Source organism: Sinohyriopsis cumingii, chromosome 15 (assembly GCF_028554795.1).
Source record: "Sinohyriopsis cumingii isolate HCF-2022 chromosome 15, ASM2855479v2, whole genome shotgun sequence".
Classification (NCBI taxonomy): Eukaryota; Metazoa; Mollusca; class Bivalvia; order Unionida; family Unionidae; genus Sinohyriopsis; species Sinohyriopsis cumingii.
The window spans coordinates 82063769-82188982 of NC_142975.1; the positions used below are offsets into that span (position 1 = coordinate 82063769).

General features: G+C 34.8%; 2 protein-coding genes across 2 annotated transcripts; one reads left to right on the forward strand and one right to left on the reverse strand.

The window, feature by feature from the left end:
• The first annotated feature begins 29038 nt into the window (after positions 1-29038).
• Positions 29039-30766, forward strand: LOC149782187 (uncharacterized). The gene is made up of 2 exons (XM_089935077.1): positions 29039-29516; positions 29985-30766. The coding sequence occupies exons 1-2, from the start codon at positions 29039-29041 to the stop codon at positions 29996-29998; spliced, it is 492 nt and encodes a 163-aa protein (XP_089791203.1). The 3' UTR covers positions 29999-30766.
• A 2729-nt stretch (positions 30767-33495) lies between these two features.
• On the reverse strand, positions 33496-98091 carry LOC149782188 (uncharacterized). Its single transcript, XM_089933600.1, has 15 exons — positions 97957-98091; positions 93056-93168; positions 87021-87181; positions 85200-86018; positions 83456-83722; positions 79498-80004; positions 76482-76588; positions 72979-73227; positions 68814-68935; positions 64066-64226; positions 60980-61107; positions 57718-58275; positions 55935-55965; positions 52947-53237; positions 33496-44105 (listed from the first exon to the last, which is right to left on the reverse strand). The coding sequence occupies exons 3-15, from the start codon at positions 87088-87090 to the stop codon at positions 43804-43806; spliced, it is 3612 nt and encodes a 1203-aa protein (XP_089789726.1). The 5' UTR covers positions 87091-87181; positions 93056-93168; positions 97957-98091; the 3' UTR covers positions 33496-43803.
• Positions 98092-125214: the final 27123 nt, after the last annotated feature.

Genomic DNA, 125214 nt, shown 5'->3' on the forward strand with positions numbered 1-125214 from the left:
CTTTTTTACAATTGCCTAAGTTAATTAATTTATTTTGATTTTTTTGAACAAGTTAGAATCAGATACACTACTTCCTGATATTTTTTTAGTATTACATCTTCAGTAGAATTTAATATTGTCTTTAGTAGAATTTAAGATTATCAGTAGTATAACTCGTGATCATTTGTAGTAAAAATATACGATTATCTAGAGTATAAATTAAGATAATCTGTAGTACAATTTAAGATGAACTGGAGTATAAATTAAGATTATCTGCTGTAGAATTTAAGATTATCTGGAGTATGAATTAAGATTATCTGTACTAGAATTAAATATGATCAGAAGCTGAAATTAAGATCATCTCGAGTAGAAATTAAGATCATCTGGAGTAGAATTAAAGAGCTATATAGGCAAAAAGTATTTATGATTTGCAATAAAGATAATCATGTTAGTTCCACTGTAAAAACACTGAGGTTCTATATCACTACATCATACATAAAATTGTATGTCTCTAACATGCAGTGTTTCTTCTCAGTTTTGTTTTGCTTCCCTTTCTTCAACCTACTGAATTTTCCCTAATGTTCATTTAATTAAATATCAGCTCTCAGTGGCTGAAACACTGATTTGAAAAAATCTATTTGAAAATGATATTTTCAATTTGCTGTCAAAGTACCACAAAATGGTTGCTGGCTTTTCAGTGCACAGACATTATGAATATAATGAGTATTCTGTTTACAAGTAACCAACAGTTGCATTTAGAAACAGCACAAACATTTCCAGTAATTTATACCAATAATGATGTTTGACTCAGACATATGGAATATACAATTTCTGTTACTTTTCATTGATATTGAGATTTGACTATATAAAGTGTAAATTTTCCAGTAATTAACATCATAGTGTCATTTGATTCATATCGTGTGTACTGATTAAGAAAATAAAATGATATATGAAGTATCTAATAACGTTTATTTGAAACATGTGCAAGTTCAGCATTAGAAAGATACGTATAAAATTAACATGATTAACACATGCGTTAGTACCCATGTTGACCCACTACTGCCATGAGTTAAACCAACCAAATCCACTGCAGATCTGCATAGACTGGCATGGACCATTGCAACCTCTAAATTGTATTAGTTGCTGTTGTTGTTGTGGTTGTTGTTGTTGTTGTTGGGTTTAAAGCCATATCTCAACACAAGATAGGGTATACATGGCTGCCAGTAAAATTGGTAGAGGAAAAACCCTGGAAATACCCGGGAAGAACCACTGACCTAAGAGAAGCTACTGGCAGGCTTTCTCACTTACCAACGTTAGCTGAGCCTGAGACTCGAACTCACGCAGACAGAGGTGCGATGGCAGTGATCGATAACGGTGAGTGCTTAAGACGACTCGGCCACTCGGAGGCCCCTAAATTGTACTGGCTCTCGACACTAATTACTGTGTCTGAGCTTACATGTATCTCAGTGGATTTACTATATTGCATGGATATCAATATTTGCTCTAATCATTTCAACACATGGTTCACACCCACAATGCACAGGTGAAAAACAATGAACACACAATGACTGCATTGTAATACTCTTTTGATTTGTTTCTAAAATACAGATAAGGCCAAGAGTTACTGTACTTGCTGCCCTATTAAGCCTGTGTGGAGTTTAAAATGAATTTGCAAATTTTGTAAATTTCCCATTCTTCATCCATGTGCAAATTGATGCTGAGTATAAGATAGGCTTGATCAATGCCATAATATCGTCTTTTTATTCCTTCCTTAATCAGACCATGACTAATTGTATTCGTCCTTTAATTCAGTACATTTTCAGGACAGCATTATTAAATGTAACTAAAAGTACCTAATCCATTTTACATGAAGTATGTTAAATGAATTAGGCACTTCAGCTATTTTTAATGTAGCTGACATACAAAGTTACTGTGTTAGAGATATGATAATATTTAGGATGCTGTGTGGAATGAAACGATGGTAACTTCCAGTTTCATGAATATTAATTATACCACTGTATACTAAAATGTTTTTTCCACATTTATAATTTTGTTGAGAGAGAGAGAGAGGGGGGAGATATAAGTATTAAATTGCATTTCCCTTCTTAAACCCTGTGATCAAACTAGAATATACCCTAATAAGAGTGAAGGAGAGAGAGAAATTATTAAAATGGCCTCTCCTTTCGAAGCAAATAAGATTATCCTTCATCAGTAATTGAACATATACTTCCTGTAGTTAGGAAGCATTTGGTCTTGATCTTTGTTCATGATATATGTTGCTTCAAATTGCAGACAGTTCAGTAGGCTAGAACGAAAGGCATTACTTGTTGAGAAAATTACATGAATAAGCACGTGGCAGTTCCTTTCATTACATGGTACCATATTCACAATACCCTAAGGACAGCCTCATTTCTCTCTTCGTAACCTAATTTGATCCAGTCTACCAAATCTTGCTCTAAAATATGTGCCAGCGTGACCACGGCTTTGATGACTTGATCACAGCTTTAGCATGATTATTAGCATGCAAATAAGACTGCCAAGTCATGTTGTTCTCGGAACAATGGATATTGTAACTTAAGCTAGAATTCTGTGTGGTATTAACTGATAATTGATACCAGGTATTCCTTGTACATGACTAAGATCACAATTGTCAGGAAACTAAAATTACAAATTACAATCGCCCTGAAAAACCTTTATCTGTCTCTGTCCGTCTGTCGACCTGTCTGTCTGTCTCTCTCTCTTTCTCTCTCTTTCTCTCTATCTGTCTCACATCAGGGTATACTTATTTCGATCAAAAGATGCAAGGAAAAAATGATGGAATATCTGTTTTGTCATCGTTATGCATATTCTAATTTGTCTATTATAATGCGCCTAATAGTAATCAAATTTAAACAATGTATAGCATTAGTGATTTACTGCAATTACATCTGACATACATGAATTTAATACTGGAGATGATGTAAATGTTTAAAAAGCTTCTCAATGTTAGCTCTTAAATTTTTTTGGTACATGATCTCTTGAAAAAAATTATTACATTTTGCAAATTACTTTTCACACTTTTGGACATTTTTTTTTACATACTTAAAATTACATGACATATGATACAGTCATTTGAATGACATAATCCATATATAACGCAACTCAGCATATAAGACAAAGCCCAGATATTTTGGTGAAAAAGTATCAAGATATCGGAAAGCATAAATAGTATGTACTAGTCCATGTGCTTTGGCTTTGGGATGGTGGTGGGACTATATCTCTGGTCAGGTTTTCTAATTTGAATAACTACCAATTTTCAAGGAATATGAACAATATTTGAAAGAGCAGAATAGATATGTACATATGTCCACACACTTTCTGCTAATTATTGCCATCAGGAAGTCCCAGCGAATATTGGTAATGCCATTATCTCAACTATGAGAACAATAAACAAAATTTAGGCTAAATTAGACTGAGAAAAACAATCTATATTTCAAAAATTGGCACCTCAGGGAAATATCATATATCATACAGGTGAACATGGTTCTACTGAAGTTAAAGGCCATATCTTATGTTTAAAATTGCTCTACATAATATAGGTTAATAATTCTTGTACCCTTCAGTCAACAGTTGGTGGATAAATGGATAATATACATCCCCACCCAATGGGGAAATAAACATGTGGCCCTCAACTTACCTGAAGCATAGGACAGTGCAGATCTCATGCTGGAATTTTAGGAATAGATTCATTTCATCACTGTTCTCATTTCTAACAGATCAAAATGTATTTATCTCTTCTATAAGACTGAGTGGTGCTACCTGGTGGAAACAAACATAAATCTTACATGCAAAATGTAACAGACATCGCAGAAATTGACTTAACATATAGTTTATATCAGCCAGTACACATGAAAATCAAATGGCCCTGCAGAAAATCAAATAGCAATCCCAATCAGATTTAATAATGACTTAATTTGGAAAATTAACTGGCCCCACTTACCTGTGGGTCAGTATCTACTCGCTCTGCTTGATGAACGTCTATATAGTAAAATTAGCGACAAACACGATTTTCAGTATGTTTACTGTGGCAGCCATATCGGAAGTCCACAGTGTAGTGTTTTAATTTAGGACCAGCTAGATATTATAAGAAGTTTGTAAATGAAAACCTATTCAGTCTGCCCATCAGTTCTGGAAGATTAGCTATAACAAGATTTTCATGATGGGCACCAAGATAATAATATCGGATGTCATATCTGAACCTTTTTCATTCCGCACCAACTAGACACCATAGGTGTCTTCTGGTGAAAACTCCATGCCAAAATGAATTTCCATTTCGGAGGAGCAGTGACAACAGTATTGTCAAGATAACTACACTGTTTGTCATAATTGAGTACTATTGGGGGGGGGGACAAATCGGGTCTCATAATTAGTCTTCCTGAGAAAACACAAAGTCAATAGCGCATTATGTTTAGGAGTAGCAATAACAAGATTTTCAAGATGAAAGCCATATTGGATGTCAGATCAGTATCATTTTGTTTGGGACCAATTAGAAATCCTTTAGATCTTCTGGTGAAAACTCAATATTGATATGAATTTCGATATTGTTGGAGGAGTGGTAGTAACAAGATTATCAAGACAGTCACTCTATTGACCATTTTTAATGTTACATCACCAAAATTTACATTTAAGTCCAACATAATGCCATATAAAGAAGTGGACATTCCATGCTGATATGACTTTCTTTTCAGGCGAAGCAACAATAGCAAGGTTTTACAAATTTATGTACAATGTTTTGGAGCATTCTTCCATATAGTTCAAAAGAGGCATACATATGCTAATAGAAGATGATGTTTGTAATACTACAGACCATCCCGTAAGATCTGGTATATGACCAATATAGCTTATACATAAATTATTTAATGCGCTGTGAATGACATATGATGAGAGAATTCAACCGTACACCGTGTCTTTGCTTTATCTGTTGACTGTACAATGCGATCCGTTGTATTAATTTGCAATAAATGACAAATTTATATTCTTACAATAAATTTCATATTCTTTTGAGTTAGTATCTCGATAAATAAAGTGCGAAGTCTAATAAAAACCCATCTTAGAAATGTTGACTCTAATAAAAATGTGTACATCCCAACCATTGTTACAAATGGCAACAAAATGTGTACATCTCAACCATTATTACAAACGGCGACAAAAATTATTTACATCCCAACCAGTAATACAAATGGCTACAAAAACATCTGTACATCCCAACCATTATTACAAACGGCAAAAAATATCAATATGGACGCTGCTTTTCTGAAGAAACTGATACTGGGTTTTGCATATTGTTTCTATGGATATCACACCGATGTTACAAGAGCCACCATGAACTCAATTCAGGTAGAGAGGTCTTATAAAGCAATCTTGATAAGTGATCTAAAAAAAACCAATAGTTTCTAGAAAGAAGCCCAAAAGAGAAAATATGGACTTATAAATTAAAACAGATGAATGATATATGCAAAACAATGCACGAGAAGTGAGCTTTTAAAGTAATGAATGAATCTGATTAATCTACACAAAACATTTCCTCCTATCCATACCGTAACACAAGAAATGTTTAGTTCCATGATCGCTTGTTCTAATGGGAGTCATCGAGCTGGTTTTTCTTCCCCTCTGGGGCTGCTGTGATTCCAATTGGAAAATATTTATTTTCAACTCCTCCAGCTTGGAATCCAACTTAGTGTTGTCAATGTCAATATAACCCATCATGTGGATCTTCGAACGCTTGTCTTTCAATCTTTGGCAAATTTTATTGTAGTACTATTCAATGATTTTCTGTCGAGATTTCGGAAAGAATGATAAAATAACCCCCGTCAGGACGTTGCGACAGTGATAATAAATCTGACAATACTGTGTTCTAAACACAGTGCAACCCAATATAAATAATACTTTTTTATTTGAAATCTATATTGTCTTTTAGATGCATGGTAGAAGAATCAGTTTGGAAATGAAGATAGTCTTAGATCCTAAAATTAATGCATTCCCACAACATTCCAAATAGTTTTAGAGCCTGAAGTTGATGCATTCCCACTGAATTTCAGATATTCAGGACCAGAAATTAATGCATTCAAACTGTATTCCAAAATCAGCACCTGAATGAAATGCATGGTGACATACAGACCAAAATTACTACCTGCCATCAGTTTATTATTATATGTGTTATCATAACTTCTAACAGATATGAGTACATAAAATGGCTATTTCGAATAAAATATCAGCTCTTGCACTGTATTTGCTTCATGCACTAAAAGCTATGAGCAATGCAATATTTTTTATTCCTTTCTTTAGCTTCCTTTCTAAACGAATAAAGGTGGAAACAATATTTCAGCACACGATATGCTATTAATGGCGGCCAGTATTAATAGTGGAGGAAGAAAACCTCCGGAAAGAACCACCGACCCACGAGAAGCTACTGGCAGACTTTCCCACATACCCACATTGGCCGAATCTGAGACTCTAACCCACGCAGACAGAGGTGAGATGGCAGTGATCCATAACGGAGAGCGCTTTAAACCATTCGGCCACTCGAGGCCCCGCAAAAAATATCGAACAACTGCATATTGTAAATAAGTAACAGTGAATGGGACTACTACGGTGTCTAAAAAGTACAGTCTCTAATACTGTAAATCTGTAGCAGTAAATGGGACTACCACAGTGTCTAAAAGTAGTCTCTTATACTGTAAATATGTATCAGTGAATGAGACTGTACTACAGTGTATGCAAATTACAATCTCTAGTGTTGCTAATAAGTAGCAGTGAATGAGGCTGGTTGAACTGGCTGCTTTGTAACCGTAACGGCGGTGGGTGGAGACGACGGCTGATAAATTATGTTCATGAAGTCATTATTGTATCCGAGGACCCCTGCTTAACAGGCACTAAGGTAAAGCTCTGGAAACGGGGTGGGTTGGGGATACCAGACCCATGCCCATTTGGCTGACAAAACTATCAGACCAATGCCATGCATGTATTGTAAAGATGTGACAAACGGTGGGATTCTTACCTCCCTGTGGCTAAGAATGGTTTCCTGAACAAGTCTCTTTATCTTAAACAAAATTTGGAACTAGTGTAGTATGGCAGTTTCCGACGCCACCCGATTCTTCATCTATTTTCATATGCATTTTGAGTCCCATTGTGGGATATTTTTGTACTAATGATGAATATCTCTTTTCTTAATCGTTCTTTTTTGACACAAAATGGATTTTGACTCAAACTAACACGTGATAACTGAAAATCTTATAGTGATATGATGATCCCGTCATAGCAAGTAGTAATAACACATTTTAAGGTGGATGGCAAAGCGACCATAGTGATATAAGATAAACACCATATTTTGTTAGAATCAAGCAAGATATCATAAATAGTATTACATTTAAAATCCTGTATCAGGAAGAGTAGCATAAAGATTGTGGTTGCCATAATGGATATCAGATAAGTACAATTTTCATTTGAACTGACTTAACATTACATGAAGTCTTTTAACGGAAACCCAATGACTATCCTCACAAGATAAGTAGTAATAAGATTATAAAAAAGTGCTTCCATTTTGGCTATATAGAATGTCGAATTAGGACCAACTAGACCTTGGGATGAATGTGTTTGGAACATGTTATATCAATCCTCAAAATAATTCTAGGAGTGAAGTCATAAAAAAACTTTTGCTAATGGACGACCTACACCGGTCTAAACCCAGATGAGCTAAAGGGGTCAACAGCACTAATATCACAGGAGTGAAGTTATACAAATTGTTGCTAATGGACGACCTACACCGGTCTAAACCCAGATGAGGTAAAGGGGGCAGCATCACTAATATCACAGGAGTGAAGTCATAAAAAAAACTTGTGCTAATGGGCGACGGTCTAAACCCAGATGAGGTTAAGGGGGCAACAACACAAAGATCACAGGAGTGATGTGTTAGCATGATCATGTTCCGTAGATTACCAAAACATTTTCCAAACAACATTGCAATGCATTGAAATCTGAGACTAGTTGCATTTTGAAGATTCTGCCAATCAGTGCATTCATCTGCAGATCCCAAAAATGCAATAAGTTCATAACAAATCGCAGCAACATATCCATTTTGCACATTTTCAGATGTGACTATAATATTCACCAAGGTTCATTATGATCCAAGGAAAACGGTGAAAGTAGTGGCATTCTCAAGATTGTGTTACACAATACATCCCGTTGCAAATAAAGAAGGACAATAGCTCTTAAAGCATATCAGTATCTTTTTTATTTAGAATTAAATTGAGATCTTACGAACTCGTTTATTGAAAACCGCAAAACTAAACACTCAATACGAGCATCTTAAGATGGTGACTATAGCAGTCACCAAGTGTCATGATGATACATGGAAATCTGAGATTTTTGCATTCTCAAACTTGTGTTCACATTGCAGGAAAATTCGGTGGTAAGTAACAAAGAGAAATAATTCTTATAGCAAAATTTTTTTCTGGAATGATATATTTCGACTGTTCTGCTATGGTATACTTTTTAAGGTATTCCGTAGTTACTAGAGCAAAAAATATGGTTCACTCTGGCCTGTATTTGAGATTATTAATATTTCTACCATAAATACAAATGATGGATTTCATGCGTTCAAGAAAATGAAGTAAGTTCAAAAACGTAATGTAATCGTTGAAGCATGTGTACAACTTGGAAAAAAGAGCAAGATTTGTAAATATCTGTTCTTTTTTTATTCTGTAAGTTATATAGTCTTTTTATAACATATCTGGCAGCTTGTTTTCTGAAATTAAGCAAAATGCAAACGACTTAATGTAATCGGTGGAAGTTGTTAAAATATGAACTTCTTTCCACAAAGGACTTAATAATAAATCTGCGTGATTATGCCTTTGACTAAAAGAAGAATCGTTTAATAATTGTGAAATAGCTAAAAACAATTTTCACTCTACTCAATCAAAAATGATATTAAGGTATGACCAAACTACAAAGGGAAGAAATTTTCCGCCAGGTGATAAAGTTCTGGCTCTCTTGTCCATACCACAATGTTATCTTCAGACTTGGTATTTTGGTCCCTGTGCAGTTAAAAAGAAAGTAAGTAACTTAACCTATAACGTCAACACTCCCGTGATACGGAAAAAGAAACAGCTCTGCCAAATAAATATGTTCAAGGGGTATGTTTATAAAGATAGCCCTGTTAATCATTCAGTTTAGTTGTAACTGTCCAACACAGTGATGATTCACCATTAGGAAGCATTAAAGAATCTGGAAACAAATGGAAAAATTCGTTGTTCGACTGAGTGAGGCAAATTTGACAAATAATTTAAGTCAAAGTGAGTTTCGCCGAGTTTGTATTACATTGATAAGATATATTGCTGGATATGTTCAAGTAAGGTCTGTGGAAGATAAGGTTAACGTCATGTCTTAATTCCTATTATGCATCAGGAAACGCACCTGTTGCGATTTCTGGGTATGGCTGGATATAATCGGAATGCTGGTCAAATATTTCCATAATTCAGAGCCCCATACCAATTTTGTGGAATACGAAGGCCAATTTGTATTGGTCAGACAAGTGTCGATTACTCCCAGGCTCAAAGTTGTAAATGCAGTTTGAAAGACGGGACGGCAACAGTCGAGTCATCCTTAACATATACTTCCAAACATAATTGCTTTTCTTTCAAACAGACCTCCAAAATGAATTTGATTTCTCAATTCTCTCCTTATATACAACTTTAACAGATTATTGCAAGTATACGTCGAAATATATCCCAAGTGACACATTGTTCTACTCAGGCTATTATTTAATAATACCTGTTTAAGTGACCATTCAAGGAGACATAAAATGCTTCTTCTCAGAACCAACCTGAGTTAACCCACTAAATGGGAACAACTCAATTCCTTTAAGATCCCACCTAACTACACTAGCAAAGAACAATTACAACCAGTTTTGTCATCGGGTTCAATATATATATATATATATATATATATATATATATATATATATATATATATATATATATATATATATATATATATATATATATATATATAAGTTGAATTTAACTTGTCAACACATATTTATTCCTTAATATCTAGGAAAATAGAATTTCTTCCTATGGATAAAAAAATAACTAGATAATATTTTCTTTATAGAAGACCACAACAATTGACAGCCATCTTGACACTTGCATTAGCACGATTACTCTTCAATGATTGACTGTAATTACATTGGTTAATAACTAAAAAGAACTTATGACGACTACTTTGTACTTCAAAACAATGGTGCCGATCATACTCCCAACATTGGCTACCAAATTATTGTATCACTATCTTCCTTCTAGTGCTATGTCCGTTGCTACAAAGGTTTACACGAGCAAACCTTTTATCATGTCTGCTTGGTCCTAAACAACATACGTGATAACCAAAAGTCAAATTGGGTCCGATAGTGGTCATATTTTCATTCTTGTAAGGGCTTCTTCTAAACCACGGGTTTCAAACTCAAACAACCCTGAGGTCCGCATGAGGGCATTTTTGATGGACCAAGGGCGCACCACCTTTGCTATGTCTCGTGACACCTTGTGAAGCCAATCATTTTGTGGGGCCACACGATACAGTTTGTCAGGACTTGTATTCGAGACCCCTATTCTAAACGATGGTAATTCCAACATCGGATCTTGACTAATACACTTCTTGTTACATCGTGTTGGTCTTAATGTAAAGGGACTAATTCTGATATACAGAATGACCGCCACAGTAGTCATCTTAACAAACTTGTTGTAATCTCTAAGTATCAATGGTAGGTCATAAGGACGTTGGTTTTCATGCAAGAGTTCATTAATAAATACTTGCTTCACAATGAAAATGGAGCCAATCAATCCACTGGAATCTAGTCCTCCTGTAACTACCCAACGACTACGTGTTCACCCTCTTTATAAAAGATAAAGGCATAAGGATTCGAATGACCGAGTTTTATAACGTTATCGCCTTTACCAATCACTGCCATCTCACCTGTATCCGCGTGGGTTCAAGTCTCGTCACGGCTAATGTGGATGTCTGAAAGCTTGACAGTATCTTCTCATAGTCAATGGCCCTTACCAGGGTTCATCCTCCACTTTTTATAATGGCCGCCATATATAGCATATCGTGTGCTGAAATATTTGTGTCAAACCCGCAACAATAACAAAATAAAGACAAAGGGAAGAAGCAATTTCAAATTACTGCCACTCTCCATAACAAGGTTGCTACCAGCATACCGGATGTGTACAAATTTAGCATTTCGATGTGATGCAGAACACATCGCATCGCATTGTCTTCTCGATATCAATCAAATGTATTTCTAATTCTACTCAACGGTCAAACATAATTGTTGATTAAGGCTTCCGTAAGGTTATGGCAATCTTTGTGGATGATGTTGTCGATATTTATTCGTAATTTTTGCATTTTTAGGACTTAGTTTTCCTACCTGGTACGTAGTTGAAGATTATACAATTTTTAGAACTTATGTTTAAGTAGAGCCATATATCCATTTTGTGCTGACTTGCAAGTAAACGGTAATATATGCATACATATGCGCCTGGTTTGACGTTTCTAATTGCAATCAATGATTGAATATCTCATTAAACGTTGATATAAAACATTTTGTGTATACTTCTAGACTATTATTTCCAATTTTTTTAATAATTTTATTTTCTCATTTGAGGCATATATTGGCAACTTAAAGTAACAAGTGAAAGAAACGTAAAGTCAATGAGTACAATCATGACATATGTCTCGATTGCACGAAATACGCGTTAGCAATCAACTTTCAGCCTTGGTATTTCACGGACAGAAGCTACATGGTCTGTGGTACTGAGGGACGTTTTGAAAGTAAAGCATAGACGGACGAAGTAAAATTCGACTGCATCACGAAATAAAATCATCGCTTGTGATTGGTGAGAAAACATCAATGGCATCTCCACCTCCTAAGATTCTTCGAGCCATGCTGTCAGCTACAAGAATGTCCCGACAGTGAGATATAGAAAAAAGGGTGGCATTGGAAACGTCCAATCTACACCTCTTTCAAGAGTTGTTCATTTCATTCAGGAAGTTATACTTTCTAACCAGATCGTCACCAGTGGATACCTAACCCTTCAATGTCCTGCGTGTTTTAAATTACCTTGGAATTTCTTTACTAAAACATGTTACCGTTTTGTGTTGGGTATGGTCAGTATTTATTTTTTTTCTTAAACAACATTTGTGATTGAGTTCGCTTTCTTAGATATGCCCTGCATAATTTCTTAAATTATCATTACTTTGGGATCCCTTCGAACACTTTATGTAATATTTCCACTTTTTTTATAATTTTTTTTTTTTTAAATTATCGAACAGTATATTACTCAAATTAGATGCCGATGACAGTTTTTCCTCAAAATGGACTGTTGTAAAAACGGGAGAAAACCTGAAACAGGGCATTAAGCAGCGACAGCGGCGGTTTGGTTGTAAACACAAATATGCTGACAATGTGAGGTGTTACCAACCTACAATCAGGTTAGAGATTATAAAATGATGAATGAAATGACCACGTGTTGTTACTACTTTGTAATAGCGAACCATATATTACAAAAATTAGATGCAATTGGCAGTTTTTCTTCAAAAGGAACTGTTGTAAAAACGGAAGAAAATCTGAAAAGGGGCATTAAGCATTCTTTGTTGTTTACAGCGCCGTCATCGGTTTGGTTTTAAACACGAATATGATGTAAATGCTAGGTATTGCCAAGCTACAATCAGGTTAGAAATTATAAAATGATGAATGAAATGACCAAGTATTGTTACTACTATATCCTTGTTGCTTTTCGTTTCTAAAATTGGTGGTGTTGGTGATAGTGGTGAGAGGGTACAGTCAGAATGCAGGGTAATTAATTAATATAGTGATATAAATCATGTACCCTACAAAACCCAACCTGTTCAAACAACCGTGTTCGAGTGTATTTCACCCCTGCACAGTCATGTTTCTTCTTTTTAATTGTGTTGCTGGAAACGTACCATTCAGTTCCGTCTCTATATTGTGTGCCACAGCAGCAGTACAACTGATTTTATCACGTAATTATATGTTATTAGGACGGAAAAGGTATTTTTTGCGCCATATGTGTGCTTGTGCAATGGTAAAAAAGAATTTCTTCAGATGAAGATATGTTCTACAATGGTAAAGAAATTTTGTTTCTCTAAATCTGCTGCAACGGTAAAAACTGCATTTCTTTGCTAAATTGTTTGCTACTGCAATGGTACAAATTAGTTTCTTCACTAAACTGTACTCTACTGCTACCGTAAATGTATTTCACGTCCTCGAGATATGTTTCACTGCAAGGGGAAACGTCGGTTTCGTCGTCGAAATATGTTCCACTGCAAGGATAAAAGTCGGTTTCGTTGTCGAAATATGTTCCACTGCAAGGGTAAAAGTTGGTTTCTTCACTAAAATGTTTGTTACTGTTATGGTAACAAATTAGTTTCTTGACCAAAGTGCATGCTTCTTCTAGGGTAAAAGTCAGCTTCGATGCTAAATATTTACTACTGCAATGGCAGAAATTAGTTTCGTCACTAAAGTGTGTGCTTTCGCATTAAAATGTGTGTAGTGTAACGGTAAAAGTCATTATCTTCGTTAAATTGTTTACTCCTGTAAAGAGAAATGTCAGATATTTCATTAAAGTTTGTTCTACTGCATATCAGTGTTGTTTTATTCCTACTAAATTACGTGCTACTGAACATGAACATTTAATATTACTTATTGACTAATATGGCCAAGACTTGCAACTTTGAACTGAATTTAGTCCTGATTACATCATTACCACTATACAACCGTATTGTCTCTTTGTATATAGAAGTAATTGTATGTTTTTGGAATCACAGCAAGTTTCCTTAAACAAATTAAAAGCGACATATTAGCCAATAGATTTCATGCAGATTTTCATGTCTTTCCAAGTAAATTAGCTGACTGAACTTGATCCAACAATAAAAAATAAACCATCTGATTTGTCTTTAGATAGAGATAGGTCATTTACAAGGTGGAAAACATTTTAAATCTTTCAAAAAGATAGAAGTCTTCTTCTTTGTTGAAGATGGAAACGTAGTTGAAGCATTTAGACATGTTCCACTTAGAAAGTGTGCAGTCGAAAATGTATCTGAACCGCCAAAACTGAATTAAAAGCAAACTCTCTTTAGCATATCTGTCTTTAAAATCCCAAATATGTTTGTAAAATTTATCATGTTGCAATTTATCACGTTGTTCAAATCCATTGTGAAAATCTACCGGAAAGGTCTAATGGCAAATTAAAAAGTTAAAAAGACTCAAGTTAATGCTTGCTATTTTATCACATCTGTATTGATTTTTATCCCAGCACTTTAACACGTTGCAACGTCAACTGTCAAGTCTGATGCATGATGCACAAATGCAGATAAATAAAAATTGGTTGTAATCAGTTTATTTTGTAGATTGTAGATAACATTGAGTGATTATGTAATCTAAATCGTACGAGCTTAAACATTTTAATTAGAATGGTGTCATTATGTGCAATATTTGAAAGTGATAACCTACGTGTATGTTGACCTGTTGTAACCATCCATATAATTAATACAGCGTAATTATTTAAGTTGTTTCCTAAACCGGGAGCTATTACCTTCAGACAAGATTTGCAACTTTTACCCACATGGCCTTTCTTCACTTGCACTGTATTATAACATTTGTTTTTCATGACAGCCTGATAATTTCATAGTACATGTATTCGATTTATATGTAGCTGGATATAGACTTTCGAATTATTTTGCTTGAAAAATGAATGCCATCATAAAATAATATTGCATAAAGTTGTGATATAAAAGGAAAAATAATTAGAAAGAAGTACGTTCTTCCGCATAATAAAAGTATGTATCAGACATCGAGGAAAAAACAAAATTAACCTATTTATAATAGGGGTAGGAGGTGGTCAGATTTAAAGGAGAAAAACAACTATGATTAAATGTTTGAAGAGTTTTAGAGATAAATTGGCAAAATCGTTATTTTTGTTACCAAACATTACATTTCCTTTTGTATATAAATACTTTGGTCGTGATATTTTTTGTCCCTTTTAATATTTCCCGAATAAGTCTTCACGTCAATATTTAAATCATGGAGTGAAAAACTTCGAATATTGATCTGTCAGGTTATTATATGACCCGATCTCACAAAGGAACGGACCATTTTCTCAATAGAAAATATGTCAGCTCAAGAAGGCATCAGTACGATTGAGAATGCTATGTTTATGGCTCGACTCAGCTAATCAATTGTACAGGTCCATCAATCACATAGAGTAATATAAAAATGCCTGTTTTGCCTTTCTTGTTGCCCTTTGTTCACTGACACACTTCATCGCCTCTTCCCCCATGGTACAGTTAGCCCCCAACCGAATGATAAATGTTTAGCAATAATATTTTGTCCGCGGGGGTGCAAACATAAACGCCACGTGAGTGGGCCAGTCATCGGTGTAGAGTCTCGTACGAATGTTAGTGACCCCAAAGGTATCCAAAAATGATCAAATCGCCATATTTGTATACTACTTGATTAATAAAATATATCTACTCTGCTTTAATCGTATAAACGAAATCAGAACACACTTATTCAGGCAAGTATTTGTTAGCGATAGTATACACACACTGCGGGCAAGTTTGTTTTCGATCGATAAGCAGTTTACTGCATGATTATTGTTTGGATTACTCTGTCTGTAAACCCGCGTTGTTTCGAATTTGTCCTTGTAACTCTCTCTGACTTTCCATTTCTACCAGCATAGTCTCAAACTCAGTCGCACTGATTATTTCATTTTCAATTTTGACTATACTGTTTTAATTGGCCGCAAGCAATTTTTTTAAGGGAATAGGTGCGTATTCGTCAATGCAATCGCTTGAAAAATGTTACTGTCGATATAGCTTCGATAATAATACCGATTGGTGCATCTACAATAGTTGATGTTATCGTGATTCCAATCACACCAAGAACAACAGGTGTTGATGCAGGAATACAAAATATAACATTTACGACCGAAGACGAACGTTTGTATTTCAATATCGTAGTACTTTCATTTCACAGATTTTTCTGTGCATCAGTTATATTTTCAAATCGATATGGCTGGGGTCCGTCTCAGTTCTTCTGTTAATAATACAACTGCGTATTTTAACTACACAGCAGGCGGACTTTGTCCGCTTTGATCATCTCGCGCAAGCGCATTACGCTCACTCACGTCTACCCAATTACGTTTTTATTTCACTGGTACAATTGTCATACAGTTATAAATATCCTCTGCATCTTGCATACTTAGATCTCCAGCAATTGTGCGTTCTAGTTGTCTTGCACCCTCTCATTGTAAAACACACGCAATACGTTAGAACTTTTCACATCTATCGATCGTCGTGGCCCAATGACGGTTACCCGAACGACTGTTTCTTTGTTAAATAATAGTCGAGACCTTTCTTCTCGTAGTTAAGTCGATGAAGGTTTAAAATGTTCGATTGTGAACAAGACTGGGGTGGAATGGTCTGTCAATGCTAATTTACCAATTAACATCGCAATCTATAAGTGATTTCGGTGTTGTTGTATGCTCGACTGCAAGCAAGGCTTTGATGACAAGACGGCCGCATAAGTGAACATCCAACCCTGTTTGTACTGGCATAGTCGAAGGAAACATCGGTTGTTTACTATATTTGGGTAAATAGTTTACATCAACTGGCGGTGCAAGTCCATAGGGGTCTTAATGTAAACTATGTTCACGTGTTACCATGTATGCGACCCAGTGAGTGTCAGGGTCAGTTTATGATTCCAGACTGACGATGCAATTTGCACGTGTACCATGCAAGTTCATCTCATACATAACATAATGAAAATGTTTGATTGATTTTGTCATCGCGAGTAAATCAAGATTGGTCAATGGACAGATCAACGGCGTGATCATCTGCAACATTGTAATCAATGACCTGTGCCCGAGGTTATTCGACGGATCTACCTATAATCATTTCATTTGTTTTACGGCCACAGACAGCTATTGTTTAAATGCCAATCTTGGTGCAGTTCTGACAACCCCTAACAATACAGCCATTGGAAAGCCTGAACCGTTGCTGCCAAAAAGCTGGAAATAGTCCACCAGTCTTTTGGATTTGTGGTACTTCTTACTTTGAGTATTTAAATGTTACTGAGGTGTTATTGTGTTTGGACGCATTAAGCTGAGTGACCTGTATTTGGATCTAGCGCACGAGGAGATCTCCAGTTAATTTCGCCACCACCGGCGTTACCTACATGTGCATGAAAATAAATGATCAACAACTCCAAGTAAACCTGTAACAAGTACTAAATTGGGTACAGTTTCATGAATCCATTTTAGGAAATCTACAAAAGCAGTGTCAATGTTTTGATACCAGTCCATACACGACCACAGACTGTGATATGGTCGTGCAGTATAATTGGTTATAAAGTTAAGCCGATTTTCTTCTGTGAGGGTCTTGTTGACCACAACGAAACCTCTGTCATCAAATATCAGTGTGCTGAGAGTTTGGAGAGTGTCTCGTTTTGTAAATTGAATCACATATTTTGATGCAGTAATGTCATACTGACTATTTATTTGATAAGTAAACGGGCCCAAAATAGCCATTGCTGGATGTCCGTCTGTGGTATGTGCAAGGAACAACAATGTGTAATTAGTTCCCGACTGCATAATTGAAAACGAACGTAATTCTGAATGAAATGAAAAGAATAACATAGGCATTCACAGTGTTAATACTTCGAATACAACTCTATCATCAGCTGAAGATGCACCACGCAAAAAAACACTGCATCGTTAGGGTTAATTCAGCAAGTTAATGCAGTTGTGTGTTAAGCTGAAAACTAACTTTGCGAGCATCTGTGCTAAATCCGAATATGTGACTGAGAAGAATTGCACACAAAAATCGGAAACAGGCTCCACGAAGTCATTCCTGACGCTCGGCAAATCCACTATTAAAAGCGCCATTAAGGATCACAGCTTCAGCTTGTAAATCTGCATCACCAGTGTTGGTGGGTGTTTCAGGCCGCCTAAATGGGTATTGTTGAGAATCCACATTATCGGATGGATAACTGATAACCATCATTGTTGGACCAGCTGTTCTCGTGTAAAAGCTGCTATATCCGGTAATTCCAATAATTTTTTATGACCAAGTCAACACTGTCCAAAACTGATTCGATTTTCTTTCCATCAATAAAGTAATGTGCACTTTTAAACAACACCATAATACACTGTTAACAAATCCCCCAATGGTATTCGGGGGATAATCTGTACCGTCATGCTGTAGCAGTTTCCCGTTAACTTCCAAAAATGCTTCACATAGAAAGAAAACTTAGATGTATATTGCACTTGCAATGCTTATAATTGATTGGGGTCTCTGGCAGATATGAGTAATATTGAAAACCTATTTTGCTTTGGTCCACTAACACAAACGCTCTCATACAAAATGTTGGAACAAATACCTCCTTGAATTGTGCCATTGCAAACACTTAAAGTTTCCACTTCTGCATTATTAGGTTTCTTTAAGAACTACTGCAATTCAGTTTTACCATTCACGTCTAAATCTACTGCCCATTGCTTTTTTTTGCAATTGCTGAATCTGACAGTCGATGTTGAGCGGCATAGTTAATGCTTGTACTAACTGCAGTCGGCATTGATTCTGTCGATAGTAATTGAACTGAAACTGTTTTAGTGTGCTCATCCTGTTGATCGTCGTGTTCGATCTCGAAGCAACTGAGCTAACTGAAAGCCCAGTTTTGTTTAAATTGATCTACGGCACACTTAATACTATCCAAAACTGGCATTATAACATGTTTATCAATAGGTGCAGCACCAATGCTAGAGCTCAGAGCGCGTTTAGTGCAATCGTAAATAATCCACTAACATAATCATTAAGGCCAGTTCCACAATATGCCATGTACACTGATTTTCTCGCAATATCTACGCAAACGGGTTTAGAACGTTCATGCATGACTGTCATTGTCATTATTACTATTACATGTCAGGTCGATCTCTAACTTTTCACCGCGCAAATCAATCCTGTCCCCGTCTTCATCTACAAGGAAAGACTAATATATGTCAGCCAATTATTACGGCTTGGCAATGTTACATGATAATATTTTAAACAGCAGTAAAACAGATGTAATATTTATAAATAATCTTTCACTAAACAGAGACTTTTAGTACTGATACCCTGAAATTCTATTCTGTTCTCCTGGAATCGCTAAATGTTCAGCGTCTGCCACGGATGCGGAAGGTCGCGGGTTTGTTACCCCGGATGAGTCATATCAAAGAATTTTTAAATGGTACTATAAGCTATCTCGCCTGGCGCTCAGCAATAAGAGGTAAGTGTTAGAACCGGTCGGTTTGGTGGTGTCAAGATAATTTGACTATGTGGGACATGATGCCACATGTCATGATGCCCCAGTGCTAGACATCACAAAACAACTGTCTCACTACAGATATCGCAAAGATGGTACTCAAATTGTTGAACCTACGTTAAAAATCCAAAGCACACGCAGACTATTCTGTGTCCGACAAGTTTTGTCCTTAAAAAATTTACTTATATTTACTCAGTCAAGAAATTTTGCTCTCTGTATTTTTTTTAATATAATTATTTATTCATTTGACGCTGTCCCCTCAGCCCTACCTTCAGGCCATTTTTCACCAGTGCACCTGATGCGGTCATAAGCTCAAAATATTTTGGTACAATGCACACGTTGTACTAGAGGGCATCATTCATCAAAGAGTCAGACGTCTTGCATAATAATAAACCTTACGTGTCTTAGATAAGTATCTCATAATGTTTAAAGTAATATTGAACAACGAAAAACGCTAATCTTCAATTAAATTTGCGTCATGATATCCATCATGTGCACAATTCATGACTGATCATTTTGTCAGTTTTTCAAATTCTTGATTGCTATACCAGTAATTTCAATATTTAGCATGAATTCTGGTGGAAATGACATCAACCTTTTACCTCTGGGGATGGTATGGGATGGTCGAGGTATTTTAAAAACGATAGTGCAGTGATATATATATATATATATATATATATATATATATATATATATATATATATATATGGGGAGGGTGGAACCATATTAAAGCAGTTTGTTACTTAAATACGGTGCCACTTGTTACTTTAAGGCTGTTTGTTACTTAAATACGGTGCCACTTAAGGCAGTTTACTACTTAAATACGGTGCCCTTTAAGGCTGTATTCTACTTAAATACGGTGCCATTTAAGGCAGTTTGCTACTTAAATACGGTGCCCTGTCAGGCAGAATTGACTGAACAAGAAGAGGAGTGCTGAATGGAATCAAAAGGTAATAAGAAAGTGTGAAAGTACCAAGAAGATGGAATTTTTACATTAAAGAAAAATGATTATTTGTTGAACTAAAATAGTGTATTAAGACTAATCACTCAAACAACTAGATGAATCTAAAAGTGTCATAAAGGGGTATTTTAATAAATGAATATCAAACTTTAATATGGAAGTATTATGTTTCTTTGTTGCGTTATGAAACTAGCGAACCGTTTGTGGGATTGCCAGATGGGGAATTTCATACTGTAGAATCGTCTGTGACACTTAGTGCACAGAGTACTTCTCTAATGTAAGAAATAAAAATGGACAAAGGTCTGTCTGAAAAAGTAAGATTGTCTCGTGTTTTGTTTTTATATTTTCATTGAGAAGCCAACAACTCATTAGTTCCCAAACAGAACCAAAAAAGGTAAAAGAAAAATATGGTCAGTTAGAAGTCAGAACTGACTAAAGTACTCCTGAGATGCACGTTTTGCCAACACAATATGTATACTTTATTGTGTCACGCAATACCTATCTTGTAGTTATTTCATCTTCGCACATTTCTAGGATCAAGTTTGATAAACGTAATTTATATTCTTTCAAACTTTAATCAAACAACACACTAAACTACCAACATCACTGTCAACATAATGGTGGTAATAATGACGATGATAATAATGATGATGATGATGATGATGATGATGATGATGATGATAATGATGAAAGAAAAACAGAAGAAGTGTTTTATTTGCATTTAATTTGAATTGTTTATTTTACATTTTTTTTCATGATAATATGTTAGGCAAATTTGTAATTGTGTAATTGAACTTAGTCAAGATCAATTTCAATGTGTACCTGACTAGGAACACAAATTTTGCAAACACCAGATATAGCTAATATTTCTCTGTGAATATGTATGCAATATAAGGATCATTATCAATGGATGTAAACATGTTTATATTATTCTGAGTCTAGGACATTGGTATTCGGAAATCTGGTGTACCTGATTTTTGTCATTTTTTTTAATAATTGTATTAATAGACCTTATTTTCTCGACAACTAATGATGTTCTAGAATTGACCCTCATCCTGAAGCTACCTTTTGTTCTAACTTTCCGATTCTCTTTAACTTGATAAATTACTCTTTCTTGTCGTAATATCTTAAAGCACATGGTTGTGTTCCTTTTAATATTGGGGTGGAATTATTTATTCAAATTAGCATTCACTGGCAACGCAAGGTACTCATCAATAATATCCTTTCATTGGAACATGAATTCGGAGTTATTGTGAATTTAGACAAGTACATTTTAGAAACAGTGTGATGAATCAAAAGACTGTTAGTATATCATCACGCTCAAGGCGATTACCACATTACTAAGATCGACGACAGAGGCACATCAACACATTCAACATTGGAAATTAATTGGAATTCAATTAGGACTTATATATTTGGACTTGTCATAAAACATTTAAGACTATGTGGATTTTAATTTACGTTACTGTAAGTTCTCTTTAAACTTTTACATTTTGTTCTATGGAAATAAATCATTTGTTGAATATTTACAAAACTTGTTGCGTTTTGCTCGATTATGCTACTTACTTTACAGTTATGGAGTCGTAACAGAAAATTGCGGGTTCGTCCAATCAATATGAATTACTTTAGAATATTTAAAATACTTTGTTGTTGTGTTTTTGTTTAAATATAAATACACTTTGTTTTGGAATTTTCTAAGACTCAGCTATTATTCCACATACCGAAAAAAATCAATGGTGAAAATAACAAGCGTTTTTGTATAATATCATCTAAATCGGAGTACTTTATTTAAAATTCAACATCGCAAACTTTAGAGTTCTTGCAAAAGGATGAATCATTCCAGTTTGAAAAACAAAATATGATCATTCTCGAGCGGAGGCTTTAATTTTTCTTTGTGGATTTATCCTTCGGAAGTAGGTTTTGGGACATATTGAACCTTGAACCTTAATATGGAATCGAGACAGCTTCTGCTTGAGGCAAACAAAGAGCTGACGTAAGTACGTAGTGTAATTGAAAAGTTAAACAAATCTTTTTATACAGACGTTTCATCCGACCTTTATGAGCAAATGGTTAAAACTTTACAAATTACTGCTTTTACAGCTGTCAATTATTCCTTGATTTAAAAAGTCTCTATTTTCAGTAAGTCTTGGACTCAACAGCTTTTGTTATAAAACTCCATTTCAGTCACAAACAAGAATCTATAAATTGTAAGTCTGGCACAAAGTTTAGAAATAAATATTCTGATAAGACTGATCAAAAATCCTTATCTCTTTCTGCTTGCACCTATTGCAAGAAGTAGAACTTTATTTTCTGATTGCTACAGATTGAAAAACCAAAAGAAATAAGAGTTTTCCAAGCTTTGATTTCTAAGATCTCGAGGTCACGGCAATGAATTGAAATCAAAATATTTTTGGGGTAACAGCATCATATTTTATTATGGAGAATTATGAACTATTCATGTCGAAAGGTTCTATATTACTTATTAGGGATGAAGCTAATCCTCTCCTTATTAATAATTTATTGGAAACATGAGCTTTTCAGTCTTTTATTATCAGGTAATTTGCCTTTTTTCATGAGAAGCCTTCTTCTAATGAAAGCGTTATTATACAGGAGTAGGGTGTGGCTTTGTTAATGTTCGTCTACATTGTGATAATTTGTCCTCAGACTTCGTCTCAGGACCTTGTATCATTGTAACTGTGACATCTTTACCAATTCGGGGCATTTTTTTTCAATAGGCAATTACCTAGCTGTGCATAAGATTAATCAACCTGTAACTCACAAGCCATGATTGGATTAAAAACATTCCAGACCATTAAAAAAAAACTGATTGATACACTTTTTGTGCTGTTACTAGAACTATGCAAAACAAAGCTCAAAAGAATGATGTTGATCAGAAAATTACTACTTTGGCCGACATACGTATTGGTCATGCTTTTGATGAGGTTATTTTTTCTACAAGTATGGGTCAATCAAGAAGTTTTTATCACAGCTATCCTCTTTAACCTATTAATTTTCTTTATTCTTACCAGGTTGACAAATGATAATTACTCATTGTCGAACAGAACAAAAGATACTGAAAGCTCCTGTTTGTTTCCGAGTGCTACTTGAGAAATTGAAACCTCACAAGTGTCTGGTTTTTGTTGTTGTTGTTGTTGTTTGTGTTAAAAATAGGATCCTTATGAAGAACGGGAAACAACCTGAGGATGGTTCGTGAGCTTTCAAAGTGTTGTTTCTAAGTTGTATATAAAGGACATTATTAGTGTAGCCCATCAAAAGCACTTGGCTAGTCATTTAGCTGTTAGCTTGACTTGTTACAAAATCTTTAATCGCTTTTAGTGAGTAAAAATTACAAGTGATATTTGGAATATTGTAGATCTTATCAGAGTTGTCAAATGGAAGGAAAAACCAATCAAAAAGACAAATAAAGCTCATCTGTAACCTATTATTGCATTTTAGGAACCACTTAGCAGACTAATGGTAGACTGTGTCGGTCTCTTATCTCAGACTAAGTTAAAAATGAAATTAAAGTATGACAATAATACAAAGGAAATTAGTTTTCACCATGTATTATAATTCTGGTTGTCTTGTCCACACCTCAAAATCCTTTTCAGGCTGAGTATTATAGTTCTTATAAAGTTAGTAGGAAAGTAAGTGACTCAAGTTACATTATAACTAATCTTGGGATGTCCATATTTTAAAAGAGCATATTGATATAATATCCGTGTTAACTATTCAGTCTACTGTATTGCACCTGTCCTACTCTGTGATGATTTAAGCGATGGAATGCATTTGGACTGTGTTGAATTCTCTCAAACAGGAATGTTTGAAAAACAACAAATTCAGTATCAGCTGAAGAATGATTTTATGGAACCAAGTAAAAGAGATATAATACTCTCCACATATGCACCGATGATAACAAAACGAACGACGTGACCAAAACAGATTCATGCATTGACAAAATTGGAAATATAGAATATGTCACCAACTTTGAACTTTTCAAAGAATTTTGACACATTTTACGGACGGAAAGGACAAATGAAATTCGGCATTCCTAACTCCAGATGTACTTTATCAATATAACTTGGTGCGTTTCTAGCGCTTATTGAACTTTAATACCTCCGGTCAAAATAAATTTGATGCTTACGTCCATGATTTCTTCATCTATAACTACACCTCCAAAGATCACCTGGAGACCTTCCGGTATTTCTTTGATCATTTGATCCAAAGCTGAGTCTTTGCCGTGCTTATGTGGCATGTCTAGGACACATGGTTGAACACGATCAAGAAAAACTAGCATAAGTTATGTGTTTGGGTATCTCTGAATTGCCTCTGCCTGACAGTAAATAGTAACTAGTTCGATATTGGGATATGCCTGGATATTACCATAAAAAGTTTGTTCCGATTATTTGGTAATTGCTTAACCTCTGACCAACTGGTCAAGCAATAAAACCCAAGTTTCAATGGTCTGAAAAACGTCAAGCGGCATTTGATAAGTTACAAAACCATACTTAAGAGCACAGCTGTTCTTTTCAGCTCCATATTTCAGTCAGTCATTTAAAATGTCTAACAAAGTGGTGTTGGTGTTGGTGGACGACAAAGGTTTAGATTATCCGGTGATCTATTTGTCTAAAAAGAGAATAAATAAGCTCCATGGAAATTATTCCAGAATCGAGAAGAACTCTTTGGCCTGGTATTGTCTTTGCTACACATTGAAGTGTATACATAGTTTAGCTCCTTCTCTGAGCATTGTATTCAGTTATCGCAATACCCTTACTTTTTCTCGTTAGATGAAAAACAAAAATCAGAGATTTTTAAGGTTTAGTTTATTTTGAAGGAATTCAATATTTACGTTAGACATGTCAAAGGAAAATATAATTTCATTCCTGATGAACTTTCAAGTGTTTAGAAGTATTATATTGATTCATGCATATTTTGAGTCATTCGTAAGAATCCATCTTATGTCATGATTAAGCAAGTTATATTTGACTCATATTTAAATGAAAGCTTGATCGTATTAATCTTTCTCTTCTTTATCAGAGTAGGTGTTATGTATATTTAGTTATTCGTTTGATGCCTTTTTGTGGATGATTATATGTTGCATAAAATTGTATTTCGTAATTGACCTTATTCAAAATCAAGTTAAATGTGTTCCTGATTAGGGACAATGATTTTGTAAACAACATAATACGTATAGTATTTCTCTGTGAGTATGAAATATACGGATCACGATCAATAGAGGTAAATATGCTTATCTTAATCTGAGTCTATAATATTGGTATTTCCCAGTGGAGTTTACCTGATGCTTGTCATGTTCGTTATTATAATTTTTGTAATAGATCCTATCTTGTTGACGACTTAGAATGTTATAAAAATGAACTTTTTACCCTCATCCTGGTTCTATTTACGAGCCTTAGCTTTTTTATATAAGGTTGTTAACTTGGTAAATAATTTAATCTTGCCGTAATATCTTGAATAAAATCGCTCTAATTGCTGTATTCAGATTTTCATTTGGGAGGAATTATTTCTTTAAATTAGTACCAGGTGCTCATCAATACTATTCTTGGACTGGAACATTAATATGAGAATCATATTGAATTCAGACAAGAACATTTTTGACATTAATATTGTGATACATCAAAAGACTGTTAGTATTTCATCACATTCCAGACCCTTGGCACATTACCCCGTTTTATACTTCAGGCACAACAATACATTAAGTATTGTAATTTAATTGGTATACCACCGGAATTAACTTAGAACTTCATAGATTTGGACTTGTGAAAAAACTGTTTGGATGTATTTCATAATACTGTGAGTTCTTTTTAAATTTTCAGTTTGCATTCTAGGAAATTAAATCATTTTCTGAATTTTACAAAACTTGTTGGTTTTTTCCTCTTTTATGTCGCTTAATTTAAGAGCATCGGTTCGTCATAGAAGAAAAAGAAAATAAAATGGAAGATGGCTATGTATGTATGTATGTGTATATATATATATATATATATATATATATATATATATATATATATATATATATATATGAATGCACGCATGTATGTATGTAAGGATACATGCATGAATGTGTTTATGTATGCTTTTATGTTTTTTGCGGATGTGGTAAAGTGTGTGTGTGTGCATGTGTGTGACGTGGGGTCTAAATGAAAAATGTATGATTAATTCGAAGAAGTAGCCAGAATTTGCAAAAACTAAAATATGAGCAATTATTATATTATTGAATAAACTCTTGCTATGTCAAGAATAACGTGTTGAAAGCGAAACGAGCTTAAATAGTTTTCAAATATGGATAAGTAAAATTAGCCTTATACCAGCATTTGAAGTAGCTATTGAATATATTTTACAAATTAGGCTAAATTGGATGTTCATCTATTTTAATTCTCAGTAATGTTAACTTCAACCATATATGTACTTCTTGAACGAAGTCAAATCTTAGAATCAATCACTTATAGACGGCAATTCATGTTGGAATTTATTGTGGTTACAAAGATTTTGCTTGTGTGTCTGATTTTTTTCGGGGGATGTGTTTTTGCGCATGTGGTTTAACTTAACATTTGGTGTATGGTCGTCAGATATGATTAATCGATTTATGAATAAATGAATATTTATAATGTAATTTATATGTAAGTTAATTCGTAAGTCTTAGTATATAATGGCGTAGATAACGAAGTCCAGTGGTACATTCATTCATACCACTCCAACGTACGAACAAGAAAGTAAATTGCAGTTTTCCAGCAGAGTTTACAAAAAATTGGCTTCAATTTGTTATATTGTCTAAGATAATGTTAATCACAAGTCCATCTATACCAAAGTTGATGTAAGTCTCATCCACGAAGAATCGAGTTGTACCTTGTTTAGTTTTCACTCTTTGTCTTTTAATCTTTATACAAGGTTTTTGACATTCTACAGAATGGAAATTTCAAATTTCCGATATTTTCTATAGTATATATTCTGCATGTATTTCTTTATGACTTTCATTTATTTATGAATAGCATCTAACAAGTGTTCACTCCAAATAGTTCCCACTAAAGCCTTAATGATCGATTTGTTTCAGTTTTCTGATGCAAGTATTGTTTTTCCTATCACCACATCTCTAGTTTATTGATTGCTGTTGGAGATCATAAGGGGCTATCATTTAGATAGTTTCCAGAAAATCTCATATTTGTACATTGTCTTATCAAAATATTTAATTTTACACTTTATCTATTTTTTTGTTTAGTTATCTCGAATATTTTTATGTTTCTTGAATTTTAGAAAATTATCCAATTTTTTTAAATTTCTTGAATATCTTAAAGGTTTCATATACATTTAGTTTGAAATGTTCATTATTCTTATATTGAAGGAACGATCAAACGAACAAATACCTATAAAATAAAGAAAAGAAAAGAAAACTTTAAACTAAATTGAAAGTTTCACATTTCGTATAATATTGATTCATTTAAAAAAAAATTTATTTTCTGATCTTTTCTCTGATGAAGGGTAGTTCTTTGCCTCTGGCATGGACTTTAAGAGGCCAGAGCATTCATAGACGATCTCCAAAAAGCAAATTTACATGTACCAATCGGCGAGTGAAATCCTGTTCATATATATATAGATGGCTACCAATCATCAACCTAAATTTGGCAACACAGTGATTAATATATTGCCAGTCATCTCAAATAAACTGTGGCATACAGTATCATTCGCGTCACGTGCTGCATTTGCTGAGCATATATAATTGTGAAGAAAAGTATACCTTGCAAATATATTGATTTACCAACACTTAATTGCGTTTTCATGACCTCCCAATTAATGGTCTTATTGTAAGTTTCACCCTTCATGGCCAAAGTGAGAATACCTCAAACTTCAAATGCCTGACAATGTCATAATACGGAACCTCAGGCGGGCTTGAAACAATCTGTAGCATTGCGTTCATTACATAAAACCAGTTTCAAAATGCGAAAGAAGCAATGCCCATTTAGTGGAAATACAGAGCATCACTTATTTTTAGTTCTACTTTGATTAGATTGAAAAAATGGGATTTATTTATATCTGCTATTTACACATTATCAAAAACATGCACGAATACAATGCTCTTTGAATACAGAGAGTCGCTTATGGGCACCCTAAAAACAGATTATAACGTTTACAAGCGGAACACCTGTCGATTGTGAGGCATAGTTTATTTCAACAGACTCGGTCTCTGTAGAGACTGTGTGGATCATCTTCTCGATGTTTGACTCTTTTTTGAGGTTAAAAGATATATTTAATGCATAACAATCACTTTATTATAAGATTTAGTGACGATTTTCATAACACAAAAAATAAACCAAATAGATCGGTCTTATTTCCTATAATTTTGTAATTGCTAACCTAATGTATCTAGATTCCTTTGTCTAATTCCTTAATACTGTAGATGCATTTATCACGGACATTTGTTATTCGGATGAGATGAACAAGCTTATATTATTATCTAGTTCTTTGACATAGACACATACTTGACAGTAATACGGTACAAGACCTTATTAAACAATTCCGGTCCTTGCAAAGTATGGGTTAAAAGTGCCACTTATTTAAGAGCCTACAGATCATCTTTATAGTGTACGAATTTTTCTGAAGAAACAAATGTTAGTTTTTGTTAGATTTTACTGTTTTCAGGCTGCTCACTGAGGTTCTATTTGATCTTTTCAGATCCCAAGATGAAGGCAATCATCTTCTTATGCTGCATCGCTTTGGCAAAGGCATTTGGTGGTCTTTATGGTCTTTCTGGAGGATATAGTTTGGGAGGATATGGACCATGGGGTGGAGATGGCTTTGGTTTTGGAGGACATGGCCCTTGGGGTGGGCATGGAATTAGAGCTAGTCCAGATGTAGTAGGCTCAGGGACATCTGCAGCTATCATCGAAAGAGGAAATGTAGAAGCAAATGCCGTCGGTTCTCGTGTCAGCGGACAGCACATTTGGGTCAGCAGTTCTGGAACAGGTAGACCGATCTGGACACCACATGGTCGAATTGGAGTAGCTGACTCTGGCTCCAGCTCTGTCACAACCGGATTTGGCCATTTTCCATATGGCGGATATAGCGGTGGCTTTGGCGCAGGATTTGGTTTTGGCGGTGGACTCGGTTTAGGTGGAGATGACTTCATTGGGGGTGGTATTGGAGGTTATTATCCTTCTAGTAAGTATAATCGGAAGCCTATACAAATATGCTGCTAAACATTTAATTATTCTAAACATTTATTTACTATAAAAATTTATTTATTCTAAACATTTATTTATTATAAACATTTAATTTTTCTAAACATTTATTTACTCTACACATTAATTTATTCTAAACATTTATTTCCGTAACTGATAAGTTGTGCATTCCATTTCATTCATAAAAATGACAGGCCCAGATATTGATATTAACTAAAATATTGTGCAAGTGTTGTTTGTTTTTCAGTCGTGCTGTTAGTCTTAGAATATGCGAAGAAATGCCTTCTAGTGATTGGCAGTAGGAAACACACAAACACGAAACACACACTCAAACACACACGTACTCAAGCACACACACACACACATATCAGTGCTTAGTGATTTATAACACAGTTCATATTTACACCACGGAAATCACGTTTCTGCATATATTTGCTTTTATTTTCAGTCAAGAAATACTAAATAACTTCCTACAATCTTCCTACAATCTCTGATGATACATCACAAAGCCAAACCCGTTGATTTCGTACCTGAACAATGACTTTCATCTATAACCTAAAGGTGTTCAACCCTGAATGAAGTCTAGCATGCAGACATGTTAAACCTCTTGAACATTGTTCTTGTTTGCTTTAACATTCCGTTTGGATATTGTGCATAATGGGATATGAAAAGGGTTAATAAAAATATATCCTGCAATGAAACCATTCCCGATGTGGTCATTGTAAATTATATTCTGTTATTTTCTTTCCTTATTCAGAGACAATTATTTCCCTCCCCCCGACCAAAAAAAAAAAAGAAAAAAAAAAAGAAAATGGAATCATTTTTGATCAATCACGGAACATGAATTCAAAAATTGTCTTTACCTTTCTTGATTCGCCATACCTATAGTACAATTCACATGGGTCATTTATGCTCATTTACTCATTTTAAATTAAATATAAATTTTTATTTTAAAATTTAACACTAATTTTCTTTAAACAAAGTCCATTCAGTCCTAATTATTGAATGCTCTGCACCTTAACTGTCACCAAGAAACTTCAAGACGAAAATTATATATCGCTATATGGACTTTTACAATGGTGGCCATGTACTAAACTTGGGTCAAAATAAGAGCGCGTGGAGTGGAATCGTCGCAATCAAGGTCAGAATGAATTTGTTTATCTCTATGCGTAGCTTTCATTGTGACATCACAGCGCGCGACATTCAATCCGGATTGTACTGGATCTCACATTTAGGTTCACTTGGTCCAAAATTGTATACGTACTTTAACATTGATTTTGCTGTCTGCACCTATCCGGGCATCTAAACAATAACTTTCCAGAGGAATATGGATGTTATACAAAGTGAACACTTGCCACTTAAAGGTATGTAGAATCAAATTCTAAAAATGACACCCATTACTGAAATAGTCGGTGTTCAATGCCTACATGACCCATGTGACTTGCACTATAGACAGGGTATACAAATATCGGAGTTGCCAATCACGCTCTCTTGATTAGTATGCGCCTATGTTGTTAACCCTTTTGATTGTGTCACACTGAATACGATAAGGCTATAGTGTCAGGGCTCAATGCATCAACCGAGCATTACCAACCTTAGTTTTGTTCAAATACAAAAGTGGCCGGTGATCCGTCTCGAGAATAAATCTCTCCCAAAACATATACATTGAGTTTCCCAATCCGCAACACTACAGCAATATACTCGTTCTCTGTTACGAGTATTGTTGCTTCCAGAGCAGCAATATCCTGCTCACATAAGCAACAGGCATCTTTAACATATCTTGCTTCTCCAGCAAAACCACTCCTAGCCCAATATCGGAAACACCAGTTCTTAGAATAAACATTTGGCTAACATCAGGTAGCTTTAATATCGGTGCACTGGTCGGCTTTTCCTTTAGTTCTTTCTAGTGATGATCCTCACAACACTTTATACAGTTGCTCCTTCTTTGTCAGATCAGACAATGGACTGCAATGGCAGCAAAATTTCCCATAAACCTACCAAGCCAAGAAACAAATGATCCTGAGTCTTGTTGATTGGTGTAAAGAGTTTCTAATTGCTTCTGCTTGCTTGGAGTGAGGTTTTTACTGCCATGATCCAATGATGATATAACCCACACACTCTACATCAGTACAGCCAATTCTGCTTTTTGCAAGTCACATTGTGAGAATCTCCTTGCGGATTCTAACGAAATGTTCCGTTTAAACGGACACCTGTTCGCTACTAGTATCCATGAAGGCAAAAATGAAGTCTACGTAGTTGTCAACGCTTACTGAATATTTTACTAACTTGCACATCAAGCGACAACATGAGGCAATGGCACGTACCAATCCGAGTGGCATTACCTTAAATTAGTATAGCCCCTTTCTGGGTTGCAAATGCCTTCAATGTAAGGGAATCCTCAACGATGGGACATGCCAATATCCCTTTGACAAATCAAACAGACCCTCACATCTGGCATTGGTTCGGCATTGAACACTGACTTTATTTCACTGACAGAAGTCAATACAAAAGTTGTTTGTACTGTCCTTTTCTCTGACTGGGAGACAAATATTGGGAGTTAGAGGGTTAGATCACCCCCATACCTAGTATGTTATTGAACTCTTCATCCACAGCCTCTGTTGCATTAAAGGGTTCTGGGTAACCTTTAATCCTAATTAGCTCTGACGTATTCAAGTTGTGGTATCTGGATATTTAGGGACTTCGTGTCTGTTTTTGGTTCTTTTCCCTAGATTTTTTCCTCTTTTTTCTTTTCTCTTGTATCTATCTCATAAATAAACCCCACGACCCGAGGGTGTTATGCCCATTTCTTCTGTACAACTGGCTCACAATGGTGCCCAGCGTGCAGTCACAACAGGATGGAAGATGGCGGATCAGCAATTAAACCACAATTTGGCAACAAGGATGTGAGTTTGTGTACTACTGTGGAAGTGAGTGGTGTGGGCGTAGCACTGAGAGCGGAACTGGAGCCCCTGGGTAGGCCAATGTTGTACAATCTGGCCTGCTGGTGAATACATCTGAGTATTTTTTCCAAGATCGAACTGATCTGCTGATGCTGATTTTTGGACAACTCCGCACTAACATTACTTGATCTACCCCTTGTCTCTCGACACTCAAGGGATTCTTTAGGAAAGTTTCTATTTCGGGATCGCCAACCTCGTCAACCTCAAAGACTACCCCATTTTTTATAGTATCCACATGTCTACATATTAGCATGCAATATGCTCAATATGCCATACATGTCATTCTTATAGTCCATGTCACCCTTAACCTACTTAACTTTGTGGGAACTTTCCATTGAACTAACATTTTGTCATCATTACATACATACATACATACATACATGCATGAATGCACGCATGCACACACGCAAGTACGTACATATATGTATGCACGCACGTGCACACACACACACACACACACACACATACAGTACAAGCATGTACGTGTATATACAAAACTGTTTGCTGAGCCAACTCAAGTTTCCCTGTTAGTTCAAATTACTTTGTTTTTGGCCCTTAATTAAATAAGTAACTTAATTATGACTTCTCCCAAAATATGCATCTAGTTGAGCAATGGAACTCCCATTGTAGAGCACTGTAATTACGATGTAGGACATGGTAGTTATTCTAGATATGAACTAGACAACACAAATTTCATCCTCCCATCTCAAACACTTTTGAATTAGACATTTCAAGCAAAAGGTGACTGACTGACAGATGTATGAATGAAGGAAGGAAGGAAGGAAGGAAGGAAGGAAGGGATTAATTCATTAATTAAATAACTTAATTAATTAACAGATATACCCACGATACTATGTTCTGGCTTTTTCTGGAAAGGGTGGGGGATATTAATTAAAATATGATGTATTCAAGGTGTTTTAGTGATCTAGAGAGAGATTTAAAAGGTGGACTCTAAACTCCAAAGTATTAGAGGAAATTTGACATAAAGGCAAACTCAAATTCAGCAACAAACCTTTACTTATAAGCTAAACGTACATAAACATTTACTGCCCCTGGCCACCAGGGACGTAATTTCTCAGAAAGGGGACTTCATGGGGAGACTTGATTCATGCAAATATCAATGCGCTGGCTCAGTATGACTAACAGATTAGAGAGATAGTATTAGATGAGACGTCAATTAAATTTTTTTCGGGGGGGGGGCAAAATTTGACAGACTTGTTAATTTTCATATATAGGATACAGCACATGCACATTCAGGCTGGCATTTGCCCCCTCACCCCCCCCCCACCCCCAAAAGACACCCCTGCTTGGTACCACTGACACACTACTTCCTTTCGCTAAGAGAACAAAGAACAGCATGATCTTTTTGTAATCCAACTTCTAGAACTTTCAATTATTGTGCTGAACTGATATAATAACAAAAAAACTATTTCTATACAAGTTTTTATGCTGTAACGGTTATTTTGGCAATCAAACTAATAATCATTGAATTAATTCGGCTCTTCACATGGCAAATCGAAAAACCATTTACATCTTTTAACCGCCTTCTAATAGAAGAAATGTTTTATAAAATTACATTCTACACAATCAAAATGAACATCTGACAAATTTATATAAAAACAAAAAATTGCTCAGCTAGCAAGTAAATCTAATGATATTATCTACATGCTCATATACACATACATTTCCATGTTTTGAAAATTACTTACATGTATATAAAACAGGCAACAAAAGTCTGTGCATTCATATTGCACCTATGTTTTAAAAATTAGGGTTGGCATATATATATATATATATATATATATATATATATATATATATATATATATATATATTAACATATTGACTGACAATTCAATTTCGGGATTTGTTTTATAAAAATAAAATAAAAATATTTTTCTAACATGGGGGAAAAAGTACTAGGGTCAGCAATACCAAACAGGGACTCTCAGTTGACCGGTAACAATGTTTGGTCTTGGATTCAGACTCAGGACTACTACATGGAGATGCAGTCATACAGCCCAAAATCAGGCAACTGCTTTGTACTACTTAAAATAAGCCCGTCAACAACGATGGTTAAATTCTGGGATCACAATTAGGAATATTGATTGCCAGTTATTCACCCGATCATGGATGTAAATAATTTTAAAAGCTGGAATTTGGCTATTCTGGCTGGAAAAAGTCCATGTCATTAACAGAAGAACATGTTAGCCTGAAACATTAAATTCATTTAACAATAGATGACATGGATGAATATCAACAGATTGATTTTGCAAGTGTGACCAGTGACTTGTATTTTTTTTTATCAAGGCATGGTAGGATGACAAGGTGTAGGTACTACATGGAAATGCAGTGTTAAAGCCACATCAACTAACATCAACACTAATAAATCCATGTCTCATTAATCATTTTAAATTACAGTGATGATATAAAAGTGCAGTACATGTATAACACAGCTATCGAGTGCCTTGTAAATTGCTTACTTGAAAACTTGACACACCACAAGCCCTACAGTGAAATGTATGCACTCCTTTCCCACCACTCTACTCCCACTTATTTCACATATAGACATCCTTAAAAATAAAATCCATCTTGTTTTGTTTTTGCTCATCTCTGTCGATCTCATCTTCGTCTCATTTTTTCATATTGGAAATTTTAACAAAGAAGCAAGTAATGAAATTAATATCCAATATTGCAGCCAAACTCGAGAACGACATCAGAATATCGAAACAGCACAACACAAGCACGTGTCATTTGGTAAAGACGAACTTGCCCTGACCAGAGCCATGGACATATTTGTCCCTAACGTGTATCGGGTACAATGTACATAGCACATGAAGAAAAACATTACATTCCAACTGCAAAAAAAGATGGTGTGCCAGTAAATCTGAATAGAACATAGATACATATTTTGGCAATGACAGGTTCGTTCATACGGACAGCTCTGTCGTCTTCGTGACCACCCTCTCTTTAATATTACGTTTGCCTTGTAAAAAAGAAATCGCGTTGCCATATAAATGAATCAAGAAGAAAAAATCTCAACGAGAACGTATGGAAAAACAATATTGCCGAATCACTGAACAACATACTAAAATCGACATTGAAATGACTGGAAACCATATGGCATACCCATGAGCTGGGTCTGCTATTATTTCAAGCAGCAGACATTTTGTTTGTTGATCACCTCAGATGTGCATTGCATGATGAAGCAACTGCTGTCTGCAACAAATTTATGCCACATACTAAGTCAACAGCTTAATATGGCAAAACTGAGGAGAAATGCAAAGAGATTTTCCATACATTTCTTAAGAATTTGCCAAAAAATCAATACATAACGGAAATAATTTCAGCCAATGGAAAATTATGTTTCAAATGGTACTAAGAGCATTGCTAGAAAGCCAAACATATGCAATCAGATTTTCAGGAATTATGCTTTTATTTGATAAATATTGGATTTGATTTGTCTTTTGGGCTGTTGTATTTCAAAAATACTAATAAAGCTTATGTTTATCCTTGTGCCAGGGTATACAGAAATTTAAAGTTATTGCTATTTATTATTGTCATTCTGCAGCTTCAACATTTTATTTTTCATGAAGAATACTATGCACACGGTAATCAATTCAGAATAAAAAAAGAAATTTAACAAAGAAAAAAGATAAGGCATGCACAAATAACACACAAATGTTTGTACGTCTGGTTGACTATTCCATGAACTTCTATAGAAATTTGCATTTATCCCCAATTACACATTTTGACCCTCACCCAACCCCACCCCCAACTAAATTCATCCTGGCCTATATTGTCCATGTCATTCCTTAACAAGTAGACTGTGTAGCTCATAACATGTTATTCACGTGTGCTATGTTTATTGCTCACAAAAAACTCATGTACATACTTTTCCCTCAATGCCAGTATTAAATTATTTACAACCAACATCATGATAATAATACTATAAAGAAATAATATTAAGATTGTATGGCAATTCATGTATGTAGCTGTCAAAATGTAATTACCTTTTAATGTACATTTCCAATGTTACATGTATGCATATCACCATGTAAACATCGGTGTCAACATAAATGTCAATTAAGTTCGGTTGATTTATTTAATTTACACTTGATTTTTAAATAGTTTGTCAAGAACAATAAATATTGATATAAGATCATGCACAATTAAATAATCCTCAACTTGAAGCATTTTATTACGTAAACTCAACCCCATCCACACCTTTTTCTTAACAACACCGCCAGCCCCCCCACCCCCAGTATATGGACATAATTTATTTCATACAAGTCTGATAAAGATCACTGAAATGCACCAAATCGTTGTCATTTTTATGTATGGATTGCGTATGTTGGCCGACTGACCACATTTTCTTTATTTGGAAATGGCACCTCCACATGGCATTATGTTGACATGTGCATGAATGCATCAACAGATATGATGAAATAATCAGCCAACAAAGAATTTCTGTACCACAATAGCAAAGTTACTTTCTGCAATTAAATATGCGAGTTATAAATTAATTAATGTACATACCTGGACGATTGAAATTAGTAGATATTTCATCATCTCATCCATAATTGTTATTCTGCCAGTACAATAAAAGCTACAAACTTATGTTCTTATATTCGTACAAAACTGAAGTCAGTGATCGCACATTATTTCTGTAATCATAAAAGCTAACTAGTAAAATATTTTCCCATAAAAGTTGTAACCTTCAGTCAGTTATTTATTTATTAAATTAAAAAAATATAATACGAAAAGGTGATTGTTCTTCCTGATAATGTAACGGTAAATACAGCACTGGCACAACGTTGTATGAATGTTACATGTTATTTTTGTAAAAGTGATACTATTTGTTGTACATGTTGTTATGATCAATGTGCATAGGCGCCATTTGTAATTTTTATATTTTTGAAACCAGTAGACTATTAAAATTAGGTTCATGCATAATGTTTTAGCAACATTACTAGAACTTTACATCACCATGTAACCAAATTACAACCTTGCAACAACGTTGTGAAAATGTTGTGTGTTAGCTGGGAGTAATTAACAGTTGGAGAAAGAACCCAGATAAACCCTAATAAAAACTACTGACCCATGGAAAGCTACATGAATGCTTTCTTACATACCCACATTGACCGAACCCAAGACGCGAACCCAAGAAGACAGATATGAGATGACAGTAATCAGTAAAGGCAAACACTTTGGACGATTCAGCAGCCAGGGGCTCCAACTATTTGTTTTAAGGACAGTAAAAATTACATTTTTTTTTTCTTTACAGGAGGTCTGGATTTGAGAGGCATGGTTGGCTTCCTTTTGATTTAGAAGCAAGTAGATGTTTATGAAAGCATGATTAAAAGACCCCACATCCCTACAAAATTCCAGTCAGGATAAGGTATATGATAAGGTTTTCAAGATGGCCACTTTAGAAGCCATTTTGTATGTAAGAGTTTTGCATTTTACATTTAGGAACAACTAGATAAAATAAAGAGTCTATTCATCGCAATCCATTGTCTACAAGAAGACAGCCATTACAAGATTTTCAAGATGGCCACAAATGGCAGCCAAATTGTGTATTCTTTTAGCATGATTTTCATTTAGGACCAACCAGATATGATAAAAATCACTTGGTGAAAACCTATGTAACAAAAGGCATACCCCAAGAGGAGAGATAGTATTACAAGACAAGGTATCATTGGTGGAGGTAGGATCAGCCCAATTTTCATTTAGTACTGTGCACCAAGTAGGCATAATAAATTCATTTTAGTTAAAAATCAATGCAGATACAGCCATCCATACAGAGGAATAGTGGTTTTACAATTGTAAGATACGTAACATTTTTATTTAAAACCACCTAGACATCATAAGAGTTATCTTACTGAAAACCCCTTGTCAATATTTCCTACTGTTCACAAGGCATAGCAATCAATTATCTCCTGGTGACCATATGAAATGTCAGATCAATATCACTTTCATTTAGAATGAACCATATATCATAAGAAATATGTCAATGAAAGCTCCATGTCAATGCAGTTGTTCATTCAGACCACGTAGTGACAATACTTTTAAGATGGCCATGGTGGTAGCCATTTTTAATGTACAATGGCATGTCTGACAGGAACCGTTTTCAGTTATACATAGTAAGAAGTCTCTTGTGAAGCCCCCATATGGTATGAAGGTATCAATTGTGCAATTCCAGGTGGGTGGAATTTAATGTGTAGGGAACATTGCATTCAGAAATAAAGAACAACACTAGCTGAGTTTGGTGCATTATGTAAGAGTTGTACTTTCTGTTAGGTTAAAAAAAATGTCGTGCCTCTTGGTAACATGTGAGATCATGTTAATTCATATCCAGTTCATATTTTTTTATTTTTATGACTTTTTAAAAATGTGGTACACATGGCTGAAACTGTGTCTGTTGTGACTAGATAACTCTTACCCATAGCTAGTTCCAGCACATTTATCTCTCTTAAATGCCGTGGAGTACCTGGTTTTGTCCTTGTCAAATTGACAATCTAGAATTGTTCTCTACGAGAGTGTGTAACATGCATGCTGAGGTAGGATAGAAAGTACATTTATTTCACAAAACATTACCACTGAGATATACATAGAAAAATAATGGTACCGTGATACCATATCAACACACCATTCATCAAGGACCAGTAGCGATATATGACCTAAACTTGTTGCCATGGCAGCCATAATGTGTCAGATAGGCAACATTTTCAGGACCAAGTGGGCATTATAATAGGTCTTTCAGTGAAAACCTTATGTTGATATGACCATCCATCAAGAAAAAACAGAAATAAAATATGAAAAAACATTTTCAAGATGGATGTCATGGCAGCCATACCAGAGATCAGATCAGGACCATATTTTTTATTGCTCAGAAAAGGTATCATAAGAAGTATTAAATCTAAAACCTCATATGGCAAACCATAACGGATGTCAGACCGGTACCGTTTGTATTTACAACTAACTTGATATCAAATGATGTCTCATACCCTATGTCAATATGACTACCTGATCAAGAGCAGTAGTGATAACAAAATTTTTAACATGGCTGCCATGATGGCTATGTTGGAAGTCTGAGGATGTCTGAGGGGCACCATGATCATTTAGAAATAACTAGACCTCGGGATGAATGTGTTCATAAAGTTTCGTATCAATCCACGAAATAACTAAGGAAGTGTTGTCGTGACAACCTTGTGCTATCAGACGATGAACACTGGTCTAAAACCAGAAGAGCTAAAAGGGGCAAAAGCACTAAAATCATAGGAGCTTAATAATATGTGTGTATGATCATCTTCAGACGATTGCTCTAACAATAGTTTGCAATTTGATATAGTGACTCAATGCAGTTCATGCAACTGTTTCATATAACTCATCAACTCGACAATATTAATTCCCTAAAAGCTTGGTACGTGTTCTGAAATTTCTTTCTAACATTTGGAATGTATAATACGTATATGAATTGTATTAAACTATGCTCCTATCTTATTTTTCATGACTAATCAAAATCCATGTACAAAATAAATCCATAGAAAAAATAAAACCTAAAAAATGTCAGTATGTAAATTCCATTTATATCCATGTACAAAACAAATCCATAGAAATAATAAAACCTAAAAAATGTCAACATATGAACTCAATTTATGTCCATGTACAAAACAAATCCATAGAAATAATAAAACCTAACAAATGACAATATATAACCTCCATGTAATACGCATTTAATACATACAAAAGCACTGCGATTGGTGACATCATTACAAAAGTAATCTGCCCCCTCCCAGTCTCTATTATTTGGCCCCCTCCCAACATAAAATGTTGCTTTAATGGGAATATTAAGCCCCCAGTGAGCCAGGATCACCCCATTCTATCCCATCCTACTACCACTGACAGTTATTAATTATATAAATAGTGAATATATATGAAAACTTAAGGAATTTAATAAAAAGTAACATAGATTTCAGCAAGTCGTAAACAGTAGCATCAAAGTTTCATCACTTGTGTGAGCTTATTTCAGGAATTAAAGTCTTCTACTCAGTACCTTAATAATACTTCCATGCAGATCTTTACAATTAAACCCACTTGTTATTTTTCAAGCAATCTGGGCCCTCAATAGACAGGCAACTTGGACCCCTAATGGACACAGATACTCTGGACACCCAATGGGCACAGACAGTCTGGACAACGCAGTGGACACAGGCAATCTCATCCAGTGGTCACATGCAATCTTAACACCTAATGGGCACAGGCAATCTAGATATCGCAATAGACTCAGGCAATCTCATCCAGTGGTCACATGCAATCTTAACACCCAATGGGCACAGGCAATCTTAACACCCAATGGGCACAGGCAATCTGGGCACCCAGTGGGCACAGGCCTTGTGTATTTCTAATTCCTTTATAAGAATTTCCTCGAAAACTTCATATGAAATATCAAAATGGTTGCTACCTCTCAGACAGCAACATGTGTGCCATCCTTAACATAGACATTTGCACAGAATCAACCATTTAAAAGAGATATGCTTGGATAACCTTTTCTTATATCACTAGTAGCAAATCCCATACTTAAGAAGTTTCTTAGTTCCACAAACAACACACAAGTCAGATTCTTTTCATCAAGGGTTTTTTAATTTCGCATAAAACATTATACTTCCTATCTGTTAGAAACCCTTACTCATCCACCAGTTCTGCTAGTACATCTACATATATCATACAGAAATGGATGACGTCACTAAGCATGTAATAACATCAACTTAAAAAAGATGTCACATCCAAAATATAGATGGGTGAATTTTTATGATGGGTTGTTCTGTCTAGGGTATATTCTGTTCAACTTTTTGATCAACCCTCTTGTATATGAATTTGCAGATGACCTGATTAGGCTGTTCAACCAAACCATTGGGCCCTGGATGGCTAAGTGGTAAAAGGTGCTCACCTTTACAGGCAGCATCTTGACTCTGTCTGTGTTGGTTGGAGTCTCATACTTGGGCAGCATTGGTATGTGTGAAAGCTTGCCAGTAGCATAATAGGTTTGTGGCAATTCCCAGGATTTTCCAAGGTTCTTCCTCCACCAAATATACTGGCCACCATGCACAACTTATCATGTGCTGAATAATGGCATTAACCCTTTTTATCCTGTTTACCAATTTCAACTGCAGTGCCCGATTCTTAAGAAGCACTTCAAAATATATTGTGGTAAAAAAAAAAACATCAACAGCAGCAGGGGGCATTTTTTATACACTCCTGTTCAGCATCATGGTTTGTTTCAACATTTTTGGGGCATTCTGTAATTCATAATTTTGTATGAAAATCTTGTTAGCACAACTGAAAAAAACTACTTGAGGCAATCACATGAAATGGTAGGCAACATATGTATTTAGATGGAGATGACTTGACGTTTAGGTCATTATGATAGTTACACCTTTGCATAGACATTTCGCAATGTGACTATTCTGACAAACCTATTAGCTGGATTAAACATGCACCAATTGAGATAAAGGAATAACATATTTGTCAGCTGTTTTTAACAGAAATCTTGTTAGAAGTATGAAGCGAAATCCAGTAAAAGACAAATGAAATTTAAGAGGTATAATTATATTTATGCATCTTATGTAGAATTTACAGATATTGCAATAATTTGTTAAGTTTTTCATAATTTATCAGGACTAGTCATGATTGGTTTTCAAAACAGTCTACTAACAATGCTACAGAACTGGTGATATGTCTTTTACATACACAAATTCTAGTCACTTAATAATGTTTACTTGGCACTTTCAAGACAAGATTGTGCTTAAGTACCCTTATACATACATACATACATACATACATACATACATACATACATACATAGAGATCACAGTTTGTTTTTCCATTTAATAACGACTGCATAAGAAATCCAGCCAAAATCCTGTATTATTTGCATGAATTTCAGAAAGATTTATGTGTAAGTGAAAATACTTAGTTTGCATTGGCATGCAGTGCTCAAAGAAAAATGTTTTTAGACACAGGCCCAGGGCTGGTAACTTAAAAAATTCACAAGCTTTGACTGAAATTCCACAAGCCTGGACTCCAATTTCCACAGGCCCAAAATTTCCCCTTTTTTGAATAATATTTGTCACACAATGTTCCAATTGCTACAATTCAAATATAAATTCAATAGGGTTCATAATTAGTGTTCATCACTACACTCGCTAGAGACTGGAGTCTCCTGGTGTTAAAACGTTTCGCTCACAACCTTCCCTTTTCTGAAGCATACAATTAACACATTCATAAAAAACACAATATGCTGTATACTTAAGACATTTGTTATTCTGCATTTTAATATTTAATGAAAAAGTCAGTGTTTAAGGCACTTGTATACTTTATAAAAGCTTAAACAGTGTTTATATACTAACATTTGGGTCAAATTTTAGTGACTAGAACAGATCTTGCAACATAGAAACCTGGTGTGTGTGTGTGTGTGTGTGTGTGTGTGTGTGTTTGGACTTTTAACATAGCTTTAACAATTTTCCAGTCATATGACTGTAATGGTGCTGCAGACATGTAACATGATGTCCCACCCAGTCACATCATCCTGACTCCAGGTCAATCAGTCTTAATACTAACCTCTTAATGCTTAGCGCCAAGTGAGGCAGCTGTTAGCAGCACTTTTTAAAAGTCTTTGGTATGACTTTGCTGGGGTTCGAACCTGTGACCGCCCGCATCAGAGGTGGATGCTCTAACAACTAAACCACCGGAGCGGTCAAGAAACCTGGTAATATGTAATATTTATAAAGGAAATGATCTGATCACAATTTATGTTGCAACATACCTACTTGTGAGACAGTGCATACTGATTTGCAATAACTGGCCATACTTTTACTAATTATTCTCTCCACCACATCACAGTGACATCACTACACAAGGATGCAAGGATAATAAGTAATCTCTTCAACACATCATAGTGACATGACTTAACAAGGACACATGGATAATAAGTAAGCTCTCCACCATATCAAAGTAGCATGACTAAACAAGGGTGCATGGATAATGAGTAATCTCTCCAACATATCAAAGTGACATGACTACACAAAGATGCATGGATAATAATGCGGCTTCTTAATGATAAAACACATCCATTCCACAATGTGGAGGGGCTTTTCGTCTTGAGGTTCTCTCCACCCCGCTAGAGATGAAGGAAAGATACATGCTTCTACTGTATATTATTTATACTGGACATGTTCCACTAATAATCTCAGAACTGTCTGCAATAAGTATAACATCCAATATGCTATTTATCACGAGAGAAGTTCACTTCACACACTTATCCAGAATACTGTGATCAATACCGATGCAATGGAATGCATCCTCCAGACATCTGAAAGTGGCTTGCCTAGCTTGATTTTGTCTCCACTCTTTCAGGATTTTAAAGCACTGTGTTTGCACATCATGTGGATGCTCCATCTGAATTTGCTCGATTCTGGACACAGGAACTCCCAGTTCAACACCCAGATGCACATATTCCTTCCCAATCTTGTGACAGATCTTCTGCAGATGTTGATCTTCTGGTTGCTTGTCTAGTTTTTCTTGTGGGGGCCAACATGGTCTGTTACCTGTAAGGAGGCCATCAAATTGAACAAATAACATATAGATAGACATGATCTAATTGCTTCCCCGCTCAAGTATATTCACATATTGTAAGAACAACAAAGTTCTCTCAATAATATTCATCATATATTGTATGGACTTCCAAGTCCCCAATTTGCGACAATATTGATACATTGCATATACTACAAAGTCCTCCTCCCAATAATATTCATATATTGCATGTGTTTCAAAGGCCCTTTCCTTGCAAAATTTATATATTTTATGTACTTAAAAGTCCCTGCCAACAATATTTATATAATGCATGTACTTCAAAGGCCCCTGCCAACACTAATTATATACTGCATGTATTTCAAAGTCCCTGTCCCTGTAACCATATTTATATACTGCATGTACTTCAAAGCTCCTCGCCAACAAAATTTATATAATGCATGTACTTCAAAGCCCCCTGCCAACAATATTTATATACTCCATGTATTTCAAAGCCCCTTGCCAACAAAATTTATATAATGCATGTACTTCAAAGTCCCCTGCCAACAACATTTATATAATGCATGTAATTCAAAGTCCCCTGCCAACAACATTTATATAATGCATGTAATTCAAAGTCCCCTGCCAACAATGTTCATATATTGGATGTACTTCAAAGTGCCCTGCCAACAAAATGTATACACTGCATGTGCTTCAAAGTCACCTGCCAACAAAAGGTATATCTTGTTTGTAATTCAAAGCCCCTGCCAACAAAATGCACATACTGCATGTACTTCAAAGTCCCCTGCCAACACAATTTATATAATGCATGTACTTCAAAGTTCCCTGCCAACACAATTTATATAATGCATGTACTTCAAAGCCCCCTGCCAACAATGTTCATATACTGTATGTACTTCAAAGTACCCTGCCAATAATATGTATATATTGTATGTACTTCAAAGTGCTCTGCCAACAAACTTTACATGTACTTCAAAAAAGCCTGCTAACACAATTTATATATTGTTTGTACTTCAAAGTCCCCTGCCAATACAATTTATATATTGTTTGTACTTCAAAGTCCCCTGCCAACAATATTTATATATTGGATGTACTTCAAAGTCTCCTTCTCAAGACTATTCATATATTGCTTGAGTTCTAAAACCTCCACCTGGCAATATCCATGTAATATATGTACTTCAAATTCCCCCTCCCAAAAATATTCATACATTGTATGTACTTCAAAGTTCCCCTCCCAACAATACATTGAATGTACTTCAAAGTCCCCGTCACAACAATATTCATGTGTTGTATTTCAAATTCATCCTCTCAGCAATATTATTGTATGTTAAAAATGTTTAATGGAAGTCTGTTTTGACATCGAAATTGGATGCCAGTAATTCATTTTATCAAAATGATATCTGGTAAGTGATGCGTGAGGAAATATATGCACTACATATGAGAAATAAAGGAAGGTTTATAATGCAGATAGAGTTAGAAGAGTAAAAACATGTTGATGTATGGCAAGATAAAACTATTTGTAGATAAGGGTTTTCAAAACAGCTGGATATTTGACAGACTGAGAGATACAAATGTTCCGGTAAAAGATCCTAAATGAAAAAATTAAACAAGAACATAACTAAGTTACCTTAATTTTTATGGATTTTTCTTATCTAATTTTCCACTTAAACTTTTCGTGCCAATTTTAAGTATCCATCCGGGAAGGAAACAATGTAAAATGGAGTCCGTCTTTAAAATATTATATTTTCAATGAATTCACTCTTTGCTTTATTCCTGTTAGTGTTGAGCCCACTAACATGTATGCTTTTGCTTCCATATGTCACCTTGAATTGTTGGTGGCACCAAAACATCTTTGACAAGCGGACTTTTGAGAATAATTTGAGACCATTTATGTAAATTATAAGAATTTACAGTTCAATTGTTTATTATCTAATTTCCAATTTTTTAAACCTGTCCAGTAATTTTCATGTAAAGAACTGATGATAAACACCAACTGTTGGTGCTAATGTTTATGTAGATTTACATGGACTATGCTTTTAAAGAAATTCAGGTGGCTAATAATTAGAGATGAATGCCACTTAACATCCACTCAGACGTGTAGAACAAATCTCATTAGTTACGTTATTAACAATTATCTCCTTGTCAACTTGAAATTTGGAGACATGCAGCAAAGCAACATTTGATATGTACATTGTTTGGAACAAGAATATTTCAGAGCTCACAAACCAGCTGTTAGTTTAGAACTTGAAATACGGCAAATTCAGTCTCTAACAAAATGTGATTATAACCTTGACAAGATAGAAATAACAACCTCTTGACAGTATATTGTGTGAAATAAAAGATCAACAGATGAAAGAAACTGTGAGCACTTAAGTAATAGAAGAATGTGATACATATAATTCCTAAATAAAGGTGTTGATCTATGCAAAACATATTACAGAACATAAAGCGTTATGAAATTACCAGGACCCCTTTTTTATGTAGATTTCTCTCAACATAATTTTTGGACTTGCCCTTGAGCAAGCATGATAGACTTACCAACAGAATTGCCTGAGCCAAATGGCAGCACTTGTTCTGGCACTAGGCAAGTTGATTTGTAAAGCACTGAATAACTGTTTGAATTTTGGGCCATATTTTACCGCTGATCCAAATTTAGCTTTATTGTAAATTATAAGAATTTACAGTTCAACTGTTTATTATCTAATTTCCAATTTTTTAAACCTGTCAAATGCAAGATTAATTAATAAATTAAAATAAAACAGATTTCTGATATTAACCTTTGATTGATTATTAGATTGATGGTTAGGGTAACTGTATGTACATTAAAGCTTCCCGTTTCAACTACTTCCTGACCATTACTATCATGAATAAAACCATCTAAAAATTACTGAGTGTAAGCAAGCAAATTCAGTTAATGATTGTCCCCCAATGATGGTGGTGAGGTCACCAAAAGGATTTGTGTTCCATCATGAATACAACCACCTAAAACTCTTCACTAAATATGGAAGTTAAGAATTAATTGATCACATTTTAACTGTTTTCAGTTAGGTTACAGCAACCATGTACTTTTTCGTACAAAGCTTCATAAAAAATGCAATTGGTTAAAAATTATTGAGTATAAGCAAGCCAATTCAGTTAATGATTGCCCCCCAATGATGGTGGTGAGGTCACCAAAAGGATTTGTGTAAAGCTAAAGCCTACTTCTGAAGTCAAACTCTTCTTCAGTAATACTTACCCAATCATAAAACACTGGAACATTCACTAACTTTCAAATATAGCCCTTCTAACCAAACAATATGTTAACCATGTCATCTGAATCTTCTTAACATCAAAAGTATTGACAAAGTCATTGCCTTCTGAGATGAAGTCATACAAGAGTGATCTCCATTTGGATAGAGGGGCTGGTACAAAATCGCTTGAACTGGCAGATACATCGAGAGTGGAATATTTGTGCACAAACACTTCCTGGGATGTAATTACATGAATGACTTTGGAAGTTCTTCCATTTTTATGACCAGGAAAGTATTATCAATGACAGGTAAATGTATTTTCCTCAAAACCTAATTCTTTTTCAAATACATTAGCATAATATATTGGGATACGTAAGGAACATTCAAAACCTATAAATTTCAAAAATGAACATAGATAGCACTTAAATAAAGCAAGGCCTGAGGAGACAACCAGTCAATCCATATATAAAGATAGGTGAAATGCCAAAACAACACCAAAAGACGAAAAGAAAGGCAAATTTTGATGTGTGATATAGAACACAGTTGCAATGTGTACATAGAAAAAAGATGCTATTGGCTATGAATAATTAATCAAACTGGAATAATGTTCTTTTCAATAATGGCTAAACAATACTGATTTGAAGAAGGAATAATCAACATGGACTGGGGCCAAGAGACTTGGAAAAGGAATTTAAGCAATTAGAAGCAGGTGATGTGTTTTTGCTGTTATATAGGCATGTGTAGACTAGAATGGAGTAAGTTGGGAATAATCATTCTGGAAAGGAAGACATCTCAAGTTCCCTTTCAACAACATTTGTTTGACATTTAGTAACTCAACTAGACCAGACTGTTTGAATATAAACGATCAATGCAGCTGTACATTCTGTCAACAGCCAATTACAAAGGAGGCAGAAATGGACAAAAAAAAAACGGCCTAGTCAAAAGACAATTTTTCTTAAAAGGGGCATGGTAGACAGCGTTTTTTGGGCACTGTCAGGTTGTGTAGAAAAGATGGGGCTTGTGAGAATACATCTTCAAAATCAGAGGTCTGTGGTAACAAAGAAGCTTCCCTTAATGCTTGCAATGCCTGAATTGATGAAGTTTGTAGTCGGGAAAGTTGGAAGTCCATCCAGCATGGAAGTCCATCCAGTATGGTAACCCATCCAGTACTTCACTTTATGTTTTATTAAAATTCCAAAGAATATTGTCCAGGAAAGGGAAATTCTGCATTGGTTTAGTTGGGCATGAGCAACAGATTTGGAAATGGAAGCAGCATGACTTGGTTCCAATGGCCATCTGAATGTTGAGTCCGGGAATGTATATACCAGTTAAAAAGATCATTCCCTGTCCCAGTGACAGAGAGTATAGGTGCTGGAGTTAAAGTAAATGAAATCTCAGGCCTGCTGACATCTGGTGCCATAATCAACTTATTGAAGGAACACCTCAACCTGTACTGGTCTATATGAGGTGACTGGCTGTTCAGGACTGGTCCCTGTAAGATGTCATCCCAAGTCTGCAGTACTAGGGTCTATATGTAGTGACAAGTTTTCTAGGGCTGGTCCCTGTGTCCTGCCATCCCAAGTCAGGAACAGGTTCTATATTTGGTGATGATTTATCCAAGACTTGTCTCCGTGATCTGTCATATGGTGCCATGATCCAGCTATTGATCCACCATGGTCAAAACTGGGATCTATATGTGGTGACGAATTATCTAGGTCTGGTTCCAGAGAGCTGTCATCCAATGCTAGTATTGCAGTTTATATGTGGTGATGAGTTGTCCAGGACTAGTTACTGTGAGCTGACATATGCTGCCATGGTCCAGCTATTGAGGGATAGATCACCACAGCCAATACTGGAGCTATATGTGGTGATGGGTTGTTCACAACTGGTCCCTGTGAGCTGACGTCCCATGCTACTGCTGCTCCAGTAGTTGGTTCAACATTGTTGGCATGATTAACTTGTGGAAATGTAAGTGACAGCAGAGCTTAATTTGTTAAGAGGGCATAATATAACAAAGACTGCCATATCCTCTCTGAAACGGGCCATCATATTGCCTTGAGTGACAGGAATATGAGAAACCTGGCAACTCAGGCAGCATTGACCGAAATAAAGATCATGTCTATGTCTGTATGGGAGCATTTTTGTGCCTTTTCACAAGTATGGGTTAATGTTGGATGTATCTGTCGCCCATTTCTTATCTGATGAACACCCTAAGGAGTTATGATGGTAGGGTGATTATCTTAAGCTAGTTTAAACTTTATACAGTCCTGACATCTAATCCTGTTCATTGTTACCTGTAAAGACAGAAAGCAAAACAATGTTATATGCAGACTGAATCAGTCAAGCACTGCACTAAACTAACTCTGAAGTGCACATTATAAATTAAGATAATGCAAAAGAAGTTTTTTAATAAAGGAGTTTATTTCTGGGCATATATTGTCATTTCTATGTGTGTGTGATTTGGATTTTTAATTTAGCTTTAACAATTTTCCAGTTATATTGCTATGATGTCTGCAGTGTGGCAGTTTATACATAGTGAGGTTAGCACTCGGCATCATGTCGCAGACATGTAGCAGGATGTCCCATCCGGTCATATTATCCTGACACCAGGTCAACCGGTCCTAACACTATCCTCTTAATGCTGAGTGCCAATATATGCAGCTGCTAGTACCAATTTATAAGTCTTTAGTATGACTTGGCTGGGGTTCAAACTTGCATCCTCCTATATCCGAGGTGAACACTCTAACCACTTAGGGCATTGGAGCAGTCACTCTTTGATATAACTTAGAAAAAAGTATATTACTGAGATAAATTTACCAGCATTATCCATCATTAAAACAGGCAATTAAGATAACACATAGCATATCAAACAATTAAATAAACAACTCAGTTGGAAAATATTTTGTCTCTAATCATCTTTGCTAGCCAAGGTTCCAATATGTTAACCTATCTAAACCTTGGCAGATTAACCTGATATTTCCTTGCTTCGGGTCTGTGGACTTCAACCGAAATCAACTTCTTAAAATTTCAACACTGTTCCTGCATGATTAAGGGGAACACACAGCTGGAATGGAGTCAAAAGTAAGCCTTTTCCACCTCCATGCTCTGTTGGCACAAATACCTCATTCCATGATCAAATACACCATTAATGGCTCTTCTCTGGTATGTAGTCAGACTTTGGATGCTAAACTTACAAAGTATCCTTTTCAAATTAACTACCTCCACCATTTTCAGCTGATGGACAATGCACCACTGTTACATGCAATTAGGAAACATTGCATACTATGGGACGCAACTCATGAGATCCAATATATGCTGCACTGAAATATCGGATCAATCTGCCAAGGTATAGATAGGTTAACATAATGGAACCTTCGCTAGCAAAGATGGTCTCCTGTAAGAACAGAGGAGAATTCAGTATGGAAAGAGACAAAGTATATTTCCATCAGGTATTTTCTCCTATGGATCAGTCCCAAACTGAAGAAAAGGCACAAAATCAAAGGTGCCTTGAGTGAGAACATACTTCAAGTACGAGCAATAAAAAAGCCCTCAAGTGAAAGCTGAACATACAAGAGACAACAATGCCTCTAGTGAGAACATACAAGAGAGAACAATGTCTCTAGTGAGAACATACAAGAGAGAACATTGCCTCTAGTGAGAACATGCAGATCATGCAAGAGTTTTAGTAGCAAGTGATGTTAATTAACACCATTTGGTACCAACCCTTCTAAGGGAGACCACTCTTTTCTGACTTCTGCCTCAACAGGTAGATAATCTATTGGCACTTTTATTATTAAAACAAGCCAAATAATGTGATTTGTTTGTAGTTTGGGATGGCTGGATCTGCAAGATAGTGGATGTCCTCTTATTATACTACCATATGCATCTTTGAAGGGATACTGGGGATGACGTGGAAAGTAACAATGTTTCAATGCTCTATCTCAAAGGGCATGACTAGAGTAAAAATGCATAAAAGACAAAATTGACTGGCCACCATGACCATGAAGATGCAGCCTTGAAATACCATTTAATTTTAGATATAAATGTACCATGGTTTGTCTCATTATATCAAACAGCTTTACTATAGAAAATGGAAACAGTAAGAACATGTGATCCTGACCTTTATGATGGAATCCTAATTGTGGAATGCAACACATCTTCAAGTGACAATACATCAGAAAATTATGTTTAATCACTTATTTTTAAGCAGCTCTTAAATTACAGCGCAGAAGAAACAATGTAGGTGGAACTTAAAAGATTGATACTGAATCTCAAAAGGTTCCAAAGTAATATATGTAAAGTTGAAAGGAAAATGTGAAAGAAAATTACAATACTGAATCCTAACTTTAACTTTAGACACTGGAACCCAAAGCTGTACCAGAACATATCTGTATAACTATTTTGACTGGCACATTAAATGCCACCCCATTTTTAAATATCTTCTATGTAGGCATCAATAGTGCATGTTGGACTGTAGATTATTGACCAATGGATTCCAACTTTAAATTTAATGTGCTGAAACCATTATTTTCTTATTTGACTTCCCATAACTATGACCTCTGACCTTCAAACCCCCTACCTTTTATTCCCCTAAGTCAATGGTTCCCAATCCCCAGGTCACAAACCAAATAAAGGTCATGAGGACATCTCTGAGGGTCACAGAGGGTCACTAAGATCTTTTTGAGGGTGGAAAAGCTTATCAACATGTGAAAATAGTGTCATGAGGCTCAGAAAAAATATTTTTTAGGGTTGCAGCCAAAAGCTCCATTGAAACACAACAATCAAGTCATCCACAAATCTTGGTGAAAGTACCTGATCAACAACTAATTCTCTTTCCAAAGAATATTTTTCTTTCTTCAGTCAAGTGGTATTTGCCTTATAACATTAAAATAAATAGGCATCTTATAACAAGAATAATCCACCTACAAATGTTATTCCTGGTATCCGATATAAACTAACTGTATTGCTCAGGAAACCATTTATATTCTTTCAGTTACATCAGTCCTGAACTTTGACCTTTTGACCATGAAAATGAAAGGCACCTCTGTTACTGAAAGTGCCAGCCATCCACAAAGTTTGGTAGATAATTATGGCAGTGAAGGCAACATCTTCTTTAGAAATTATTTTTCTTCTTCGGTCACTGTGACATTCACCTTTAAACTTTTGATCCCAGAAATCGATTATCAAATTTCTTCCTTACCTCAAGTGCAAGCCATCCATAAAGTTTGCTTTGCTGATGGTGGACAACTCAAGTTATTGTTGAAAATGATATTTGCAACAGATAGACTGGCAGATTACATCATAAGGCAGGTGAACAAAAAGATTGGTAAAAATCAGTCTCATAAAGGTCTAAAACTTGTCGTTAACCTTGATTTCACTCTTGGAATAATCTGTTTTTATCATTACTCTTGAAGCCTTGGAAATAACTTTTAAGGAATTATATAGTTTTTAAAAGATTTTACAGTAATTTTTTCTTTCAGATTTAAATTTCATCATAAATATATCATTTTACCTCCTTTTCGTGAAACATACTTGCTCTGCAAACTGAAATGAAAATATAATAAGCATTTTTTTTTAGATCGAAATTATGTCATAATTATATTGTTTCAATTTTTTTTTTACACACACCTGCTATGTTGATTGATTTTTGAATATCAACATAAATTTCAGCATTTCTGCATGCCTTTTCTAGGTTTCTAAATGTGGCCCTGTCCCTTCTTTGTAGTGTCCATCTATACAAGAACATGAGACACTGAGTCACTGTATAACGATAGTCCATCTGTATTTGCTGGATCTCCACCCAGGTGATTCCCAGCTCTAGACCAAGGAGAACACATTCCTTTCCAATTTTCATTGACAGTCGTCCTAACTCTCTTTCAGATGGTTTCTTGTCTTGCAGATTAGGTGGCAGAGAAGAAACTAAAGCATATCAAGATCAAGAATGAAGCAATATAATACAGTATATTCTACAACCTACCGATAAATTACAGAATGTCTTTTACTGTTAAATTCTTGCATTTAATCCATCTGAAAATAAAACTGCCAGTGGTATGTAGCCAAAATTGCAAAGCATGCATACTGTAAGTTCACTTTTATTCATGTGGTATCAATCATTGTTGCTTGTTTTTCTTTTGTTTAAACCATGGATGGATTCATCTCAATATCAACTTAAACAATTATATGACCAATAGTGTCTAAGAAAATGGCATAAATATAAACCCTCACCTAGACACACTCAGCTCAACATGAAAGTAAGCACAAATGACGGAATCTTAAAATATAAGATATAGTGATCCACTTTTCAATTAAGGTTGTCACACTTTTCATGATGCATTTGGATGTGAAGTTACAAGACTCCAATGACAATGGTGACTAAGAAAAAGTGCTGAAAGAAACGTTTACCAAAGTCACAAATATTGGTAACAGTAACCTAAATTTAACAGAAAGGTGCAGTACTCCAAACGGCATATTAAAAATGCCACCTCGTATCAAATCTATACACCAAGTACTGGTAATATTGATTGAGAAAGTGACCTAAACTCAAACATTCTTTAAAGAAAATAAGCTCAAGGCAAGGACAAAACACTGAACCATGAAATATAGGTCACAGTACCACTTTTCTCTGTATAATTCCTCATTCTGCAATTATATAGCAAGATATGTGACTCTACAAGTAATACTGACCTAAATGCAAAGACAAACCAAATTCAATAAATCATGAAATTCAGGTCACTATGACCCAATGTTCCTGAAAAAAATATTTATCACTCCATATGAAATCATCTATGTACAAAGTTGTGTGACTCTATATGCACTATTGTCTGAGATCATGAACAAAAAACAGCCCTTAAACCCACGGGTTGGCAACCTACAGCACGTATGCCACAAGGTGGCATGTCAAGAAGTTGTGTGTGGCACATGAAGGGCAGTCTTTATGTTAACAATGTTACTCTCTTACTGGTGGCATTCCCTCATTCATTTTGTAATTAATCCAGAAAAAATTTAAGTGACACGCTTTGTAAAGTAGGTTGTTAATGCCTGCCCTAACCCAAGTGTTGATTCCAGATAGCATCAGACTCAATTCATGCTTTGCAACTGAACCGAAAAATGTAACAACTGGTTTGAAGAAACACTTATTTGTAATCACCAATGTACTTTAATTTCAAAAGTGACTATTGGCATGCACATGTCTTGCAAGCAATGGTACATTATTACAGTATTACATTAATACATCATTACATTAATCTCTCTTAACTAATTATTTATTTCGATAGGATTGAAGACATTGGAATTCCTACCAAGAATATAAACAAGAAGAAAATAATATGATAATGGAATTTATTATTTGCTCCTAACCTGGGCACAGTCATTGATATATGCCTTGCAAATGTATTCTTTTCCTTTTATTCCCTGCTGATAATCCATCAAAAGGAGATTATCATTCTATTCCTTTTATTCCCTGCTGACAATCCATCAAAATGATATTATCATTATATTCCTTTTATTCCCTGATGATAATCCATCAAAAACAGATTATCATTCTATTCCTTTTATTCCCTGCTGATAATCCATCAAAAAGAGATTATCATTCTGTTCCTTTTATTCCCTGCTGATAATCCATCAAAAGGAGATTATCATTCTATTCCTTTTATTCCCTGTTGATAATCCATCAAAAAGAGATTATCATTTATTAATGGGACCCTATGGACATTGTGGCAATATCAATGCATGGTGACATGTGAGTTGTTTTCCATGGTGATCAATCCTAATAATAACCAAGTAAGACATGACCTTTGCCTTATCCAAAATGAAATGAGAATGCTTTTATGTAGTCCAAGCTTCTCTGACACAACCAATAATTGCTTTTGAAATAAAATCCATGATAAAAGTGATTGTAAGGAACATTGTTTCTAATTTTCACAATACGGCAATTAATTCAAAATGAAGTGATGATGATACCATGTGTATTGATGCTCCAGTGGCCTGGATGCAGGAGGTCGCAGGTTCAAATCCCGACCAAGTCATATCAAAGACTTAAAAAATGGTATAACAGCTGCCACATTAGGCGCTCTCATCATTAATAAGTTAGTGTTAGGACTGGTCGACCTGGTGCCAGAATAATGTGACTGAGTGGGACATGATGCCATATGTCTGTGACATGATGCCCCAGTGCTAGACATCACTATAAACTGTCACAAGGCAGACATTGTAGCGATATGACTGAAAAATAGTTAAAGCTACATTAAAAGTCCAAATCATATACACACACCATGTGTATTTTTAGAAGTAAGGACAATTTGATAAGAGTGATGGAACTTGAAATTAGCAGATTTAATCTAAGGGGTAAAGCAGAGGGTCTTACACCTAATTTTCACATCTGCACAGACCATCAATCTAAAACTTTAAAAAAAAATTGGCCAGACTGTAGCCCAGACTAATGTGATTGACTTTTATTTCCCTATTTTCAATTGCCACTAAAAGCTGTTTTGTCCACAGATATTTGCACCTTCATTATCTTTCTTGTCTGCCAGTTGACATTGTATCAAGACATGGATAATGCATGCTGATTAATGCTAAAGTCTCAGACTAAAATAACACATTTTTTCTGATGCTTACCACTATATTCTCTTTCATTTCCTTGGCTTTCCTAAAATAAAGCAAGAGAATAATTTAATAATACAAATGTTACAAATGTCAAATAAGCCAATCATAAATCTTACAATGTCAAATAAGCCAATCATAAATCTTACAGTGTTAAATAAGCCATGTTAAATAATTAGCCAATCATACATTGTTACAATCTCAAATTTTACAATGTTAAAGAATACAGTCATACAAATGTTACAATGTTAAATGAGAAAATCATACAAATGTTACAATGTTAAATAAGAAAATCATACAAATGTTACAATGTTATAATAAGAAAATCATAAAACATTTACAATGCCAAATGTCACAATGCCAAATGCTACAATGTTAATTGCTACAATGATACGATTCATTACTAAAATCTCATATATTTGTAAAATATAAACTTAATTAGAATGTCATTCTTATTTGTGCACATTAGCAATTTATCTTAGCTTCTTAATTTAGTACCCACTTAGTGAAACACTGCAACATAAAGATCTTTGTTCTTTTGAGTTTTATCTATTTCAAAGTAACCAAAGGAGGCATGTTGAAGATTTCATCTAAGTGACTATGTAGCTAGTTAATTTTGCAATAAACAGAAATTATAGGAAATCATTCACAAGCCAACAAGAGGAGAACAAAATATTTTTCTGTCTTTAATGACAGGCAATGTGTCACTGCCCCATTATTTTCAAATGAGGTATCATACTTGAATGTGCACATTTAGTTATAACATTGCTAACAGAAAGTAGCGTGAATTAATATACAAGAACGTTTCATTAACAGAGACCATCCTTGGCTCCAAAAAACTGAGACAAGTTACCCCTCCCTACATGCAGAAATGGGAGATGATAGAGACCATTAGAAAGACTTGATACACTTTTAATATCACAGCAATAAATTGTGTTTTTAATATTAATAATAAAAACAATAATAATAATAATAGCAGTAGTATTAGTACTAGTACTTTTGCCACATAAAATTATTCCTGTATGTTTGTTTCTGAGACAAATTGAGAAAAAAAATATTTGTTTTATTCATGTCACGTTTATTACAAAAGTATAAATTGTTACTCCAGGATTCAATCTTCTTCCACAAAATAACATTTTAATTCATCTTCAAAGTACCTGTATCAGAACGGTTCATAACATCAACTCGAATACCCGTCTACAAATTGTACTAAGCACACTGCTTCAGCCTGAGCAGCAGGCAAGCTTGTATAAGGTAATTTAGAAATCTACTGTATGTATTAAAGTTGTCATTTTTTTATACGTTTCTTATTTGAAGTGCCCACTGAATACTTAATGATGTTTAAAATGACGTTTTTTTCTTTCGGGAGGCATTTTGGAGATTAGTATTAAGTCAACACGTCATTGAAATTCACTAAAGCCTGAAGGCTAGGATTTACCAAGAACAAATCAGCAGTTACAACCCAAATTTCAATTTGATAATTACTGATGGTCAAGTGTGACAAGCCTTATCCATGTAGACCTTTGTTCCAATTACTGATATTAAAGATACAAAACCATCATTGGGGCATTATTGCTGTCATTTGAGTTCATTCTCAAATTACCTTACTCCTCAGTACTCCATTGACAGCAATATGGGGAGAAAGGAATATCAGCTTTATGCTAACACAATGCAAAGTTTTAGCCCTGTCACCCCTAAGGACAGAACCTGATTACAGTTTCTCACTTGTTGTACAGATTATTGGAGTTTTCATCTCCATATTTCTTTAAACCTTTTAGATATAGATAAAAAAGCTCACCTCAGCTTGGAACCAGAACTTTTTGAGTTCATGTGACAGAATCGGGTGATGACCATGAGATGGGCACTTTAATTCAGACACATTTAGCTTTGACACTGGAATCACACCTTCCAGGAAATCCTCTCTGGATTCAGGGCACTTTATACAGCACTCAAATGCTAGGTTATGGCAAAGGTAGCTGATGATCTTGGAAAGCATCTCTTCTATGAATTCACGTACACTGATGCACAGTTTTGAACTTGGCATCCTTTTATCCACTCTAGCAACACGTGCAAAAATGACATAATTTCTGGTGTACAAAGTGAGTTTGTGGCTCTGGTCAATTCTGAAGACACAACACCCACAGTAAATCAAGTGCTCAGATCCTTCCTTAGCAATGGGCCAGCAATCTAAGCAGGCTGCAAGAAGCCTATGAAAGATGGGAGGCGGTAGAAACTTTTCAATGAAGACATAGCACAGAACTGATGAGCTCTCCATCGGATGACATGGTTCAGGGGAGATAACTTCTTTAGGCATTTCCTGACGGAGCATACAGGGAGCAAGAAAGTAATCTTCCATCTGGAATAAAAATATGAAGTAAAATAAACCTTGAAAACAATCGTTTATACAAGAATAAGCAAAGACTATAAATTGTTTTTCTTTAAACAAAGACAGGATGATGTGTAAAAAAAAAGAAGTGACGCACACTCCGTACATTCACAGCCTTCACACTTTTATAAATGCAGTTGAAAACAAGAGTTTCTTAAAAGGGTGATGCTCTACTGAGTGAAAAGAACATCCAGACAAACAAGAAATCCAGACATGCAAGACATCGAGACATCCAAGACATCCAGACATCCAGACAACCAAGACATCCAGACATTCAGATATCCAAGACATTCTGACATTCAAGTCATCCAAGACATCCAAGACATCCAATACATCCAGACATCCAATACATCCAGACATCCAAACATCCAAGACATCCAGACATCCAGTACATCCAGACATCCAAGACATTCTGACATTCAAGTCATCCAAGACATCCAGACGTCCAAGATATCCAGACATCCAAGACATTCAGACATCCAAACATCCAAGACATCCAGACGTCCAAGACACTGAAGACATCCAAGAGAAGCCCATTTCTTCTGGGGTTTTTTTTCTCACTTTTTATGAATACTGAAACCATCTATGATATTTTGGAAAAACTCCAGCATACATGATAATAAATATTTTCCAACATGTCTAAGTTCACAGGTTCAAACTCTATCCTTAAGTACAGTACATATTTGTCCTTGAACCAGATATCATGGATAGAAATTCACCAAATCAGACTCAAACAATGTTAGAAAATACCCACATTATATATTTGGTCAAATATATAACCAATATTTAAGAAAAAAACAACAATCCAAAAATCCAAAATTATTTAAGTGATGCATTAAAGGTTTCAAAGGATTCTAATACATCTGCAAGCCATGTTTGACAAAAATCCATTTTCACTTGTCCATGTTACCAAGCTTGCTGGCCAATACAGTTAAAAACCCTCAAGTCAAAAACTATGACATTGAAATCAAGGTCAGAGTGTTTTTTATTATCAATCTGATATAGCCACTATAGCACTATGTTTGAGGTGAGGCAAACATTAATTTTAATCCAAGCCAGATGCATACTGTTCTACAATGCTTTAATCGAAACCCCAATAAGTAAAAGTCTTTTAATGAAAACTTTACCTGGATATAGTTGTTGATTCTGGAGAAGAAGCATTTACATAATTTTCAAGATGACCACAATGACCATAAAATTGGAGGTCTGATTAGCACCATTTTCATATAGAACCAACCAGGTGTATAAGAAGTCGGGGACCATTTTCATATAGCACCAACCAGACAGTATAAGAAGTTGGGCAGCATTTTCATATAGGACCAACCAGACAGTATAAGTGGGGCACCATTTTCATTTAGGACCAACCAAACAGTATAAGAAGTTGGGCACCATTTTCATATAGGACCAACTAGACATTATAAGAAGTCAGAGACCGTTTTCATTTAGGACAAACCAAACATTATAAGAAATTGTTTAGTAAAACTCCCATGCCACTTGTTAAGTAGCAATAACAAACGTGTTAAGAAAGATGGCTGTTTTTGGTGGCCATACTGCATGACAGATCAGCAACATTTTCAGTTAGAACAAAATATAAATAATATACAGTCTTTTAGTGAAAAGTCCATGTTGATATGATCATCTGTTCAGAAGGAGAAGCGATATCCTGATGTTCTTGATGGACACAGTGGTAGCCTTATTTGGAGTCAAGATAGGCACTATTTTTATTCAGGACCAACTAGAAATGAAAATGTATGACATACAAACAGATGGGAAATGTGTACTGGCAGGATGTAAAGATTAACCTAAGGAACAGTTATTGTTAACACCATATGAATGCTCACTATAGCATGGCACAATTATTCATTGTCAGCACTATATGAATATGCACCATAGTGTAGTATAAATAGTCATTGTTAAACACTACAGGAATACTCCCTATAGTGTGGCATAAATAGGTATTGTCAGCACTGTATGGATATGCACTATAGTGTGGCATAAATAGTCACTGTCAGTATTATATGAATACTCACTATAGTGTGGTATAAACAGCCCTGTTAACACTACATGAATAATCACAGTAGCATGGCATAAATAATCACTATAGTGTGGCATAAACAGCTTTGCTAATGTGTGAGTGTGTGTGTGTGTGTGTTTTGGAGTTCTAACGTAGCTTTAACAATTTGTTTCAGTCATATCGCTATGATGTCTGCAGTGTGACAGTTTACAGTGATGTCCAGCACTGGGGCATCATGCCTCAGGCACGTAGCATCATAAACCACCATGAATACTCACCACAGTGTGGGATAAACAGTCATTGTTAACACTGTATGAATACTCGCTATAGTGTGGGATAAACAGTAATTGTTAACACTGTATGAATACTCACTATAGTGTGGGATAAACAGTCATTGTTAACAATGTATGAATACTCACTAAAGTGTGGGATAAACAGTCATTGTTAGCACTGTATGAATACTCACTATAGTGTGGGATAAACAGTAATTGTTAACACTGTATGTATACTCACTATAGTGTGGATAAACAGTCAGTGTTAACACTATATGAATACTCACTATAGTGTGGCATAAATGGTCATTGTTAATACTATAGGAATACACATTATAGTGTAGAATAAACAACAAATACACAAGTAAAAGGCTTTCAATAAACAGACCTCAACCTCCTTTCCATCCTCAGTGAATGACCTTGTCCTGGTGATGATGTTCAATTTTTCCATCACCAGTATGATATGTTCCTTATTGTCATAGAATTCTGGATTTTTCTCCTTTGTCCAGACAGCATCTAGAAGTCAAGGTAATAAGATCATCAGAAAAACAGTAATATAAATTACAAGTAGGCATCAATACCATTCATCTAAGTTTCAAACGGTTCACAACCTGAACAAGAAAATAGCCTCAGCATTTGGTGTAAATTTTTACCAATTGTAAAGAGGATACAATCCAGACTGTATTATATAGTTACATATCTCACTTCTACAAAACAAGTGGCAGGATAAAGTAGCTATTGAAAACATTAATTATCATGAAAAAAGTAAACTGAAAGTAAATCAGCTAAACAAAATTTTTGTCACATTTCTATCAAACTTTCCTTTTGCAAAGTTGTATCTTTACATTTTAACTTGATCTTATTCAGCACAATATAATGATGACATACTGTTAAAACACATACATACTTACCTACCTACAAACAATGAAACCCAACTATAACACAATGGTCAGGGTCCTCAAAATGCCATAGTGATACGTACTGTAACATATGCAATATCAAACCAAATCATTTAAAGGAAGAAAATATTGCACTTTAGTCCCCACCTTAACAGCTATACGAGACTGGAGGAAACAGTGTATAGTTGACTGATAAATTCTAGACTTATTTCACAACTTGATGCATTATTAAACAAGAAATACTTAAAACAGTTACCATATATTCCCTAATTAATATCCCCCAAGGTGTTATATTTTCCTAATGAGGGGTGTTTATTAGTGCACAATAATGAAAGCTAAAGTTGTTCTTTTTTTTGATGTAATCTTACAATGACCACATGTACATCTGGGGGGTTTTCTGCCATCAAATTCAGTCACTGCTAATATCAGCACAGTTAAAATGATCAATACATTTTCCCCATTCAACAGCTTGTTGAAGTAGGACTCAGGTAAGTCTTTGAACTTGCAAACTTGCTGCCCAGCTATTGGTCTGGATGAACACATCAAATTAAGTCAAAGTAATTTGCTTAGTACAGTCTTCTTATCAACAGCAATGTGCTTAGTAATCTTATTATCAAAAGCATCTGCTTTGTACAGTCTTCTTATCAACAGTGTGTACTTAGTAGTATTATCAACAGCATGTGTTTAGTAGTCTGTTTATCAACATGTACTTAGTACAGTCTTCTTATCAACATGTACTTAGTACAGTCTTCATATCAACAGCATGTGTTTTGTAGTCTTCTTTTCAACATGTACTTAGTACAGTCTTCTTATCAACATGTACTTAGTACAGTCTTCTTATCAACAGCATGTGCTTAGTTGTCTTCTTATCAACATGTACTTAGTACAGTCTTCATATCAACAGCATGTGCTTAGTGGTCTTCTATCAACATGTACTTAGTACAGTCTTGTTATCAACATTATGTGTTAGCGGTCTTCTTATCAACATGTACTTAGTACAGTCTTCTTATCAACAGCATGTGCTTAGTGGTCTTCTTATCAAAATGGACTTAGTACAGTCTTCTTATCAACATCATGTGCTTAGTACAGACTTTTTATGAACAACAGGTTCATTTTAAGTCTAAATAAAAAATCTAGTACTCTTCTCAAGCTCATCAGTTCTTTGGAAAATTTCATATATATTTATTTTTCTCCCATACATATATATTTCTGACATATGTATATCTTTGCTATACATGAATATTTCACACATCCATGTATATTTCATTCATGCATGCATATTTCACACATGCATGTATATTTCATGCATTATACATGCGTAGTTCACACATACATTATTTCACACATACATGTGTATGTAATATGGAAGTACTATATAGAGTAGCGAACATTTATTGCATATACATGTATTTCATTGTACAGAAACATGTTAAGCTAAAGAACTTAAAGCAACTAGCAATATAAAAAGAGCATCACCATGTTTCTCATATCCTTTATTTTATTAACTGAATAGTCCAATGTAATCATGTTTGAAACTGTGACATCTTTCTTCTCATATCATGTATTTTAAAATGAAACAACCTCTTTCTCCGTTTCTCACTCCACCCCCTCTCTGTCTCCCACTCTTACTCTCTCTTTCTCCCCCGCCCATCTATCTATCTATCTCTCTCTCTCTCTGTCTCTGTGAGATTTCCACATTACAATGGTATTTACAATCATTACACACACTTTATAGATTTGAGAAACCACTTAAATATTATTTTAAGAATCCTGGCTACAATAATATTTAGTATAAAAAAGAGAAGTGTACAGCGTAACACAAACTGAAGTAGGCACTGTCTGATGCAGCTAACAGTTAAATTCCACGATACAATGGATGACTATTATAACATAACTATATTGCTGTGACTAAATGGAAGAGGGAAAAGAAATGTATATATCCAATGTGTGGACAGCCATGATGATGGATCTATCCAATGTGTGGACAGCCATGATGTATCTATCCAATGTGGACAGCCATGATGTACCTATCCAATGTGTGGACAGCCATGATGATGCATCTATCCAAAGTGTGGACAGCCATGATGTATCTATCCAAAGTGTGGACAGCCATGATGTACCTATCCAAAGTGTGGACAGCCATGACGTATCTATCCAATGTGTGGACAGCCATGACATATCTATCCAATGTGTATACAGCCATGACATATCTATACAATGTGTGGACAACCATGATGTATATTTCCAATGTGTGGAATCCATGATGGATCTATCCAATGTGTGGACAGCCATGATGTTGTATCTATCCAATGTGTGGACAGCCATGATGTATCTATCCAATGTGTGGACAGCCATGATGTATCTATCCAATGTGTGGACAGCCCTGATGACCAAACTGCTAAATCCATGATGGACATTACAGCATAGAAGGATTAAATATTCTTTGTGGCGTGTATATTTTCTTAAATATGCAATATGTGAACTGCACATGGGGAAAAACTAAATAAATACACAACCAAGAACCTTATAAAGGTATATATAAAATAAATAGAGGAAAAGATATTATAGTACAAACCTATCAGTTCCTTAGTAAGTTTTCCCTTTTTTTTGAATTCATCCCACTTGCTAGTGATTGCATGGTTACTTCCGATGAACATCTCAGCTGTGATGAGGGACTTCAGTGCATCAATCAGCCATTGTGGACTTAGCACAATCTTCTCCCTTAATCCTTCAACACTGAAAATTATGAGAATGAACACATTATTTCCATTACTGTAGTATTTTAAGTCAAATAGTACTGACAACTCTGTTTTTATCATCTAATTTTCAACTCTCTCAGGATTAAGTAAATCTAAAAGATTAGACTGAAACTGACTTTTTTGAAACTACAGTTAGGCAAAGGTTTGCATGCAGTTGTAACAGAAATGTACAATTTCTTTGATCAATCACAACAGCCCAACCCACCCAATTTCTGTGTGAAAACAAACATTTCCAAAGACTTGCACCCTTGCTGATTACAGTTCTTCAAAATTTTGATATGAAGTCACTAACCTGTTTGTACTTGGAATGCATTTGTGAGAGTGGTTCTCAAAATATCATTAATAATACATTTAAAACTATGCACAATCTTAATTGCCAATTAATAGAAAATTGTTACAAGTGGAGTGATGGTAACCTACATATTGTGAGTACCAATAGAGTCTGCCATAAGTGTTGTGAGGAGGCAGACTGTACCCATGAGATATTGTTCTGCTATCCAATTCCATTAATTGGGCAGTCACTATGTAGTGATCAGGTCATGTACTAATTGTATTAACCTTCATATTTTAATGTTATGCCCATTATAAGAGGTCTAGAAATGGCATAATGTTGGTGTTTGTTTTGCCATAAAATGAAATTTTTCTACTTGTAGTCCAGATAAATTTGAAAATATTTCCATATCTTGGAAATTCTTTCAAAGTCCTGGAAATTCTTTTCAAGTTGTTAATTTATTTTTTTTAAACATTTTCTATCTGGAAAATTATAAACAAATTTAGATCTGGAATTTATATTTATTCTGAAATTATATTTTGTGGTTAATGAGTGAAGTTTCTTATTTACAATTACCTAACTTAATTGATTTATTTGATTGTTTTGAACAAGTTAGAATCAAATAAACTACTAACTGACAACTTTTGAGTATTACATCTTGAGCAGAATTTAAAATTATCTGTTGTAGAATTTAAGATTATCTGGAGTATAAATTAAGATTATCTGTAGCAGAATTTAAGATTATCTGGAGTATAAATTAAGATTATCTGGAGTATAAATTAAGATTATCTGATTATCTGGAGTAGAAATTAAGATCATCTGGAGTAAAATTAAACAGATATCAAGACAGAATTATTTATGATTTGCAAAAAAGATAATCATGTTAGATCCACTGTAAAAACACTGAGGTTCCATATCACTATACATCATACATAAAAATGTTTCTAACATGCAGTGTTTCTTCTCAGTTTTGTTTTGCTTTCCTTTCTTCAAACTTCTGAGTTTTTCATAATTTTCTTTAACTAAATATCAGCCGTGGCTGAAACACTGATTTGATAAAATATATTTGAAAAAATATTTTCAATTTTGCTGTCAAAGTACCACAAAACAGTTGGTGGCTTTTCAGTGCACTCACATTAATGAATAACATTAGTATTCTGTTTACAAGTAACCAACAGTTGCATTTAGAAACAGCACAAACATTTCCAGTAATTTATACCAATAATGATGTTTGACTCAGATATATGGAATATAAAATTTCTGGTAATTTTCATTAACATTGATATCTGACTATATAAAGTGCACATTTTCCAGTAATTAATATCATTATGTCATTTGACTCATATCTTGTGTACTGAATAAGAAAATAAAATGATATGAGAAGTATACAATAGCATTTCTTTGAAACAATTTTAAGTTCAGCATTTGAAAGATACATGTAAAGTTAACACGATTAACACATGTGTTAGTACCCATGTTGATCCATTGTTGTCATGCGTTTAACCAACCAAATCCACTGCAGATATGCATGGACTGTCATGGACCATTGCAGTCTATAAATAGTATTGGTTGCTGTTGTTGTAGGGTTTAACGCCATTTGTCAACACAAGATAGGCTATATATGGTGGCCAGTATAATTGATGGAGGAAGAACCCTGGAAAACCCGGGAAGAACCACTGACCCATGAGAAGCTACTGGCAGGCTTTCTCATGTACCAAAATTAGCCAAGCCTGAGACTCGAACTCATGCAGACAGAGGTGAGATGGCAGTGATCTGTAACGGTAAGCGCTTTAGACAACTCGGCCACTCAGGGCCCCCTAAACTGTATTGGGTTTGGCTACTAAGTACTGTGTCTGAGCTTTAATGTATGTCAATGTATTTACTTTATTGCATGGATATCAATATTTGCCCTAATCATTTCAACATATGGGTCACACCCACAATACACAAGTGCAAAACAATGAACCCACAATGACTGCCCTGTAATACTCCCTTGATTTGTTTCAAATATACAGATAAGGCTAAGAGTTATCGTACTTGCTGCCGTATTAAGCCTGTGTGGAGTATAAGATGAATTTGCAAATTTTGTAAATTTTCCATCCTTCGTCCATATGCAAGTTGATGCTGCATAAAAGACAGGCTTGATCAGTGCCACCACTTAGTCTTTTTCACTTCCTTAATCACACCATGGCTAATTTTATCCTTCCTTTAATTCAGTACATTTTCAGCAAAACATTATTAAATGTAACTAAAAGTACCTAATTCATTTTACATGAAGTATGTTAAATGAATTAGGCACTTTAGCTAGTTTTAATGATGCTGACATAAAAATTGACTCTGTTAGAGATATGATAATATTTGTGATGCTGTGTGGAATGAAACTATAGTAACTTCCAGTTTCATGAATATTAATGGTACCACTGTATGCTAAAATGATTTTTCCACATTTTGATTTAGTAGACAGAGAGAGGGAGATATATGTATTAAATTGCATTTCTCTTCTTTAACCTTGTGATCAAACTAGAATATACCCTAATAAGAGAGAGAGAGAGAGAGAGAGAGAGGGACAAAAATGTCAGCCCTTCATGCTATTTTGTACTTTACAGCCCATACATACCATACTTTTTCAGTTTCAAAGTTTAAGATTCACAAGACATGAATTTATATCCATATAGACTCCACTGGGGCTAAATCCCTAGACTGAACATTTAACATGCTGTGTAATTTTCTTTCCAGGTAAAATGACCTCTCCATTCCCAACAAATAAGATTATCCTTCATCAGTAATTGAACATATACTTCCTGTAGTTTGGCAGCATTTGGTTTTGATCTTTGTTCATGCTAGGTGTTACTAAAATTGGAAACAGTTCTGTAGGCTAGTACAAAAGGCATCACTGGTTGAGAAACTTGCAAGAATAAGCACCTGGCAGTTCCTTTCATTACATGGTACCATATTCACAATACCCTAAGGACAGCCTCATTTCTCTCTTGATAACCTAATTTGATCCATTCTACCAAATCTTGCTCTCAAACAGGTGCCAGCTTGACCACAGCTTTGACGACCTGACCACAGCTATAGTATGATTATTAGCATGTAAATAAGACTGCCAAGTCATGTTGTTCTTGGAACAATGGATACTGTAACTTAAGCTAGAATGAACTGTTTGCTCATTGGTATTAATTGATAATGGCATATGGTATTCCTTGTACATGAATAAGATCACAATTGTCGGGAAACTAAAAATACAGATCACAATCGCCATGAAACCTCTCTCTCTCTCTCTCTCTCATCAGGGTATACTTATTTTGATCGCAAGATGCAAGAAAAAATTGATGGAATATGTTTTTGTCATGGTTATGCATACTCTAACTTGTCTATTATAATGCACCTAATAGTAATCGAATCTAAACAATGTATAGCATTAGTGATTTAGTGCAATTACATCTGACATACACGAATTTAATACTGGAGATCATGTAAATGTTTAAAAAGCTTCTCAATGTCAGGTCTTAAATTTTTTTGGCACATGATCTCTTGAAAAAAGTCATTATATTTTGCAAATTACTTTTCACACTTTTGGAGATTTTTTTACATACTTAAAATTACATGACATATGATAAAGCGATTTGAATGACATAATCCATATATAAGTCAACTCAGCATATAAGACAAGGCCCAGATTTTCCTGGTTAAAAGTATCAAGATATCGGAAAGCATTCATAGTAAATACTGGTCCACGTGCTTTGGCTTTGGGATCGTGGTGGGACTATGTCTCAGGTCATGTTTTCTTATTTGAATGCCTACCAATTTTCAAGGAATATGAATATTTGAAAGGGCAGAACAGATGTCTAAATACAATCCACACACTCCCTGCTAATTATTGCTATCAGGAGGTCCCAGAGAAGATTGGTAATGCCATTATCACAACTATGAGAACAATAAACAACGTTTAGGCTAAATTAGACTGGAAAAAAAATTGGATTTCAAAAATCGGCACCTCTGGGAACATAAATTGCTTCTGAACTATAACATATCAAGGGAGGGCCTCAAGAGAGAATAGTCATTGACTAATGAGTCACCCTCTATAAATAAAGCATTATTATCATTATTATTATTATTATTATCATACAGATGAACATGGTTCTACTGAAGTTAAAGGCCATATCTTATGTTTAAAATTGCTCTACATAATATAGGGTAATAATTCATGTACCCTTCACAAACCAGTGGGTGGATAAATGGATAAATATATATCCCCCCCATGGGGAAATAAACTTGTAGCCCTCAACTTACCTGAAGTAGAGGATTGTGCCCATCTCATGCTGGAATTTTAGGAATAGATTCAGTTCATCACTGCTCTCAATTCTAACAGATCCCAGGCTATTTATCTCTTCTATAAGACTGAGTGATGCTACCTGTTGGAAACAAATATAAATGTTACATTCAAAAGGTAACAGACATCGCAGAGATTGACTTAACATAGATTTTTCCACCAGCCAGTACAAATGAAAATCAAATGGCCCTGCAGAAAATCAACTGGCAATCCCAATCAGATTTAATAATGACTTAATTTGGAAAATTAACTGGCCCCACATGCCTATAGTGACCTACTTGCCTTTCTTGATGACTATCTATTCAGCAAAATTAGCGACAAACACGATTTTCAGTATGTTTCCTGTGGCAGCCATATCGGAAGTCCACAGTGTAGAGTTTTCATTTAGGACCAGCTAGATATTATAAGAAGCCTGTGTGTGAAAACCTATTCAGTCTGCCCATCAGTTCGGGAGGATCAGCTATAACAAGATTTTAATGATGGGCACCAAGGTGGAAATATCGGATGTCATATCTGCATCTTTTCATTCAGCATCAACTAGACACCATAGATGTCTTCTGATGAAAACCCCATGCAAATAGGAATTAAAATTTTGGAGGTGCAGTGACAAGAATATTGTCAAGATGGCTGCCCTGTTTGCCATATTTGAGGTCTTATCAGTACCATTTTTTGGAACCAACTAGATCTCATAATTAGTCTTCCTAAGAAAACCCAAAGTCAATTTGGTTTTTTGTTTAGGAGTAGCAATACCAAGATTTTCAAGATGACTGCCATGAAAGCCATATTGGATGTCTGATCAGCACCATTTTTTGGGACCAATTAGAAATCATGGAGATCTTCTGATGAAAACTCATTATTGATATGACTTTCAATATAATTGGAGGAGTTGTGGTAACAGGATTATGAAGACAGTCACTCTATTGACCATATTTAATGTTACTTCAGCACAATTTAGATTGAAATCCAACATAATGCCATATAAAGAAGTGGAAATTCCATGCTGATATGACTTTCTATTCAGGAGAAGCAACAACAGTAAGGTTTTAAAAATGGCTGCTGTGGCAGCCATTGTGAATTTCAGACTGGCACTATTTTAATTTAGTGCCAACTAAACAACATAAGAAATCTTTCTATGAAATTCCTAATTTTGATACAAACGTCCATGGATGAGTATCAACAATTATATTTAGGAACAACTAGATGAATGTGATGAATGTATGTATGTTTTGTAGCATTCTTCATATAGTTCAAAAGAGGTATCACACATGCTAAGGGCAGATGATGTTTGTAACAATACAGACCATCCCTTGGGATCTATTATATGACCAAAAGAGCTAATAAATAAATTATTTCATGCACTGTGAATGATGTATGATTCTAGGATTCAACTATACACTGTGTCCTTGGTTTATCTGTTCACTGTACAATGCGATTAATTGTATTAATTTGTAATAAATGACAAATTTATATTCTTACAATAAATTACAAATTTATTTGAGTTAGTATCTTGATAAATAAAGTGCGAAGTCTAAAAATAAACCATCTTAGAAATGTAGACTCAAATAAAAATGTGTACAGTAGTCCCCCTCTTATAAGGCCACCCCTAATGCAGCAGGGAATTGGCCTTATAATGCGGGTGGCCTCTCTAGAGGGGGATGACAAATGTGCATAGTAAATACATATGAAAAAGTCACAAGTACATTTAATTTTAAATATTTAATATTTTTATTAAAAAATCACATGCATGATGTGAAATAAATGTAAAACAAACTTTGTCATCATTTTCAAAAGAATGCTATGAATAACCATTGATATAGTTTTAAAACTGTCTTTATAAATATGTTACAGTTCACATCATCTGTCACTTTGTTGGTAACAGTCTAAAAAACAAACCAGTCTCGTCACGTTAAAAATATCCTTGCTGTCATATCCCCTTCATATATCGTTTAGTCTTTTGTTCCAATCTTCGACAACTTCATTATTAACATCAGCTGATTTGCCACTAAGGACAGAACACTTGATATTGTGTCGCACTTGAAATCTGTGCAACCATCCATTACTTGCAGTAAAGTCATCATATCCCAATTCAACTGACAAATTTTTTGCTTTTTCTTGTCATTCAAATCAGGATACAAACGTCTCCTGGCTCAAACAATCTTCCTTTCTCCGTCCATTTCACCTTTCCACTTCTGCAGAATTGTTTCATTATCTTTCACGATATGGTTTATCTGAGTATTCCCGACGTTAGTTTTCTGCAAGAATCCTCGACGACCCCCTCCCCCCGTCAGTTGAATTACTTTCATGTTCTCCTCTAAATTGAGAATTTTTATTTTCCTCGATGACATGTTGATCTTTCTGCAGTAATTTATTCATGTTGCCAACTACAATACTGATAAAACAATTCTGTATGCATCTAAACAAATTGCCATGTGTTTTTAAAGGAAGTGATCTTGTCATGTGATTCATTAGTCGCAGTCTGGTACCCCATTGTTTTTACACATTTCTTGAAACTAAGTGAGAGAAGCCAAAATGGCTTCGATATGTACCATTAACATCACGCAGATTTGACCTCGTGGCCGCTAGGATTCGTAATTTTGACAATTATTGTCAGTAGTAACAGCCACTGATTATCAAAGTGAACAAGCTCAACATCTTACTGAGGGAAGCCATAAAGGCTACCAAACCATTTTCCTGCTGACTTGGGTATTGTACATCGATACTGCCACTTCTCAGCTATTACTACTGTTCAATAATTGTAATTTTAACAATTATCAGAGTGACGAAACCGGACATCTTATGATAACACAGCAGTAAGGCTAATTGGATTACATGTACGTACCCTTTTGTATGGATTAAAATTTGAGTCTTTCTCGGTTTTTATAGAATAAATTTGGCTTCTCGTGAGGCGTAAATGATATAATATTAAACTTAGTGGTAAATGTACTTTACTCAACACTTCTTTCAGTAACGAAAACCTGACATCGGGGAAACAGAAAATGGATTACTTAACACACATTATGAATAAAATACTGGTTCTGGATACATATTCAAATAAAATGCGGCCACTTGTGAGGGGCAAATTTTATAATTTTGCACTAACATGCTGGCTGCTGGTCACGTTAGCCAGGTGGCCTTTCGTGAGGGGTACTTTTGAACACAAACTCTTCGGTGCCAACAGATTCTGGCCGTACGGAGCGGGTGGCCGCTGGTCAGGGGGGCCGTTCAAGAGGGGGACTACTGTACATCCTAACCATTATTACAATAGGCAACAAAATGTGTACATCCCAACCATTATTACAAATGGCAACAAAAAAATGTGTACATCCCAACCATTATTACAAATGGCAACAACAAAAATCTGTACATCCCAACCATTATTACAAATGGCAACAAAAAAATGTGTTCATCCCTACCGTTATTACAAATGGCAACAAATAAAAATGTACATCCCAACCATTATAACAAATGGCAAGAATATGTAAATCCCAACCATTATTACAAATGGCAACAATGTGTACATCCCAACCATTATTACAAATGGCAACAATGTGTACATCCCAACCATTATTACAAATGGCAACAATGTGTACACCCCCAACCATTATTACAAATGGCAACAAGCTCAGATAATCTTATGCAAGATCGACTCATTATTATGCATACATTGCGCACGAAACAAAACTCGATATTTATCTTAATGATATAAGCCAATTTAAAAAGTCTCTAAAAATATGGCAATTTGAGGTATAGGAGTTTATGTTCCTAACGTTAATGTGATGAGTTAATGTAATCGATAGAAAAACAGTCATACCGAGTCTAATCAAAATGGACTATGCTTTTCAGAAGAAACTGATAACAGGTTTTGCATATTGTTCCTATGGAAATCACACCAATGTTACAGGAGCCACCCTGAACTCAATTCAGATAGAGATGTCTTATGAAGCAATCTTGCCAAGTGATCTAAATAAACCCAATAGTTTCTAGAAAGAAGTCAAAAATAGAAAATCTGGACTTATGAATGAACAACAGATGAATGATATATACAGGACTATGCCTGAGAAGTGAGCTTTTAAAGTCATGAATGAATCTGAATAATCTACACAAAACATTTCCTCCTATCCATACCATAACACCAGAATTTTTTAGTTTCATGAGCGCTTGTTCTAATGGGAGCCATCGAGTTGGTTTTTCTTCCCCCCACTGGGGCTGCTGTGATGCCAGTTCAAAAATATTTCTTTTCAACTCCTCCAGCTTGGGGTCCAACTTTGTGTTGTCAATGGCAATATAACCCATCAGGTGTACCTTTGAAGGCTTGTCTTTCAATATTTGACAAATTTTATTGTAGTACTCATCAATGACTTTCTGTCGAGATTTCTGAAAAAAAATGATGAAATAACCCACGTCAGGATCACATGGAATTTTGTGACAGTGGTAATAAAGCTGACAATACTGTGTTCTAATGCAACCCAAAATAAATATAACTTTTCATTTGAAATGTATATTGTTTTTTAGATGCATGGTAAAAGAATCAGCTAGCTCTGCTTGTGCAGCTGGAAATAAAGATAGTCTTAGATCTTAAAGTTAATGCATTCCCACAACATCACAAATAGTCTTAGATCCTAAAGTTAATGTATTCCCACAACATCACAAATAGTTTTAGATCCTAAAGTTAATGCATTCCCACAACATTCCAAATAGTCTTAGATCCTAAATTTAATGCATTCCCACAACATTCCAAATAGTTTTAGAGCCTGAAGTTAATGCATTCCTACAACATTCCAAATAGTCTTAGATCCTAAATTTAATGCATTCCCACAACATTCCAAATAGTTTTAGATCCTAAATTTAATGCATTCCCACAACATTCCAAATAGTTTTAGAGCCTGAAGTTGATGCATTACCAATGAAATCCAGATATTCAGGGCCTGAAATTAATGCATTCACACTGTATTTCATAATCAGCACCTGAATTAAATGCAAGGTGACATGCAGACCAAAATTACTAACTGCCTGCAGTTTATTTTTATCTGTGTTATCATAACTTATAACAGACATGCATAGATAAAATGACTATTTTGAATAAAATAACAGCTCTTGCACTGTTTTTGCTTCATGCACTAAAAGCTATGAGCAATAAAAAATTTTTTTTATTCCTTTCTTAAGCTTCCCTTCTAAATGAATAAAGGTGCAAAAAACATGGCTGTTGTTGTTGTTGTTGTTGTTGTTGTAGGGTTTAACGCCATTTTTCAGCACACGATAGGCTATACATGGCAGCCAGTATTAATGGCGGAGGAAGAACCTGGGAAAACCTCCAGAAAGAACCACCGACCCACGAGAAGCTACTGGCAGGCTTTCTCACATACCCACATTGGCCGAATCTGATACTCAAACCCATGCAGACAGAGGTGAGATGGCAGTGATCTGTAACAGAGAGCACTTCAGACCACTCGGCCACTCGAGGCCTCGCAAAAATTATGGAACAACTGACCAAATTTAGGCCAACTGGAGAGTATCGTCGAGGAGTTTATGGCATATTGTCAGTTTCATTTGAAGCAGTCAGATTATGATAAATCCTTCTTAACAATGAATAGAGATTGTGACATAGATTCTGGTAACAATGAAACCTTACTTACACATTATATGGGGAAGAAAAAGAAAAAAACAAAGGCACATTTAAGAAGGAAGAAAAAATAAATGTCACATCCATAAGGATCAAGAAATTAAAATAAAAAATACATTTCTTGATTTTGTTTTACTCATGCCTCGTATATGTGTGTGTATACGTACGGCCAATATCACGTAGAAAATGGATTACTGAAAAAAATGTGTTATGTTACATTTATATTTCAAGTGTTTTTTCTCCATTTACTGTCTCTGTTTACAACAATATTTTTCTTGAAAGAATTATTGATTAATATTTTTTGCAAGATAAATATTAAAAGTATTCTTACTAAGAAAATAGGTTTAAAAAATGTACACTATAATCACTAGGATTATGCCAATACAATGCACTGGATCATCATAATTCTTTTAATTTTTATTGTTTTTATTGGCTTAATGACATGCAGGTAGGACATGTGTAATAAGAGTTATTTATTAAAGTTTCTTTTAATTCCCTAAAATGAACCTTTATGTGTAAATCTTTCATGATTCTCTAATGCTGTTTTCTGGCTTAACGCCACAGTGAACTCCCTCAATTCTGCAATGATCACATTTTATAAAGGATCATCAAACTACATGCCATTCAGCTGCTTTTTGGTTACCTCCCCTGCACCAGTCTGTTTACTGTATGAATACACAAAAACAAGCTGTCAATCCTTGACGAAACTTGTAGAATATCATGCACTAAGATAATTTAGTGTGTACTTGAAGCTACAAAGTTCTATAATCATAGTAACTAACGTGCACCTATAAACGTTTATAACCCTATAGGAATGTAATTGTCATCTGAGACCATCTTTACTGCAAGTTGATCATGCATCACTTCCACACACATATGAAGGGAAGGTAATGCTTACATCAGCTTAAGTTTGGTTCACTCTTTTATGCTAAAGAGTTCCAAGGACAAGTAAGTGACAAAATTTTATTTAAATTTTGGATATCAGCTTCAAAAGTATGAGGATTCAAAGGAAAGGGTAAATGAATTCCTCCAAACTATGTGTAAAACTAACTTGTAAATGACTTAACCTTTTCATGTGAAGAAGCCATATTCAAAGTTGTATTATAGAAGTATCACAGTGGACTCCAATTTATGACCTAGCAATTGGATCCCAGTGGGCAATGGCATATCCAGCTCACCACATGAATTAGTTCCCTGTATCATGTGAAGTTAACACTGCAGAGCCGGCAATAAACAGTTTCAAAGTTATGACCCTTGTGCAAGTCCCCAGTGGGTATAGAAATAGCACAGGTCCCATGCTAAAGTTGCAAGATGGTCTTAGTACAATTCAGGGTAGTGCCCCTTGACCTTCCCTTCCCATTGTATGCATGGGAGTGGAATTATTGGGAAAAAAAAGAAGCATTCCTCCTGCAACCCAAACATGAATTTCAGCCAATTTCCTTAAAATTCAATGACTAGTTTCTAGTGTTGCACATCAATAGAAACTACTGATAACAGTATTGTTATGGCTATTGCATTTTCCTGCAGCAAAAGGTAAAGTATATACTTTTAAGCATCATCCTTTCCTATTTTTAATCAGCATAAAATGATCAGCTATCATTTTCTGGCAAAAGGTTTTCTTTTCAAATCCCATTTTGAAAGCATAGAGAATATTAGTGATCTATGGAAGTGCCTGAGGATTTGATACTGTATATAATTTAGCAATAAAAAATTGGTATTTTGAACTCTAAATATTTGTCATTCATTTGTTATTAAGCACTCCACAGATTCCAGTTTTTCTTACACTTATGACCTCTGCATTTTAGCACTCTTGTGGATTTCTCATTTAGAAAACTCTAGCAAGTTCATGAAATGACTCCAACTGTATCATGCTCAGATTAAGTAATTTCATCTTAAGTTAAAAGAAAAGCATGCATAATTCAATCACTAGAAAAGACTGAACTTTTTTATACTCAGTCAATAAATTGGCTACACTAAGAAGAGACCATTGTATCCCATCTAGACATACCTCTGGAATCTTATCCACGTGTGTTCCCACCAGTATCACAGGGGTGATGCCAGCTTCAGTGGATTGTGCACAGTAATGTATGGAATTGAGCCAAATCTCAACCAAGTCTGAAAACCAAGCAGGACACTACATTACGTATCTTTGTGTAATAACAATAAGCAATTTTTATATATTTTTTTATTTAAGTGAGATTGCATTAACTAGTTAAAAGCCAGTTTCTGTTATGTCCCTATATAAAACTGTATTTGCGTGTTATTATTATTACAGTATTAAATTCAACAATGTTACATGAAATTGCTCAAAGCAACAATTACATTTAAATACAAAGCATTTTATACATTGCACATTTTCAGTTTAAAGAAAACTGCAACAAACAAACACGCACAATATTAGAGACTGCACTATTTACACACTGTAGTAAAGTCCCATTCACTGCTACTTATTTACAATATTAGAGACTGTACTTTTTATACACTGTAGTACAATCCCATTCACTGCTACTTATTTACAATATTAGAGACTGTACTTTGTATACACTGTAGTAAAATCCCATTCACTGCTACATATTTACAATATTAGAGACTGTACTTTTTATACACTGTAGTACAGTCCCATTCACTGCTACTTATTTACAATATTAGAGACTGTACTTTTTATACACTGAAGTACAATCCCATTCACTGCTACATATTTACAATATTTGAGACTGTACTTTGTATACACTGTAGTACAATCCCATTCACTGCTACTTATTTACAATATTAGAGACTGTACTTTGTATACACTGTAGTAAAATCCCATTCACTGGTACATATTTACAATATTAGAGACTGTACTTTTTATACACTATAGTAAAGTCCCGTTAACTGCTACATATTTGCAATATTAGAGACTGTACTTTTTATACACTGTAGTACAATCCCATTCACTGCTACATATTTACAATATTAGAGACTGTACTTTTTATACACTCTAGTACAGTCCCATTCACTGCTACATATTCACAATATTAGAGACTGTACTTTTTAAATATTGTAGTACAGTCCCATCAACTGCTACTTGTTTACAATATTAGAGACTGCAAATAATTTTACAAATATAAATTACAATCCCATCAACTGTTACTTTTTTACATTACATAACATACTGGTAAGGTACAATATAAACGGGTCAAGTGTTGCTTTATATTACTTGCTTTGTTTCTTTATTTCAATGTCTGATTTATGCTATCTTACCTAGAACTCTGTTTGCTTTACCATACATGTCATATGTTAAAAATACAGTAATCCATGTTTGGTTCTTTAATTCTAGCTACAGTACTTTATATCATATTTGGAACTCATTTTGATTTACCATACATGTCATGTGTTAAAAATACAGTAATCCATGTTGGTTCTTAAATTCTAGCTACAGTACTTTATATCATATTTGGAACTCATTTTGATTTAAAATACATGTCATGTGTTAAAAATACAGTAATCCATGTTGGTTCTTAAATTCTAGCTACAGTACTTTATATCATATTTGGAACTCATTTTGATTTAAAATACATGTCATATGTTAAAAATACAGTAATCCATGCTGGTTCTTAAATTCTAGCTACAGTACTTTATATCATATTTGGAACTCATTTTGATTTACCATACATGTGTTAAAAATACAGTAATCCATGTTGGGTCTTTAATTCTAGCTACAGTACTTTATATCATATTTGGAACTCATTTTGATTTACCATACATGTCATGTGTTAAAAATACAGTAATCCATGTTGGGTCTTTAATTCTAGCTACAGTACTTTATATCATATTTGGAACTCATTTTGATTTAAAATACATGTCATGTGTTAAAAATACAGTAATCCATGTTGGTTCTTAAATTCTAGCTACAGTACTTTATATCATATTTGGAACTCATTTTGATTTACCATACATCATGTGTGTTAAAAATACTCAATTCTTGGTTCTTTAAATCTAGCCATAGTATTTTATGTTCACTCTTACCCCATTAAATTCATTACCCTTCCACTTGCTACATGTATTTTTTAATTTATCTTACTTCTTGCCAACTTGGTTTATGTATCTTTATCATCATGCAGTTGGCAATTGTACATGAAACAAATTTTTTTTTATCAGTAGCATTGGTCTTAAGTATCATGCATTTTATCCATTTCTAATTATAGTACAAGTCACACGGGTCATGTATGCACATTTACTCATTTTCAATTAAATATAAATTGTTTGTTTAAATTCTAACACTACTTTGCTTTAAACAAAGTCAATTCAATCCTGACTTTTTTAATGATCTGCTCCTTAACTGTCATCAAGAAACTTCCAGATGAAAATTATCAATCTCTATGGTCTTTTACAATGGTGGCCATGTACTAAACTTGGGTCAAGAAAAGAGCACTTCAAGTGGAATCTTCAAAATATATGGTAGTACGAATCTGTTTCCCAATATGCATAGTGTTCATTGTGACATCACAGCACATGACATTCAATCCAGATTGTACTGGATGACACCTTTAGGTTCATTTCGTCCAAAAATGTATATGTATTTTAACATTGATTTTGCCGTATGCATTTCTCGTGGCCTCTAATCAATGACCTTTCAAAGGAATGTCGATGTATAAGAATCCAAATAAAGTGAATACTTGCCACTTAAAGGTATGTAGAATCAAAATTCTATAAAATGACACCCATTACTGAAATAATCAGTCTGAGTGTTTAATGCAAACATGACCTGTGTGACTTTTACTAAAATACATATCAATTAAATTAATATTCATCATGTACACCCTTTCCTTTAGTATGCCACAGCATAACCCCTATTAATTTCTCAAGACTACCGTAATTTATGTCGAACTGGCATAACAGCTCATTATTGTTAATAATGCCTTTATTACATTCAGACTTATAATAAAACTTGTTTCCTTTGACTCTGTAAGTTAGATACTTCCCTTCTCTGTCTATGCCTCCTGCTTCCCATATCCTTTATCGGTTAAACAGTTTTAACTTACCATGAACTTTACGTGGTTTTATCCCCTCTACATCAAGAAAGCACTCATCTTTTACAAGATCTGTGACTTGCTGGTTTAAGTCAATGACTAAGAGATATACTGCACTACTCGTTAAAAATGCCTGGTGAGTGGTGTAGAATACATATTGCCCTGCAAAATCCCACATTGCTAGTGCTGCATATTCCACCACACTCTTCTCTAGTTTGCCAGCATTCTCATTGACCAATTGGAAAATTTCCATCACTGCATCTTTTTGCTTACTCCTATTGGGCTCTGGTTTGCTTAATGAAGTTGTGACTTTGCTTGATGATTCAGTCTGCGGGATGGAACCTTGTTTGATTGACGCCTTGCTCTGTACTGGTTGATTAACCATTTGATATTCATGGTATCCATCGTCATGTTCATCCATCTCAATATGGCGCTCCTGTTTACCACTTGCTTCCTGTTTCGAAACACAATCATTTAAAAACTTTACAAGGCGCTTAAGTCTGGAGTATTTCTCTGCATCTGAAATAAGGAGTGTAAATATTTAAAAGAGAAAATGGGGAAGAATACTCTCTGAGTGCATGCAAGAGGCATTGGGACAGGGGGAAATGGAAGATATGTGATAATGGCCAAAGTTTATACTAGGCTCTCTCATGTTCATGTTAAATGAATTCTGGCCACAATATTATCATAATGGTACTATTCAAATTATTACAATGTCTCTGATTATGTAACAACAAATGTTTATACTGTAAGCTGGTCATTTTTTACTACGAGATTTTAGTGTAGCCCTCAATTTGTCCAACAGATTTACAGACTAGGGCACATCTGTTCCCCTTTTTCTGTTGATTAGCAATGTCCATTCAAGTGCTGTGCCTACCAGACATCTAGATACCCCAAGTACTATCAAATGAATCTTATAGCAGTACAAAGTTTCATTCATCTACCTCAAAAGGTCTACAATTAAAGAAAGAAAAAGAAGTCTTAGGTAAAACTTAACATTGAATTACTGACCTCAAAAATACAACATTTTAGTGTAGTACTATTATCCGTATGGTACTTCTTCCATGTCAAGGCTATGACATCCACAGGGGCTCATTGCAAAGAAAATTATGAATATATATCAATGGATAGAAAGCTGGGAGACTGAATCTGTAACAACACTGTTACAGGTCTGACTGCCAAACCCTCCTACCACTGATGTATACTCTTAATTTTCTTTGTAACAAGCCCCTGTGATGACATCATAGCTAACTTACAGTGATGATATACAGGTGCAGTGGAACCAAGTTATCGAGTGTCAATTAAAATGCTTACTAAAAAACTAGACTAATCTCAAAAGCCATATAGTGAAAATTATACAGTCCTATCGCTTATTTCACATCCGATGCATCTTTAACATTTTAGTATATTAAGTCTAAGTTTTGACAATGTTTAATGCACTGTTGATCAGGCTTTTCTCTTTTCTCCATATTGGAAATTTTAAATCCCTTTGTGATTCCTATATGTTTTGAAAGCTGCTTTCTGATTGGATTATATACGAGGTGTCAATTTTTTGCTGCTCTAAGCAGGAATAAAAGTCACATCAGTGGTCACCTTGCTAGCTTAAGTGATTTTTTTTGGACTGAACAGTGACTCAGGTGCAGGATTATTGCTTTTTTGCCCCTTGTTTTAGGCTCTGACTCCAAAAATGGTGTGTGTGTGTGTGTGTACGTGTGTGTGAGTGTGTGTGTGTGTGTGTTTGTGAATTTTATTTTCTTACTTAAGAATTTACATACTTCTATAGTCCGGTGATTCAGATATGTATTCAAGTTTACAATAGTTTGATGAGTCAGCCAATAAATTTAGTGTTTCTCATTTTGTTTCAAATGTTCAGAGTTGATTTGCAAATACAATGTTTCTGTTTAAAAGAAAGTTCACGTTTCATATTGGCAACTTGTATGCTCTAATGAACAACAAAACTATCTTTGCTAACTATCTGCATCAAACCCCATTATTTGGAATTGTTTATCTCTCTCCAGGATCATACAATATTGATATCATGTAACTGATTATTATGACTGGGTAATTACGTTTTTCTTGCATTTTAAATTATGAGAAATTTAGAAAACAGTTTTTAAATAACATTAATTCTACTCAATAGTAACAAACTGACATGTTGGACAATTAAATATACCACACACTGATATGTTGGACAGTTAAGCATATAATAAATTGATATATTGGGCAATTAAATATATCACACACTGATATATTGGACAATTAAGTATATAATACAATGACATATTGGACAATTAAATATGTATACACTAATATATTGAACAATTAAGTATTTAATACACTGATATATTGGAACATTTAAATATATAACACACTGATATATTGGACAATTAAATATATAACACACTGACATATTGGGCAATTAAGTATATAACAAACTGACATATCGAACAATTAAATATATCACACACTGAAATATTGGACAATTAAGTATATAATACAGTGACATATTGAACAATTAAATATACCACACACTAATATATTGGACAATTAAGTATATAACAAACTGACATATTGGACAATTAAATATATCACACATTGATATATTGGACAATTAAGTATATAATACAATGACATATTGGACAATTAAATATTTATACACTGATATATTGAACAATTGAGTATATAACGAACTGATAAATTGGACAATTAAACACTGATATTTTGGACAATTGAGTATATAACACAGTGAATATTTTACAATTAAGTATATAACACACTGCCATTTTGGATAATTAAGTAAATAACATGCTGACATCTTGGACAATTAAGTAATCAGATGTATAGCAGATTCATCTTTTATTAAGTTATCAAGACAGTCATCAACATACACACTTGTACATATATTCTTACATACATACATGCATGCAAGTCTGACTATCTTTCCTTGGCCTCACTGTCATATGTGGATTGTAATGTAGAGACCGAGTTTGTTCTCTGTAAGTAACACTGATCATACAGTTTGTGAAACCTAGTATCACACTCATGGCTCAATCAATGGGTTGTCACATGGGAAAATAAGTTATGGGATTAAGGTCAAACACTTGCTGGAAGAGTCAGAACTCTAACTGGCACTGAACGAGTACATGTATATGTATTAAATTTGTGGCTTGATCAAAAGGATTTACAACTGGAAACAATAGTGAGTGCTGCCTTTGGAAGCCAAGGGTATTAGGGGCCATGTGCACTTGAAGAAAGCTTGTATCTGATAAACAGGTACCCAATGACACATTCTGTTACCACGGTTATTATCATTGGGTGGGTTCTTGAGTACCCTCGTACCCATTAGCGGACTGCTCTGGTGGCCAAGTGGTTAGAGCATCCACCTCAGAAGAGGGAGATAATGGGTTCAATCCCCGGCTAAGTCATACCAAAGACTTACACAAATGTATGAACAGCTGCCTCGCTTGGTGCTCAGCATTAAGAGGTTAGTGTTAGGACTGGTTGGCCTGGTGTCAGGATAATGTGACTGGGTGGGACATCATGCTACATGTCTGCGGCATGATGCCCCAGTGCTAGACATCACTATAAACTGTCACACTGCGGACATCATTGTGATATGACTGAATTTCTTTTAAAGCTATGTTAGAAATCTGAATCATGCACACACACACACACACACACAAACATGCACACACACACCCATTGGCAGGCATACTTCATCATGCAGTATTAAAACCCAGTCAATTAATATTAATACTGTAATAGATCCAAATCTCATTAGTCATTCTAAAATTCAATTTGTTTACTTTGTTTAAATGCAACAGTGGTGCAGGAAAACTTTGCATTACACTGAACTATCGGCAGTTTTATGTGTGTAATAATTTAAGATCATTTATTCCGACAAAGTTTAAATAGCATCATCTTATATTATGATGATTAAACTGGCCATTGAATGGATAGTGTGACATACTTTCCTCTTGTGTTGTCCACTCTCTAGTTGACAAGGAAACATTACAGCAATCTATATGAACATCTATCCCTTCAGTGCTTTGTCTCAGAGGTATATTTACGTCTTTTCCCAAAAGGCGCTTGATCAATGTTGTCTTTCCAACTCCATATTGTCCGACAACCATTACCCTGATATTATACACTTTTTCCTTCCCATCTTTAAGAGCCTCTTTATACATATGAAGGGATCTTGCATCCATATTAAGTATCTTTGCAGGGATGACTGGATCTGAAATCAAATTATGTATACATTTTATAGTGATGTCTAGCAATGGGGCATCATGCCGCAGACATGTAGCATGATGTTCCACCCAGTCATATTATCCTGACACCAGGTCGACCAGTTCTAACACTAACCTCTTAATTCTGAGCGCCTAGCAAGGCAGCTGTTAGTACCATTTCTGTAAGTCTTTGGTATGACTTGGCCAGGAATCGAACCCACGACCTCCTCCTTCCAAGGTGGATGCTCTAACTACTAGACCACCGGAGCAGTTGTGAATTATGAATTGGTTCATATTCAAATATAATATTTTCTTAAATTTTCATTGTTTCTACTAGTTACTTTACTTTTTACATGCTAAAAATTGTTTCAATAAAAATCTTCCAGTTTCAATAAACTCTTCTGAGATAAGTTTGTAAAGACCTGGTTGACCTATCTGGGCTGACAAATATATGAAATTATTTTTATTTGGGCACAGCTAGAGAGTGCATCTGTCCCAGGTAAATTAAGATAAATGCAAATGAGTGACAATATGTAATGAACAGTGCAAAACAAGGTTTTAATTAACCAATTGTGCTTTCAACTTTCATCAAGTCTTTGTCAAAGGAAATTATCAAACAGAGACAAAAAAGGCAAACAATAAACACAAAAAAATGTTGAATTTACAAAACTATGTATGACTATATCTATTGTTTGAAAATTGTGTATGTTGAACCTGATTAGTTTGAACTCAATTATAATAAATGGTGTCATTTTCCATATGTTTCAACCGACAGTAGCTGCAAAGTACTAGCTTCTTTTTTGGTACAAGTTATTTTTTTCTTTTCTTCTTTAACAAAATTTATTTACCTGGTACTTCTTTCATGAGTAATAGCATTGCTGCATTTACACTATGGCAATCTGTCTGCATGGGTTCAAGTCTCGGATTCAGCCAATGTGGGTATGTGAGAAAGCTTGCCAATAGCTTAAATCTCGTGGGTTGGTGGTTCTTTCCAGGGTTTACCCGGGTTCTTCCTCCACCATTAATACTGGCCGCCATGTATAGCCTATCCTGTGCTGAAAAATGGCATTAAACCCTACAACAACAACAACGCTATGGCAAATCCACTCTCTTAAAGTTCATCAGCCTGATGATAATATTCTCTTTCTTTCATGGATGTCTCTTTCAATTTCTCATTCACTTCGAAACTACTGGCATTCAGTCAAATCTTTTATATCAACTCTAACAATATTAATTCTCATAAGTTCATCATTTATGGACTGATCAGAGGAATTATTATTTTTCTGATTTGGTTTTCATCTGATTATTACATCTTTTAATCTCTTGTACCTTGATAATAAAAAAAAAGTTCTAAAATTCACAGCACTATATGTTTTCTGTACATGAATTTAAATCATTTAGAATCTCTTCATAAATCAAGAATGTTGTTTTATTTGTCATATTGTGTAAAAATTTGATCTCAATGAAATAAGAAATATAGAGTACCATGGCAAAGAGGATGGAATCTCCGGACCTTCCTGCTTTCATGACTAGTAATGAAAAATTGCTCCTGCTGTGCTTCCCAATATATCGCCAGGGGCCATGGTGGGATCTCCTCTCTGTGCACTGTCACTAGTTCCCCACCTTCTGTCAGCTGATGAATACAGGGAGGGCCAGTCCAGTTACATACATATATAAATCCCCTTCTCTCCACAGATATGCCCTGAGGACATTTCAGGTCAGGATGTCGGTAAACAAACTTCTGTCTGCCATCCATACTAAATGCATACACACCATTGTCTGGGGAGTTTTGGTCAGCATGACATGATATGTATACTGTAGCATCATCAGGACTTGTGGCCAAGTAACTCCAACCATCCCCTTTACAGATTCTGTGAATCGTTTTAACATGTCCATCTAAATAGGACACAATGCCCCAACAAATCCATTCCTCTTTGGTGTCCATGTAGTGCTTTACACCACTCACCACAAGTTTTCCCCTTAACTTCAAAGGCCTCACTCCATCACATCTATCAAATCCTTTTCGTACATCTAAAGTTCTCATCCGTTTTATCGCTGCTGATTCAGCTGTTGACTCAACCGACAATATTTCAATTTCTCCATTGTCTAGAGTCACCATAACCAGAATGTCTACAGTCCATTTCACAACACAAATGTCTTGGGTCCCTGACTGCAGTTTGTCTGATGTTGCCAGTAATTTTCCATCATGGCAACTGTAGATTGCAACTTTATGTACTATACCATCTACAACCATTAACATGTTTCCAGACACCACAAGACCAGTGTAACGTGGGTCTGGGCGGGCTGCAGAAGAAAAAAAAGTACTTGCATAAATCTATATATGCTGAATTTCTGTGCATTTTTATTTTAAAACAATTATCTAGTGTCATAATATTATCACTAACACATTCAGCACGGACTGCATCATCGTCATCATCAGGATGTTCTATATGTTTATTATTATTATTATTATTATTATTATTATTGATTTTGTAGTTGATTTAAAATTGTCCTTTTCATAACTTATACAAATAATGATAATGATAATTGATAGTGTTATGGTTGGTTTGAAATAAATCTTTATGTAACTAATAATAATAATAATAATGTTATCAATATTAATACTAATAATAATAAAATATTTTAAACTGTCATAAAAAGTTTTAAATTACAAATAATATGATGTTTAAAACCATTAAAAGTGTTTAAACAAATTAAAACAAGATAAACTTTTCAAACAAAATATTGAAACCAAAAGCTGCAAAATCATGAAATTCAAACATAAGAAAACATTTTTAAAAAAACAACAAAAAAGACAAATATAATCTTTGAATATTAAAGAGTAGAAACTAGAAAACACTACATTTAAGCAAAGAATTAAAAACTGACAATTAACAATAATTTAACAAAATCCCCAAAATTCACGATGACAAAAATACAATTTACAAATAAATTCAAAAGAAAAAGATTTAATACAATGAAATAACTAAATCAAAAAGTCTATAAATAAAAGAAAACAAACTCATATTAGGACAAGAATAGATGAAAATTTTAAAACAAAAAATTAAACTTTGCAAGAAATTTGACAAATTTTAAAAATATTATAGCAACACACAAAACATTTTAAAGAAAATTTTCATATTTTAAAGATTTCAAAAATGAAGTAACTTGTAAAAACTTTTTTTTTTAATTATAAAATTTCAAACAAATTTTAAACAAATTAAGAAAAAGAAAAAGTCAATTGCTCTTAAATATCCATGTCTAATAAAACAGAACATAATACAGAAAGACTTATCTGTCACATACTGTCTTGCAGTTCCAAGGCCTGAACATTTTCCAGTTTGCAGTCCAATGGTTTCGATTTGCCTGTGGCCATAGTGTCGTTACAGCAGACTCTGATGTTCAAGGTTCATTGGCTCTAAATAAGATGAGTTGTCCATTATCAAACAAACAACTTGAGGACTGTGCTGCAAAAGATAGTGAACACAATTTTAATCAACTTTACATCTTGTAGTCATTACTACACTACTTAAAACTGTATCGGGACCAGACTGGCCCTGTAAAATATCTTACAAACAATTTCCAGTAAATATGACAATTAAACATTTATCAAAGACTACTAAAGTCTTGGTTGTGCAGATGAAATATACACAGTGTACAATTGTGTTGTGCACAAACAGGCTATGAGTGTTTGAATAACAATGACAGCATTGCAGTCATAGCAAACTTTACACAGATATGATTTGTACTTATGAGAGTCCAAGCTATCAACATCATTGCCAGATCGGGAACATAACCTCAGTACGGTAATCATATATTTTGTGCCATCAGTCTTTATTGTATTAGCATTTTATATTGATATGTGTCAACAAAATATTTGTACTTGAAATATATGTTTGAAAACATATTTAATAAAACATTTAAATTTTGAATGTTTATTTCTTATTTATTTATTATTTATTTATTTATTTATCTCGGCACTAATATTATTTATTTGCATTATATTTGCAACAAGTTTGTTTCTGTGTTGCTGGAAATAACCGAATCAAAACAATTTGTTTAAAAGTGTTGCACAGAACTATTTGTAAAATAGATAGTCACCGAGGCCACATTTTCTGATGTTAAGGAAATATTTCACAGTATCGAAGGTTACACCTAGCTGTTCAATGATGTCTTAAGAAGATTCTCTAACTTTACTCCTAAAAGAATAGTTTGAATGTAGGAAAGATCTAATTGGACCACTGCAAAGTTTCGTGGATATGTAATCAACTACAAATTGTTGCACAATGTCTTAAAGAGAGTCATTTCATGAAGAGTATATTTCAAATGTATTAAAGATTACTATCCCCTAAAGAGTTATATTTCAAAGTCATCAAGTTTTTTCCAAGTTGTTGCATGATGCCTGCATGCCATTTTTAGAAGTGTAACCATTTAAAGACTATTTTAAAGGTAAAAAAGGTATTCACTATTGCCCTGTAGATTTATATTTCACTGTTATGGGGTTATTCCAAATTGTTGCATATACTTTCATGCCATATTTTGGAATTTAGTCCTAACAAGACTATTTTAAGGGTAGTAAGGTCTCAATGGGAGGTTTAAAATTAAATGATTATTTGGAAGATACTGAAGGTCTAAAGGAATTTTGACAAGTTATGCATATTTAATTTACATTGTTAGTGGGCTTTTATTTATTTATTTTTCTATTTCATTATATGCAGATAATAATGTGACATTGTATTTTGGACTTGACCTTGTCCAAATCTAAGTTCATTTTCTATCTGGCCTGAATGATTGATTTTGGTTTTGTAGTAAACATATTTTTCTCAGTCTGAGTCTTGAACTTTGTTAATTGTCCATGAATTGTTAGGTCTAAATGTTGTTTACTAAACATTTTATATTATAATTTTAGTAACAGACTTCTAATTATAACTAAGATTTTATTTTGTAAATATTATGAACCTTCCAGGAGGTATTATTCCGTTAAATCATCTTTTTTTATAGAAAATGCTAATTGTGGCCTGAAGTCAAGTAGAAGACTATATGATCTTGTTACCGCAAAAATTATTTATTCATACTTTAATCTAACAGAATCCATTGTATTATTGTTATGTCCAGTAGTTCATTGGGCTGGAATTTATTTCTTCAAATTATTCAATTTAAGTGATTATTCTTTGGAAATACAGAGTGCTCATAAAAATAGTATTTGTGGGCAGAGACATTCACTGAGATTTATAGTGAATTCAAACCTGGAATTATATTACTGTGTTTCAACAAAAGGCTTGCTACAACACCATGATACAGGCCACCATATGGGACATCAACACTTTCAGCATTAGATCTGGATTTCCAGTACAGTTTATTCAGAACTGTAATTATTAGGACTTATGTCTGAAATTCTTGGGTTATTTTAGGATTTAATTTGCAATAATGAAAGTTCATATTTTTTCATTTTCAGTTTGTATTCTAGGGAAATAAATGATTTTTGAAATTTACAAAGCTTGTTGCTTCTTTACTTATTTTAAGACCATAGAGTCCTAATACACTACTGTCCCATAGGCTTACATTTCACATTTATGGGGGTTGTTCTAAGTTGTTGCACAATGCATGCACACTATGTTTGGAAATTTAACCATATAAAGACCATTGTAAAGGTAGGAAAGGTCTTCAAGGGAGTTGTTACAAAGAATGAATATTTGGAAGATACTGAAGGTGTAAAGATCTTCTTACTTTTGATCATAGAATGTACAGGGGTTATTCCAAGTTATGGTATGATGCTTGGATGCAATATTCTGGAATCTAGTCAGAGAAAGATTTATTTAAAGGTAGGAAAAGTCTTGAAGGGAGTTGTTGAATAAAATGACTATCTGGAAGCTATTTAAAATCTAAAGGGACTGTTACTATTGCCCATATGGTTATATTTCACCACTAAGGGAGTTATTCCAAGTTGTTGCATGATGATTGCATGCAATGTTCAGGAATTTAGTTCTAATAAGACTAATTTTTAAAGGTAGAAAAGGTCTTGAGGGGAAAAGTAGCACAAAATGAATATTTGGAACATATTATAAATCTAAAGGGACTTTTACTATTGCCCCATAGGGTTACATTTCACAGCATTTGGGTGTTTATTCTAAGTTGTTACAATATGCCTGCATACCTTCTTTAATTTAGTCTTAAAAAGACTATTTTCAAGGTAGGAAAGCGGAGAGATGTTGCAGAACATGAATAGTGGAAAATATTAAATGTCTAAAGTGAATTACCAAGTTATAGGGTGTTTTCCAAGTGTTATATGATGCATACAGTTTTCGTGTTGCCCCATAGACTTCTATTTCACATATAATAGGGTTATTCCAAGTTGTTCTATGATGCTTACATATTTACTATTGTCCCAGAGATGCATGCATATTTACTATTGCCCCATAGACTTATTCCAAGTTGTTCTATGATGCTTACATATTTACTATTGCCCCATAGACTTATTCCAAGTTGTTCTCTGATGCATACATATTTACTATTGCCTGATAGACTTATTCCAAGTTGTTCTATGATGCATACATATTTACTATTGCCCCATAGACTTATTCCAAGTTGTTCTATGATGCATACATATTTACGATTGCCCCACACTTATTCCAAGTTGTTCTATGATGCTTACATATTTACTATTGCCCCATAGACTTATTCCAAGTTGTTCTGTGATGCATACATATTTACTATTGCCCCATAGACTTATTCCAAGTTGTTCTGTGATGCATACATATTTACTACTGCCCCATAGACTTATTCCAAGTTGTTCTATGATGCATACATATTTACTATTGCCCCACAGACTTATTCCAAGTTGTTCTATGATGCATGCATATTTACTATTGCCCCATAGACTTATTCCAAGTTGTTCTCTGATGCATACATATTTACTATTGCCCCATAGACTTATTCCAAGTTGTTCTGTGATGCATACATATTTACTATTGCCCCAGAGACTTATTCCAAGTTGTTCTCTGATGCATACATATTTACTACTGCCCCTGAGACTTATTCCAAGTTGTTCTATGACGCATACATATTTACTACTGCCCCTGAGACTTATTCCAAGTTGTTCTATGACGCATACATATTTACTACTGCCCCAGAGACTTATTCCAAGTTGTTATATGATGCATACATATTTACTATTGCCCCATAAACTTATTCCAATTTGTTCTATGATGCATACATATTTACTATTGCCCCACAGACTTATTCCAAGTTGTTCTCTGATGCATACATATTTACTACTGCCCCTGAGACTTATTCCAAGTTGTTCTATGATGCATACATATTTACTACTGCCCCTGAGACTTATTCCAAGTTGTTCTATGACGCATACATATTTACTACTGCCCCAGAGACTTATTCCAAGTTGTTATATGATGCATACATATTTACTATTGCCCCAGAGACTTATTCCAAGTTGTTGCATGCCATTGTTTTTAAATTTAGTCCTAGCAGGACTAATTTAAAAGTAGGAAAAGTCTTGCAGTGTATTATTGCATGAAATGAATATTTGAAACATATTAAATGTCTCAAGGGGCTGTAACTATTCCTTAGTAGGATTATATTTCAATGCTATAGGGGTTATTTCAAGTTGTTGCATGACATTTTGGGGGAATTTAGTCCTAGAATGACTAGCTTAAATGTAGCAAAGGTCTTGAAGGGAGCTGTTGCATAAAATGAATATATGGAAGATATTACAAATCTCAAGGGACAGTTACTATCACCCAGTAGTGTCATATTTCACAATTATGGGGGTTTGCATGCCATTTTGGGGAATTTAGTCCTAGAAAAACTGATTTTAAATGTAAGATAGATCTTGAAGGGAGTCTATGATCAGAAGAGCTAATAATGCATATAGATATACCATGAGATGGAAACAGAAATTTGTGTTTTTTAGATGTCTTCCTTAGCTGATTTTACAACAAATGAGTATAACATCTTCATGATAGTAAAAAAATGTATGGCATCGATTGTTACAAAGGGTTACATCTGAGAAATGTCTACAAGAAATCTTATGCTGGATTAATGGCATTGTCATTTAATATGTGGAACAAATGATAAAACAACAACTAGGTGATGATCTTAAGAATGTTATTTGTGTTGTTATTTACAGTGATATAAATATCAGAAAGACAACAACAAATACACATATTAAGAGCTAATTATGTGTTGACAACACTCCTGGATGATGACCTCAGCCTCAAAATGAGAGATGCCTTAAGCATCTGATATCATGTGTAATCAGTACCATTTTATCAAACTTAAGAAGGTGATCTAAGATGTCCAAGTACTTCATTCAATATAATCCATATACATGCCAAGATGTTCTGTTAGGACTCTATGGTTTTAAACCCAGTAACAAAAAGGAGTGAAAACCAACAATTTTGTAAAATTCAAAAAATAGTTGATTTCCCCAGGGGAATACTAACAGAAAATTTAGACAGGACTTACAGTATGGTGAATTAAATCATAAATGGTCCAAAACATTCAATCACAAGTCCAAAAGTATAGAGTATTAAAAATGAATTTCTTTGGTGCTCTGAATGAATTCCAATCTTGAAAGTGGTGATGTACCAAAAGCCTGGAATAGCCAAGAATGATGTTGAAGTGCTAACAGACTTGATTCATCATAATAATATAATCCAAAATGCCTCTATATGAATATGCAATAATCCTAAAATAGTGATTTGGTTTGAAGTTTCTATTGAGCACTATGTAATTCCAGTGAATAATCTAAATAAATAAATCCTTTCAAATTAAATGTGAACACAACTGAAGTTAAAGATAGGAATCAAGAATTTCTGTTTACTTTTCCTTTATATAAAAACATAAGACACAATATCAGGACCAAGATGGGGGTTATCTTAATGAAAATGAAGTAAACATGTTTACACACAAATAATAATAATCCTAATATAGAATCCACAACCAAAGACAAAAATGAGCTAGACAATATGTTAGTTTATAACAATAAAAGACATTAGTCAGGTAGGCCCAAACTCCTATCCTCAATTATTAACAAGAGTCAATAACACAATAAAACTTAAATATACTTAACATATCATCACTGACAAATGTCAGCACAATATACAAATTAAATATACAATACAGTATGTGATTTCTCTTCCTCCTCCCTCCCCCCAAACAAAATAATGCTTGTTACAGTGATTACTGACTTGATTATTCCAGGCCTTGTTACAGTGATTACTGACTTGATTATTCCAGGCCTTGTTACAGTGATTACTGACTTGATTATTGCAGGTCTTGTTATAATGAGTGAAAGTTGCAATTTATTCTCCTTAACTTACATGAGTTGAAATTGCTACTGGGATGTTCTGACTTCAGATCCTCTTGGGCACAGTCAAGAAATGGGTATCGACCCCCGTCTTCTTGTATAGCCATCATACCCTTTTTGCTCAGCCTGTTAGTAGAAACAAATACAAGTAATGATTGCTGAGTTTTATTATGATGTTATTTTATTGTCAGTAGCCTTATATTTATCTTTCTATTTTACCTACTAGATCATACATTAATTAAACAGATAAGACTACTTAAAGAGATAGTTATGTTTACTATCATACATACTTATGAAAAAGGTAAATCATTATCACTGTTATTTTGGACACTTATATTTTAATTTATATTCTACTGTGTCTTCATATTTGTATACTTAATCAATCACCAAGCTTGTTCAAATTTTCTCTTAATCGTGTCATTATTTGTAGCAATTGGGTTTGTCAGCTTCCCATACACTATTTCATTTCTGAAATTGTTTAGATACACAAGGTAATAATTTCCACTGATGCATAGGCTTCAGCTATACAGAACATTATTTCTTTTCTTTCTCCTTTGTACAATTATAACTTACATTCCAGAATTAAACTTTCTTTTTTAACCATTGTGACAATTAAAACATTGATATCAAGGGAATTCTATTTTTCTTCACTATTTCTCATTATCAACCCATTGTTTGGATACATTAATATTATATATATATATATATATATATATATATATATATATATATATATATATATATATATATATATATATATATATTCTTTTGTGTGATTACATTCACAAATATTTTGCTACATTTCTTGAATATTTTTAGTTGAATATATTTCCCTCCTTGTTTCAGAATTATGATACAATTCTTTATACATCCCATATCTTTATACCTTTAGATTATGATTTATTAAATCTGGTTGCATTTTTTTAAAATATAATCTAGACTATATGCTTAGTTATAGCCTATGTAAAAGCAATGTTTTCCTTGATTTACTGTTATGAGCTTTGTGTTTCAGCATACACTGTGAATCTATTATTGGCCTACTGTGCATTATCTATACCACATCCAGTAGAGATAACCAGAATGTATGATTTATTTGCAATTCACACCCAGCAAGGTGCTATATCATCTTCTGGCACATCTAGTCTAGATAACAAGGAACATTCTTCGTTGATGTAGCAACACTTCCATTCAAGGTGTGAAATACACAGGTAAGGATGTCAAACCAGGACTAAAAATAGATTGCATTTTTTATAATACAAATGATTTGTAGGTTTGTTCACAAAATTGGTTTGTAACTAGGTTAGTGTATAAAACTCTGAAACTGCTGATATGAATTGTAGTAAGGACATTTCTCATAACAACACTTATGAGCATGATTTATTCATGCTTTTTTCACTCTGTGTTCATTTAAAGGTTGAAGTTGTCATGTGTTTCACTGCATATTTCTTTAACTGCAAAACTCTTTTAAAATGGTTCAGTCTGTTGTAAGTTAACTTTAAGGTTGTTATAGTTTCTCTAAAAGAGCAGATGGTATATTAGTGAAGGTATTAAAATGATTTGCAATACCATAGGGCCTATGCAGTTGCTACAGCTACCATTAGTAGTAAATACAATATTAACATTCAACTGTTGTCGTAATTTCTTTCAGTTGTTTTTATTCTCTACAACTGTGTTACAAACATAGATTTTGTCCTCCATTCCTATGTATTTGATTCTACAATAAAAAGTGTTCTTTAAACAGCAGCATAATTAATAGTGTGTTCATATCAAACAAAGTATAATGCATTTATCTGATAAATTCATAGGTGGTATCTAAACATGGTTATTATTTATTTGTGTAAATCAAAATGAATTTAATTTTTTAAAAATTGTTTCCAAATTTAACCAATATCAGAAGTTTTTAATCATTGATGTAATAATTAGGAAAGAAAGAAAGTTCATATTAATGGTCAAAAATACAATTTATACTGTATACTACATTTAACTAGAACACGTTCACAAGAATTAACTTCACCGCCTATATTACAATTCACTTAAAACCATGATGAAAGCGAGAAAAAAATAATAGTTAACTTGTCCTTTCATTTGTAAACTTTGCCAATGAATTGGTGCAGAAACCTGAAATATCTTTAGGTCTCCCATCTAGTATATAAAATACATTATTGTCAAAATCCCTTGTCATGGATTTGTTTGTTGTCATCTTGTTTTAAAAATGTCTCAATCAACATCCTCTATTGTAAAGGTACTTATTGAACTGATAATAAAACCAGCCACTCGATATATTTATACGGCTAGACATTGTCAGACAATTTCTCGAGAAAGAGCGCAATAACTCGGGATTCAGAACTGTTTCGTTATTACAAGTTGGAGCTCAACATAGTTCTATTCTTCATAAACGCAAATGAGTACCTGGTTCTGTCCATGTCATAATGACAATCTAACATTGTTTTCTATGACTGTGTGACGCGCATGTTGGAGTAGGATAGAAAGTAGATTTATTTCACCAAACGTTAGCACTGAGGTCTATGGAAGACCAACTGGTACCGTGATAACAAACGATCGTGTCGTTGTTAATGAAGCACCTAAATTACAGTCCAAGTTACCAAACAGCTTCTTTCTCATATTATAAAGCATGAGCGTCTATATGATATGGAACATATTCTGTAGTCCAGAGCCGTAGTGCTAAGAAAATGAGGCCAGGTATGCATCGTATAAGGTGGCACTGGACAGTTTATCTGGTGAATTTTCATCCGACAATGACCAATTACAGAAAATGAGAATACTTTTACACTGAAGATACAAATAAAAACAAACTAATTATTTTTGTAGGAATCATACATGTGAGATTTTGACTGCAGTAATCAGGTTAATTCCTGATGCAACTTTTGGTTTTTATACTGAACCAACAATGCCACCAACCCCTAAATTTTACATTCATTTTTGACAAGAAATAGCTATTTTGAATATTATTCTGTCACAAGGCAGCTAAAAAAATCAGTATGTGCCTTATGCATGAATAAAGTTCACTAGTACTATAACAAATTAGCATACTTTTCATCACCCCTCAACCATCTAGATTTTTAGATATTTACCTCTGTAGCAGACACACATAAATACATAAGCCAAATCGGCAGCTCATTTGCAGCCCAAGTTACGCATTTGATCTTCAATGCTCATCAAACTCTGACAGGCAGTTACCAACAAGCCAACCTATTTCCAAGCCTAACTCAAAGTAAATCTAAACCACATTATAGATTTAGCTTATGTGTGAATTTATAAATGCTAGGCTTGTGATAATTAGGTTCATGCCTTCTACCTTAAAAATTAGGGTGTCAAAATACGAAACTATCCAGTGAGACCTAATAGCCAGCATAAGTGGAGATATTAAAGATGGCGAAAGTAATATAAAATGCATAGGCAATAAAGAAATAGCACTAAATCAGTTATTTCCAGTTGTGTTGCCACCTTCATTTTCATTTTATTTTTCACAACTATGTAAATTAAACAAAACTATTGAGTGTTTGTTTAAAGTTTCACTGTGCAGTATTTTCAGCCATTATGTTGGTGTTGGCGAAGGATGGGGTAAGGTGAGAGATTGCTGCAGTATTCTCACACCGTCCCGTTTGTGTGTACCCCCATACCAATTTCAAAGCAGAAAGCATAAAGGAAATTTAAAAAATACACAAAATTAATCATTTCATTCATTATTTTATAAGCTCTAATCTGATGGGGGGGGGGGGGCAAACGCCGTTAACTTGGCGTTTCGAATCAAACGGGAGTTTCTTTAGCAACACGTTCACCATATTGGCTTGAGCTAGTCATTGTTTTCGAGTAACAGATGTGATGTAGTTAGGCATCTTTGGTAATCTCAATAATTCCGTAAATTTTAGAGTTACATCTCTTTGAACGCGTGTATACAGTAGTTTCTCCTATTTATTTATTCAATTTGTTTTAGAAAAATTAGACTAGAAACTGTAAACAGTGGACGCAAACGACTGTGTTTTTTACAGAAATAGACTGTTCTAGGAATCAGAAATGGACAGCGAGTAGTCTGTTTGCTTGTTAACATCGGGAGCTTCTATTTGCGTTGAAACGTCATTAATACCACAGTGTTAGAGGCCCCTTGGCGGCAGTCAGGTTAGATATTATAAATCAGTGAATGAAATGAACAAGTTTGTTCATCGCTTATGTCCTTGATGTTTTTTGTTTTTAAAATCGATCTGGTGCGGTTGAAAACGAGAGTGTGTTCGAATACTTTAAATATTATGGTACTTTGTGTGTTCGCGTGTGTGTGTGCTTTATTTCAATGAAAGTTTGATTGTGATTAAGTCTCAACATGTAATAATCAACCCATTTTCATGTCACTGAGCAAACTTGTATTCTGAGAATTAGGTTTGTAAAAATATCGATACCTATTTATGCAATGCAAGTTTTGGAGAAGAATGTTTGGTCAGAATCTCTGCTGACAAGAATTAACAAGTATATATGCAATGAAAGTAAATGAATACTTGAAAACATCCAAGATCTGTTTAGCATTTATTTCCTATATGACATACCATAAAGAGAAAAGATTGTTCAAGGAATTTAGAAACCTGACAGATACACTTGGTAGCAATAATGTTTATCTGAGTCATGTTTTGGTGCCTGGATGCCCTGGCCTCCCATGATGCTCCGCACACGAGCCCAGGCAAGCACCGTTGAATGGCTGATACCAGAGGAGAAATTCAAGATGGCGAACGTATTACATAAAGCGTTGATAATAAAGAAATAGCATTAAATGACTCATATACCCTATGCATTGACTGGAGAACAGTTCATGCAGTTGCGAACACAGGAAATATGAATTTTACATTTATGTTGCACTACATTAAAACACATGTGATTTAACGTTAGATATGGCAGATTCATACTTACAAAATGACTGTATATCCATAAAAATGCACGCTTCTTGAATTATCCTTTGTATACCGATGTCATGTATTTTTCTAACTTCCTTGTGTTAAGTCTCGTTGTTATAACCAAACTACTCAGTCACTGCGAATAATTTTTCATTCAGCTTGGTTATGAACAGCTAACTTACCTGGACGAATTTTGTTGTTGCAAACAAATACTGCAAGAGAGCTGTAATGTCCTCAGTTACGATTGGTGTACCTCGTTACGGGTTTTGCTCACGCAAGTGAAGTAGATATATTATGACATAATAATTAAGTAAAAGTATTAAGACTGAAATTTTCTCTAAATTGTATTAAAAGCAATTTTTTTATTAAATTATATTGAAAATAAATTTCCACTAAAATATATTGAGATTAAATTTATTTATTTCTGTACTACATCTGCATACTATTTTAATAAAGATTGCACTTGCTCGTAAAAGCGCAATCTTTATTAAAATGGTATACAGTCAGGATATTGTGACTGGGTGGGACATGATGATACGTGTCTGCAGCATGATGCCCCAGTGATAATCACTATAAATTGCCACACTGCAGACATCGTAGCGATATAACCGGAAAATTGTTAAAGCTACGTTGAAAACCCAAATCACAGAGAGAGAGAGAGAGAGAGAGAGAGAGAGAGAGCTAGTTATGCCTTCGAATATGTTACTACTAAATTATCTAATTGTTATCTTCATACCACCTGTCCTATCGCTGGCTCATAAACATTACCGTTTCTGTTTTATTCCTTCTTGCGTCTGTATAGCAAAAACACCAGCACTATTCCATCAATACAAACACTATTGCTATTTATTTCAATACCAGGTCGTGGGTACGAACCCCTGCCGAGTCATACCAAAAAATGCTAAAAATGGTACTAACAGATGCCTCGCTAGGCGCTCAGCATGAAGAGGTCAGTGTTAGGACTGGTCGGCCTGGTGTCAGGATAATGTGACTGGGTGGGACATCATGCTACGTGTCTGCGGCATGATGCCCCAGTGCTAGACATCACTATAAACTGACACCTTGCAGACATCGTAGCCATATGACTGGAAAATTGTTAAAGCTACATTACAAATCTAAATCACACACACACACACACACACACACACACATGCGTTTTGAAGCTTCACTGCAATGACACGTATAGTTAATATCGAGATTGTCATGAATTCAACATAAATTACTATGTTGATCCCTACCAAGGTTTTAATGCAATTGCATGAGGGGTTATAGTACCGGGACTCGAACATTAATCGCTATGTTGATCCGTACCAAGATTTTCATGAAATGAGTCGGGACTCGTACATTAATCACTGTGTTTGATGCGTGCCAAGGCTTCACCGCAATGGCACGAGGGGTTTGTATCGCGTGCATAGTCTCTGACATGAATCACTATGTTGATGTGTACCATGTCTTGCATGAAATGACACGATTGGTTGATATCGAGTGTGCCATAACTCAGATATGAATTAATACGTTTATCCTTACCAAGGCTTCGATGTAATTCCACTAGGGCTTGATACGGATTGTGACAGAACTATAAAATAAAGTACTATATCAAACCGTTACGATTCAGTGCTACGTACGTAAAGTTCTATCCAGCATGACGATGGGTTAATATCGAGAGTGCGAGGACTCTAACATAACTGATATGAAGGGATTAATATTGACTGCGTTAAAAATCGAACCTCATTTACTCGTCTGCATTTCAAAATTAGCGATTCTTCTTTTCTTTTAAAAAAAGAAGAAAAATAACGTTCATTAAGAATTTTGAACATGGTTAAACAATCGTTCTTGAAATTGCAAGACTTTAGTTATAATTTGACAGAGTAATCAATAAGCATTTCGAATATGATAAAATCCTGAATCTTCTTCCGTAAGCAGCTGACTTGATATTTTGCTTTGCCAGAGATACTACGTTGTATTGTTAGACTCCAGAAAATAAATTACAAATAAAATTAATTTAGTATAAATTAAATGGATGTCTACCACCAGATTGTATGGCCCAAAACCTGTGAAAATAAGGAGAGAATAACATTACAAACATCCTTGATTCAGTCAAGCTGTTCTAATCCACATTTAATTAATATCCTGATTTGAGTAAGTCACTCTTACCAGATAACACACTCCAGCACTGTAGCAGTACGGTTTGAGCTACAGCGACTAACATGCCCACTAGTGGTTAATCAAGAGAAGAAAAGTTCGCCATGTTAAGAAATTATGTGTAGTATTTCCTAAAAGATGTGCCTGTATGAAACAGTAATAATTCATTTACAGATTGGTCAACAAAATTTTAAGTAATCGTGTATATACCACCCCATATTTTTTTTACAGCACAATATAAGTTGTCGACTATTAAAGCACTGTGTTAAGTAGGTTTTACTTTCGTTAATATAAAGTATTGTAAGCTTGGAGAATACGTTCATATTATTATAAATCCATATTTTAAAAAGCAGCAACTGGACAATTAGGCAGTAAGACTCAAATATACATGTTTTCATAGATAGATAGATAGATAGATAATGGATGTACCTGGACATTGATAGATACAGATGACTCTTGCTACAGAATATTTTTTTATTCTCGCATACTGCTCTGTCCACTGATTGTAGCTATTTTGCTATAATGTATGGTGTTTGAAACAGTTGATTGTTTATATCAACTTTTGGTGCGATGCTCATTTTCAAAACCAAGTATTGTTTGTGTATGCAATTTCGTTTTTATTTTTGGGGTTTTGTTTGTTTGTTTTTTTGTTTTTGTTTTTTGGGGGGATGGAGGTGGGGGGGCATGGTTAACAGAGGGATTATACATGTTTCAAAACTATTATCGTGTGTGTGTGTGTGTGTGTGTGTGTGTGTGTGTGTTAGTCTGAATATGTACACTGTAATGATTTCTTTAGATAACAATTTACCCATGCCGAGCAATTTTCAATCATATAATTAACAAAAACAAACAACTAACTGAAGAAGCGTATAATTAAATGAGCTTGGAATTAAGCATTTATGTCATTAACAATTTGTTGTTATTTTTAGTTCTAACATTTGTATGGTGTTTTGTACCACTAAGGAGTGAATATGCATATCAAGTTCCATAATCGTACTGACCTACACACAACAGCATCAAAGAAGCACAAAGATGAACAAATAACTACATAATTAATTTCGAGTCAAGACCAAGTCTTTGTGTTCGACTTTTGTATCTAATGAGAAGTATCCTTCATGATCAATATACTCTAGTACATTAGCGTGTTTGTAATTAGTAAATTAGCGTGTGTTCGTGTATAATCCCTCCAACCTACAACTTATATGTATCGTTTTATAAGTACTGTATACATATGAAAGATCTGGGCCAAATATAACTTTTCCGAAAAGGCAAACTATCGTTGAACATTATATCATCAATAAATCAGCTCTCCAAAATACCCTCGCTAGTATACCTACCTGTCTGAATCAAGCACGTACGGTAACCTAGAGTAACACATACTTAACTCAAATATCACACTGACAAAATAAATTTTAGAAACTAGTCTTAACAAAAGCGTGCATTTAAAACATCCCGACAACGTTAGGCAGACTAATGTTTGTCAATCACGGCAGACTGTTCCTGATCAAACGTAAAAACAGGCGCCCTGGCTGAAATTGTTTAGGTCTCACTGGATAGTTTCGTATTTTGACACCCCCCTAATTTTTAAGGTAGAAGGCATGAACCTAATTATCACAAGCCTAGCATTTATAAATTCACACATAAGCTAAATCTATAATGTGGTTCAGATTTACTTTGAGTTAGGCTTGGAAATAGGTTGGCTTGTTGGTGACTGCCTGTCACAGTTAGATTTGCATTGGAGATCAAATGCGTAACGTGGGCTGCAAATGAGCTGTTGACTTGGCTTACGTATTTATGTGTGTCTGCTACAGAGGTAAATATCTAAAAATCTAGATGGTTGAGGGGTGATGAAAAGTTTGCTAATTTGTTATAGTACTAGTGAACTTTATTCATGCATAAGGCACATACTGATTCTTTTAGCTGCCTTGTCACAGAAAAATATTCAAAATAGCTATTTCTTGTCACAAATGAATGTAAAATTTAGGGGTTGGTGGCAGTGTTGGTTCAGTATAAAAACCACCAGTTGCCTCAGGAATTAACCTGATTACTGCAGTCAAAATCTCACATGTATGCTTTCTACAAAAATCATTAGTTTGTTTTTATTTGTATCTTCAGTGTAAAATTATTCTCATTTTTCTGTAATTGGTCATCGTCGGATGAAAATTCACCAGATAAACTGTCCAGTGAGACCTTAGTACACTGTATACATGACTTGTGTTGGTAACATAGCTTCGTCTGAGCCAGTGTTTTTATTGTTACAAAATTACAGATAAATCATTTTCCAGCAGAGCTCCAGGGACTGGGAAAGTGAACGCTACTGTACTTTACGATTGAGATGTGGTAGCACACCACAATTTAGAGACTGCTCTCGATAAATTCATACATACATAAAAATATGCATTACATATCAACATACGTTTATATACATGCATATGCACTGTCGTATACGCATAGAAAATGTTGAATAATTTGTCATTTATAAACGTTTGCATTGTCAGAAGGTATACAGGTCCCAAAAAAAAGTTGTATTGATCCTTCTACTGCGCCATAAAGAAAACACTTGCTTTGAAGCAAGAAATGTTTCAGTATGTCTCACTGATAGGAGAAATAAAAAGCTCTGCATCTTATTGATATAACGCAGTTTGTAGGATATAATATAAATTTATAATAAAGCTCTTCATAGTGAAAAACGAATGTTGATCCAGCTTTGTTTTTGAAGCTCGCAGTTGTGAAACATATAGCTAGCCATTGCGGAAAAATCGATATTTTCTAATACTAGAAAGTCATTTTTTTTTCATACTATTTTAAAAATAATTCTCTAGTATCGGAAAATCGTTGTTTTTTTTTATAATAGAACATCCGCGCGTTTACAGGCGAACGTTCAGGTGACCTAGTGGTTAGAGCGTCCGTCTCAGATGCGGGAGGTCGCGTGTTCGAACCCCCGGCCGAGTCGTACCAAAGACATAAAAATAGTACTAACAGCTGCCTTGCTAGGCACTTAGCATTAAGAGGTTAGTTTTAGGACTGTTGGGCCTGGTGTCAGAATAATGTGACTGGGTGGGACATCATGATGCATGTCTGCAGCATGATGCCCCAATGCTAGACATCACTACAAACTGTCACTCTGAAGACATCGTAGCGATTTGATTGAAATATTGGTAAAGCTACGCTAAAAATCTAAATCACACACACACACACACATTAGGCAATATTTTGCTAATATTCCAACATAAAGTTCCAATATTATGTGTACGCAGCCAAGGCGCAATAGAAAATATGTGGACCTCTTTTCCCACATGATGCAGCTAAAAATCAAATAATTAACAAGCAGCAGTAAAATTCTTGGTCAAACTTGTCATGAATTTACAAAGTGTTCTATGTTCTCAGTCCCATTTTGAACTCATCCTACTGCCACTCCACGTACCCGTCTACCACAGCGCATGCGCAGAACTGAAACTACCGCCACTACACCCAACGGATAGTTACGACCTGCCAATCAAACCGGGCGCATTCATTATTTCTGACCAATCAAAAATAGGCATCGAATTCACTACGCAATTATGTGTTGCTATCCGCCACGTTTGCTATATATTTTTCACATACGTTAATAATATAGGAATTAGAAAAAATTTGAAAATTATTTCGTCACTAAGTTTGTATACTTCATGCTTTAGTATATAATACATTACATTAATTATAATCATATTTCATATATGAATACACAAACCTGTTTTAAAATAATGACATTAATGTTTGTGCTTATGAAAATTTGCAATACAAATGTATGCTCATTTCTTGCTTGTGTACGAATTGCATATCTACGAAGTCATTTAGTTCAAAAATTTAATTGAATTCTTTTTTTTAAATTAATTTTATTGTGGAATTTTTTGTATCTTAATTTTATAAATAGGTGAAACTAATTAAATATTTTGTCTTTATTAGGCCTTAGACTATAACTAACAGTAAGCTATGTCTGCCATTTATTGTATTTTTTGTCATGCTGATTTCATTCAAAACTGGGGCCCCGAGTGGCCAAGTGGTCTAAAGCGCTCTCCGTTACGGATCACTGCCATACTGCCATCTCACCTCTGTCTGCGTGGGTTCGAGTCTCGGATTCGGGCATGTGGGTATGTGAGAAAGCTTGCCAGTAGCTTCTCGAGGGTCGGTGGTTCTTTCCGGGAATTTCCCGGGTTCTTCGTCCACCATTAATATTGGCCGCCATGTATAGCCTATCGTGCGCTGAAAAATGGCGTTAAACCCTACAACAACAACAACAAATCATTCAAAACTTATCTCTTACAAAGTACTGATCTTTTCACACCTGTAAAATGTTATGACATCAATCAACTAAGTAAGATGCATTACACAAATCATAATGAATGAAGTAAGATCAAACGAGTCACACTAATCAGCAAACAAAGGTAAACGCGGACGACAATATACTCCATCTCGACGTGTCTGTAGATTTTTATTTCAACGAGACATTATTATTTCTTTCGTTTCTAAGAGATTATGATAAATGATCGTTTTGCATGGATCTGATATAATATAAATTTACTGATTAATCAGTGGCACCCTTATAGAACGCTTTGTCCGTCATGTTGAGGATACATAATAACGCGGCATAAAGATAGTAAAACACTTCCTCAATCACCCGGATAACCTTGTATAAATTGTTTTTTGACTGATTTTACGGTAAATGCTTTTTGTAAACATTATTAATTATTACTTGATCATAATTTTTAATTATAAAAAAAGTCAAAGACAGAAAGACATGGTTTTTAATTCTTACATGGCAATTATACATGCACGATATCAATTTAACGGGTGCGAATACATAACGCAATCTCTATTTTAAATTTTAAAAATATCGAGGTCATCCTAAAAATTTAGATTTAATGAATTAATATATTCACTTTACAAGAACAGAAAAATTGTGTTATTATGCTCTCTTCTTGCGAAATGGCTGCTTTCAGTTTGCGAGCATGTTCGTTATTTAAAGGCCGCCATATACGTGCTCCTACTTTCACCTGACTGTTGCAATCAAATATCCTAATTTCATGAATATATACATGTGGGTGGTATTTTAGGTCTTTATTCAACACGCATTAATAAAGATTCTTGCCATCAGGTAGTCAAGTATTAGTCCTTTATGTCAGGAATATTATCCAGTGAATCTGTTTGTTGACGATAGCTTGCGAGTCAGAGCAAGTTTAACTAAGTGGGTGGAACTTAATGTTGGAAGTCGGAACTGTCAACTGTCTATCATAGCGAAAAATTGGCACTACTGTCCCTTAATCCACCTGTCTACCATTGCGAAGAACTGATCAATCAGACGTCAGCAGTGATTGCTGTTAAGACCACCTTACGGGCTATTTGTAATGCACAATTCAGTATAGGTGGGTGGGGGATGGATCTCTGATTGTGAAGAAATGGCCGCAGATTATGAACACTGTGATGTCCCATTCCTTTTAGTTCAGTATCCTGCATTATTTAAGGGTGCGTGCGTGAAAGAATGACTTCTAATACACAATTTCCATAACATTATGTCTACAGACTTTGATGCAATGTATAGCAACAAGGACACTGTATGAAATACAATTGAAATGCCTCTGACAATTACGAATAATCCATTTAGTCGCAAGGAGATGTTGGCTTTGTATAAAACTTGAAGAAATTGAACATGAGCCGTTTTCTGCACATACTGTTTGAAAATAAAATTGATTCTAGACAGTCCTGAACAACATTTGGGGACCCCGGGTGGCTGAGTGGATTTAAGCGCTCACCGTTACGGATCATTGCCGTTTCACCTCTGTCTGCCTATCAGCTCGGCCAATGTGGGCACGTGAGAAAGCCTGCCAGTAGCTTCTCGTGGGTCGGTGGTTCTTTTCGATGGTTTTCCCGGGTTCTTCCTCCACCATTTATACTGGCCACCATGTATAGCCTATCTTGTAATGAAAATGGCGTTAAACCCTACAGCAACAACCTGAACAACACTTACAGTAGTTCCTAATATAAGATAGAAAGGCCTGTATTGGCCATAAGCAGCATTTATGATGAAGACAGTTACATGATTTTCCATGTATATTGGTAATAATAATAATAATGACACAATTTAGGTCACAATCATTATGGTGACGCCCAAAATAAACAGTAAAGAATATATTTATATTCTCTGGTCACGTATGTTTCTGCACATGCTGTACATCTATCAATGCATTGTACCACAAATGGTAATTCATTTTTTTATACTTTATTAATGAAGCATGAGTTTAAATCTCTAATCACTTTCTTGGATTCTGATTGACTATACGAAATGCAAGATTTTGGTCTAATATTTACCCTTCTTGTAGATCACCAGCCACATTATTTTGTTTTTTAAAGCACCACATATCATTGCAAACGACTACACTGTGCAACGATAAAAACTAATTTACCAAGTGTTCAAATGTCATACACAAAACAACATAAATAATAAAATAACTATTTATCACAAATACAGAAAAAATTCACTAAATAATCACTAATATGTATATGAGTAATTGTACAAATAGGTGTCAATTTTTTCCCTATGCGTGGCCTATTCGACACACCATAAGAGTCCAATGTAAAAAAAAAAAAGCACATGGTTATATGCATGCATACATGTCATTCACCGATACATTTAGCTAACATGGACGATAAGTACCATTTTGTAAATTATACAACTACTCGTTCATCTAACCTGATCAGTTTGTATTTATTTTTTTACAATGATTCGTTTACCTAATTTGAATCACACTCTTACTTTGCAGTTAGCACCTTTTCACATCAGCGGAAACACATGCCACAACTACAGTAGCCCTCATACTGATAAGCAAATTCAATATATATCCCATTTATGCATACATATAATTTTTGTGTAGGACAAGTAGCTACTGCCAAGTAATTTGCATTATCTGTGGACGTGTATTGAGAACGAAAGAATGATGATACCCGAAGATATACGGATAATATTTAGAGACAGCAAAACAAGTAAAATGTAAACAAACAAATAAGTCAGTTTATAGCATGTGTTTCAGGACTCAGTACCAACCATAACTGTACTTTTTTTATTATAGCCATCGAGCTACAGCTTTGTAATATGACTGTCAGTCACGGGACCTTGTCGAGTAGAAAAGGCCTAATACAGTAGCCCCCATTACATGACATTATGGTGTTTGTCACATGCATTGTACGTAAGGCCCGGTATGTATGGAAACCTAACGCTAGTTGCATCTTGCTTAGCCTTCATGCAGCAAGATAATTACAATGGAATAGTTCAATAATATATCAATGTCATTATCTATTGCGCGTAAAACGCAATATTAAAAACTGCCTATTTCAGCTCATATTAATTACATTTTCCGCAAAACAAGTTGTCCCTAAACAATTAAATGACAGTTTCTTAGGTTACTAATTGATAACTTTTCACTTATTACATACTTTACGTCACATTTGGCTATACCACACTCACCCACCCTGTTAAGACTATTCGTATCACCAATAGCCGTTAATGCACGTGCCTGTTTCTCCAAGAAGACTGACCGTGTTTGAGTTGCGTTGTGTTAGAAATCCGGATACCAATAACTGGAGAAAAAGAATTAGGGACGAATATTATGACATTTAAGGGTTAAAATTCAATGTTGTCAACAATATCATACTTGAAAGTGTTACTATTAAATTTTAACTCCAAAAAAATTATGCTAATGGAACTAGAGGTCTTAGGGGTCGTCCATTAATTATGTCAACAAAATAGGGGGAGGGGGTTTGAAGAAGTTTGACAATTGTTGACATGGGGGAGGGGGAGTTCAAGATAAATTGACGTCAACAATGTTATTTTTTACAATAAATTTAATAAATTAAAAAATAGGAAATTAGTCGGTGCGTTGGTATGGCACACACTCGCTCGCCCGTCAACAGCCCACCAGTTTAATCCTAAACCGGTTGAGCTCTTGCCAAGGAAGTCATAGTCTTTCATCATCATATTTTGTTTTTATTCAATGTAGATTGTAGACTGTAGAGAGATTTTTAAGGGAAGTTGTTACTAAATTCAAAGACTGCACTGAGCCATAGACATCTAAATAGTATAGCTATCCATGGACTTCTATTAAATAGCATCTATGTTATATGTATAGATGCTATATATTTTGAAGTCCATGATCTATCCCTCCAAGAAATCTGTTAAACAAGTAAAAAAATGTATTAAAATTTATTTGTAGACCTTTTAATTTCCATAATTCTATTTTTAGCATAAAAGCCAGCCGTATAAAATATTGTTAGTTTGTGTGTGTGTGAAATTTTACTAGCAGGGTCACTGAAAGTTTGACAGTTGTTCACAAGGGGGGAGGGTAAAAAATTGCCTAAAAATTGTTGACATAATTAATGGACGTCCCCTTATACTGTATGGTAACTTAACATTTTGAGAAAGAGCATGGGGCGAGTGTCACTGCATGTGGGCCACGCATACCTTATTCTCCTTTATTCACAGTTTCTCCAGTTCTCACACGAGTTTATCTATAGCGCATATTTCAGAAGAACGAATGCAGACTGCGTAATAACCACGAGACTGTTTGACTTACACATGAAAATCCATTCCGAATTGCCGAGGCTAAGGGCTCAATGTCTGTAATTTGCGAACATTACAACATGCGGATTTAGCACCCCGAATTGTTTGTTTAACGTAGCCTATAAATCATTCCCTCAGACACATCCGACAAAATATTACATCATTATCAGCTGCCGAATATTCTTTCCTACCCTGAATCAAGATTCGTCGCCATCTTGATTTTACCGCTTTCGACAAATCGATATTTTCCGAAATCCAATTAGGTTTTTTTTCGGAAGAAATTAACAATTCAAGTGTACATCTTATGAAGAAAAGAAGCGAGATACCCAATCACAAGAAGAATACACAAAAACAGGTTGAATGTAATGAATGTTTTAATTGTTCCTGACATTTTTCGTTCCTGATTTGTATTTCTTCTGTTTGTTTTTTTCTTCATGGAAGCCCCGGGTGGCGCAGCGGTCTAGCTCGTCCGCATTTACAAATCACTCACACATTTCACCTCTGTCCACGTGAGTTGGAGTCTCGGCTCGACCAACGTAGGTAAGTGAGTAAGCTTGCCAGTAGCTTCCGGTGGGTCGATGATTTTTCCTGGGCTTTACCTTCACCATATTTACTGGCTGCCATGTAAAGCATATAATGTGCTGAAAAATGGCATTTAAACTTAACACAACACAAACTCTTTTAACTTCATGTGGATAGTACGCTAACGTCTAGTATTGACACGCGTTGAATCAATCTCTGTGAGGAACGTAAGAGTGATCGGTATATAGCATGAAGGTAGACAAGTTGTACAGTTATCTAAATTATCTTTCATATGCAGATTTTATTGTACCACGAGTTCAAAACATTTGAACAAAACTCTTTATATAGAGTTGGAAAGCACTATGTATGTGTAAGGTCCGTGACGAGCGAGGCAATCTAAGAGCCAGATAGTTGGTGTAGTTAACGTTCAATATTTATCACCGTATGATGTGGTCTACGGGTAATATCCACTTCTGTTAATGGTTCCGCAAGCTCCCAGCTTTGACCTTATTTTCTTTTCGGGGGGGGGGGGGGGGGGGAGGAGCGTTTTTAAATTTATTTCCTGGGATAATAACTTGTGTTTTAAAGCACGACCAAAGGGTTCCTTTATCTGCTACCAAAAAAGAAAATCGACTGAAGTGGTACTTGGATTTTTGGCGGTGTTTTACAGCACAGCAGCGGAAATATCCTTCAAAATCAGTCGCGGCTTACAGATTACAGTTATTGACTTTTGAAGAAGTTGCTGAGAGGATTTATCAGCATAGAAAGAAGGTATCACCGAGGTTATTGCAACCAAAATGGAGTCAATAATTGTTTCATAATATGACTTTCCTTTTTTTGTATTCACTGCCTCAGTACAATTTGACATTATACATCTTTAATTGTAAGCCATCATTACGTCAAAGACCAGCAATAGATGGATTTTTATGTTCAATGGATGAAAAGCTAATATCAATCAAATTAATGAATATGATAAAAATTAAAAATTTGGAAAATTATTTTTTTTTACTTCTCCACGTTATTTGCAGTCTTTAATCTTTCATTTATAGCGCAAATACTAACAGACTAAATGGTGGAGAGGCAAATAAAGTACGAACAGACGAACGTGCAGAAAGTGCATTCTGTCAATGATTTATAATTCATGATGCACACTCGAGCAGAAATTTATATTCTGAGAAGTTACACTTGCGAAATTACGTCGGGTGGTCCGTTAAAATCTTACAGCACCCACATCTTTACAAGCGTTTGATGTTCCATCTCTGCATTTGCGAGTGTGTTCATATGTGTGTGTGTGTGTGTGTGTTTCATTTTGAGATAAAATATAACCAAGACTAATTTTAAGAATGTTTGGAAAATATTTGCATATCAGTATGGTGTATAATGGTCAACTCATTTTTTTACTGCCTGTATACATGTTGATCACCACTTGATTTAATTATGAAACGTTATATTAATTAAGAGTACAATTCATTTAAAAATTAAATTGTATAACTTGTATATTGAATACTAGTATTACGTGTATAGAGAAACTTTGAGTTTCAATTATAAATAGTGTGAACATATTTACTGAATACTCCGTGTTTTATACCTGCTATCTGTTGCATTTTCAACCAGTATTGTTTTATGTTCACTTATATGTTGCTATATTTTTATACATAGAATGTAATGATTATGTGTGAATGTATAAGTACAACGCTGACTTGCACGACGCAAAACTGCGCAATAAAGCAAACTTTGCAATGAGATTATTCTGTCTTACTGACAGTAATAATAATAATAATAATAATAACAATAATAATATTAAAGTCGTACAATAATAAAAATGTGTAAAATGACCTTTTTATATGCTTTTTTATTCTTCTTCTCCTTCTTCTTCTTCTTCTCATCATCAGCAAGATTTCTGGTTGAACATCATCGGCATCATCATCGATGTTGTTATCAAGTGCTCTTTCCACTGCCTGTCCATTCACCTTACAATGACTAAACTGTATACCTGCAAACACATTTTGCTGCCAAAATTTGCAAATTTGCTGATAGATATGAATATAAATTTCCGCATGCTTAAATCTGCACAGTGTGCAACTTCTGTGCATGTGACTGAGGTGTAAGTGCTGTCATCAGTTGTAAGCAATTTTCTTTTTATTTCGCACTAGGAATATGTGAAGTTATTTCGTTGATGACATGATGCATTATTTTTGGAATAACACTGTAATTAAAAACGTTACAAATGGCAAACACTATTTTCCATCATTAGCTTGAAGTGTTTTTGTAGTTAGAAAATGCAGCATAATTAATATCCAAACCAGGATCAAGAAATCGGAAATTCTGCTAAATGTACAACGAAATATACAAGTGGGTTCAGAGCAGCAACCGAGCGGCAAGTGGCAATCCATGAGCGTTACAAAGAATAGACCAATGTTGACCTGATTTCGCTCAACTATAAATGTTTACTATTTCATTGCGCTGGCTTATGTTATATTGAAAGAACATTACCCTATGTAAACACTCTCCCAAACATGATATAATATTGATTTTACTATAATCCTTTTCTCTTCAATAACATTATTACTTTTTTGCAAAAATAAAGTATATAACGCAAAACCAACAAAATAAATTCTATCAGTATGCCTAAAAAACATCAGAGCTGTAGAAGTACCCCAACCATCCCCCTTCAACTTCATGTGACCAAAGGCAGTGAAATATAAATTATCAGTCGTCTTTTCGTCTTTGGAAAAAAAAAGAAGAATAGTACTTTGTTTTTAACCGCACAACGCTAAGCATTAATAATTATTGATGACTTAGTAAAACCAAACACACACATACTCTCTCTCTCTCTCTCTCTCTCTCTCTCTCTATATATATATATATATATATATATATATATATATATATATATATATAACTCCAATTTTATGTATCGACCGCGTTTTGAACAATTTGATTGGATTGAAATGGTCGCGTGGTGTAATATGGAATTTTTTAGACAACGATACATTCTACGGACTACTTTTGCAACAATCATCCCTTGTGATTTCCGATCAAAATGTACGAATCCCAGATTAAAATCGCCAATTAGAAGTTTGAACATTCGATAATATGTTCAAGCAGCTGCTAAAGGTCAGGGTCATACGAGAGCAGGGGATCTAACTAAAATGGACACGGGTTTGCTTTCAAAAGCTCGAAATATGCAGAAAGCAAAACAACGGATGCTATAATAACACGTGCCATACACAAGCGTAATGTTAAAACTTTGTGAGAGATCAGGTTATATATACATAATGGTCCGCCTCGGATGCGGGAGGTCGCGGGTTCGAACCCCGGCCGAGTCATACCAAAGACTTACAAAAATGGTACTAATAGCTGCCTCGCTTGGCGCTCAGCATTAAGAGGTGAGTGTTAGAACTGGTCGTCCTGGTGTCAGGATAATGTGACTGGGTGGGACATGATGCTACGTGTCTGCGACATAATGCCCCAGTGCTAGACATCACTATAAACTGCCATACTGCAGACATCGTAGCGATATGACTGAACAATTGTTAAAGCTACGTTAACAATCTAAATCACACAGACAGACAGACACACACACACACACACACACACATATACATACATACATACATTGGAGATAGATGATACCGATACTCTTTCAAGGGCCATTATTATCCAATCATTTTTGCCATGTTGAATATTAATGTTATGTTATCGTTTAAAACGGTAACATACAATGCAAAAGCGGACCGCCTCTGAAATGAATGGATATAAAAATCTATGTATACCTTGCACATAGTATATCAGTCATATTGTATACACTATTTGCCTATTTACAGTATCCAGTACGATGTTCTGGAGTCACTTAATCGTTCTTATCACAAGGTTAAATCCAAAGAAACTGTCTTGTTGAAGAAATTAAATATTGTTTACAAGGTCTCAGAATATTTTGCGACATTCAAAAACGAAATCGAATTCACTTTTAGCCTGAACAGCTCAAGAACATCGAGAGGTAGTTCAAGAGTTGTTATGAAAAAAGCTGAAGTCAACTGGTTTTGCAAAAGGAGATGCGCTGCTTTTATATACCGACACTAGTACGATATATTCTAGAACCCAACAAAGCAAAAACTGAGCAACACTTTCTCAGCACATGAAATAATCCGAATGTTTTGAATTCATTACTTTTCGTAGGTACAAATTTTCGTGGCTCTAAGGGCACACGATGACAAATGTGAAAATGATTGCGCCATGGATGGGTAAAATGTAGAAAATTATATTCACTATGGCTGAGGTAAAAACAGCGGAAATTATGAAGCCAAATAACTAAAATCATTACCAATAGCAAAAAGCACGTTACCCAGGTCCAGATTATCCTTTATCAGAAATAATATATGAGAACAGCTCAACACCAACATCAGGCATGCAGTAAAGCTTGAATGTATAGGGATATCGTGATAGCCGATTCTTCAAAAAAGACACTTTTTCTTAGCTTAATTAGACGGCAAGGAGAAAACGGACATTTCATATTGGAGCAAATTTTAATTGATGATGTTCATCATTCTACAGAAAAAGAAAGTAATAAAATAACAAAGAGCATCACGAAAGGGTAGCTAGATTACTTTGAACATCAAGCCATTCCCTACAGTGACACCAATTTTGAAGTCGGCTACATATAACATTACATAATTCAGTTCAATTTCTAAAGAACAGTGTAACAGCTGACTGGATTAGGATATCTACCGAATATATGAATTAAGTAGGGCATTTGGTCCTTAAGATTGTCAAATTCCTAATTAATATCAGCCTGACCCTCGGTTAAATCGTGGACATATTCAGAGTTGGTTGTATCAGTTCAATATACAAATGGCAATGAAAACTGACCAAATGAGTATTATTTTGTATATCTTGTATTGGGGATAGGAGTACTTGACAAATAATAAATAATATACAAACTTTTTTGTTTCATTATATTAAGAACATAAGGACTTGAAGCTGGTGTAATTTCTCCACTTCCATATCTCATGTCTGAATTAAATAGAGCGCTAAACATATAGAGACAATTAACTTAAACTTAGTTGTACTTACCAAATTGAGTTGGGAATCCAACTATATCTTTTGACTCTATCACAATTTCACTGTTACCCATTTGGGATAAGCCTTTCTGTTTAGGAAGAATTCCGAGTTAGATTGAAGAAGCTATGGTGTCTGAAATGTGACGAAGTCACGTATGCTTGATTTATTACGGCAAGTTTCACCACCGGATATATTTTTTTTTAGTTTGCGCTATATTTAACGCACATTCAAAAGATCATAACTTAGGTACAGGTAATGGAGTGTAGCTTGTTTTACATAAAATGTGAGTTTTGTTGCACTGTCGATGATATACTGAATAGTTATACATACGAGTGAGAGAATTTCAATTTCTGGAAATTTGTGATGCGTTTTAAACGATTTCGTGGTGTTTTCCAACTCCTACACGAGGAGGTAGAGATTGACAAGTAGTCTCGGGTGTTCTTGTGCTCCGATAGAAAATAAAAAGAATTTAAACTTGTTTAACTTGCCTCGTAATGTACGCCTATGAGAGGTAGTGGCAATTTAAACACTTTTAAGTGGTCGCCATAAACGGGGGTGGGGGGGGGGTGGGGGGTGAGGAGGCAGGTAGTTCATACATTAGCGAGCATTGTTTGGTAAGTACTGTGCACATATGAAAAGTTTGAACCAAATATAACCTTTGCCAAATGGCACATTACTTTTGAAAATTATAATATCAGTGAATCAGCTCTCCAAATTACACATGCTAATGTACCTGCATTAATCAAACATGTATGATAACCTTGAGTGACGCATACTTTACTCTAATAACATATTGGCAAATAAATAAAATAGAAAACCAGTCGTGACAAACGCGTGCATTTAAAAACGATCCGATAACGCTATCGTGACTATAGTTAATCATTGCAGACTGTTCCTTATACAAATGTGAAATAGACACCCTTTAGATAGGACTTACTGTGTCGGTAAAATAACCTGGGTAGAGCCAGCATTCCCAGTGTTACCGGATTACCCATGTTAAATTCTATGAATCAGCTGTCATTTTCTAACACAGCACCGGAGATTGTGGGTGTGGGAGTGGACTTTACTGTAATCTTAGAGTGAGACGTGGTACCTAGCACACCAGTTTTGAAACTGGTCTTGAGAAGATATGTGATCTTGAAAACTTCTTCAACTATGGTTGCACGTAATGCCTAGGAGGTTAATATGGCGACAGATCAATATGGACCATGGCTGGTCAGTGTGTTGCTGTTGAAACTGATCACTGAGAATCTCCTACAGAACATGACACTGAAAGTCGCTGAAGATACCAAACTGTGTCTGAAATGCAAAAACTACTTTGGTCTAAGGCTAAAATTGTTGTTTAAGATTGTGTAATATCGAGATGAATGACACATATTCTGTTCCCATCCAAAAGCATATGTTATAGCCATGCTTATCACATGATGGTCGAGTCGAGACTTGAACTCACGCGGACAGAGAAGTTGGATGTGCGAGTGATCAGTAAAGGCGAGCACCTGCGACAACTCGGTCAGCCCGAGCCACGCCTTTGCCAACTAGGTCAGCCCGGGCCACGCCTTAGACAACTCGGTCAGCCCGGGCCACGCCTTAAACAACTCGGCCAGCCCGGGCCATGCCTTTGACAACTATGTCAGCCCGGGCCACGCCTTAGGCAACTCGGTCAGCCCGGGCCACGCCTTAGACATCTCGGTCAGCTCGGGCTACGCCTTTGACAACTATGTCAGTCTGGGCCAAGCCTTAGACAACTAGGTCAGCCCGGGCCACGCCTTGTTTCGAACGCACGTCATCGTGAAACATAAGGACAAAACAAACAATTATCTAATATTACAAAATATTATATTATGATGAAATCGACTGAAATCGACACATTTACAAATGTTAGGCAATCATGTTGTAATATTATAAAGTGCAGTGCCAACTGTACATGTACACGACCAAGTTACAACAGCAAGGCAGGGACCGTTTGCAAAGAAATATGTGACCTTTTATTTTTCCTCATGAGACGACTGACATGAAGAAAATAACAAACAGAAGCAAAAATCTTACTTGATCAAACCTGCTAAGAATTTAGAAAGTAACTCTCCCATGTTTTGAACTCTATTTACTGTCACTCCACGCACCTGTCTACCACCGCTAAGAACGGACACCACCGTCGATCAGTTCACCTGTAATGATTGCTTTTCAGACTTAATTAGCGCGCATGTTTGCTTCAGCTGAGATACCTGACCGTGTTTCAATTGTATCATATTACAACTTTGAACGCCAATATCTGAAGAAAAAAATAGGCCAAATTGTATGTATAAAAATTCAAGGTTAAATTCAACGTCGTCAAAACATTAACACTTGAAAATGTTACTAAGGGCTATTGGTAATACACAGTTCAGTACAGGTGGGAGAATGGTAATCTGATTATGAAGAAATTGCTAAAAATTAGGGTTTTATCAATGTCACATTTCTTCCAGTTAACTATTACGTCCCGTTGTTAATAGTGAGTGTGTGAAAGAAAAACTTAGAATAAGAATAAATTCCATACCTTTTGTCCACCAACATTGATGCAGTGTGCAGCAATATGTAACCTGCATGTAGCGAAAATGAACTGCAGCTGACACTTATGCATAATCTATTCAGTAGCAAGGAGAAGTCGATTTTATATAAAACTTTGAGAAATTGAACATGAGCTGTATTTTCTGCATGTGTGTTTGCAAGTCAAATGGATTCTAGTCAGTCCTGATCAACAATGACAGTAGTTCCTAAAACTCAAGGTCTGTATTGGTCATACGCAGCATTTTATAATGAAGACAATAACGCTATATATTAGTAACGATGATTATAATGACACAATTTTAGTCACAAACATTATCATGATGACCAAAATGAAGAGTCTGGAATAGTGATGTTCTCTGTTTTCTTCACATGTCTCTCTGTACATGCTGAAAAATCTATTGCAAAATAATTGGTAATTTAGTTTTCTAAACTTTAGTCATTAATGAATCTTTAGTGTAAAACTATAACCATTTCTTGGTACCCTAATAATGGGTTCAAGGCAAAATGTACCAAATCAAAGGCTTTGGTCTAATATTTTCTTTTCGTGTAAACCACCAGCCACATTAGGCTGTTTCCTTGTATCCTGGTTTCTTAATCGCTCATGCTTTGGCAAATGACTATACTTTGCAAATGACTACACTTTGCAGTTGACTACACTGTGCAACGATAAAAACTCATTTATCCAATGTTCAAATATCATACACAAAACAACATAAATAACTAATTATTAAAAATACAGAAAAATGTCACTAAATCACCACTAATATGAACATAACTAATTGCTCAAATATGTGTCACCCATTTCCCTTTACGTGGTCTATTCGACACACCGTAGTATCCAATGTAGAAAATTACATGGATGTATACTTACTTGAACACGTGTGATGTTCACCGTTAAGCACGTTGTATGGACGAGGTGGGATAGTTAACATCATAATTCAATGCGTGAATTTTCTATTAGTAAATGCTGTATATTTCTTTTCTGCATTTTTCTATTTTTCCATTTTCAATGTGTGCAATATGTATGTTCAAGAGTTCATCTTTACACCTGCCAATAGTTATTTCTAAATTTTGTATGAGTCATTTTGGAATAATGTCATTTCATAGTTCAGATTTCATGTTCATATTTCCAAGTTTACAAAGGTCAACATTATACATTGCATTATTCCATTTTTAATTCAACTTGTTGCGTTTTTACAGTTGATTTGATTATGTATTAATCGCCATAGCGGTATGAATAAATAACATTGCAAATTTGTGCGATGTAGCACGATGAAAGATACAACTAAGCTGTTAGGATAATACAATGTAACACTGACTGATTTATTTTGGATCAGGCCGGTTATTCCGGATAAAAAATTGACTGTTATGCTCTTTAGTAAAACAGATCATGCTGATTTATTCCGGATCGGATTGTTTTATTACGCATCAAATTGGTTTATACCGGACAAGGCATTTAGTTGGTCTCATCTGGAATAAATATTCCTTATCCGGATCTGCAATAAACTAGTTGGATCGGGAATAAACCAGTTTGATCCAGAATAAACCAGTCTTATCCAGAATATACTGGTCTGACCAGGAATAAACTGGAATAATCAGATCTGATCCATAAAAATCTAGTTTTATAGGAATAAACCGGTTTGATACTGACTTGACCGGTTTGATACGGAATAAACCAGATTGATCGTTGATCTGGGATAAACCTTAATAGACGTGTTTGATCTAGAATCGACTGGTCTAATCAGCAATAAATCGGCTTGATCCGGAATACACGGGTTTGATCCGGAATCAACCGGTCTAATGCGGGATAAGTATGATCCGAATAATCCGGTCTGATCAGGATTAAACCGGCGTTATCCATATATCTGCATATTTGCTAATGATTTATATAAGATTTTAATTATTACATCTCATTCGTACCATGTTGCCATACCAAACCCACCCACCTTGTGAAGCCAATTGGTATTACCAATAGCCCTTAGGCTTGACCGGGGGATGGGAATTGACCGGGGGGTATTGCCAAATATAACGTATAATACGTAATAAGTGAAAAGTTATAACTTAGAAACGTAAAGAACTGCTATTTAAATATTCAGGGATAATTTTTGTTTTGTGGTACTTGTATTTATATAAGCAGCAGGTGGCAAAATGATATTCCATTTTCCGCGCGTTAGATCACGGTATTGAGATTGTATTGAGTAATTCCATTGTAATTATCCTACTGAATGAGGACTAAGCAAGTTACACCGAGTGTTACATCTTTGCCTTGTGTTCAATGTACATGGCAAACACCACAATGCCATGTAATGTGAGCTGCGATATTCTTCCAGTCAGCTCGGTCTCTTGACTAATAATCATATTACACGCATGCCTGTAACCTCTATCAAAGTTTCCATATTGAAAGCACAGTTGTGATCGGTACTAATAACAAAGAAGAGAATTCAAAAACCTTCCGGAAATACATACTGTAAAATTACTTATTTACCTGTTTACATGTTATGTCTTTTCGTCTTTTACTTTTTTCAGCAAGTAGTTCTCTAATTATTAATCTGCCAAAATGTATATATTCGTGTCTCATCAGTCTTTCGCTCTTAATGCACGCCTACAGACCACGCAAAGTACTTGACATAAAATACTTATCCAGAAAAAACTTAATAGGTTTACATAGATGGGAAATATATTGAATTTGCTTGTAACGATGAAAACTATTGCAGCTCAAGCATGCGTTTCCGCTAGTATGTGAAAAGGCACTAACTGCAAAGTCAGAGTATGATTCAAATTAATGAAACGATAAATTGTAGAAAAATTACAAAATGATCAGATGAGATATACGAACATATTTTACAAGTAGGGACCGAGATTATCTTTTCTGAAATTTATTCTCGAAACATTATTTTAGTTTTAATGTTGCTGGCGAACTTGACAGTGATAATTAAAATAAGCGTATACATGGATTGAGCTAATCTGTGCTGGACCTATCGGCAAATGACTTGTTTCATTAACACCATTTTCAAGGTAAATGATTTAAAACTGAGTAATTGTTTTATGATCGCACATTTGTTGCATCATGTTACTTTGCATTTGCAACAAAAATGCTATTCAAGTTACGTTTCATACAACACAAACATGAAATGGACACCATTGAAGCTTCTTGATTGACGGAGTCATCCTTGACATCGTTGTAGCTGTCACTTTGTGGTAACAATTTGCTGATGATTCATGCTTCATGTATACACATATCTTCTTATAGTGAATTCGTAGTTAAGAACACATGGGATAATGTCAATACTTATTATGTAAAATTACCACTATGGACCCGATTCTGAACACAAAGAAACTACCTGTATACTGTCTAACCATTACGCAACGACACGTCCGCGGTAAATCCAAAGGGCTTTCTACCACCAGATCGACCAGATAGAGACTCCGATGTTTGTTTTGCAATCTGTCAGTGATGTCACGGCCGGCTTAGAAGCAATTTCGGGCTTTGGAGACCGGAAACCTGAGAGTAACAAATAAATGATAAATTATCCCAGGACAGTTTTCAAAGAGACCACAATCGTATCCAATCAAATAATTATTATGTACATTTAATTTACTAGAAATAGACTCATCCGTGTATATCTTAATTATCAACATATCTTAAGGTATCATATAGCGAATTATTAACATGCAAGATTAACGTATGTATAATGTTAGACTGGAATTACTACTGATGATGATATCTTACTATATCGAGAAGTTAACATTTGGATGTGTATGCATGTATTAGAACTCATTGATAATAGTATTATTATTAAAGCACAATTGTTACAGAACAAAGCGTTTATGGAATTTTTAGATGTGAGCGCGTAAGTAAGCGATCTGTTAATTTATTCGCCATTATTCTGATAAAAGGTCTGTGTTAGTGTTAAAGCTCCTGAGATTAGAGCAGGGAAACAAGAATATACGTCCTCTCTAATTCCACAGGAAGCTTTCCAGTTGGGTGTTAGAGTCGACGTCTGAGGATCGGAGAGAGGGAAGACACGTGGAGAGCACGTGGTATGCGTCATTGTTACGTCATCAGTTTGTGTGAAGGTGCAGTGTCGGAAAGAGCACGTGATAGAGAGAACCGGAAGTGTCGGAAGGACGGATCCAAAAGTACCAGGAGAGCACGTAGTCAAGGGTACCGGAAGAACTAAAGAGAAACAAGAGGCGGATAATGATTGTCAGATGAGTAACAGAGACAACGCTGAAGGGAAACACTCTCACTTAATTTCATATGAAATAGTAATTGGAAATTGTGAGTAGTTCATTGACTGTATTTGTTCGAAAGAAATTACGATTGAGAAATTTGTCGATGAAATTATTTAATACCTTTGATATATTTCATTAAATTATTATACAATTCACCTTGATTTATTTATACACCTAGATCGTCGGCATTGCTGATTGGGTACTCGGTGCTTTTTAAATTTTAATTGTCCCCCTTCTCCAGTATTAGAAATAATACCGTAAGAGGCACGTGATAGAAGCTCATCATTATGTGACAACTATAATATTAGCTGTATTGGTCAGTAATAGGCATACATTAATATGGTCTTTTAATACAATATATCGGAAAATGTGGTGTCTATACATTAAAAACTTAGAAAGATTGGCATTTTAAAATATTAATAATACATAGGTTTTACACGAAACGTTTCCTACTTAAGTTATCCGTAATAAACATTATAGTAAATCGTGATACAATATACATACAAATGTCACACAAATTCCCGATCAGAGGATTGCAAAATAATACACATATTATACTTCGTCTACCGGTAATTTTCAAATACCATCTAACTTTGGAATGTTTTTGGATTTGACGTCACCAGTTCTCATGAATAATCTTATTTTGATACCGTTTTATCACGATGAACATTGTACCTTACAAATTATTGACGATTCCCATCAAGGAAACTGTAGTGCAGTATTCGAGAGCTGTTCGCTTAATTTGTCATGTAGCGTACTCGTATATGGGACAACCGTCAATGGCGTATACGAATCCCAAAATACCACAATCCAATCACAGATCAACGGTGGACATGGCGGGATGGCTGAAAATGGACGAAAATACATTAATAATATTAGGCAGCCTGGGCCATGATTTTCACGTTTAAATGTTAAGTGATCTATCGTTACCCCCACCATCATACCTTTAACTCTCCTCGTGTTTTATCATAATATAACTTATTATTCTTACCATTTTGTATTTAAAAAATGAATAATTTCTGTCCAAGAAGTATTTCACGTAGTATCTATATCGATATTATGTCATTTACGACATCTGTTGCATATAATTTCTCTTTTCATTGACAGTGTAGACCATGAAAATGCAAGCGTATTTCTCTTTTAATTGGCAATTTGAACCTTGAATATATACTTTGTTTTATTCTTTTCGTTGACGGTATCGACCATGGAAACAGATGTATTTCTCTTTTCGTTGCCAATATGGATATTGAAATTACATATTTTTTCTTTTCATTGACATTACGGACCATGCAAATGCATTTTTTTTCTCGTTTCATTTACAGTATGGGTCATTAAATGCATTTAGTTTTCGCTTTTCATTGACAGTGCTTACTATGTTTCTTTTTCTCTTTTCGTTGACAATATGGGCTGTGTTTCTTTTTCTCTTTTCATTGACAGTTTGGACAATGTTTCTTTTTCTCTTTTCATTGACAGTTTGGACAATGTTTCTTTTTCTCTTTTCATTGACAGTGTAGACCATGTTTCTTTTTCTCTTTTCATTGACAGTGTAGACCATGTTTCTTTTTCTCTTTTCATTGACAGTGTAGACCATGTTTCTTTTTCTCTTTTCATTGACAGTGTGGACCATGTTTATTTTTCTATTTTCTTCAACAGTATGAACCATAAGACTACATTTGTTTTATAATTGTTTAGAGTATGTTTTACTTCTGAGTTGTAAGTACAATCTTGCGTAGGACGAGGACTGATTCTCAGATTTATGATATACACATATACACATCCCCTGTGCTAGGTAACCAGACTAAATGTATTGTTTTGTTGTTTATAAAATCAACTGATAATACACAAAATTGATTTTCATGTTAAAGCATATATGGATCATGTCATTTATGTACCTTTAATGTCCCTCCCCTCCACCGCAGTCTATCTCTCTCTCTCCACACACACACACACACACACACACACACACACACACACACATATATATATATATATATATATATATATATATATATATATATATATATATATATATATATAGAGAGAGAGAGAGAGAGAGAGAGAGAGAGAGAGAGAGAGAGAATTAGGAAGCATATCATGTCAGCTAACAATATCCATCTTCCCTCTCATGTCATGTCCCTTTCACTACAAGTTTCCTTTCGAGAAAGCTTGCCATTAGCTTCTGGTGGGGAGGTGGTTCTTTCCGGCGTTCTTCCTCCACCATTAATACTGGCCGCCATGTATAGCCTATCGTGTGCTGAAAAATGGCGTTAAACCCCACAACAACACAAGCAAAAACAACAAGTTTACTTTCTACTCAGTAACTTTTAAAGGGATTAGTGAATGAAAATCCAATTTGGTAAGAGTCTTTAGACTATGAAGACTTAGATCAGGTTTGATATTCACCGTATTCTAACAAAACCGACAGCAGTTAAGGCTCATTCTGAAGGATTGAATGTATTGCCATTAAATCTGGTATGAGATTTTACATTAAGAATACCAATACTAAAGACAATTTTTGTACGGTTTTTCGGCAACACTTATCAATAGTATGGTCCCTGTTTGACTTCTAACTTGGCGTTTCAATCGATCATGTTTCTGCTCATGAACATATAAAGGACTTCATGGCCTGAAATAAAGTTTATCGCGAGGCTTTGCATGGAAAAGCCTCAATCACATTCGATTTTACCTTTGTCTGGAATATTTTACAGAGTTACAGTCCTCTTCTGACTTGAAAGTTTGCACATTAACATCCACGTAAAGACTTTTGAAGATTTTAAAAGACGGAAACCAAATTTGATATGAGGCTTTACAGAATGAAAATCTAAACTAAATGGCTATTTGACCTGAAGTGTTATCTGGTCATGGTCCCTGTTTGACTTTCAACTTTACCCTTTAAATACATCCTATTGGCGTAGGCATCTATAGAGTTCTAGCTTTGGCCATGCAAATCTCATAAAGCCTTTTCACCCAATTTATAATGGCTCTGGTGTTTTCCTTTCATCAGTTGTTGATGTTGGTGTTGATGTGTTTTTTGGGGTAGGGGTTGTCTCCAAATATGGTTGTCGATGATTTGGTTATCAAAGACGTTGGTACGGTTCTTGTTATTGTCGCAGGCTGTAATGTCGAAGCAGTGGATATCGTCTTGGGGTCCAGCGCTTCTGTTGGTGTTTGTGTGTCGTTCTTAGGACTAAAGAGGTGGTTGTGGTTGTTGATTGTGTTGTGTCTGTTGTAATTATCGTGGAAGACTTGGTTGAGGTATTTATTGTCGATGAGGAAGCTGTTGCTATTGTCGCAGTCGTAGTTGTGCTTATGAGATAGTCGTTTTCTTAGATATAGTTGTCTGACTAATTTTTGTTGATCAAGTAGTGGTTGAAGTGGTTGTTGTTGACGAAGTCTTTGAGATAGGTGCTAAAATGGCAGTAGTTGTCGATGTCATTTTTATTGTTTGGGAAGTAAGAGATGAGCTAGAACTCGTCAGTGATGCGGTCGCTGGGCTGGTTGATGGGCTTGTTCGAACACGTTATATATATATATATATATATATATATATATATATATATATATATATATATATATATATATATATATATATATATATATTCCTGATCCTTTGAAAGAAATAAGGTAGATAATGCTCTATACCTTGATTTCTTACATAGGAATCCGGAATGACTGTGTAGATAGATGGGAATTAATTACTAGGTCGTCATCCGAGTGTCTGCTACACGAGTGCTTAGAACACCGACTCATTTGCATTATTTGTTGGTGATGTGTGCTTAGTCGTGATGGAATATGTGCTGATTTGTGCAGGAAAGTCGATGGGTGCCATTTTCCCTCGACCTAGGTTCGAATCTCCTTCGAGTACGAATTAAAATTTCTCTAACCTGTATGATAGTATAATTATAGTAAATATTAATTCTGCCTAATATTATCAAGCATTCTTATATAGAATCCAGTGATAGCACATACCGTTCTGTCTGTATAATTATATTTATGATTCTCTCTCTCTCTCTCTCTCTCTCTCTCTCTCTCTCTCTCTATATATATATATATATATATATATATATATATATATATATATATATATATATATATATATATATAAATAATATTTAAATATTAGGGTCGAAATCAAAACATATGTTGCTCAGACAATATTGGCAGTATTCATTTGTGTTAACT

Excerpts from the sequence above, each read along its gene's own strand:
- LOC149782187 (XM_089935077.1), top strand. The coding sequence starts at position 29,039 with ATGAAGGCAATCATCTTCTTATGCTGCATCGCTTTGGCAAAGGCATTT.
- LOC149782188 (XM_089933600.1), bottom strand. The coding sequence starts at position 87,090 with ATGGCCACAGGCAAATCGAAACCATTGGACTGCAAACTGGAAAATGTT. Across the intron at positions 55,966-57,717 it reads AGTTCTGGTTCCAAGCTGAG|GAAAGCCAAGGAAATGAAAG; the intron begins GTGAGCTTTTTT and ends GCTTTATTTTAG. Across the intron at positions 44,106-52,946 it reads AAAATCAATCAACATAGCAG|GTAACAGACCATGTTGGCCC; the intron begins GTGTGTGTAAAA and ends GCCTCCTTACAG.